The 144,179-nt window shown below is 39.9% G+C and overlaps 3 protein-coding genes and 1 pseudogene across 37 annotated transcripts, besides 5 other annotated features; 3 read left to right on the top strand and 1 right to left on the bottom strand.

Annotated features, from left to right (window-relative positions):
• Window positions 10,010–10,656: an enhancer, noted in NCBI's record as "OCT4-NANOG hESC enhancer chr1:157838349-157838995 (GRCh37/hg19 assembly coordinates)". NCBI's record gives its function as "activates a minimal SCP1, AML or CMV promoter by ChIP-STARR-seq in primed H9 embryonic stem cells {active_cell/tissue: H9 hESC(primed)}" and the evidence as "EXISTENCE:reporter gene assay evidence [ECO:0000049][PMID:30033119]".
• On the bottom strand, window positions 17,399–18,076 carry MRPS21P2 (mitochondrial ribosomal protein S21 pseudogene 2; annotated as a pseudogene).
• On the top strand, window positions 37,407–52,147 carry CD5L (CD5 molecule like). Of its 3 annotated transcripts, none has more exons than XM_017002806.2 (6): window positions 37,407–37,541; window positions 39,805–39,831; window positions 43,060–43,380; window positions 44,467–44,808; window positions 45,703–46,023; window positions 51,596–52,147. In XM_017002806.2, the coding sequence occupies exons 1-6, from the start codon at window positions 37,514–37,516 to the stop codon at window positions 51,616–51,618; spliced, it is 1,062 nt and encodes a 353-aa protein (XP_016858295.1). In that variant the 5' UTR covers window positions 37,407–37,513; the 3' UTR covers window positions 51,619–52,147. The 3 variants fall into 3 exon arrangements, with proteins under 3 accessions (XP_016858295.1, NP_001334627.1, NP_005885.1); NM_001347698.2 differs by having other exon boundaries at window positions 51,591–52,147; NM_005894.3 differs by lacking the exon at window positions 51,596–52,147 and adding an exon at window positions 47,247–48,304.
• A 6,947-nt stretch (window positions 52,148–59,094) lies between these two features.
• Window positions 59,095–84,812, top strand: FCRL1 (Fc receptor like 1). Of its 18 annotated transcripts, none has more exons than XM_011509126.2 (12): window positions 59,095–59,208; window positions 72,093–72,113; window positions 75,104–75,370; window positions 76,551–76,838; window positions 77,022–77,300; window positions 77,638–77,754; window positions 79,130–79,157; window positions 80,972–81,054; window positions 81,276–81,283; window positions 81,395–81,456; window positions 82,086–82,114; window positions 83,045–84,812. In XM_011509126.2, the coding sequence occupies exons 1-12, from the start codon at window positions 59,178–59,180 to the stop codon at window positions 83,101–83,103; spliced, it is 1,272 nt and encodes a 423-aa protein (XP_011507428.1). In that variant the 5' UTR covers window positions 59,095–59,177; the 3' UTR covers window positions 83,104–84,812. The 18 variants fall into 18 exon arrangements, 17 of the variants coding, with proteins under 17 accessions (XP_011507428.1, XP_011507427.1, XP_011507435.1 ...); XM_011509125.2 differs by having other exon boundaries at window positions 82,083–82,114; XM_011509133.3 differs by lacking the exon at window positions 81,395–81,456 and having other exon boundaries at window positions 75,219–75,370; window positions 81,276–81,347; window positions 82,083–82,114.
• Window positions 72,506–72,555: an enhancer, noted in NCBI's record as "active region_1895". NCBI's record gives its function as "activates an Ori minimal core promoter by ATAC-STARR-seq in GM12878 lymphoblastoid cells {active_cell/tissue: GM12878}" and the evidence as "EXISTENCE:reporter gene assay evidence [ECO:0000049][PMID:35858748]".
• Window positions 72,586–72,645: an enhancer, noted in NCBI's record as "active region_1894". NCBI's record gives its function as "activates an Ori minimal core promoter by ATAC-STARR-seq in GM12878 lymphoblastoid cells {active_cell/tissue: GM12878}" and the evidence as "EXISTENCE:reporter gene assay evidence [ECO:0000049][PMID:35858748]".
• Window positions 98,102–98,161: an enhancer, noted in NCBI's record as "active region_1893". NCBI's record gives its function as "activates an Ori minimal core promoter by ATAC-STARR-seq in GM12878 lymphoblastoid cells {active_cell/tissue: GM12878}" and the evidence as "EXISTENCE:reporter gene assay evidence [ECO:0000049][PMID:35858748]".
• FCRL2 (Fc receptor like 2) lies at window positions 102,083–133,482 on the top strand. 16 transcript variants are annotated; one of them, NM_030764.4, is made up of 12 exons: window positions 102,083–102,172; window positions 103,420–103,440; window positions 108,549–108,806; window positions 109,065–109,349; window positions 110,514–110,801; window positions 111,706–111,984; window positions 112,244–112,360; window positions 129,538–129,565; window positions 130,255–130,340; window positions 130,597–130,662; window positions 132,316–132,344; window positions 132,441–133,482. In NM_030764.4, exons 1-12 carry the CDS (start codon window positions 102,142–102,144, stop codon window positions 132,477–132,479), a joined length of 1,527 nt encoding a protein of 508 aa, NP_110391.2. In that variant the 5' UTR covers window positions 102,083–102,141; the 3' UTR covers window positions 132,480–133,482. The 16 variants fall into 16 exon arrangements, 13 of the variants coding, with proteins under 13 accessions (NP_110391.2, XP_011508276.1, XP_047286229.1 ...); XM_011509974.4 differs by having other exon boundaries at window positions 132,415–133,482; XM_047430273.1 differs by lacking the exon at window positions 109,065–109,349.
• Window positions 108,401–109,600: an enhancer, noted in NCBI's record as "BRD4-independent group 4 enhancer chr1:157739405-157740604 (GRCh37/hg19 assembly coordinates)". NCBI's record gives its function as "activates an origin of replication core promoter dependent on BRD2, P300/CBP, MED14 and CDK7 cofactors, and independent of BRD4, by STARR-seq in HCT116 cells {active_cell/tissue: HCT116}" and the evidence as "EXISTENCE:reporter gene assay evidence [ECO:0000049][PMID:35650434]".
• Window positions 133,483–144,179: the final 10,697 nt, after the last annotated feature.

The raw sequence follows: 144,179 nt of genomic DNA, 5'->3' as shown, positions 1-144,179 counted from the left end.
GGAAAACTAGAATATTGAAAGAGATTTTTAAAGTGTGTTGGAAGTAATAGGTGCTGTGGTGAATGCATTTTTGAGAGAAAAGGTGTAAAAAAAAGATACTGAGGAAATTCAGTTTTGTGTCGTACAATAAGATTTCTTCTTTTCTAATATAGTTAGGAAGGAGGTAACTTTCACTAGGACTACCACACTCTGGCTTATGGCATAAATAAGTAGGAATATATCCTCATCATATTATGTTCCTCAAAATACTCCCCCGATCCCGCACAAAATTAGAGATATTGTGAAGAAAACTGTGACATCTTAATAATGCCCATTGAGGAAATAATGCAGTTTCAACCTGGGTATTTCGGATGGAGAACCAGACTTAGAGCATTAGGTGAGTTCATTGATATGGAAAAAAAAAATAACTCCCTACAGGTCAGACTTTCTTTTTCTTTCTTTTCTTTCTTTTTTCTTTTTCTTTCTTTCTTTCTTTTCTTTCTCTCCCTCTCTCTCTCTTTTTTTTTTAAAAAAAACAAACCACAACTTCCATGAATATCCAATTTCCCAATAAATTAGAGTCTTTCCTAGAAGGAGAAAATCTCTAGGTAGGCTCCTGCCCTATACTAGCACCTAAGACAGGGCCTTGTAGGGACTGAATGACTGTTGTGAGGCATGCCATTAAACAAATTTTGGAACCACAATTAGAGGTCATATGCTACCATAAATGAGAAAAACTCATGGGGGTTCTAGTAGTGGTGGTAGAGAAAGACACAAAGTTATGAGCACACTCCGGAAGATTGCAGGTTGATCAATCTGGGAGGTACATTATTGGAGATTAAATGAGATCCTGAAAGGTCCAGGTGATGCCGACACTGTTCCCCATGGATGGCACAGACTTGATCACAAATCCAGGACTTCACAGGATTTGAGAAGGCAAGGATACCCTAGGCACTGATCTTAGTTATGGAGAAGAGTGACATCTGGTGGCACTCGTTAAGAAAGAAGCTCTGTGAACATGCCATCCTCACTTATCAAGAGGCATGATATAGGCAGATGTTCCTACGATAGCAGCCAGATAGATCTGTTGATGTATTTGCCATCAGGACTGTTAGAAATTTCCAAAATCTAAAGTTCTAAAAAGAATTCTGGCAAACATTTGTAGGCTGAGCCAGGTAAAATCACTCCAAAGGGCGGCAGGGAGGAGCCAGGCAAACCAGTAAGAACAAAATATTATCAAGATATCAAGGATGAGCATAAACTTTGAAGTTGCAAGGGTCCAAAGTGACCCAATTAAATTTCAAAAACCTCTTTGAAAAGATTACAATAATTTCCCTGGATAAAAAGTTGGCAGGGACAAAAGCAAAAGTATTTTATATTCTGTATTTCCTCTATCCTTGTCTTTTGTGGAAAATTCCTTGTTTGTACTGCTCAGTTGGGCTGATTCGTATAACCAAAGGAGAGTATCAATGTGAGGTTTGGAGTGTATTTGAGGGTGGCTTGGAGGCACACACAAGACTTTTCAGATGCTTACAGTTTAAAACAATACTTCCAAATATAAGTTTACAAGAATGAAAATTTAACAAATATTTTGAAAAGGGAATTTTTAAATAGCTTAGTTAATTAAATTTCCTAGACATTTTCAACTGCATTTTTATTTTTATTATTTTTTATTTTTATTTTTATTTTTATTTTATTTTTATTATTATACTTTAAGTTCTAGGGTACATGTGCACCATGTGCAGGTTTGTAACATTGGTATACATGTGCCATGTTGGTTTGCTGCACCCATCAACTCATCATTTACATTAGGTATTTCTCCTAATGCTATCCTTCTCCCAGCCCCCCACCCCCCAACAGGCCCCAGTGTGTGATGTTCCCCTCCCTGTGTCCATGTGTTCTCATTGTTCAACTCCCACTTATGAGTGAGAATATGCAGTGTTTGGTTTTCTGTCCTTGTAATAGTTTGCTGAAAATGATGGTTTCCAGCTTCATCCATGTCCCTGCAAAGGACATGAACTCATCCTTTTTTATGGCTGCATAGTATTCCATGGTGTATATGTGCTGCATTTTCTTTATCCAGTCTATCACTGATGGACATTTGGGTTGGTTCCAAGTCTTTGCTATTATGAATATTGCCGCAATAAACCGCATTTTTAAATTTAATGCACTGTATTTGATTTCCTTTTCCAGCAAATTGTCTAACAAATCTTCTCATGTACTTAAGTAATCACAAATCAAATAACTTGCACTTATAAATAGGGTGACTATTAAATTCTCAATTATGTTTACAAACTGAGTACATTTCTCTTATAAATTTTAACTTCAAACCACAATTCTATTGAACAATTTTTTTTCTCAACCATCCAGTGGTATGGTTTATTTAATTGGTCACTTATGAGGCCATGTCATGAAAATAGACAGATGTGCTGTGATTTCTCTAAATCAGTGGTTAGGAGATAGATAGAGCATCATCAGGGTGGGCTGGTATAATTACATGCTGCTACTAATAATGCTTGCCGTGTTTTTAACCAAAGAAGTTTCCTGTCAGAGGCTTGGAGTTCTGACACTCTTAGTTATGATACTTGTTTCTCTTAACGGTCCTTTGCTCTTCAATGTTTAATGCATTTGGCAAGTTGTTTGCTGTGCATACCACTGCGCATTTTTCTAAACACTGAGATAAGGTTTTTGCGCTTACTGAATTTGGTTATTCTATTCTTTGTTATACTAAACAGAAAAATGAGAGCTTGTATAAATTATTAAATGAAGAGGAAAAGGAGAACCAAAAGGAAGAGAAACATAAAAAATAAGAGTCATCGATTTAAGATTATCATATTGAAGCCATGGAGTATTATGAAAACATACTCTCTTCAAGAAAATATGCTGATAATTTAGAGTATTTAGAACTGTTTCTCTAGGATACAATGAAAATTCCTTCTTAATTAGAAAACTTTTACAGAAACATGTGCAAAACATATTAGAGCTCAAGTAAATGTTGATTGTTTTTCCTCTCAACTCCCCCCACAATTCTAAATAACTTATTTGTTACACATTTTAAAAATTGGAATCTCAAGGCTAATTTATTAGATACTATAATATTCCACATTATCTTAAATATTATAAATATTCAAAACACTAAATATCCAAAGGTCACTTTTCAATAAGTAGAAAAATATTAATATGTGTTTACTTCATCATCTCAATTCTTATTTTCATCTTCATTGAACTAAGCCCCCTTAATCATTAAAAAAAAATTTTAGCATCTCGATGTAATTTTGAGTTAGTAAATATTAGGAATTTGCTTAATTGCTAGTTACAAAAACCTGAATGATGATGGCTTAAATACGTTAGGAGCTTGTTTTTCTTTCACCTAAAAGATAGCTATTCCTGCAAAGACTGAATTGTTTCAAAGAGGTTCACAAAAGCTTTCCCAGAAGTACCACCCAACAACTTCAACCTACATATCATTGCGCATAATGCAGTCATGTGGCTACCCCTATCCACAAAGAGGTGGATGGGAAATCTGGATGTTCATCTGGTCGCATGGCCATCCTCTGCATTTACCAGATAAGAAGGGGGGGGCGTTGAATAATTGATGTGCAACTAGAAGTCTCTGTCATAACCAGCTGGGCACCTTGACTTTACAGTGTCAGTGCACTGATGCTTCATAGAGACCTGAACTTTGGGTTGAGGCATGAGACCTAGAGCAAGACTTCTGGGATTGTTTTTCACAAAACTGTAAAAAAATAAGTTGTGTTTTGTCTTATGGTTTCTGTGCCAGTAGAGACTTCAAATCCATGTCCTATAAATGGAATGGACTTGCAACTCAGTGTCCTTGGATTTGAAGGGCATCTTAACATTTCAAGTCTGATTTGAGGCTATGAGCACCCCTCACCCATCTCCCACCAGGCCTCTTTGCCACTAGACTGGGTTCTAATAATTAATTGCTTTTCAAATTCTCTTTATATTTTAGCTGGCAGGAGCACAACTCTAATAGATATTTACTTAGCATATTATTGAATGCAGCATATTTTATTTTATTGAATGTCAGCTCCTGGATTTGAAGTCACAGCTTTTAGGTTCTTTCTAATGAAGAGAGGGAACTTGAAGGAACCCAAAGACAAAATATAAAAGAAGGCTCTGGGTGGTGAGAGGAGGGGCAAGAGAGTAAGGAAATTGGGATAGGAGGTCTAGAGTGAGAAAAGGAAGCTGAAAATTTGGGAAAAATAAGAGATTTAGGGTGAGCTGATGCAATGATGACTACATTTGACAAGAGATATTTCTAAAGGATAATTTTAAAAAGTTTTTTATTGTGCCATGTATTATAATATCCATCATATCACTCCCCAAACTTTCTGTATCCTCAAGAGATAGTCTATAAAAGTCTGTGTTACTGTCCAAAACTTTTGGAGGTTGAATTTTGGTATTTTTGAAAGTGCTACCTTGTCAAAACAGATGTTGATGAGAAAGCAGAACCTAATTTATTGTTATCCAGTAGTGTCATGACATGTGATACCCAACCTCTGTTTTAAGAAATTCAATGAGCTGTGGGTGTCACATTCCACTCAACCTTCATATAAGTTGTGGAAATTCCAAATTCATACCTGCTTTACATACAGAGCTCTGCAAACAAGAAATCCTGTATTCTGCCAGGACTTAGAAACAGGTTAGAGATTGCTATGTGGGGGAACCAAGGAACAAAGAGTCTATCAATCAGCAAACATTTACTGTGTATGTATTATATTCTAGGTATTATGCTACACTGGGAGAACAATGGTGTACAACTTAGGTAGCATCTCTGTCCCTAAGGAATTTATATTTAGTGAGCCTGAAGGAGCCCCATAAAATCTCTGGGGGCCATATTTGGGACAAGGAAGCAAATTGCATGGAATGACCTGCAAGGATATGGACACCTTAACAGATATCAACCTGGAGAAATGATCTAGCCTGAAGGCCAAAAGACATGCTCCAGTTGCCTACATGGATAGAAAGTGATTCCTAAGGACCTGATCTCCAACATGTGCCTTTCTGCACTGCATGCATGCCCCTTATTCTAGAGTCATTTTCAGAGAAAAGTGGGAGAGGGAAATATCGGGCTGAGTGAGAAAACCCTGACATAATTGAAATTAACCTGAGTCGACAAGATTAATATCTATTTACTTATTTGGCAGTAGGCAGAATGGAGATTAGAGATAGAAACTAAATTTAATTATACACATCATAGAAAAGTTATAATTATTATACACTTTAGTTTATGTTTTTTTTGTATATTTTTATCCAGCACACCTGATTATAAATCTAATTGAACAGAAATTATCTAGAAATAACTTTGAATTATTATTCAAATATTATTCAAATATATTCAAAGTCAATATGTTGCATGGTAACTAAGATTAGCATTTGGGTTGGCATTAAAATATATTCTAGGAGATATCAAGTACCTGCGTGATTAGAAAGTTTTTCCATGTGATTTTGGATTAAATAGATATAGTATTAAAATGAATTCACTTTTGTGTTTCTGACAACATTTATGGGAGTTTTGGCATTAGAGTCATAACTGGCTGTAGGTCTACAATACCTTTGGTTTAGGATTGATATCTTGAGATTTGAGTGTTTATGAAACATTTGGCTTCAATTTAAGGCTACGGATGAAGAGTAAGTGCAGGTTTTGATTCCATCAGGGTTTGCACTGACAGTAACAAAGTACAGATGGAGACGTTCCCTTTATTGCTTTCTTGAGGATGTGCTGAGGTAAAGAGGGTTAAAAGACAGGTTGTTCCATAATCAAATACCTGACAAGTTAGGCTGTGGTTGAGAGACCATCTCAAGTTGTTTACCATGGATCAGGATTAGAGAAGATCAGGAAATGGTCAGATAAAAAAATGGAAATAGAAACAAGTTAGGGGATAGGGGACCTCAAGGAGAAAGGGCTGGAAAAAAGAAAGTGTTAAAAAGCTCAAGAAATGAGAAGCTATGTTCAGAGGTTTGGCTGGTGGCATTTCATATTTCGGAGGAGAAGCATTTTTGGGCAATGATGAGTTCTAAGACAGAGGACAGGAAGAGAGGGAAGGTGGAAGTTTCAGAAGCCACGGGGTTCAGGGAATTAAGATGAGGTTAGTAACAGGAGGCTCTGCCAGCTGAGACAAATGGTGCGGGATTTTAGGGAAAGAGCCCAAATCTGTCTGGAAGTAGACAGTTTTCTGAAGAACATTGATATAAGACACACACTAAAGGCTAGAAGACGCCCTGCAGTGTACTCTAATGAAAAATGAGCCCCATTTTTCCTGTTTGGCATCATTGTGAAGCCCCTGCCCCCGAGTCTCTTTGAGTAGTTTCCAAAGTTTCAGTCCTCAGGAGCTCCCCTGGCCCAAACTTGGGATGAGCTAATGTTATCTCCCAATGAACTTTTCTTTTGTTGTTGTAGCTATGTTATTGCCTAATTACAGTAACCTAAAGGTGGTGGGGGACTTCCAGAGTCCTGTAAGCACAGTTTCTTTCACCTGAATGTCTATGGATTGCATATGTCAAATACTAGGCTGTGGACTCTGAAAGCAGGAAACCATCCGAGTTGTTCCCCCTTATAATCCCAGTGCTTGGCATGCAATAAATGGTTACTGAATCAATGAATGCTTGAATGAAGGTATTAGCTGTGAAAGAACATCACTGAGCCTTTAGACTCACCAGAAATGCCAACTTTGGTTCTACTTCTTATCCATTATGTTCACATTGTCTTGTGTGGGCTGGGAGTTAGAGGCACTAGTGTCTTCAGGAGGAACAAGGCAGGAAATAAGTACTCTGTCAAGATGGAGTTTGCATCGTCAAAGACATGAGAGCTAATAGGTTTCAGGTGGTTCAGGAGGCCCACCACCATAGTATTAGTCCAGGAAGATTCATTTCATTCCTTCTTGACCAAGATGAGGCTCTTAATATGCACTTGTCTTGCTTAGGATTGATTGGCCTTGGAGCTGGGTGGGGCCTACCGGTGAGAGTCACTGGGGGTATGCTTTCTAGGCTAGAGAAGGCAAAACCTGATGTTCTGAGGTAGTTATCAGAATGACCAGGCCTCTCCTAGGCTGCTATATGCTTTCTATGAGCTATAGATCTAGATTCTTGTGGGTTTGGTTGCTCTTTCCAGTGCACATCTGCAAACACTTGTAGATAGTAGCTTTGATTCTCTTCTGTTGTTCTCATTTTTTCACCTACCTCCATGCCTCACAGTGACCAGGATGGAGAAGCAGCTCCATATTATGTCACACAAGGAACAGATTCAGGACTTAGGGTTCAGGGAGCATGAGCACAGTCTTTAGACACTTACATTAAATTTGCTCTGTGCAATTCCTGAAGAGAAATCTCTACCTATATATGGAAATTACAGGAAAACATTTGTCTGTCAACTCATCAGAAGAAAAACTGAGGATAGAATAAGTTGACCCAGATGCCATGAGCTCTCTATGACTGTAAATGTTTAGTTACATTGCCTATTTATAGATATTCTATTACTGATGGCTGATTATTATTAATACTTTTTTAAAATCATAAAATCTCAGGGTTGATTAGTGCAGAAAATTTCCAATCACTCACAGGAAGGAGGTTCTAAGGACTTAGGAGTTAAAACTCCAGCACTGACCCTGTCAGTCTGGACCCTTGTGGATGCTGCAAGGCAGACAGGACACCTGCACTGTGGCCTCCCTTGGGGTCATGACAGAATCACAATGGTTTTCTTTCCTTTAGGTATCTGCAATGAGGGATCCAAGAGGACAGAGAACAGGTTATGGCAGCCCAAAGACTGAAGTCCACAGGGAGCAAACTCAGCAAGCCTGCCTATCCAGGGTGCCCTGGCTGAACCCGGACTGGCTGCCCACATCCTGCTGGCAGCAAAACCGTCCCTAGTTGTCCTTGTGTCCCTGGTGTGCTCTGCCGTAGAACTTCTACCCATGCTTTTCTGAACTTTCCTGGAACCATATTTAAAAAGCAGCATTGGCCTTGCGTGATGGCTCACACCTGTAATCCCAGCACTTTGGGAGGCCGAGGCGGGCAGATCACCTGAGGTCAGGAGTTCAAGACCAGCCTGATTAACATGGTGAAACCCTGTCTCTACTAAAAATACAAAATTAGCTGGGCATAGTGGTGGGTGCCTGTAATCCCAGCTACTCAGGAGGCTGAGGCAGGAGAATCACTTGAACCTGGGAGGTGAAGGTTGTAGTGAGCCAAGATTGCACTCCAGCCTGGGTGACAGAGTGAGACTCCGTCTCAAAAAAAAAAAAAAAAAAAAAAAAGGCAGCATTATAGTGCAGAGGCTAAGAGCATGAGTTTTGGGTTTTGGGGTCAGGTAGACCTAGTTCTAATTCCCACTCTGTCACTTACTAGCTGTGTGGCCTTGAACAACATATTTTGGCTCTTTTTTGGTAGTTCTGTTGATTAGATTTATGCTTTTTTTATTTTGCTAGGGTGATTAGTTTTCATTTCCACCTTTTATTAAATATTTAAGTAGCCTTGCTTAATCCACATTCATGTTCCTCTTTTAAATGGGAAATCAAAAGTGACAGTAAAGCAAGTAGCTTACAGAGTCACACCTCAGAGGAGCAGAAAGTAGGGAGGCCAGCTTGCTTCCTGCTGCTTATTAGCCTTAATTAGCCCTTCTGTGATTCAAAGTTTATTCCCTGGACATCTCTAATTCTAAACCAAGGCCCTGTGAAAGATATAAATTTCCATGTTAAAAGCCCTTATTCTGTTAATGTCAAAATAAATGAGTCAGTATGGGGCTCACAAGAAGAGAGTAAAGCAGAGCTACCTGAAGAGGTGATGTTATGTTAATGGTGAAATAAGTGCTCTGTAAGGAGACACATACACAGTTTACTCATGAGCGCTCTCTACTTAGCCTTGGGAATATTGTACTGTGCAACTTCAAACCTTCCTCATCAAGGAGATGATTTTTTAATCTACGTGATTGAGAGAACCATCTGTTCTATTCAGCCCATTTCTCTTCTTCAGGTTCTGCCAATCCTCTCTGTGTATCCACATGTGTTTCCTCCACCTTGTCTGTGCAGAGGAATATGTTTTCTTTTTTCAAGGTCCTAGTTTCTCTTTTATCAATTGAAGAATGCTGCCTCTTGAAAAGAGGCTGGAAATGGTATAAAGAGATAATAATTATCTAATCTATCACCTGTATTGTAATTTTGTTAATTGACCCAATAATGGTTTTTATAGCATTTTTTTCCTCCTGGATCCAGTGGAGGATACAGTCTACAGTAATTTAACTGTTATGTCTCCTTAGTCTCCTTTAATCTGGAGTATTTCCACAGGTGTATATATGCATATATATATATATAAAATTGGTATATTGTTCCTTTGAATCTTTTTTTTTTTTAAGAAAAGGGTGTTTCTCATTTTGAATCTGTCTGATGCTTCTCATGAATTCCCAGCAAGAAAATGACATACGTGATGCTGTTGCCTTAGTGTATCACAAGTCAAGGCTCAAGATGTCCATCTGCCCCTCACTGACAATGTCAGTTTCCATTATGTAGTCAAGGTGCTGTCTTTTATCTCCTCACTGTAGTTACACTTTCCCCCACTTGCACCTAGTAAGAAATTTGTGAGGAGACACTTTAAGACCAAACAAGTATCCTGCTTCTCATCAAACTTTCATCCCACAGGTATTCCACTGATTTCCTGAGCCAATCTTTAAAGCAATAGTGAAAAAGGATGATTTTCCCCCTCCAGCACTCCCTAAACACTCTCCACTGCCATTTACCATTCCAGCACAAGTCCTCTCTTCTCTCTCATAAGAACTTTAGTGTGAATTTGTCTAGCTTGATGATGCCTAACCAAAAATAAGAATGTCTTCCCACTTGCTCAAGTGTACTTTTGTGATTTTAGGTTTTGAGCATCTCTTGTGTAAATCAAAAATAAAATTCAAATCCCTCCCCCACCCCTACCAACTAAATGGAGCCCTCCTCTTGGCCGAAGGCATTCCAAATTTAACCCTAAACATGAGTACAAACCATGATGGAAATGGGTGGTCAGATGTGTCTCATTATACCCTCCTGCCTTTGGAACTCAGGCACAACTAACCAGCATTAACATTAAAACAGAGACCTTAGGACTGACAAAGCAGACTCTGTAGCAATAAGACAGCAACATGACAGATGATAGTCCCTAAAAGAAATCAAAGTATTTTACCCCAAAATATATTTTTTTGACATATTTAAAATGGACCTGCCAAGCTGTCTCTTTTGGGGAAAATCTATATTCTGTAGAGAATCCCCTTCCTGATCCAGGAGAGAATTCACTAAGAATCTGGCACCTTTTCAAGTCTGAGAGGAAACATTTACAATTGATTCTCTCTGAAGCCTGTTACTTGGAGGCTTCATCTGCATAAAAAAAAGCCTTTGGTCTCCACAACTGCTATCTTAACCCAGACACTCCCTTCTATTGATTCTAGGTCTTTAAATAAACTCTTTCAACCAATTGCCAATAAGAATTGAATCCACCTATGTTCTGGAAGCCCTCCCCAAAACTTTGAGTTGTCCTGCCTTTCCGGACTGAACCAATGTATATCTCATATGTATTGATTCAGGGGTCCCCAACCAGTGTTGTTCCATGGCCTGTTAGGAACTGGGCTGCACAGCAGGAGTTGAATGGCAGGCAGGCACATGAAGCTTCATCTGTATTTATAGCTGCTCCCCATCACTTGCATTACCACCTGAACTCTGCCTCCTGTCAGGTCGGCAGTGACCATAGATTCTCACAGGAGCTTGAACTCTACTGTGAACTGCACATGAGCGGGATCTGGGTTGCATACACCTTATGAGAATCTAATGCCTGATGATCTGTCACTGTCTCCTATCACCCCCATATGGGACCATCTAGTTGCAGGAAAACAAGCTCAGGGGTCCCACTGATTCTATATTATGGTGAGCTGTATAATGATTTCACTATATATTACAATGCAATAATAAGAGAAATAAAGTGCACAACAAATATAATGCACTTAAATCATCCCCAAACTATCCCCACAACCCCTCTGGTCCATGGAAAAATTGTCTTTCATGAATCTAGTCTCTGGCACCAAAAAGGTTGGGGACTGCTGTACTGATTGATGTCTTATGTCTCCCTAAAATATATAAAACCAAACTATAGTCTGACTGCCTTGGGCACATGTTCTCAGGACTTCCTGAGGCTGTGTTGTATGTCCTTAACCTTGGCAAAATAAACTTCTAAATTGATTGAGACCTGTCTCAGATACTTTTGGTGTACACATGTTAAGTTTATTTCTAAGTGTTATGTGTTTTTATTGCTGTTTAAATTTTTTTCGTTTTATGTTTTTAATAACATAATTCCAACAATACGTGCCATTATTTGGGTATATAAATTTTATTAATTTTGCAGGTTAATTTTATATCTTGTTACTTTCTTAAATTATTTTATTGTGTTATCTTTACCATTTATTCTTAATGTTTTCCAGATGTACTATAATGTTATCTGTAGATATCAATAGCCTTTTTTTCTTGTTTATGTCTTATATATCTGTTTTCTCTATTTAAACTACTTTAAATAATGCCTCCAGAACAATGGTAAATAGTGAGAATTCTTGCTTTTTTTATGACTTTAGTGGAACTACTTTTAATATTTCCTCATTAAATAAGATTCTGGTTTTAGATTTTAGATAAATATACTTGTAACATGTTAAGGAAGCATCTATAAATTCCTGTTTTCTTAAGAGACTTTTATGAGGAATGGCTGTTGGGTTTCATCAGACTTTTTCAGCATTTATGAAGGCAATTATATTTATCTTCTTGAACCTATTAATACAGTAAATTATATTAACATATTTTCCAATGTCAAACCCCCCTCAAATTCCTGAATACACCCACTGTGTCATGGTGTATTCAGGTTATTTATTAATCTTGATTGCCTAAGCCCCTGTGGTACCCCAAGTGGGTTCTTTGACTGGCCTTAATCTCAATGTAGACCTTATTTAAGATAGTCATTCTCGTGTTAAAAAGCTCCTGTTCTGGTTACTCCAGAATAAACTGTTTAGTACAGGGGCTCATGAGAGGAAAGAAAAAAGCAAATAGGGCTCTTTTGCAGGATTGAGATGTGTCAGAGGTGTTGTCGGGACTTATGTCAATGTTATGCCCCTCCAATGAAAGAATTGATTACAAGTGGTTAAATCTATGCTCTGTAATGAAATGTATATAGAGTAATTCAAATATGTCTTTTATGTAGCAACTAAGGATATGATACAGCAGTTTCTGATGCTTAATTCCAGTCTTTCTTTGCTAAGAAAATGGTGATTTTCCTTACTCACATTAACAAAGAGAATACTTTCTGTTCTAGTCCTATCTGAAGTCCACTTCTTCCAGATTCTTCAGGTCATTTTCTGTGTACCTACACTATTATTATTCCATATAGTTTGGGCTGGAGTTGTCACTTTCCTGTATCAGGACTTTCTCCACCTTTTTCAGGGCATGCCACCACTTTTTGAAATGAGGAATAAAGATATGAAATAATATGAATTGTAGGCTGAAAATATGTGGAGGAGATCCTAGTGTTTTTTATATACATGAACAAATAAATGTAGAAAGAAAATTTAAGCTTTAAGATGAAAAAGACAAAGAATATGCTCTATCTCTTTTCATTCTTAATTTTCTCAATACTTAGAATAAGTCTCTTTTTATTTTTATTCAAACACCATTAATTTAGTCAACATATATTTGTTGATTATCAACTGTATATCAATCACTGTGCTAGGCTGTATGGAAAGAGAGCGACAGGATACTCATGAATGAACCATGATTCTTCTGTCAGGATAAAGAATCTGTAAAGAGAGGCAGAACTTAGTAATGCTATAGTGTAGGTATAATGAGAGGAAAATAATTTGTTTATAGCCCCCTTGTACCCTTGTAATTTTTAGTGTAAATAAATAATTCATCTTTCCTCAACATACTTGAAAACAGAGCGTATTTTAAGGGTATGTAAAACTGGCATATCGGTTATCTATTGTTATGTGGCCAACTACTTTAAAATTTAGCAACTAACAGCAACTGCTGTTTGTTTAGCTCATAACTCTATAGGTCAGCAATCCGAACTGGGCTCAGTTGGACAGTTCTGTTCTCAGCTGGACTCACTCATGGGTCTGTGGTCAGCTGTAGGACAGTTAGGTACCTCTGCTGGGGGTGACAGGGACAGGTGGTGGGCAACATGTCTCTCATCATTCAGTAGCTAGCTTGGGCTTGTTCACCTCACAGCAGAGCTTCCCAGAGCAGCAAGAAGGCAAGCCCTAAATGGGAAAATGCTTTTCACAGCTCTGTTTGCAACATGTCCGCTACCATCCTATTGGCCAAAGCAAGTTATTAAGGCAGCCCAGATTCTAGGAGTGAAGAAAAATTCCATCTTTTGAAGGGAGAAGCTGCAAAGATGTTGCACATCATGAAGGAATAGATTTGTTTTTATTTCTGCAATCTATCATGAGTGGCAATTAAAGCTGATGAAAAATTATCTACCACAGTATCTATCTTCTATCTATCTATCTATCTATGTATCATCTACCTACCTACCTACCTATCTATCATCTGTTTGTCAAGCTTAGGGTCAATGCTAGTTTTATATCACATTGTGGAGGAGAACATTAGGGAGAACCAAAATGTTCAATGAGTATTTATTTTGGCATTTGTTGTGGGTGGAGGTGGTGTAATACTCTCCTATATTTTCCTTATAATTAATAAAATATATACTGCTCTCATAAAATTTTAGTTGTGATTTTTATTCTGTGCAGTATTGAGGTTTTGGCACACCTAGAAAAATAAGTACCAGACCAAATGTGCAAGAAAATACATCATAGACCATTTGTGTCGGAAATGCTAAGAGATTGGAAAACTGCCTTTTGCCATATAAGCCTCTAGATTTTTAAGAGGACAAGAATTTTCTAAGAATAGATTGGTAGTAAGGAATTACTTTTAAGAGAGTTTTGTATATGTTATGTCATCTTCCACCCTCTTCTCTCAAACAAAATGATGGAGGTTACAGAAAATCTCTTACAAAGCTGACCGCATTCTTTTTGGAGTTGGGAAGGCCCTGGTACTGGTATCTGACTTACATTTGAAAGGGTCTAAATGTGAGTAACTGGATGAACCCCCCTGTAATAACAGAATGCAAAGATGAAACTGCATCAGGAATAACCTGCTCACTCAGAGTTTGGCAGGAAAGGCGCGTGTTTCCTATGGTTCACTGTGAACCAGACTGGATCATCTTGAAAGTGACCTTGTCCACAAGGATGCAGGATGAGGTGACTTCAGCAGAGGGCATGTTGAGGGGAAGTCCGCTGGCAGTCAAGGGATAAGGGGAATGTTCTAAGTAAGCTGGCTATAGCAGGCTTCATCAATGTCAGGGAATCGCAAGTGAAAGATCCCGGTGGGGAAATCTCTGAAGAAGCCACAAAAATGCTGCCCAAAAGAAAGAAGCAGCAGGTGGACACTGGCCACACAGAGTGTGGCTGTGGACAATGAAGACCTTTCCTATTTCATCTAGGTTATGGAATTTGTTGACATAAAGTTGTTCACAATGATTCCTTATTATCCTTTTTACATCCATAGCTCTGGGCATTCTTACATTAGTATGATAGTGCATTAGTAATTTGTGAATATTTTCTTTTTTGATTTTGCTGGAGATTTATTAATTTTAGTTATCTTTACAAACAATTTTAGATTTACTATTATTTTCTATTGTTGTTTTGCTCTATTTAATTGATACCAACTCTTATCTTTATTGTTACCGTTCTTCTATTATTTTGGGTTTACTTGAATTTTTACTACATTAAGGTAGAATTTTAGATAATAAATTCTAGCAATCTTTTCTGTTTATACATATTTAAAACTGTGAAATTTCCTTTTAGTACCATTTTAGTGGCTTTCCACAAGTTTTTGACACGTGTTTTTAATTTCTAATTCACCTTGGGTTTTTTTCTTTGATCCATGCATTATTAAGAACTGTGGGCCTGGTGAGGTGGCTTACGCCAGTATTCCCAGCACTTTGGGAGGCTGAGGTGGGCGGATCACCTGAGGTCAGGAGTTGAAGACCAGCCTGGCCAACATGGTGAAACCCCATCTCTACTAAAAATACAAAAAATTGGCCGGGTGCAGTGGCTCACACCTGTAATCCCAGCACATTGGGAGGCCGAGGCTGGTGGATCACGAGGTCAGGAGATGGAGACCATCCTGGCTAACATGGTGAAACCCTGTCTCTACTAAAAATACAAAAAAATTAGCCGGGTGTGGTGGTGGGCCCCTGTACTCCCAGCTACTCGGGAGGCTGAGGCAGGAGAATGGCGTGAACCCGGGAGGCGGAGCTTGCAGTGAGCAGAGATCATGCCACTGCACTCCAGACTGGGAGAGAGAGCAAGACTCCGTCTCAAAAACAAACAAACAAACAAACAAACAAAAAACAAAAAATTAGCCGGGCGTGGTTGTGGGCGCCTGTAGTCCCAGCTACTTGGGAGGCTGAGGCAGGAGAATGGCGTGAACCCGGAAGGCGGAGCTTGTAGTGAGCCGAGATCGCGCCACTGCACTCCAGCCTGGGCGACAGAGCGAGACTCTGTCTAAATAAATACATAAATACAAAATTAGCCAGGTGTTGTGGCAGGCACCTGTAATCCCAGCTACTTGGTAGCCTGAGAGGCAGGGAGAATTGCTTGAACCTGGGAGGCGGAGGTTTCCTACAAATCTCCTTTGCAGGAAATTTGGTTAAAATCCTTTGATACTTAATTAACGGACCATAAAATGAATGTGTCTTGAATATATTCTGTATCCACTTGAAATATACATTCTACATTTGCTGAATGTAGTGTTATATAAATATTAAGTAAAGTTAATTGATAGTACTGTTCATTTTCTACATCCTTAGTGATTTTTTGTCTTCCTTTTTTACATGGACTAATTAGTTCTGTGAAGGTAAAATGAAGAAGAATGAAACAACAGAGAGAACAACATGTATTTAGATCATAAAGAGGAATAAAGTGTGTAAATAGACTTCTGTCTCATCACTCCGCTGGAAATGCCAGTTAGCTGAATCCCAGCAGTGGGCACAGGTTAACTTCTTAGCCAAGAAACTCTTAAAACTCTATACAAAATCAGCATCTGAAGGGATGTCCCACCAGCTCTTCAGTTTCAGTGTACCTAAGCAAAGCTTGGCATAAATTTCTACCCTTTATCTGGTCTATCTACTCTATTAAAGTCCCTGTCTGATTACAGTGGGAACTTTCTCCAGTGCCGTATCTCATCACATTCTCCATATAATTGCTACATCTTAGCATAGTCGAAGGCACCTAACAGGTGCTGAATTAATGCTGAATGAATTCATGAAACACTGCCCCCTTACCTGAGTCATTGGCCATGACCCATTCAGACTACTCCCCAGAAGAAACATTCCTGAAATCCTATCTATAGCAAGACCCCGGATAGTTTGACAGTCCTGTGGAAGCAGGCTGATCCCAAGAAGACTGTAATACTGGAAAACAATCATGTCCAGGTGGTAGAGCTAGGACTCCAGGCCTTGCAAAAGATTGGGACTCAAGCAGGAGGAAGTGCACACGGAAGACTTAGGTAGTGACTAGGCATGACTCACGTTCTTCTTTGTCCTCATTCACAATAGGGGTAGCCTCAGAACACCATATTCTGCTGTGCAGTTTGTGCCATGTACACCTCCTAGGGAAGTTGGGGTAGGTACCATTCACATTGTGCTCAATGGGACTGACTGACTCTGCTGGAATTGTGCAGCGTACAACCAGGATGACCCTATATGGATCACCTAGGAACAGGGGCAAAGTAATAACCAGCAGAAGCCCTCACCTGGGTGGGTCAGCAGCTGAGCTTTATCTTTCAAAGAAAAAAATAAGTTTTATCTGTAACAGCAGAGGGCATTCTACTATAATGGATCCTTGAACTTATTATGAGAGGCAGAGCCAACTTTTCAGAAATGAATTTACACCATCCTATCAGCTATGGAGGATTTTTTTTTTTTTTTACTTTCAACAAATTTTTCATTGTAGTAAAACAAAATTTACCATCTTAACCATTTAAGTATACAGTTCAGTGGCATTAAGCACATTCACCTTTTTGTGCAACCATGATCACCATCCATCATCCATCTCCTGTTTTTGTTTTTGTTTTTGATGGAGTCTCACTCTGTCACCTGAGCTAGAGTGCAGTGGCGTGGCCTTGGCTCACTGCAACCTCTGCCTCCCGGGTTCAAGTGATTCTCCTGCTTCAGCCTCCGAAGTGGCTGGGACTACAGGCGCCTGCCACCATGCCTGGCTAATTTTTTTTTTTTTTTGTATTTTTAGTAGAGACGAGGTTTCACCATGTTGGCCAGGCTGGTCTCTCGAACTCCTGGCCTCAAGTGGTCCGCCCGCCTTAGTCTCCCAAAGTGCTGAGATTACAGGCATGAGCCACCATGCCCAGCCATCATCTTCTGAACTTTTTCATCTTCCCAAACTGAAACTCTGTGCCCATTAAACAATAACTCCTCATTGCCCCCTCCTCCAGCCCCAGCAAACACCATTCTACTCCTAGACTACTTTCAGACTCAGTTTCTTCTTTCACTTAATAAGAGAGGGTCCACTGCTGACTAATGGGATTGTTTCTATATGTGGAGTCCTTCTTGCAAACATGTGATTGAGTTTATTGTAGAGAACGGTAATAGGAAATGGGATTGTAGAAAGAAAAGAGATGGAGACAAATTTGGATGAGGGTTTCATACTGGGTGTCCCATCCACAGGCCTCAGCAGCCCTGCCACGGATCTACCCAGTTCTTTTGCATCAAGAAGTTGATCTTGCGAGCCATTTCCATGTTATAGATCTGCCAGCACCTTTTATAGCTTTTCCTCTGTCGCTGGCGGCATGGCTTTTCATTATACCATGGACATTTAATGTCCTCAAGGAGCCCATCCACAGTGAGGATTCTGTTTAGGGTCCTGTATGCACCTTCCACGTTTCCTTCCTGTACCATCTCAGTCCTGGCGGTGAATTTCAGATGTTTTGCCATGACCTTGGATTTAAGTCTCCACTCTGCAGAGCCTGGCACGCTCAGTACCTAGTCAACCCCGGCTATGGAGGATTTAAAGTTGCTTTAGAAATATGTGTGTTTGCCAGTTGGCGGGACTGTAAACCAGTTCAACCATTGTGAAAGACAGTGTGGCGATTCTCAAGAATCTACAACTAGAAATACCATCTGACCCAGCCATCCCATTACTGGGTATATACCCAAAGGATTATAAATCATGCTGCTATAAAGACACATGCACACGTGTGTTTATTGCAGCACTATTCACAATAGCAAAGACTTGAAACCAACCCAAATGTCCATCAGTGTTAGACTGGATTAAGAAAATGTGGCACATACACACCATGGAATACTATGCAGCCATAAAAAGATGAGTTCATGTCCTTTGTAGGGACATGGATGAAGCTAGAAAACATCATTCTGAGCAAACTATCGCAAGGACAGAAAACCAAACACCGCATGTTCTCACTCACAGGTGGGAAGTGAACAATGAGAACCCTTGGACACAGGGTGGGGAACATCACACACCGGGGCCTGTCATGGGGTGGGGGAGGGGGGAGGGATAGCATTAGGAGATATACCTAATGTAAATGATGAGTTAATGAGTGCAGCATACCAACGTGACACATGTATACATATGTAATAAACCTGCACGTTGTGCACATGTACCCTAGAACTTAAAGTTTAATAAAAAAAGAAATACGTGTTTGCTTTCTCCAATTGTAAAATATTTTAAACAATTTTTGTTTTATTTATTTGCTTATAGGTTATATATTTACATGGCTCCAAACTTAAAATGTATAAAAGATCATGCACTCCTATCCTGTAGTTTTTATCTTTTGGAAGCAACCTATCTTATCAATTGCTTAAGTAATACTTCAGAGAAATTTTATACATAAACAGATAGCTAAGTACATATATGTTTGCTTCTCATTTTTGTACAAATGGCTGCACACTATACACATTTTACTGTATCTTGCTATCTTCAGTAAACAAGAAGTCTTAAAGATTATTCTCACCAGTATATAAAAAATTTATTCACTTTTATAGCTGAATAATATCCCATCACAAGGATGTAACATAAGTTATTTAAACTTTCCTCTTGATGGACATAAAGATTGTTTCCAATTGTTACCTATTTCAAATAATAATGCAGCTAATTAATTTAATTACATGCTGACTGGAATGTGAACCCCATTGAGAAAGAAGAGTTTTTGTCTGTGTTAATCACTAATGGATCCCCAGTGTCCACAGCAGTACCTTGTACATAGTAGCTGATCAATAATTATTTGTGGAATCAATCCACTATTTCATATATACATCCACATCTATCTATGCCTATATCTATATTTTGACCAACCGTATCTACCCATTTATCTATCTACCCTCCAATATAGAACATACATCACACCAAGAAATTCTCTTATCCCTCCTTCTGTTCAGTACACATTTCTCACCCTGGAGCAACTTTTTTCTGATTTTTACTACTATCAGTTAGTTTTGCTTGATGTTAGACATCATATAAATGGAATCATACAGTGTATTCTTTTTTGTTCTGCTTTGTTTCATTTGATATAATGTTTGTGAAAATCATTCATGTTGTTGTATGTAACAGTAGTTTACCTTTTAAAATTGTTAAATATTTCACCACTATATGAATATATTGAAATTTATTTATCCTCCTGTTAACGAACGTTTAGGTCATTTCTAGTTTTTGGCTATGATGAGTAAGATCATTATATGCATTTTTGTACAAGTCTTTTTAGGACATAAATTTTTATTTATCTGGAATAAACTTTAGGAAGGGAATTGCTGGGTCACAGGGTAGGTGTATGTTTAATTTTGGAAATATTGAACAGTCCTTCAAAGTTACTGTTCCATTTGATACCATCACTAGCAATGTATGAAAGTTCCAGTTGCTGTATGTCTTCATCAACATTTAGTGTTGTCAATCTTTTCAATTAGAGACATTCTGATGGATATGATATATACTGCATTGTAACTTTAGTGTACGTTTCCCTGTTGACGAACGAGGTTAAGTAACTTTTCACGTGCTTATTGAACATTCACACATCTTCTTTTGTGAAGTGTCTGTTCAAAGGTTTTGCCACTTTTAACTGAATTGCTCATAATCTTTTACCTTTGTTTTGTAGGAATTTTTTGTAATAGTCAAGGGACAAGTATCTTTTTTCTATTCTGGCTACTCTTTTAAAAATTGTGTCCTTTAAAAGAAAAAAATTAATTTTGATGAAGACCAATTTATCAAATTGCTTTAAATGAGTAAAGCTTTTTGTTTCCTTTTTAAGAAATCTCTGTTTATCCTTAGGCCAGCAAGACATTTTCCTATGTTTTCCTCTAGAAGCTTTATGGAACTGTGTTTTGTGCTTAAGTCTGTGATCTATCTCAATTGTTATTATTATTATTATTATATTCAGAAAAAATTCCAAGGTTCATTTGTTCCATACAGATATGCAGTTGACGTGGCACTATTTGCTGATAAGTCTTTCTTCTCCTCAGTGCATTGACTTGGCAGCTTGGTTTAAAAAAAAAATCAACTGGGGTGCGGTGGCTCATGCCTGTAATCTCAGCATTTTGGGAGGCTGCAGCAGGCAGATTGCTTGAGCTCAGAAGTTTGAGACTAGCCTGGGCAACATGGTGAAACCCCGTCTTTACCAAAAATACAAAAAATTCACCAGGTGTGGTGGCCTGTGCCTGTGGTCCTAGCTACACAGGAGGCTGAGGTAGGAGGATTGCTTGAGCCCAGGAGGTGGAGGTTGCAGTGAGCTGAGATCAGTGCCACTGCACTCCAGCTTGAGTGACAGAGTGAGACCCCATCTCAAAAATAAATTAATAAATAAATACATAAATATTTTAAAAAAGAAAAAAATCAACTGATTGTTTATATGTGGTTTTATTTCCAAATTCTCTGTTGTGTTCCATTGATCTATTTGTACATCATTATGTCAATACCATACTGTCTTCATTACGGTAATAAGTCTTGAAATCAGAGTGTTGAAGACGTTTTACACATTTCTTATTTTCTTAAAATTATTTTGGATATTCTAAACCTTTGCATTTAAATAAATTTTAGAATTAGCTATTCAATATGTTCAAAAAAGCATACTGGAATTTCAGTATGGATTGCACTAAATCTATAGATCAATTTAGGGAGAATAGATTCCTAACATTTTTGAATATGCCTATCTACAAATAAGGTATAACTCCCCATTTATTTAGGTTTTAAATTTCTCTCAGTGATGCTTTGACATTGTCAGTGCAGCAGTTTTGTACATATTTCATTAGATCATTTCCTAGGTACTTAATATATGTTGATGCTATTGTAAATGGTGTTGTTTTGAAATGTTATTTCCCATTTCTTTGCTCCTAACCTATTAAAAGGAAATTGACTTTGTATTTTGCCCTCAAATCCTCCAATTTTGATAAATTATTATTTCTGATAGGTTTTTTTGATAAATGTCATATATTTTCTATCAACATAACTAAGTTGTCTTCAAATAATGGCAGTTTTACCTCTTTATTTTTCCAATTTTTATGACTTTTATAATTTTTGTCTTTTCACGTTGCACTGGCAAGGGCAGATAACACAATGTAGAATACAGGCAGTGAGAATAGAATTTATTGATTCTTTCCTAATCTTAGTGTGATAACTATAGGTTCTTCATCATTATCCTTTCTCAACTTAAAAAATTTCTTTCATTTTTAGTTTATTGAGAGTTTTTTTGTTTTATTTTGTTTTAAATCATGAATAAAGGCTGAATAAAGCTATTAAGATGATTCAACCCTCTAGGCCTTGCTCTCCTAGAGTTTATTGGAATAAAGAATGCTTAATTTGTGTTCCATGAACACATATAGGTTACCCATGTGAGAGAGCCAACTTTTGGAAAGAAGTGAACATACCTTAGCAGAGAGAAGTTGCACGAGTTTTGCTTGTTTAATATACCAGTTACATTACTTGTCAATGTTCAAGAAAGAAAACTGGGGTCCAAAGAGATTATCTAATTTGTTCAAGGTCACACAGTAAAGCAATATGTCAATATAATAGCTATTAACACTTGATATAATGTCCTTATAGAAAGCAGTGCAAAAAGAAGGCTGTAATACACACAGGGAAGATAGTCAAAGTGGATATTGGTGGTCGTGATTCCAGAAATCTACATTAATGCTCCCTGATCCAGTGCCCATAGCCACTATATCAAAATCTTCTCATTACATTGGGAAGTTAATGAAAAGCTGGGAAGACTCACTTACAGATTTGTGTTATGTCACAAGGTGTGGGTGAAAGATACCACAATGAGCTAGAAAGAATCAGGATCCAGGGTTCCAGAGGCAACTCTGACACTACCCCGCTGTGTGACACCTGCCAAGTCATTGCATCTTTCTTGCCTTCAGTTTCCATTTGAAGAGAAAGAAACTGAATTAGATTGAGTCCTTACTGAATGATTCACAGACTAGAAGCTGCCATCAGGCCCCCTTCAAAGCAGGGAAGGATAGTCATGAATGAACCATGAGGAAGGCTCTTTGCCTCAAAAATCTCTACTAATTTTTCTCTCTCTCCTCTTCTACCACACATCGTCCCCAGTATCAACAACATTTTCCTTCATTCAGGTCTGAAACTGGTCATTCTTCTTACAGAAGGAAAACTCCTGGGCTAGTTGATTTCTAAGTTTCCCTCCTACTCCAACACTCTGAATATGTGGAAGGATCTTTCATTTATACCTTGACCTTCTGTCATCTAGTTAAGGTCTATTAGTCATTTCAGTAAGTTTCACTTATTTTAGAGTAATAAAATTGCCTTCGTCATGGGGATATTGTACAAATGGGGCAAAAGGACTGCCCTGTTGCTACCAGCTGATACAAAAACATACACACTATCTCCCCCTTGCATCTGAAATTCAAGTCGTCATGCCCTAATGGGATGAAGCTTCTTAGTTTCCTTGGGCAGAAATTTCCCCAAGATTTCCCTAGTAGTCAGTTGCTTTGTTTAATTGCAGGAGGATGTAAATCTCATTGCTATTCTCAGCTACCTAACTGAGAAGACAATGTTCACCATTTGCTTGCCCTCTGACATTCAGATCAGACGTGCAGGTATGGCAAAGAGAGAGAATCTTCTGAGAGTGAATCAGTCTTACCCCTTTTCTTGCAGAGTCCCCACTACTAGATTCAACCTGGAAAAACAGTGTGCAGCCAGGTTTGTCTCCAGAGCTCCACTGTTATGACTCTTCAAAAAGATATGTTAAAGTTCTGACCCACAATACCTGTGAATGTGACTTAATTTGGAAATAGAGTCTTTGCAAAGGAAATCAAGTTAAGGTCAGTTTATTAGAGTAGACTCTAATTCGATATGACTGATATCCTTATGAAAACAGAAAACTTGACACAAATGATAGAGGTAATGCTGTATGAAGGTGGAGGCAGAGATTAGAATCATGCATCTACAAACCAAGAAACTTCTGTGGCTGCGAGATGCTAGAGGAGGCAAGAAAGGATCCTCCTTTAGAGGCTTCAGAGAGAGCATGGCCTTACCAAGACCTTGATCTCATTTTTGTTTTTTTCTTCCAAATTATATTTTAGGTTCAAGGGGTACATGTGCAGGTTTCCTATATAGGTAAGTTGTGTGTCACCAGAGGTTTGGTGTACAGATTATTTCATTGCCCAGGTAATAAGCATAGTACTCAAAAAATATTTTTTCAATCCCCACCCTCCTTCCACTTTACATCCTTGAATAGGCCCTAGTGTCTATTGTTCCCTTCTTTGTGTCCATGTGTACTCAGTGCTTAGCTCCCACTTATAAGTGAGAACATGTGGCATTGGGGTGGTTTTCTGTTCCTGTGTTCATTCACTTAGGATAATAGCCTCCAGTTCCACCCATGTTGCTGCAAAGGACATGATCTCGTTCTTTTTTTATGGCTGCATAGTATTCCATGGTATATATGTGCCACATTTTCTTTCTCCAGTCTACCATTTATGGGCATTTAGGTTAATTCTATGTCTTTGCTATTGTGAATAGTGCTGGGACAAACATTTGCCCTTATTTGTCTTTATGGTAGAACAATTTCTATTCCTTTGAGTATATACCCAGTAATGGGAGTGCTGAGTTGAATGACAGCTCTGTTTTATGTTTTTTGAGAAATCTCCAAACCACAGTTTGGAAATGTAAACTGGCTGAACTATTATAGTTTATATTCCCACCAGCAGTGTATAAGCATTGTCTTTTCTCTACAGCCTTACCAGCATCTGTTGTTTTTTGATTTTTTTTTAAATATCCATTCTGACTGATGTGAAATGGTATCTCACTGTGGTTTTGATTTGCATTTCTCTAATGATTAGTAATATTGAATTTTTTTATATGCTTGTTGGCTGCATGTATGTCTTCTTTTGAAAAGTGTTTGTTTATATATTTTGCTCATTTTTAATGGGGTTGTCTTTTGCTTGTTGATTTGTTTAAGGTCCTTATAGATTGTGGATATTAGACATTGTCAGAGGCATAGTTTGCAAATATTTCCTCCCATTCTGTAGGTTGTCTGTTTACTTTGTTGATAGTTTCTTTTGCTGCGCAGCAGTCCTTTAGTTTAATTAGGTTCCATTTGCCGATTTTTGTTTTTGTTGCAATTGCTTTTGGCATCTTTGTTGTGAAATCTTTGCCAGGGCCTATGTCTAGAATGGTATTTCCTCTGATATCTTCTAGAGATTTTATAGTTTTAGGTTTTACATTTAAGTCTTTAACCCATCTTGAGTTGATTTTTGCTGTGCAGAAGCCCTTTAGTTTAATTAGGTCACACTTGTCAATTTTTGTTTTTGTTGCAATTGCTTTTAGGGACTTAGCCACAAATTCTTTGCCAAGGAGGACGGTATTTCCTAGGTTTTCCTCTATGATTTTTATAGTTTGGAGTCCTAAATTTAAATCTTTAATCCATCTTGAGTTAACCTTTGTAGATGATGAAAAGAAGGTGTCTAGCTTCAGTCTTTTGCATATGGCTAGCCAGTTATCCCAGCAATATTTATTGAATAGAATAGTCCTTTCGCCATTTCTTGTTATTGTTTACTTTGTCGAAGATCAGATGGCTATAGGTGTGTGGCTTTATTTCTGGGTTCTGTAATGTGTTCCATTGGTCTTTGTGTCTGTTTTTGTATCATTACCATCTGTTTAGGTTACTGTAGCCTTGTAGTATATTTTGCATTTGGGTAGCATGATGCTTCTGGCTGGTTCTTTTTGCTTAGGATTGCTTTGGCTATTTTGGTTCTCTTTTGATTCCACATGAATTTTAGAATAGTTTTTAGGAGATATACCTAATGCTAAATGACGAGTTAATGGGTGCAGCACACCAGCATGGCACATGTATACATATGTAACAAACCTGCACGTTGTGCACACGTACCCTAAGACTTAAAGTATAATAATAATAAATTTTTTTAAAAAAAGAATAGTTTTTTCTAAGCCTGTGAAAAACATTGCCAAAACAATGTACAGATTCAATGCTATTCCTATCAAACACCTTGAGTTTGGACTTCTAGCTTCCAGAACTGTGAGACAATAAATTTGTGGATTTTGTTTTCTGTGTGTGTGTGTGTTTGTGTGTCTTTTTAAGAGATGGCATCTTGCTCTGTCAGTTAGGCTGTAGTGCAGTGGTAGGATTACAGTGCACCGCAGCCTTGAATTCCTAGGCTCAAGAAATCCTCCAGCCTCAGACTCCTGAGTAGGTGGGATTATAGGCACCCGCAACCCAACCCAGCTCAAATTTCTGCTGTTTGAAGCCACCAGTTTGTGGTAATTTGTTATAGCAGCCCTCAGAAACTAATACACCTATCTCCTCATCTGCACCTCTTCTCTTACTCAGACATCCTTTCCTCTCTAATCCCTTTTTCAAGAAGATCTTTTCTGACCTCAAAGCCTCAGAAAAGAATGGGAACTAAAACTCATTTACACTGAGTACATTAAGGTACATATAACCTAAAAAGAGCATGAAATGTTGGCCCTCACTGGCCCTTGACCTCAGGGGTGGTAAGCTACGCTTTTACACTAAAGGAACTGCTGGAGCAGTGGATGCAGTACTAGCTTGGGGTCAGTAGACCTCTCTTGGCTTCCCAGTTTTTCCACCTGCCAAAACAACATAATCTCACGGACCCCTTCTGGATTTGACATTTGTCGGTTCTTTGAGTCTATAAATGTAGCCCCAACAGTGGAGTCTCTGATTTTCCTTTGGGGGAAGGAATGATACTGCCATATATAGTGGCTTCTGGTTCTACTAAAATCATTTCAGTGATTCTCTGTTTTTCTTTGTTGCTCCCCACTCAAGCCCTCACTTGTTCTCTCCAGACTGTTATTAATATTTGCTAAGGATATTATTCCTCTTGGCCCACCACTCACAGCCAGCCAGAGTTATCTTCTGGTTTTATTTATACCATTTCCCTGTTTAAGCCAGTCTATCATTCCCAAATGATGACACATCAGTGACCACACTTCTTACCCAACGACTCAATGGTACTTATAACCAAGGTTCTTTGTCTCTCCAGACTCCTTTCCCACCACATCCTTTTATATACCCCACACTTGAGTCACGGGGCTCACCTCCTCATTTTATAAGCATATTTAGGCTTCTGCCCTTGTTTGATACTGATAAGGCTCTCCCTTTAATATGAAATACCCTGCCATCATGTTCCTCTATCGCTATTCTACTTATCTTTCAAGGACAACCTCCTAATTGGATGTAATTTCACTTTACTCTTGTTGAACACATTTCATCTGTATTCCAACTTTTCTTTTATTACAATCTACTATTTATGAATCAGTCTCACCAACTAGCTGCAACCTCCTTGAGAGCAGATACTGTGTTGTACTCATCTTTATTCCCTCATAGCACCTACTATAGTGTCTGGTACATGACATAGTTTATGCACCGAATATGCTAAAGGCAATCATCTTTTTTATGTAGCCAGATAAAATGTTCTCATTGACCCTGAAAACTTCTATTTTATTTCATGCTTAGCTACAGTTTGCCAACAAAAAAAAAAACAGAATAAAGCTAAGCAAGTCACAGAGAAGTTATGAAGCTTACACATTTACAGATCTCACCATCCTTCACACCTATCCTATACTTCTTGACTTCTTGCTGAATTAGAAAATGGCAGTCCTACTCCATCTTCTCTTTATCATGAGTCTGTGCTCATGAAGTTCCCTTGTGACTATGCAGTTAGACAGCATCAAAGATAATAGTAGAAAAACTGTGAAAAGAAATATTGTCTATGTGCTTATTTTTGAGAGAACCTAGAAAGATGGGATTTGTGGGAACTGTATCTGATGCAGAGCTAGTTTGGTGCAGAAGAGAGAACTCAAAGAAATTTGGAGCTGTGGGACACAAAGAAGAAATGATACTCGGAGGAATTCTGGATTTGGGAAGGAGCCTAGGCCTTCTAGTAGATGAGCTCATATTAACACCCTTAATGCATACTCTCCTTACTCTGCAGCCTCAGGAAGGCCTAGGCCAGACCAGGTGGTCCTGCAGGATTATTGTTGAAGTGTTGCAATCTAGTCACTAAAGATACAATAGTACGGTCTTATCCAACAAGAACCTAGAGAGGCAACCCCATTCCTTTTTCTGGCCAAGCTGATCTCAGTTTCTAGAGTGCGAAGAGCAGGACAAGTCAGGACCGTATGCTGGCCTGAGCTGAAAGATAGGCATGGACTGAAAAGCAGTGATTTTGAAAACTGTTTGCATGTGTTGCATGCTGTGAGAAGCTCTTCAATCTCCACACATTTCTTTTTGGTCCCTGCTCTACTTTCCCCACTTTCATGACATAAAAGCAAATGGTCCCATTATCTTGTAAACACAAAATAGCTAATTTTTCTCAGAAGTTTCAGTGTCTATGCCTTGCCACTTGAGAACTCTTACTTATCTCTAAGACATACTGTAAGAGCAGAGTAGGGAGGAGGTGTGGTGAGGAAGATGCTCACCTTTCCTCCCCTCACCTTCTCTTACATCCACCTCAACCTAAGGCCTGGATTGGGCTTCAAGTCTAGAGAATGTACATCTTCCTTAGTAGATTTCCAACTGTGTGGCAGTCTGGGGCAGATCCTGACTCTCACAGTCCTACCTAGGGAAGTAGTGGTCTGGCTGGGCTCCATGGCCTTGCCACATCCATCGTGGCAGCTGTAAAGTAGCAGGTGCAAGGGAGGCTTCTAGATAAATGGGCCTGAGGGAGGGCACATCAAAAATGCAGGACTTCCAGGGCTGCGGCAGGTGCCCAGAAATGATGAGAAGACCGTGGCAGAGGCCTGGGGCTTGGATGAAAAGGCTGCAGATTATGAAAAAGAGATAGTAATAGTTCAAAAGATATAGTGGATATCACAAAAATGGGCAGTAGGTGCCAGCAAAATACCTCAGAAAGGCTGGACAGAATTAGCCACACCTCAGCAGACAGCAGTCCAGGGTGTCCCAAAATGAGGCCGGGCCACCCAAGCACCAAAGAGACCAACGAGGAAACTCATTGCTCACAGGCCTGGCTCTGTTACCTTCAGGAGAATAAGTGCCTTCTATGCCTCCTCCCCTACTCCCAGTCTGTGCCTCCCTCCTCTACTTCTACCTGCCATCTTCAGAAGGAAAACAAAGGAGTCGTCTTGTGAAAGAAACAAAACAACTATTTGGGGAGTTTAAATTTGGAATTCACTGACTATGTATCCAAAAGAGGTTGAATTAGGAAAGAAGAAACCACTTAAAATTAGCCAAGTCTGAGATATATTTAATTAGCATAAATTTTTATATATATGAATTTAATTGGCTTACATTTTCTTATGACATCAGCAGGAGTGAGAACTCAAAAATAATATGTAGTTGGCTATAGATAAAAATGAAAGTTTAATTTTTTTGCACATCTGCACTGCAGTATGTAAGTTTTTACTCTCTCTTTTACATATGTCTGACATTAAGACTATCTTTGTATTATATCCCATATCAGATGATAGACGTTTACAAAACAAATGTTTATTAGCCTAGAGTTTTTACCTTGAACGGGAGTCACATTATCACCACCATGTCCTTTGCTCCTCTGTAACCTGGATGGTGGCTGTTGCCATGCAGCCCAGCTTGATGGAGCACTCATCTCTTTTTCTCATTCCTGAAAGAAGCTTCCTCCCCACAGAGCATTACTGACTAAACAGACAAAGTTTAGTCTATTACATTATTTGGTAGGGTGCAAACACAAAGTAATTCTATTATCAGCCAATAACTTACCTGTTAACTTACTTTGTTGAGTCTTTTTAAATTTTCCACTACCAGAGGAAATCTCAAGCAAACTTTGTAAGATTTCCAATCACTTTCAGGTATTAATTAAGTAGTCTTCTCTTCAGATAGGAATGAAAGGAAGAAAGAGAGAGAGACAGAAAGAGAGAGAGAGAGAGAGAGAAGGAGGGAGGGAGGAACAGAAAGAGAAAGCAAGCAAGCAAAAAGCAAATCTGGTTCTTTTTATAGGGTGACTTCCTCATATGACAGCCTCCTTCTTGCCTCTCTCTCAGCACAGGGCTGACTTCTGCTTGGAAGCCTGCAGCAGAGAAAGAGGAGATCTTGTTAGTTTTCTCTCTCTTTTTGCTTCACTTCCTTCCCAACCCATTAGCTGCTATTTTGGGTCCCTAAAGAAGGAGCAGGGGCAGGACAAGAGGGTTAACAATGAAGGATAAAGTCTTTCTTAAGAAGGCAGCTACAGTGGGGCTGGTGTCCCTTGAGTGAGTGCCCTGTCGCCTGCTGCCTCTCTAGCAACCCTTCTGTAGCTTCTTCAGAGACTCATCCACCTGCTGTTCCCTGATGCTATGATGCCTCTGGCCAACTACTTATAATGCCCCTACTGCTCCTGGACCTTCCTCACAGAGTTCCTCTTGAGGGGTCACCTCACTCTCCCAGCCATGCTCTGTGTAGCGTCACCTTCAAGAAGATCCAGTCTGGTCCACATAAGATCCTAGAAAACATGCATCTTTCCTGTGTGAAATTTGACCAGCCTGGGCAGCATAGCGAAACCCCATCTCTACAAAAAAAAAAAAAATACAGAAAAATTAGCCAGTTGTGGTGGCATTCACCTGTGGTCCCAGTTACTCAGGAGGCTAAGGTAGGGGACTCACTTGAGCCTGGGAGATCAAGCCTGCAGTGAACTGTGATCGCACCATTGCACTCCAACCTGGGTGACAGAGACAGACACTGTCCCAAATTAATAAATAAATAAATAAATTTGAGTGCACAGGAGATTCCTGACACAGCTCCAGCCAGCTGCTCACCTTCACATGCTTACAGATATGAGCCAGCTACCAGACCAGGTCCCTCTAAACTTCAGTGGACCTGAGCAGAAATTTCTTATGGATTTTCCAAGTCCCTCTCTTAGTTCATTTAGGGGAAGGTAGAAGAAAGTACACAGTACACTAAAAACTTTACTTAAGAAAATTAAATATGTATTTAATTAATACATATTTCTTATTAATGAATGAGTTCTTGGCATTGTCTAACAAAGCCCAGATGGGCAAGATGGACTAATGATGGCAGTGACCAGTTTTATAAAATTTGAACATGTCCTGAACAAATGCTCCAGCACTTATTTTTCCAGGCCTTGGGGCTTCTGCCAGAATTGATACCATTATTTATAATGGTTAATTTTTAATATTATAATTAATTATTATTATTTTTTAATTATACTTTAAATTCTAGAGTACATGTGCACAACGTGCAGGTTTGTTTTATATGTATACATGTGCCATGTTGGTGTGCTGCACCCATTAACTCATCATTTACATTAGGTATATCTCCTAATGCTATCCCTCCCCACTCCCCCCACCCGACGACAGGCCCCGGTGTGTGGTGTTCCCCTTCCTGTGTCCATGTGTTCTCATTGTTCAATTCCCATCTATGAGTGAGAACATGCGGTGTTTGGTTTTTTGTCCTTGCGATAGTTTGCTGAGAATGATGGTTTCCAGCTTCATCCATGTCCCTACAAAGGACATGAACTCATCCTTTTTTATGGCTGCATAGTATTCCATGGTGTATATGTGCCACATTTTCTTAATCCAGTCTATCATTCATGGACATTTGGGTTGGTTCCAAGTCTTTGCTATTGTGAATAGTGCCACAATAAACATATGTGTGCATGTGTCCTTATAGCAGCATGATTTATAATCCTTTGGGTATATACCCAGTAATGGGATGGCTGGGTCAAATGGCATTTCTAGTTCTAGATCCCTGAGGAATCGCCACACTGTCTTCCACAATGGTTGAACTAGTTTACAATCCCACCAACACTGTAAAAGTGTTCCTATTTCTCCACATCCTCTCTAGCACCTGTTGTTTCCTGACTTTTTAGTGATCGCCATTCTAACTGGTGTGAGATGGTATCTCTTTGTGGTTTTGATTTGCATTTCTCTGATGGCCAGTGACGATGAGCATATTTTCATGTGTCTGTTGGCTGCATAAATGTCTTCTTTTGAGAAGTGTCTATAATTAATTATTAAGTATGGATTGATTAGAATGTTTATTAAACAAATATTAAGAATAGATACTGTACTAATAGTTGCAAGAATACAATAGGGACTATGAGTAAATAATTATCCCAAGTTTCTTTTTTCTTTTATTTATTTATTTTTTTTTTTGAGATGGAGTCTCGCTCTGTTGCCCAGGCTGGAGTGCAGTGGCACCATCTCCGTTCACTGCAGCCTCTGCCTCCCAGGCTCAATCAATTCTCCTGCCTCAGCCTCCTGAGTAGCTGGGACTGCAGGTGCATGCCGCCACACCCAGCTAATTTTTGTATTTTTAGTTGTGACATGGTTTCACCATGTTGGCCAGAATGGTCTTGATCTCCTGACTTTGTGATCTGCCTACCTTGGCCTCCCAAAGTGTTGGGATTACTGGCGTGAGCCACCGCGCCCATCCCATCCCAAGTTTCTTACATTTATATTGTAGCATTCAAAAGTACTGCCTTTTAATATGGTGCTTGTGTGTTAAAGACTATGTTTAAACCAACTCTAATTCTTGTCCTCCTCTTTTCTGAGCCTAGGACAGTGCTTGGTTCACAAGAGATAATCACTAAATATTTGTGGTTAAATTAGTAATATTCAATAAAAATTGTATTACCAACTTTGAGAGCACTGAAATAAGGGGTGAAGGAGGATAGCCCCAGTCTGCTCTTCTTTTCCCCCCTCCTCCTAAATGCATTTAGCCATCTCCTGTATCATTATTATCTCTTTATTCCATTTCCAACCTGTTTTCAAGAATAGGTGATGAACACCAGTTAATAAAAGAGGAGTGAGGAGCTGAAAATAGGAAACTACACCCTACCCCTGCCCCCGAGACCACGTGTGACAGAAATGATGTGGACACAGAGAAGATTGGCAGACCCTCAAGAAGAGAAATCGGTGTGGGGGGTCTGGGTAGAACAGATGGTTTGCTCAATCACACGGATTAAGGAAAATCATCATCTCCTTGGTAAGGAAGGATTGGAATTTCACAGTACAATATTCTCAAGGCTAAGTAGGGAGTGCTCATGAGAAAACTGTTCATGTGACTCCTTACAAAACTCAAATTTTGCGCTGGTGTAATGTTTTCCATTCAGGGGCAGCAAAGTGCAGTGATGTCTAGTAACCCTCATGATACTTCCCATGCCAGGCCAGCTCATGGGACAGCTCCTCTTTCCTCTTCATTCACGGGTTCTGTACTGAACCATTTATTCTGACATTATGAGAATGTGGGCTTTCAACATGAATATGTATCCAATGACCCTACTTTGGGGCACAATGATGCCTGGGCAAAGCTAATTAGCCTTTGGAAGTGAGCTGGCCTCTTTGCGGGGTGCTTCCAGAGTGCTTCTGAGGCATGACCCTGTAAGCTATTTGCTTTCCTGTCATTTATGATTTCCCATTTAAAAGAGCAACATGAATGTGGATTAAGCAAGATTAAATTAATTAAACATTCAGTTTTTAAAAGGAAGAAATGAAAACTGATCATCCTAGCAAAAAAAAAAAAAAAAAAAAAAAAAAAAAAAAAAAGTATAGATCTAGTCAACAAAGCTACCAAGAAAGGACCCATCTATCTTGTACAGGGTCCCACAGCTAGTAAGTTACTGAGTGGGAATTTGAAGCCAAGTCTGCCTGCGTTCAAAACCTATGCTCATAGCCTCTGCACTGTAATGCTGCTTTTTAAAGATGGTTCCAGGAAAGTCCAGAAAAGCACAGGTAGAAGTTCCAGGGCAGAGCACACCAGGGACACAAGGACAGCTAGGGCTGATTTTGCTGCTAGCAGGATGTGGTCAGCAAGTCTGGGTTCAGCCCGGGCTCCCTAGACAGGGAGGCTTGCTGAGTTTCCTCCCTGTGGACTCCCGTCTTTGGGCTGCCATCATCTGTTCTCTGTCCTCTCTTGGATCCCTCATTGCAGATACCTGAAGAATGAAAAACCATTGCTATTTTGTCATGACCCTGAGGGAGGCCACAGCCCAGGTGTCCTGTCCGCTCTGCAGCATCCACAAGGGCCCAGGCTGACAGGGTTGGTGCTGGAGTTTTAAGTCCTAAGCCCTTAGAACCTCTTTTCCGTGAGTGATTGGATTTTTCTTTGCCATAAACAATCCTAAGATTGGTGATATAAAAAAAGTATTAATAATAACCAACCATAAGTTATGGATCTATTAACAGGTGATGTGACTCAGCGTCTACAGTTATAGAGAGCTTATGGTCTCTGGGGCAACCTATTCTATCTTTTTTTTTTCTCATGATGGGTTTAAATTTTTTTTTTATATATAGTTGTTCCTTATTGTACATGGATACTCAGTTCTTGCATATGTGAAAATTTTGCCCTCTGTATTTGGTTGAAAAAAATCTGCATATTAGTAGATGGACCTGCCAAGTTCAAACCTGTGTCAACTGTAGTTTCCATACGTACGTGGTGTTTTCTCCTCAGAAATCCCACAAAACAATTTTATTTTAAATGCCTGAAGACAGTGCTTATGTTCCCTGAACCCCAAGTCCTGGATCTATTTCTCATATGACATAATGTTGAGCTTCTCTTCTATCTTGGTCACCATTGGGGAGGGAGAAGGGACACAGCGAGAGCAACAGAAGGGAATCAAAGCGATTATTTAGAGGTGTTTGCAGATGTACACAAGAAAGAGCAACCAAACCCATCAGAACCCTGCTTATAAAACATCAGCCCTGGAGAGGCCCAGTCATTCTGTAACTGTCTCAGAATGTCAGTCCCAGCCACCAGAAAACACAATGTGGACAAGGACTAGAGCCAAGAGATGGCATTTATGGTGAGTCTAAAGCCTCGGTGATGTTCTATCTCACAATACAATCATTCATGCATTCATTTGTTGAGTCAGCAATCATTTATTACATTCTAAGCACTTGATGTATAAAGGGGAGCAATTTGGATGGTTTTCTACTCTCACAGAGCCATAATTGACATACTCAACTATTTACCCAAGGGGTTTCACCTTGATGCCAAACCAGCAGGACATGAAGCTTGCCCTTCCTGAGAGGGCCCCTCAGAGTGTCTTCTAGCTTTTGTTGTGTGTCATGTATTGACGTCCTCCAGACAGGTATCTACTTCCGCACAGCTTTGGGCTTCCCCAACCTGTGCCTCCCATTCCACCTCCCTCTTCTTGCCGGTCCTCTTCTTGATAACCTCTTCTCAATTCCCTAAATCCCTCAGCTTCTGAAACTTCTTCCTTCACTCTCTTCTCATACCCTGGTTTGTGCCTGGTCATTGCCCAGAACAGCTTCTCTGAAACCTCAAGCACTTCTCTCCAAATCTCTGAACAACTTCCTATACCTTGAACTTTCTAACACTCTCCTTTTCCCCAGCACTTCCTCACTGAGGTTCCCTTTCCCAGAACTTATTTCTGTTTTCACTTTACATCAGCCCATGTCCTGATCTTCTCTAAGCCTCATACACCAGTTGGGCGGGCCCCTCAGCTTGATCTCTGGCTTTATGGGCCTCTCACACCAGCCTTCTGTCTGCAGCCTGAGAAGATTCCACAGCTGGGCACATGGATGCTGCTTACAAATGCAAGTTTTTCTACCCAGTGCTGAAAACAGATAGTTTACTTATCTTTTTCAGACTCGCTTTCCTTTTAGTGATTATTTCAGACCTTTACCACTTTTTAGAAGCTGCCAGCCAATACAGCCTACTTGCTCACATTAAGTAACTTTTATCCTCCAAACACAGTAAGTTTTAGGTACGTTCTTCTACCTCCTATTGAAGTCCTCCTCTGCTCTCTCTGGTGCAGTGGTCTCTTAATGGGTCTTAATGACCCATTACTGGTCTTCATCCCAATTCCTGCTCAGTGCTGCAGCCAAAATACACACCTTAAATGTGTAACACCCTTCGGTGGCTTCTTGTGTCCTGTGGGATAGTGTCCTTCCTGGCTAAAAAGCTTCCTTTTCCTTTCTTCATGTTCTCACGCCTGTTCATAAAATACTATATTGGGAGGAAAAGTTTTCTTTTTCTTTTCTCTTCTTCTTTCACTCAATTTTCCACATGGAATGGGGAAAATATATTTCTGAATCATGAAGCCTGTGTTTGCTAATGGGTTTGTCTGCCCTCAAGCCACACAAAGTCTTTTCTTTTCCAAGGGTAAACTCTGTTGTGCACATCTAGCTCCTGAAGAATGGAGGTAAATGCATAAAGCCTTAGATCCCAGTGGCAGTCTAATGTAGTTCATCAACAGTAAAGATGATATTTTGAACCTTTTCTGAATTCTGTACCTATTACTGTGTCACTTCAGAATCTAGAGAGGGAAGGATGTGAATAGTTAGCATTTACAAACTCATTCATGATATACCCTCCATTATCTGGCTCTTGTTGCTACTTGCATATCATCTAGTGTCTTTACCTTTCAACATCAAGAAGCCCTGGCCCCTGATCACTAAGCAGGCTGTAATCCAGTCATTCCAAACTACCTGTGGTTCCTTGAATAAGTAATGCTGTTTCACTTGTCTGCATATGCATAGCAAAATCTTTTCCTATTCTGATTCTCCACTTAACTCATCCTAAACCCCTGCTCAAGTATCATCATTGCTGTGAAGTCTTCTCTGATTAGCTCCAAACATAGTAACCATTTCCTCCAAGGTTTCATTTCTTTTTCTTATTTTAGAGATGTGATCTCACTCTGTCACTCAGGCTGAGGTTCAGTGGCCTGATCATAGTTCACTGCAGCCTCAAACTCCTGGGCTCAAGCTATCCTCCCAGTTCGGCCTCCCAAAGTGCTGGGATTACAGATATGAGCCACCTCGCCTGGCCTCCAAAGTTTGTTATACTTTTCTCTCTTAACAGTGGTTTCCACATGTTATTGCAATTACTAGACCATATATTTTTACAGTGCAAAACTATCCCTTGTTCCTTCATGTACTGCCTCCACCCATCACATTGCCTGGCATTCATGAGTGCTAAAAACTTTTCATTGAATACAATACTAAGTAAATGAAGAAATGTGGGATTAAAAATGAATGCCTACAATGAACCAAGCTTTCTGCTGAGTTACCTGAATATTACAAAGAAGCAAAAATTATTACTGTAGAGGAACAATTACCCTGCTTGGAATGCAGAGATTATGTCAGCATACAAAATTGATTGCTTGATCAATCTGGAGTAGAATAGCTCATGAAGCATAGCTATACTTAATAATATAGCAAAGCAGAGGGGCCTGAGAGGGTCTTACTGCTTAATCTCTGTCCATCATGTCTTAGACCTACAGACAACTTGAGTTCAATGATTATGATGCCCCTCACCTCAGGGATCTGTTTCCATCCAGCTTCCAAAGATGGGCATACACCAGCACAAGCATAGAAAAATAACAAATCTGTATATTGGACCCTCTGCTTAGCAGTGAGAAAGCAGGTTTGAAGACAATAAAGCCAGGCCTGTATGTGGAGATTGGCACCATGACCCTGGATTATGTTTTATGGGATATGCCTCCAAGGGCAACTCTGCATTTATCCCATGGCCTCTGGCTTCCAAATTTTCTAGGCACTTCCCTCTGGGGTAAAGGAATCAAAATTGGCTTATTTCCCTTGCAAACCATCCTTGGCGACTAAGTACTGCCTTGTCTTCTACTGAGAGATGGCCATATTTTTGGCACCTGCCTTTCCTTGTGGGAGGTGTTTCCTCTGTTTACATAGCAAAGGGGCTGTAGGAGAGACAGACGGAGCTGGACTTACAGCAGAACCAAGTCATGATAGCCTGTTTCTATTTTGTTTTCAGCATTTTTCCGCCAGTTCTGGCCACCTCCTTTCCTCTGGAACATGCTGATTTCAGCAAGTCCAGCTCTGTCAGCTCTGCCCCCCGAGTCTATTGGTTTCTGATCATCTGATAATGCTTTGCCTGCACTCAGGACCTGTCTTTGTCCCTCCTCTTAACATACTTGCAGCTAAAACTAAATATTGCTGCTTGGGGACCTCCTTCTAGCCTTAAATTTCAGCTCATCACCTTCACCTGCCTTGGTCATGGCTCTGCTATTCTCCTTGATCCTTGGTGAGTATCTCTGCACCTGTTGGTTTAGGCTTCAGAGTTTTCTGGCACTTTGATTAGGAGAACTTTCTCCCCGCCAACCTGGAACAGATTTAGATGTTTTTCAAGGATGAGCTTCTTCCTCCTTTTTACATTTGGTAACTATTCTAATCCTTAAAAAGCCGCTTAATCCATACACATTTGTAATTCACTTTAACAGATTTTTTTCTATTTTCTTATATTTGTAATGACAGAGTCATGATAGTTTATCCCATTTCTCTTTTTACATAAGTGTTCCTAAATGTACTATTAGTAAGAAGACAAATGAATGGGCACCGGGCAGCAGCAAGTAGAGCCAGGAAAGGAAGTAGAACTGCAAGACAATCACCTTTCATTGATCATATTGTCTGGTTTCCTCTGAAAAGTGTTTCATATAATGTTTTTCTAGTTTTCTTCAGTTTCTCATTGCTTAGAGTAATCTAGAGATTAACCTAGTTAATCTGGTGATTGTGGAGCCAAGGAGACCTGGATTTCAATCCTGCCGTTTTGATTTCTTAGCGGTGTGAATTCGTAGGTTACCATACCTCTCTGAAATTTTGCTCTCTCATCTATGAAGTGAGGATAATATTATGTTCCTCAGAGGTTTTTAGGAGTATTTTTTTTTATAAGATAACTAATATAAAGCATCTAACAATGCCTGGTAAATCCCTATGCTAATCAATCACATCCACTTTTATGTCTTGATGATCTAGTACATCACCAAAGCCCACACAATCCTCTCAACTGGACACTTTTGTGTTCAATGTAAGGTACTGACCACATCTTAAACATCCATGCATCCCCCACATCACTCAACGGCTAGTCCTGCCCCTCATGGATATACTACTGGGTCTTCCAGGCTCATGTGCACTTCCACCTGCTTCATGAAGCCTTTCTGGCCTGTGCCTTCTGCAGTTACCCACCCTACTGCAGAGCTTCCAAGTCACTTACTGGCTATATCACGTTTGCACCTGCATATCAGGCTTGCCATGCTCACTTTCCTTCACATGTACACATGTTGGGTTGGGGTTATGCAATGATTCCCATATGTATAATATAACCTTGAGTTTTGGATAGTTGCAGAAAAGGCCTCATTGAGCCTGAGAGTGGCCACATTCTGAAGATTAAGGGAATGAGGGTAATGAGAGGTTATTTGGAAACCAAGAAAAGAAAATATTCCAGGATAAACCACTGAACTACTTGAATCTGCCTGAAAAACTGTAGGCTGGAGGTCCAAAGATATTTGCACCTTCTGAAAAATCCTATAAGATGGGGGTGGTGGGTGTTTTGCAGTTGAAAATGCATAGGCCTCAGGGACTCCTGGAGGTTACAGGGCCCAGGACTCTCTACAGCATTAGGAGGGACCTTATGGAGAAAGGAGTCCAAATATACAGAGATCCTGCAGGAAGAAACCCCCATGTTTTAAAGACAGGCTGGTGCTGGAATCTGGAGGTTTGGAACTACATATAGAGCTACTTCCTGAGCTATTCATCTAAATCAGCTAAAACAGCCTGCAAGCTGATAATGAGGTTTGTATTTTTAAATGGTAGGAAAAAAGCAAAAGAGAAATACTATTTTATGACACATGAAAATGACAAAAAATTTAAATTTCAGTGTCTAATAAAGGTTTAATGGAACATAGCCGTCCTCACTTGCATACATATATGTGGCTGTTCTCAGGCTACAATGGCAGAGCTGAGTGGTTGCAACAGACACTGTATGGCCCACAAAACTGAAAATATTACTGTCTGGCCTCTTACAGTAAGAGTTTGCTTACCTGGTCTAAATGCTGTGCCGATGAACACAGGCATATCCTGCCCCTTTGCCCTAATTTCTGCTCTGCCCACCATGGCATCTTTACCTCCACCGGCCAGTGCATCTTCCCAGTGGCCTCCAGCACTCTTTCCTGTTGAGCCAAGAGGCTGTATCACCACACTTTTCTTCAGGCAGTAACAACCAATCAATCTAATTGACTAGAATAGAAAACCAATCTATCCACCATCACGTGTGAAGAAAGCAGGCTGAACCAGTTAGCTGTGGTGGAATTGGTCTCTGTGATTCCTAGCCAGTGTCCCTGTGTCCTTGGAGGATGGTCATCCCAGAAGAAGAAGGTCCCAACAGGACTGACATTGGAGGCTCTGCATCTACCACTCTTGTCTCACACAGTTCTGTGAAGGCCTTCTAGAGTTGTGTTCTTTGAATAAAGCCTTGGAAATTGACCTCACTCATTTCCTTCTTTCTTCCCCAGCCATTTGCACCAGACCTGGATTCCTAGGTAAGATTTTTGGGGGTTTCTGAGAGGGAGGCCTCAAGCTTAGGAGAGGGAAAATTTTGAAGCTTCTTGAGCCACAGAGAAAGACTTGTTCAAAACAGGCCCAGCAGACTTCCTTTCTGGCTTCCTACCTCACCCACTCAGTCTTGTGTGGGCAGATTTCCACCTCCAGAATTTAGAAGGGTTTGGGTGGTTTATCCTGGCAGGGGGTACCTCTCCCCACTTGGTTTCTGTGGCCACTTGGCCAGCATCCAAGTAAGAGCTGGGTTCATTTCAGGTCTAGAATGCACTTCACTGCCTTATGGGCATACCTGAAAAATGAACTTCCTTTTGGTTTCTTCCTGTTGGTTTCCAGCATATCCAGGTCCCCCTGCCAGGCTTAATGGTGTCTTTGTTTGAATTAGAAATGCATTGTTGCTTGCAGCACATAGCTTGACCAGCAGAGCATAGGCTGGATTTCCTGCTCGGGGAGTCTTTGGGTAATGCACAAATGATAAACCCAAGGAAAGGGTGCACAGAGAGAATGAGTTTATAGAAGAGGGAGGCTATGGGTTGTGGATTATCAGTTTCTTGTATATTATCCTTCCAGTCTCCCCTTCTGCTTGATCATAGAGACTTTACCAGAGAGGGGCAGCCAGAAACATTGCTATTGGTGTGGAGAATCCTATACCCTGATAGATGCAACCTTCCTGGGTTCTCATCTTGACATTCAGATTAGCCCTTCTGTTTCCTCAAGCTGAATTTCTTGTTTTTAAAAAAGTAATTTTTTTTTATTTATTTCTTCTTTCCCTGAATTTCTTGTTTACTTATTTTTTGTTTTTTATTTTTTATTTATTTCTTCTTTCCCATGGCTATTTTAGTCTTCTACCCCATAGAAAATGAAAATTGATTAAAAATTGAGAATTTTGCAATCAGCAAGGAAAGAAAATATCCTGTTAATCCTGATAGCTAGTATTTCTTGGAGTATGCAATAATGCCAATCCAAACTCTAATGTCAGATACAATGACCCCCAAATTATTTACGGTTCATGCTACTCATGAAGATAAAAACGTTTCTGGATAACTGCTCTTACATTATATTTTTACCCAGATCTATAAGCCTTAAACTCAGTTGTGTGAAAATGAAAACTTTTCTTAGTTTTTTACGGTTTATATAAAAGCCCTATTTTTTATGGTTAACTTTTAATTGCTATCTCTAGCCTCCATTTTTATATTTTTTCCCAAAAAAATTTAAGCAAAGGAAAGAAACTAAAAAACAAATGCATGAAATAAACATAAGCTTCCTGATGCAGTTTAAAATTAGCCAGATTAGGCCAGGCGTGGTGGCTCACACCTGTAATCCCAGCACTTTGGGAGGCGAAGGCGGGCAGGTCACGAGGTCAGGAGATTGAGACCATCCTGGCTAACACAGTGAAATCCCGTCTCTACTAAAAATACAAAAAAATTAGCCAGGTGTGGTGGCTGGCGCCTGTAATCCCAGCTACTTGGGAGGCTGAGGCAGGAGAATGGTGTGAACCCAGGAGGCGAAGCTTGCAGTGAGCCGAAATCGTGCCACTGCACTCCAGCCTGGGCGACAGAGTGAGACTCTGTCTCAAAAAAAAAAAAAAAAAAAAAATAGCTAGATTAGAGTTTTCTCACTGAACTACTTCTCTTGGACTGATTCTAAACTCTGGGGACTTTGTGTGCAGTTGTGACAAGTTAGTCTGTGGGAAATCTGGTCCTCAGCAGTCACGTTCTATCCATGCATGCAACCTGGGTCATCCCATGTGGCCCATGTTGGCCCCTATTAAGCTGTTCATCTTCCAATAGGCCATAGACTTCCAGTCCAAACGTGGCCTCTCCTGGTGCACAAGAACTCTCTCAGCTAACCGTCTCTCTCCATGTAAGCATGGCAAATTCAGCCTCTGCTATATTGCTCTGAGGCTGCAGGAGGCTTGGTGGGATTGCCAAGCTTAATATAAGCTTCTTGAGGGCAGAACTCATCACTGTTCTCTGAGTTCACTAACTAACAAACAAACAAAACAGAAATGTAGTACGCACCTAACAAATGTTTGCTGTCTAATAGGCTCTTCCCTGGTCTCCCTACACAGCCATCTCCACTCTCCTTGCATGTCTTGGTGGAAGGAAGAAAATTTCTGTTAGTCTTTTCTTTTTTTCTCTTTTTTTGAGATGGAGTCTTGCTCTGTTGCCCAGGCTGGAGTGCAGTGGCATGATCTCGGCTCACTACAACCTCCAAATCCTGAGTTTGAGCGATTTCTGGCTAATATTTGTATTCATTTATTTATTTTCTTTAGTAGAGACAGGTTTTCACCATGTGGTCCAGGCTGGTCTTAAACTCTTGACCTCAAGAAATTCACTTGCCTCAGCCTCCCAAAGTGCTAAGATTACAGGCATGAGCCATCACACCCCACCTCTGTTAGCTTTTGTACTTCCAGAGTTCTAGTCATGAAACTGAATCAAGTCCTAGATTTCTCACAACTTATCTGGAGACTCCATGAATCCTCTCTTATGCTTCTAGTCCCTGGAATTAGACCAAACTCTTGGGGCTCTGAGACTCTGACTCTTCCCTTTCCCTATGCTCTGTATTTCTCCTGAGATGGGCGCTTGAACAAGGAACAATTTCATAGGAAGCAGCAAGTATGGGCATGGATTGGCCACTGAGAGTGAGAGATAGTTAGGCTGTTCAGCCCGAATTGTACACACTCTGCCTCAATCTGACTTCCATGGAGAGAGACAGAGTCATGAAGAGGAAAAACGCAACAGATATTCTCTTTACACCTCTGTTCTGGCCTGGAGCTTCCACTTTTGGACAATGTAGCCATAGGACCATAACTTTCATGAGGATGATTTTCCTCATCTGTGAAATAATGGGGTGGACTTTATGATCTCTTTAGGGCCTTCTGATTCTGACCGCCAGAGAATCTAAAACTCTGCTGGATCTTCAACCAACCTCTTTTCCTTAATCTTCAATCTGAAAATGCCAGCAGTCATGTCCAGGTATCTTGAAGTAGAGTTTCTTGACAGGGTACCATTAAGGCTGTAGCAGAACCAGAACTCAGACACGGAGTTCTGAAGCTCCTCTTCCTTCCCTTTTCTTCTGATCCCTTATTTCTAGTTCCCCAACACTCTGCACCATTTGAATGGTGGAAGAGTCCCAGATTGACTGAGTACATGCCTAAGGACCCTCTGAGCTCCTCTCAGGCCTCTAGCTAACAACCCGTCTCTTTGCAGCGTCTCCATCTGGAGTGCGGCTGGTGGGGGGCCTCCACCGCTGTGAAGGGCGGGTGGAGGTGGAACAGAAAGGCCAGTGGGGCACCGTGTGTGATGACGGCTGGGACATTAAGGACGTGGCTGTGTTGTGCCGGGAGCTGGGCTGTGGAGCTGCCAGCGGAACCCCTAGTGGTATTTTGTATGAGCCACCAGCAGAAAAAGAGCAAAAGGTCCTCATCCAATCAGTCAGTTGCACAGGAACAGAAGATACATTGGCTCAGTGTGAGCAAGAAGAAGTTTATGATTGTTCACATGATGAAGATGCTGGGGCATCGTGTGAGAGTGAGTATGGCAGGGGTCCCGGACCACTTGCCAGCTGCCATACCCCTCACGGCCACTCTTGTTGGTCTTCATTCCCTACCATAGACGTTCACACAATGGCTAATTGGCCCCTCACCCCCCACATCTCATACTTTCCCAACTGTCAGTGCTGGAGATAAACAATATCCTCACCTAGAACTGCAATTCCTACTTGGTTGAGCAAATGCTTTCATCTTAGTTTCAATCTATATGAGAACTTGTTTCTCTTATTTACACACATGCCAACATGCACACCACTAAACATTTGTTGAATAGAGTATACTGTATCTGGAGCTGGGCATGGAGTTATGGGGGAAGAAATGAGCTCACAAAGTATAATGTATGCTTTTTAAAAAATAGTTTCAGTTTTCCAGGAGTTTATCTTCTAATCAGGTAGAAAGGAGATACTCATAGGAAACTAACACAATCTAATAGACAGGTGGATAGATGATAGAAAGATACATAGACAAACGGATCTGTGCTCCTTTACTTCCCCCCACATACTTGCTTTATATGTATGAGTAGTCTCTTCTCTTTTGTTCATTAGACAGCGATGTGATTGAGGAGCTAGTCCATGGCTCCTCTTTGTCTGCCCACAGAATTTGTTTCTAGGGAAACAGTCACTTTTTGCCTTGACATTGAAGACTCAGTCCTATTTTTTAGAAAGATTGAGGGTTGGGAGCACTAATCTGAGATATTTAGTTCATAACGCCAACAATGAACCAAAAAGCATTTGGTGTTGGATATATCTTGTATGTTATTGTATTTATTTTTAAAAGTCTATACAAGATCTCTTGTGAGGATCAAATGACAAGTTGAACATGAAAACAATTTGAAAAATTAAAATGCTACAGAAATGATAATGATTCAGCTTTGAATTTGGAAGTTACATTTTCTTCATTGATTCCCTCATTCATTCTTTCAGCAGGCATCTATGAGGCAGTGTTAAGCACTTTAGCATGCCTTGTACTGAACACCAAGAACTGTGAGATGTGTCCATTGGGCCGCCTTTACTGAGAAGACCATGTTCTGGCAGAGAACAGACACGCTCTCTTTCTTTCCCCTCAGACCCAGAGAGCTCTTTCTCCCCAGTCCCAGAGGGTGTCAGGCTGGCTGACGGCCCTGGGCATTGCAAGGGACGCGTGGAAGTGAAGCACCAGAACCAGTGGTATACCGTGTGCCAGACAGGCTGGAGCCTCCGGGCCGCAAAGGTGGTGTGCCGGCAGCTGGGATGTGGGAGGGCTGTACTGACTCAAAAACGCTGCAACAAGCATGCCTATGGCCGAAAACCCATCTGGCTGAGCCAGATGTCATGCTCAGGACGAGAAGCAACCCTTCAGGATTGCCCTTCTGGGCCTTGGGGGAAGAACACCTGCAACCATGATGAAGACACGTGGGTCGAATGTGAAGGTAATGCCTGTGCGTCCAAAGACTAGGTTTATTCATGGATTTAATTATGTGGAATCTCATTCAAACAGTATTTACAAAGAGCTACTAACGCACCAAAGGACCATTGCAAACTTATTTAACTGGGCAGATAATTAATTCCTTTGTTTTTCAAATGGAGATAATAATACCCAACTTTGTATCTGAAAATGCTTTTAATATTAAGCACTATATTAACATGAACTCTCATTAGTTTGAATTCTATATTGTAGGAACAAGGTACATCTTTTTATGTATCTGTTAAGTTCTTCAATTTTTAAAACTTCTTAGAATGTCATTTATAAATATTAGATTTATAAAATAGACGGGGAAGTGAAAATATCTTTGTGAGAGAAGTCGACCTGGACAACAGAGGTTAGAACATGATGGAGAGCTACAGAAGGAGCTCTAATCACAGAAATACATGTGGAGAGTTTCAAATGTGCTGATGGGGCTTGGTAAGCATGTAGATGATCTTCTTGGCCAGATGCAGTGGCTCATGCCTATAATACCAGCACTATGGGAAGCCGAGGTGGGAGGAGCACTTGAGCCCAAGAGTTTGAGACTAGCCTGAGCAACATATGGAAAACCCTGTCTCTTAAAAAAAAAAAAAAAAAAAAAAGCTGAGCTTTGTGGCATGCACCTGTAGTCCCAGCTACTCGGGAGGCTGAGGTGGGAGGATCACTAGGGCCCTCGAGGTTGAGGCTGCAATGAGTGGTGATCACACCACTACACTCCAGCCTGGGCAACAGAGTGAGACGATGTCTCAAAACAAACATACAAAAAATACAAAATGAAAAAATTTTAAAAATAAATGATCTTATTTTTTCTCCTTTCCCTTCCTGTCTCCAACCCCTGACTTCCTCCCCCATCCTGCAGATCCCTTTGACTTGAGACTAGTAGGAGGAGACAACCTCTGCTCTGGGCGACTGGAGGTGCTGCACAAGGGCGTATGGGGCTCTGTCTGTGATGACAACTGGGGAGAAAAGGAGGACCAGGTGGTATGCAAGCAACTGGGCTGTGGGAAGTCCCTCTCTCCCTCCTTCAGAGACCGGAAATGCTATGGCCCTGGGGTTGGCCGCATCTGGCTGGATAATGTTCGTTGCTCAGGGGAGGAGCAGTCCCTGGAGCAGTGCCAGCACAGATTTTGGGGGTTTCACGACTGCACCCACCAGGAAGATGTGGCTGTCATCTGCTCAGGTGAGTCCTACAGATGGAGTTCATAAGGGCTGGCAAGGAGGATGATAAAGGAAGAGGAAATGATGGGGGTGTACTCTGGGGAAAAGGGTATTTTCACAAGCGCCATGAAGCTGCTCATAGTCATCACCTGCTCTGTACTTCCAGGGATATGGCTGGAAGTCCAGGCCCTGTGGTAGGTTTTATTCCTGGGGCTGGTGGGTAGAGGTAGGGCTGACACTATATACGTATTGATCGTGAGAACATACAGGTATTGAATGTAAAAACAAGAGGCGTTCTGAAAATTATTTCACCAACATTTTTATATTAAACATAGTAAACATAAAGTGAGAGTCGGAGAAAATAAGCAACCTTCAAAAGCATTAAAATTGCTTTCAAATCATATAGCAGAACCATAATAAACCATCTTTACTCTCAACCCAAGGTTATTCTCTTGGATGACCCTAACCTTGAAACTCTAAGTTAAACTATCAAAGAGGGTTCTACCTCATTCCATTTGTCATCACTCCTAGATTTTAAACTAGTCTGGGAGAGTGGGACTACAGTAGGGAGCTTTTTGAGAATGCCCATAAGAGAGTTATCAGAGAGACCACAATACCAGCCCTGAACTGTAGAACTCTTCAGAGGATTGAAGGAAGAAGCCCTTTCCCAATTTGGGTTAGAAAATGCAAGTGCAGCCGCTGCGTGGCTGACTCAAAAAAGCCACCCGTCTGAAGCCCCATTGTGTAATCAATGTGGGGCTACTTGGTTAAACCACTAACTCTGGAACTAGATAAGAACTGATAGTTGACCAAGGTATGTGGGAAGCAGTTAGTGCCCAGAGAAGAATAAATACAGCTGCAGGAGGCTAGGGTTTGAGCCAGGCTGCTGCTACTTTGAAGCTGTGTAATGTTAGTCACTTAACTCCTCAGAACCTAAGTGTTTCCATGGGTAGAAATAGAAAGACACTTGTCCGGTTTACCTCAAAGACTTTGTGATTGTGTGAGGATAAGATATGTTGATAGATGTCAGTACTGTTTGTGACTCACATGGAGCTAGTTGAGTAAGTCCCTGGGATACTGCACAAGGTTCTGGCCTGGCTCACATCAGTGTGGGATCTGTACATGGCTTAGCTCTTTTTCCTATGTTGAGCCCCAGTCTTCTCCCTTAGCTAATGTGAGTTTCAACTGAATAATTCCTTCCTGGACTATACCCATCCTTACTGCATTTTCCTCTTCTCTTTATAGGATAGTATCCTGGTGTTGCTTGACCTGGCCCCCCTGGCCCCGCCTGCCCTCTGCTTGTTCTCCTGAGCCCTGATTATCCTCATACTCATTCTGGGGCTCAGGCTTGAGCCACTACTCCCTCATCCCCTCAGGAGTCTGAACACTGGGCTTATGCCTTACTCTCAGGGACAAGCAGCCCCCATTGCTGCCTGTAGATGTGAGCTGTTGAGTTCCCTCTTGCTGGGGAAGATGAGCTTCCATGTATCCTGTGCTCAACCCTGACCCTTTGACACTGGTTCTGGCCTTTCCTGCCTTTTCTCAAGCTGCCTGGAATCCTCAAACCTGTCACTTTGGTCAGATGTGCAGACCATTACTAAGGTCTATGTCTGCAAACATTACTAATCTAGGTCCTATTACTAATCTATGTCTGCAAACATTAAAGGAATGAAACAATGAAAGGAACATTTGAAAGAAAATGTGGGTAGACAATTTCTTGCAACTTGGGGGAAAGTTTAGAATTCTTTTGATTGGACTACTTTTTTTTTTTTTCCTCAAGCTTCAGGTGACCACAATAGCAACACCTCCCTATTCTGTTATTTCTTAGTGTAGGTAGACAATTCTTTCAGGAGCAGAGCAGCGTCCTATAATCCTAGACCTTTTCATGACGTGTAAAAAATGATGTTTCATCCTCTGATTGCCCCAATAAAAATCTTTGTTGTCCATCCCTATACAACCTGCCAACATGGTTGACATTTAATGAGAGGAATGTCAAAAATACATTTTACTTTATTCAAAGAAAAATATATTGGTTACTGGGAAAAGGTCAAGAAAGAGGCAGAAAGAGATCAGGGAGGGCTAAAGTTGTGTCTTATGCCAAGCGAAAGTGAAAAATATCATTTTCACTTTATCAACTGAGACTTTGGGGCCTGTAAGCTTGAGGCAAGACAGAAATAAGAGAATCAAGACTTGATTGTAAAAATTGACAACTTTAGATTCTGAGGCTAGGCTGAGTACTTATTATACGGCTACATTTACACATTTACACTTATCTAATAAATCAGATTTCACAGTCTCAACAATTGCCTCTCTGTGTGATATGCTCTTTCTGCCCACAGAGAAGCAGCTGTGTCAGATTCTCTATGGCAGTTTCTTAAACAGGGTTAGGTAGAAGAGAACCTTCCAGTTACAACCATATGTGTAAAAAGCTGTCCTCTGGGTGTGCAACTGTCTCCCAGTCTATTTCTGCTCCAACCTGTGTACCCAAAGACAGTTCTGCTGCTCCTGGACTTCAGGCTAACACACTTCTGATAGGCCAACTCTAATGCCATGCCTTTCTAATCTGACATTTTTTTGCTTTCCTTCTAACCAGTGTGTTTATGTTTCTAACCCAGAACCACACTGGTCTCTGGCTCCTTACTCAATTAATTCTGTCAAAACAGTTCAATCATCAGGGAAAGACAGAGAGTGGGAGGAGGGGTGCAGTGGGACAGGAGGAGAGTGGGAGGGAGAGAGCCCACCACTCGGCTGGGAGTCCGGAGGCAAAACTGTGATTCCTTAAGTCACTGCCTGTCCTAGAGGATTCATTCTTAAAGCACTAGGTTTTAATGAAGGATGAAAAAACACTGAAGAGAGAATGAATTTCTGACATTGCAAAGCTCAAATGATGGAATAACGGGGTCCTCTGAAAAGAGTCCCTAAGGAAATGCATGGAACTGATACTATTTGCTGACAAACTTGTCCATTCATTAGGTTTAGGGCATCCTTGTCATGTTTACCCTGCATTATTCAGATATGAAATGTGAGACAAATTGCCTACAGAAAGAGCTAGACTCTTGAATACTGGCTATGGGATCCCATGACTGCTAATGACACTGGAGTGTGTTTCTGCATCCTAACCCGCAGTTCCATTGTAGCTCAATTTTTTAATAAATATTTAAAAGGTAGCAGGGGAAGATAGGTAGAGAAACCTAGCTTCAGAGAAGGAAAGAAAATGCTTTACCACATGGATCAGAGAACCGGAGGAAGCCCTTCCACAGAGATATATGAGTAAGAATGAAACAGATGCTCAGAGGGGAACATAGATGAGACACACAGAAACCCCAGAAAGTATTTTTGGTTTCTCATCCTTGCCTCTTCCTGGGGTCAAATGGCATTCCTGGCCTTGGGTTCTGTGACAAACTGCTGTATGGTACATAATAATTTTTTTGAAGTTTTTGATTGACTTATGTTGGTTTTCGTACTTCCAACCAAAAGAACCCCAGATAATATATTTATTTTAAATTCATAAAATGATAATTCACTAATTTTTTATAAGGCTGAGTAGCTAAACCCAGTTATTACTAATGAATAGACTCTCATTGCATTTATAACATCATGTTTATGGATCTGAAAAGATAAGGACCAGAGCCTATAAACAGAGGCCTATTTCTATTTCTATTACTCCAAGATATTACTTTTGAGTGGCCCTGGTTGTATAAATGCCCAATAATTCTTTTACAAGGGTGACATTTAAAGCTCATGGCCTCCACATTAAAACACAGAACAATTAAAGGTCTAGTGAAGGTGGGTTATAGAAGATAGGCAAATCAGAACTGACAGCTATTCATGCTTCCTCTTTCCTCTGTTGGAAAAGCTCTCTTCAACTTTGTTACCTGATGAACTTTCAATTATTCTCAATGTCTCATTTCTCTCTTAAAATGTAATTTAAATCAGGTTATAACCCTGCCAAAGGGTCTTTGAGAGCTTCTCATTGCACATGAGTTAAATGTAAACTTCTTACTTAGACTTAAATGCCTGTGCATGATCTGGTCCCTGCCTACTCCTCCAACCTCATCTCATGCTACTCTTGTCCTCTAACAACCCATTGCCGTCACATGGGCTTTCTCTCCTTTCCTCAAACACATCAAATTTACTAAACTGTGGTAAGTCTTCCAGAGGAGAAGGTTTTTGGGAGAGGAGCTATCAGAAGCTCTGTTTAGACATGTTAATTCTGATGCCTATTAGATCTCCATGTGGAGATAATAAGTAAAAGTTTAGAGGAGTGGCCTGGGCTTGGATACATGATCTGGGAAACCATTACACATATATGGTATTCAAAGCCATTAGACTACAGGACTTCAGTCCCAAGAAAATGAGTGAGACAGAAAAGGAGAGGAGATCCAAGAACAGAGCCTCAGAGAACCAACATTTAATCCAACATTTAGCTTACATTCCCTTGAAACAAGGACTTAGGTGCAGATTTTTTATTAGGTGATAATTTCAGGAAACACTTGTGAGAGACTGAGGAAGGTTAGTAGGAGAGAAAGAAAACCCAACAAAGTGAGCATTAATGAGTTGGTTACTGCTGGGGGCAACTGAGTCTCCATCTCTCTGGGGGTCTTCTGAGGCACTGTGTAAAAATTATTTCAAAATATTCTCACCAAGGAATGAGTAAGCTGAAGTATTTATCTACCGAATCTCATATGCCATTGATTGAGAGTTGCTCCTGTTGGTGTTAAACCTTGTGTATGGGCTGAGTGAACTCCTGAGTACCAGTGAAAATTACAGGTAGAAAAGCTAAGACATGCGGGCACTTGAGGGGACATAGGACCTGTCCATCACAGGTGTAGAAGACAGTGAAGTAGAAGTAAGCATGAGACTGATATCTTTAAAACCAAATGAAGAAAGTGTTTCAAGAAGGAGGTATGTATTGACTGTGTTGATGGACCAAGTAAGATGAATTGACTACTGGGTTTGACACCATGGCTTCTACATTTTCTAGATGCACCCTAGAGGTTCTCCCTTCTGAGGTCCCACTGTCCTCCTAGGGCATTGCAAGGATATGAGACTCAAGTTGTTGCTCCACATAGAACCCAGAACCACTCAATTCCCTGGTCTTGTGGAATTTATCACTCCTTCTCCTCCACTTACTCCTCATTTCTTTCCTTCCTCCATCAAAGGTTAATTTGAGTTATACTGTGAAATGGTTGAGGCAGAACCCAAATATAAACCTTCTTCTGGGTTCTGGAAGAAAATGGAACATGAGGAAGAGCTAATAAAATTGCAATGATAATAAACTAGAAGTGATAATGGCACTTTTAACTACTCTACTATGGGAATTTGCAACTAAGTTATGATTGCCTCTGGACCCCACCTTATGTTGCCTATCCAGATTCCTCTGGTTGAGCTCTGTCTTAGTTATTTTTCTCCTCCTTAACACTTTCCCTGAAACTACCTGTGATGGTTAATTCTATATGTTAATTTCACTGAGTCATGGGGCATCCATATATTTGGTTAAACCTTATTTCTATGTGTGTCTGTGAAGATGTTTCCAGATGAGTTAGCATTTGTATCAGTAGATTGAGTAAAGCATGTTGCATTTCCCAGTGTAGGTGGGCATCATCTAATCTGTTGAGTGCCTGAATAGAAGAAAAACACAGAAGAAGGGAGCATTTACTGTCTACATGACTGCATGGGATGAACACTGATCTTCTTCTGCCCTTGGACTGGGACTTATACTTGGTGCCCCTGATTCTCAGGCCTTCAGAGTTGGATCAGAACTTACAACATCAGGTCTAGTTCTCAGGCCATCAGACATAGTTTGGAACTACATCACCACCTTTCCTATGTCTCCACATTGCACACAGCAGATTCCCAGCCTCCATAATTGTGTGTATCAACTACTTAAATACATTATAACACACACACACACACACACACACACACACACACACACACACACATACACCATTTGTCCTGTTTCTCTGAAGAACTCTGACAAAATACAGATTTTGGTACTGAAAGAGATTCTAGAGGAACGGAATTTTAAGGATAAATTTTCTGAATTGGTTATGGGGTTTCTGAAATTGGCTCTATAATCTAATTAGATATAAAATTCTGGTAACTTTATTTACAATAATAAAGATAGCACTATGTGTTCATGGCTTGAACTGGTAATAAAGATACAAAAATATCCACATTAGATATTCCTAATCAACCACTCATAAGAAGCAAGAAGCTGAGTGACTATGTTTATGATACTTTCAAACATTTTTGGAAAACTAGCAAATACAATGAGGTTGGCTGGTTACTCTTAATACTACTGGACAAAGTGGTGAAAGAAAAAGATGAGCTCAGGGATTTGAAATCACAGCTCAATTACCACATGAATCACCTGAAAACTTTTATATGTGCTCTGAAGGGAGACCCTTATCTCCTGTAGCTACAGAGTTGAGATTGCTGAAAATCAAATGCTGGATCTCAATTGTGCAACTGGCTAAACTACAAAGCAATTTAACCCCCCAGAACTTCAGCGTATCTACCATTAAAGGGCAGGCATTGATTGGGAAATGATGAGATCCTGTAAGTTAGGATGGGGATGTGTGAGAAAACTCTCAGGCAGCCTAACGACACCTGGCAGACTGGCATCCACACCCCAGAGGTATTGGCCTCTCTATTCCATCTGAGGGACTAAAGTTGCATGGCCTGAGGAAACTGTAAGGTCTCCCCAGAGTCATGAAAGACAACGCCAATTCTCCTCAGGACCCACTCCTACCACTTTTCTTTGATTCTAGATCTATAACTATACTCACATTGCAACAAGCCTCTAAAGGTGAGATATAAATTGTGACCCATGAGGAGGTCACACTACACTCCAAAAGAACTGCTTGAGTTTTTCTAATTCAAACAGACAGAAATCTAGGGAACACATGTGGGAATGAATACTAAAGGTATAAGTTAATGATGAAAAGAACTTAAGTTTGATTAGGCAGAATTTATTGATATGGGCTTGCAAAGTATATATTCTTTCTTTAATATTGCAGCTCATGAAGGTGAAAAGGGCTCTTGCCATTTGTTTGGTTAGTAGGACAAAACATGGAACAAAAGGTGGCCCACAAAGAGTGAGGTGGCACACACTGCCTTGGTTTAATGTAGAAGAAGAGATTGAACAACTTAGGGAAAGTGGACTGTTAAAGAGGTTTTATCGTTTAAGACCTACTCACACACACACTGGAATAGTTCAGAAGACACACATTTTATCATTAGCTGTGAGAAATAAATTTCTGAGGGGAGCCCTGGCATCTGAAAAACTCTTTCATCGCTCTTCTCTGTAGGCTGGCCTTACAGTGGAAATTGCAGTCACTGAATTGGGAAATTAAAATGCAATAGGAGTAACTGGATCCCAGGATGGCAGGGCCAAGTGATAGCATTCAACTGCCAAAGGCTATGTAGGTGTGGTTACCAAAGTGGACAACAAAGTCAGAGCAATCATCAGAATAATCTGACTTACAGAGACCTATGACACTGACTAGATCATCATGGTCTCTGGAATTGAAGTAGATAGGAAGCCTACTAATTTCTTACTTGATCTATATAAACAGAAACATTTTAGGTCAAGCAAATAACAGTCTAACCTAAATCATAGAAACAGAGAGTCACAGTCCTCAATCAATTTCTAGATTTGAGCCAATTTACAAAGCTAGAACCTCCTGAATGAAGGAAAGGGTAGGTGCCTTTGAGGAAGAAAACTAGTACAATACCAAAAATTTGTTACTAATCTTTCTCCAAAGCCTCTCTAAAGGGATCTATACCTTTTTCCAGGATAATTGTGCACTGGGGAAAATAAAATAATCAGACTTCTTGGGGACGGTTGGATTCCAGCCCTAATTCATTCTGAGTAAAGAAGACCCAAAACATCACTGTGCTCCAGAAGTCAGGGTAGGAGCTTATGAAGTTCAGGTGATCAATGGAATTTTAGCTGAGGTCTGTCTCACATTGGGCCCAATGGGTCCCTGAACCCATCCTGTGGTTATAACCCCAGCTCCGGAATGCATAATTGAAATAGATATACTCAGCAGCTGACAAAGACCCTACATTGTTTCTCTGACCTGTGGAATGAGGGCTACTATGATGGTAAAGTCCAGGTAGAATCCAATAGTACTGCCTCCGCCTAGAAAAATAGTAAGTTAAAAGCAAGACTGCATTCTTGGAAGAATTGCGGAGATTAGTGACACAATTAAGGATGCAGGGGTAGTGATTCCTACAACAATTCTATTTAGCTCACCTATTTGGCCTGTGCAGAAGACAGATGGGTCCTGGAGAATTCCAGTGGATTATCATAAGCTTAACCATGAGGAGACATGAATTGCAGCTGCTGTACCAGATGTGGTTTCATTGCTTAAGCAAATTAACACATCCCCTCATACCTGGTATATAGCTACTGATCTGGAAAATGCCCTTTTCTCCATCTCTGTCAATAAAGCTCACCAGAAACATTTTGCTTTCAGCTGGAAGGCTAGCACTACACTTTCACTGTCCTACCTTAGGAGCATTTCAGTTTTCCAGCCCTATATCATGACGTACTTCACAGAGATTTTGAGTGTCTGTCTCTTCCACAAGATATAACACTGGTCCATTACATTGATGACATTATGCTGATTGAATCTAGTGTGCGAGAAGTAGCAGCTGCTCTAGACTTATTGGTAAGGCATTTTTGTTTCAGAGGATGGGAAATAAATCGGAAAATAATTTAGGGGCCCTGTACCTCAGTGATACTACATGAAGAGGTGGTTAAAATATCCACAATCTCCATTCCTGCTACACTGCCGTCTCTCTCCCAGCCTGCACCTGTGGCTTCATGGGGAGTTCCCTCCAATCAGTTGACAGAGGAGGAGAAGACTCTCTGGCCTGATTTATAGACGGTTCTATGTAATATGCAGTCACCACATGAAAGTGGACGGCTGCAGCACCTTCCTGAGACATTCCTAGAAGACAGTGGTGAAAAAAAATCTTCAGTCAGCAGACCTTAAAGCAGTGCACCTGGTTGTGCACTTTTGCTTGGAAGGAGAGATGACCTGAAGTGCAATTCTATACAGATTCATGGACTGTGGGCAATAGTTTGGCTGGATGGTCAGAGACTTGAAAGAAAGATGACTGGAAAATTGGTGAATAAGGAAATTTGGGGAAGGGGTATGTAGATAGACCTCTTTGAATGAGCAAAATGAATGTGAAGATATTTGGGTTCCATGTAAATGCTCAACAAAGGGTGACCTCAGCAGAGGAGGACTTTAATAATCAAGTGGATAAAATGACCCATTCTGTGGAAGTGGGTCAGCCCACTTCCCCAGCCACCCGTGTTGTGGCCCAGTGGGCTCATGAACAAAGTGGCCATGGTGGAAAGATGGAGTTAATGCAGGGGCTCAGCATCATGAACTTGCACTCTCCAAGGGCAACCTGGCTACAGCTGCCTTGGAGTGCCTAATATGCCAGCAGTGGAGACCACGCTGAGTCCCTAATATGACACTACTTCCCAGAGTAATCAGCCAGCTACCAGGTGGCAGGTTGATTAAAAGGGGCCACTTCCATCATGGAAGCGGTAGTGTTTTGTCCTTACTGGAATAGACACTTACTCTGGATATAGATTTGTCTTTACTACACACAATGTTGTCTCTATTAAAGATAATAATTAAAAAATTAGCCAGGTATGATAGTGCGCTCCTGTAGTCCCAGCCACTCAGAAGGCTAAGGCAGGAGGATTGCTTGAGCTTGGGAGGTTGAGGCTGTAGAAAGACATGATCATACCACTGCACTCCAGCCTGGGTCACAAAGTGAGACCTTATCTCAAAAAAAAAAAAAAAAAAAAAAAGCATTAACCATGCAAGAAAAAAAAGATAAATTGGGCTTCACCAAAATTAGATAATTCTGATCTCTTTTTTGTTTTTGTTTTTTGACAAAAATTGGACAAGCAGCCTTATGAATAAATAGGAAAATAACAGGAAGAGACATTTCAAGGAAGAAAATATACAAAGGGCTAATAAACACATGAGAAATGTTTAGCTTCATTGGCCGCCAAGAAATGCAAATTAAACTCATAAGATATCTCTACACATGCATTGAATTGGCTTTAAAAAAGGAGTTGGAGAGGATATGGAGAAACTGGAATTCAGACTGCTGGTGGGAATGTAAAATAGTAAAAATCAAGTAGGGAAGTAATTTAAGTTTCCTGAAAACATAAGCATATTCTCATTCAATAATTCCACCCTGGAATAGTCACCCAAAATTTTGTACATGAATGTTTATAGCAGCTTTATTCATACTACATGGATGAATCTCAAAAATATTATGCAAAAGGAAAGAACTTAGAAACAAAAGAGTAAATATTATATGTTTCAATTTGTAGGAAATTCTAGAAAAGGCAAATCAAATCTATAGAAAGCAGATGGAGAGTTACCTGGTTCTGGGAGGTTTGGGGTGACTGGGAAGGCACACAAGGAAACCCATTGAGATGATGGAAATGTTCTAGATCATGACAGTGATTGCTTTTACATCAGTGTGTATGTTTGTCAAAAATCATTGAATCATATACTTATGATGGGTTCATTTCAATGTATATTAATTATAACTCGATAAGCTGATTTTTAAGAAAGAGAACTATAAACAAAATATTCAGAGTGGTAATTACTTCTGGAGAGTACACGAGGAGTGGGTTAGAAAAGGCACACTCAAGTAGATGTAATAGTATCATGTTATGTTCAAGTTCTTTTTTTTTTTTTTTTTTTTTTTTTTTTTTTTTGAGACGGAGTCTCGCTCTGTCACCCAGGCTGGAGTGCAGTGGCGCGATCTCGGCTCACTGCAAGCTCCGCCTCCCGGGTTCACGCCATTCTCCTGCCTCAGCCTCCCGCGCAGCTGGGACTACAGGCGCCCGCCACCACGCCCGGCTAATTTTTTGTGTTTTTTAGTAGAGACGGGGTTTCACTGTGTTAGCCAGGATGGTCTCGATCTCCTGACCTCGTGATCCGCCCGCCTTATGTTCAAGTTCTTAAAACAGTCTGGGGATAGGCTCATGGCTTTTCATTTCATCGTAGTATTTCATAATTTATATTCATGTTACTTTTTTGTATGCATGCATGAACTATCACATTATAAAAATAAAAGTGTGAGAGAGCTTAACAAATAAAATGTTATAGCCTTTATATCTGTGGAGGAGGAAACACATTTTAATCTGAACATCTTGTGAAGGCACTGGAGCAGGACACACAGGAAGAGATGTGATGAGAATCAACCTAAGACCCCAACAACAGATGAATCCATAAAGAAAATGTGGTGTATATATACAACGGAATACCATTCAGCCATACAAAATGAAATCCTGTCATTTGTGACAACATGATGAAGCTGGAGGACATCATGTTAAGTGAACCAAGCCAGACACAGAAAGACAAATACCACATGAACTTACTTATATGTGGAATCTGAAAAAAATAAGAAGTTGATATTATGGAAGTATAGCATAGAATAGCATCTATCAGAGACTGAGGAGGGAATGAGGAGGGAAGAGAGGGAAAGATTGGTCAACAGGTACAAGGTGCCAATTCGATAGGAGGAATAAGGTTTGGTGTTTTATTGCACAGTAGGGTAACTATGGTTACTAGTAAGGTATTATATATTACAAAATAGCTAGGAAAGAGGCTTTTGAATGTTCTCACCACATAGAAATGAAAACTGCACGAGACAATGGATATGCCAACCACCCTGATTTGATCATCACTGTACAACATATATATGTATTATATTGCAATGTCAAACTGTGCCCCATAAATATGTACAATTACAATGTGTCAATTAAAACATTAAAAAAACCAACAGATTAAAAGAAAAAGAGAGAGATGAAACAGCAGAGTGTATGCAAAAACAGCTTTACACCCTGGATTTAAAGGGCTCTACATTCTCATTCAGGAGATTTTTTTGCATTGGTCCTGAAACTTTACACTAAACAAGCTTATCCCCACACAGGCTTTCCTAAGCCAATAAATAAAGCTATGGAATACCTATTCGTTTTCAGCACTTTCGCTGTTAGCCTGGTTACCAACATTGCTCCCTTTTCCCTCTGGTTTTGCGTATCACTGAATAGTTTCTTTTCTCAGTCATACTCATTGAGCTGGATACCTGGACTTAGACATCATTGCCTGACAGCATCTTTCCCCTAATAGGTTACTTTCCACACATTCTAGTTATTCTTAATCCTAGACACTCACGGATTTAAGAAATGTTGAAAATTAAGATAGCTTATTCTCCTCCAATCCCTAATCTAGGCTTCACTTGCCTAGAACTGGTATCCCTAATGTGCTAAAGGTAGCAATGGGAGAGATTATAGGTGCCCTGATTTTGAGGGAAAAGAGGGGCAATTTTACAAATGCCAGAGTTAGTACTAATGGTGAACCCTTCTCAAGTGCCCTGAAGCTAATTTGCATATACTTCTTTTCTGTATTTCATTTTCAAATATCCCCCAGATTGTAATTTGCCGTGATTTTATTTTTCAGTGATTTCATGCTCATTTACTGGTACACTGAAAGTTTGAATATCAAAGCGTATATCTGTATGAATAGGTTGACCCTGTACATAAGTCATCATATGCAGCAAGGGTCAGACACTACACATAACCGGGGTGACAGCCCCATCAGTCCCTGATTTAATGACATGTTTGCATAATATGACTATACTAGAGAAAGTTTGCATAGTGGGACTATATTGCTGAGCAAGAAGAATGTGCCAATTAGAAACAATCCAGGAGACATCCCTATCAAAGGTGAAAAGTATTGTAGATGTATCAAAGATGAATTTCAGCAGGACCATAACCTGATGAGACTCATCAAAGTAGGAAACTGCCTTTAGAAAACTTCCTTTGAAATACCTGAATTCTTGAAAAAGTCCCTCAAATATTGATGTGTACTATCTGCAGCTTGTGGAACTGAATCAAACTATATTTAAAAAGGAGCATCTTTAATTTTCTCAGACTTCATAGAAAAGGAAATGGAGACTGGTCACTAGAGGGTTCTTCTTCCTTCTACTTCTGCTGAAGGGTAACTTCCGATATCAACTTCCTCAAACCTCTGATGAGCTGCTGCTGCTCGACTCTGAGGTGCATTCTTTTTTTGATGAGAGGCATCTCTAGGTACCATCCCTGACCTGGTCCTCATGCTGCCGAGGCTGTTGCTGTTGATCTGTGGTGAGTTGGGCAACTCAGAGCAGGGCATGGGATGCAATCATGCTTGGGCTCTGCTTCCTGAAGGGCTGTAAGGACTTCTTAGGACTAAGGTTCTGTCAGGTAATGCTCAGGGGTGCTCAGATCTCCACTTCCACGGAGGGCTCAGAGTCAGGCAAAAAGTTGTAGATATTTCAAAAAGCCAGAGTTTTCAAGAAAACTATCATTTCAGTTTTTATCTCATAGGAAGTGTTCACTGTCTGTCTTCCTTTCCATCAATAATTGTCTTTGTTCTCAGTGTTTTCAACAGCTGCCAAAAGAAAAATCTGTATAATAAATAGGCCTCTGAATTCCTTGCCCTTCTTACTACCAACGTTATTTCCTTTTATCCCTCTCTGACTCCCCATTCCCACAGTCAAACCTTAGAACTTATCATCACTCCTTTGTTTTCAGCATACATCCCCCACCCCCACTAAGTTGTGTTTCTAGCTCACTTTCTCCTGCACTCTATTTCCAACATGACTTCAATTACCCCAGGGCTACTTTTCCATTATCAGTAACTACACTTCATGTGCTCACTTCTCATGGTGCTCAGCTCAGATTCTGCAGCTCACCACCACAACACTCCCTCGAGCACACCTTCATCTCTCTTCCCCCATAGCACTCTCCTGGTTTACACGCCCTTCTGCATGCTTCACTCCTGGACATAAACAGCTGAATGGGATTTTTTTTTAAATGCACAACCCTGATGACTTATCCCCTTTTAAGTGTAGGACCCCCAAATCTCAGGTAGCCAACAGCAATGCCAGGCAATTATCCTACATGTTCACAGTCCATGTTGCTCCATTATCACTATTGCATACCTTATCCTGTCACCTCATACTTCTCTGTTCACTCTCATTGTGTAATCTTGCTTCATATTTCATTGAGAAAATAAAAGCAGTCAGAAGAAAACTCTCTCATCTTTCTGTTGCTGTTGACCTACTCACCTCTGCATTCACATACACTGCCTTCTCTTCCCCTACCACGAATATATTGCCCCTCATCTTGTTGATGACAAGACTCTCCACTTGTGCATTAGGCCCATGACCCTCTTACTTTCTCAAAAAGTTTGCTCCATCATCAATATGTTTCTTCATTCTAAATTATTCCCATAAGTATACAAACATGCTACAGTATCTTTTATTAAAAACAGCTTTATTGAAATATTATTCACATATAATACAATTCACCATTTAAGTTATGCAATCCAATGGTTTTTTATGACAATCACTGAGTGGTGCAACTATCACCACAATCAATTTCAGAATGTTTTCATCACCCAAGAAAGAACGCCATACCCACTAGCAGGCATCCCCAATTTTTTTTCCAACGCCTCACCTATCCTCACCCCTCTATTTTCTGGCCACATGCAATCATTATCTACTTTCTGTCTCTCTATATTTGTCTATTCTGGACACACACCCCATATCTAACTGTAATTATATATCCCTTGAGCAACATTTCCCTCATTCCTCCTTCCCCACTATTACCCAAGCTTCTTGTAACCATGATTCTGCACCGTCCTTCTATGAGATCAACGTTTTCAGATTCCACATGAGTGAGATAATGCAGTACTTGTCATCCTGTGCCTACCTCATTTCATTTAACATAATATCCTTCAGGCTCACCCATGTTGTTGTAAATGATAGGATTTCATTATTTTTTATGTCTGAATAGTATTCCATCATGTATGTATATTGCATTTTCTTTATCCATTAATTTTTTGATGAACATCTACATTGATGCTGTCTTGGCTATCGTGAATAGTGCTGCAATAAATGTGGGAGTGCAGATATCTCTTTAACACACTGCTTTAATTTCCTCTGGATACATGTCCAGTAGTGGGATGGCTGAACCATATGGTAGTTCCATTTTTTATATTTTAAGAGCCTCCATACTGTCTTCCATAATGGCTGTTCTAATTTACAGTCCCACCTACAGCATGTGAGGATTCTCTTTTCTCGACATCTTTGACAATACTAGTTATCTTTGGTCTTTTTGATTATAGTCATTTTCATAGGTATGGGGTAATATTTCATTGTGGTTTTGATTTGCATTTTTCTGTTGATTAGTGATATTGGGCATTTTTTCATATACCTGTTGGCCATTTGCATTTCTTCTTTTGAGAATTAGACCATTGTTAATAGGGTTGTTTTCTCACTATTGAGTTGTTTGAGTTTCTTATATATTCTGGATATTAACTTTTTCTCAGATGTATTGACTGCAAGTACTTTTTCCTATTTCATAGGTTGTCTCTTCACTCTGTTGATTGTTTCTTTTACTATGCTGAAGCCTTTTGGTTGTGTGTAATCCCGTTTGTCTATTTTTGCTTTTATTGCTTTTGCTTTTGAGGTCCTAGCCAAAAAAATCACTGCCCAAATCAGTGACATAGAGCTTTCCCCAATGTTTTCTCCTAGTAGTTTCAGTTCAGGGTCATACATTTAAGTCTTTCATCCATTTTGAGTTGATTTTTGTCTATGGTGAGAGATAAGAATCTAATTTCATTCTTCTATAAGTGGATATCCAGTTTTCTTAATACTATTTAGTGAAGACACTGTCCTTTCCACATCGTGTATTCTTAACACCTTTGTTGAAAATCAGTGGGCTATAAATGTGTGGATTTATTTCCGGGCTCTCTATTCTGTTTCATTGGTCTATGTGTCTGTTTTTGTGCCTGTACAATGCTGTTTTGATTATTATAGGTTTGTAGATTATTAGAGTTTTTGAAGTCAGGTAGTATAATACCTGAAGCTTTTCTTTTCTTCAAGGTTGTTTGGGCTATTCAGGGTTTTCTGTTTGTTTATTTGTTTTTAGTTCCATACAAATTTTAGGATTGCTTTTTCTATTTCTGAAGACAATGTCATTGGTATTTTGATAGAGATTGCATTGAATCTGTAGATGATTCTGGGTAGTATTGACATTTTAACAGTATTTATTCTTCCAATCCATGAACATGTGATATCTTTCAATTTATTTGCATCTTCTTCAATTTCTTCATTTATGTTTTATAGTTTTCACTGTAGAGATATTTCAACTTCTTGGTTAAATTTATTCCTAAGTATTTTATTATTTTATAACTATTGTGAATGGGATTGTTTTCTTAATTTCTTTTGCAGGTAGTTCACTATTAGTATATAGAAACACTACTGATTTACATATTTTGTCTATCTATCTATCTATCTATCTATCTATCTATCTATCTATTATCCAGCAACTTCATCAGTGAAGTTGCTGCCCAAATCAGTGACATAGAGCTTTATCATTTATTAGATAAAATTTTGTTGGTGGGGTCTTTAGAGTTTTCTATATATAAGATTTTGTCATCTGCCAACAGGGACAATTTAACTTCTTCCTTCTCAATTTGGATGCCCTTTCTTTCTTTCTCTTGCCTAATACTTTGGCTAGGACTTCAATTATTATGTTAAATAGAGGTGGCCAAAGTGGGCATCTTTGTCTTGTTCTAGATTTTAGAGAAATGCTTTCAACTTTTCCCCATTCAGTATGATATTAGCTACAGACTTGTCATATATGACCTTTATTATGTTGAGGTACATCTCTTCTACACCTAATTTTCTGAGAGTTTTTAACGTAAATGGATGTTGAATTTTGTCAAATGCTTTTTGTGCATGTATTGATCATGTGGTTTTTATTCTTGATTTTGTTAATGTGATGTATCATTTCTATTGATCTGCATGTTGAACCATCCTTTCATCCCTGAAATGAATCCCATTGATCATGGTAAATGAATTTTTAAAATGTTCTGTTGAATTTGGTTTGCTAGTTATTTTGTTGAGAATTTGCACATCTATGTCTATCGGAGATATCAGCCTGTAGTTTTCTTTTTGTTGTGTTTTTGTCTGGTTTTGGCATCAAAGTAATATTAGCCTCTTAGAATGAGTTTGAAAGTGTTTTCTTCTTTTAATTTCTTGGAAATCATTTGAGAGGAATTGGTATTAGTTCTTTAAATGTTTGGTAGAATTCAGCAATGAAGCCATCAGATCCTAGGTTCCTTTTTGATGGAAGACTTTTTATTACTGATTGAATTCCCTTAGTTGTTATTGGTCTGTTCAGATTTTCTATTTCTTCACAATTAAATCTTGAGAAGTTATATGTGTGCAAGAATTTGTATATTTCTTCTAAGTTACCAACTTGTTTGCATATAATTGTTCACAATAGTCTCTTATAATCCTTTATCCTTTATAATCTGTGATGTCAGTTGTGATGCTCCCTTTTTATCTCTGATTTTATTATTTGAATTTTCTCTCCTTTTTCTTATTTAGTCTAGCTAGTTTGTCAATTTTGTTTATCTTTTTAAAAGACTGACTCATTTCATTGATCTTTTGTATTGTTTTTCTAGTCTCTATTTCATTTATTTCTGCCACAGTCTTTATTGTTTCCTTCCTTCTACTAACTTTGGGTGGAGTTTGTTCTTGTTTTTCTAGTTCCTTGAGGTGAAACGTTAGGTTACCTATTTTAGATCTTTCTTCTATTTTTGATGTAGGCATTCACTGCTATAAACTTCCCTTTCAGAATTGCTTTTGCTATATTTCACAGATTTTTGTATGTTGTGGTTCCATTTTTATTTGCCTCAATAAATTTTAAAATTTCTCTTTGAATTATTTTTCATTGACTCATTGGTTCTTTGGGAGCATGATGTTCAATTTTCATGTATTTGTGAAGTTTCTGAAGTACCTTGTGTTATTGATTTCAAGTTTTATACCATTGTGGTCAGAAGAGACTTCATATAATTTCAATCTTTTTAAATTTGTTAAGACATTTTGCTTCCTCAAATATGATCTATCCTTGAGAATGTTCCATGTGCAGTTGAGAAAAATGTGAATTCTGCAGATATTGGGTGAAATGTTCTATAAATGTCCATTAGGATTATTTTGTCTAGCGTGTAGTTTAAATCTGATATTTCTTTGTTGATTTTCCATCTGGATGATTTTCCATTGCTGAAAGTGGAGTATTAAAGTCCCCTACTATTATTATATTGCAGTCTATATCTCCTTTTAGATCTAATAATATTTGCTTTATATATTTGGGTGCTCTAGTGTTGGATGTATATATGTTTAAAATTGTTATATCTTCTTGATGAATTCACCCCCTTATCATTATACAATGGCCTTCTTTGTGTCTTTTTATAGTTTTTGACTTAAATTCTATTATATCAGATATAAGCATAACTATTCCTGTTCTCCATTTTCATGGTATTTCTTTTTCATCCTTTTACTTTCTGTTTATGTATGTCCTTACAGGTAGAGTTTCTTGTAGGCAGAATATAGTTGGGTCCTGTTTTTTAAAATCCATTCAGCCACTCTATATTTTTTAATTGAATAATTTAATCTATTTACATTCAAGGTTACTATGGATAGGTACGGACTTAACTCCTGCCATTTTGTTGAGTGTTTTCTAATTGTTTTGTAGATCTTTCATTCCTTTGTTTCTCTCCTGTTGTTTATCTTTGTGTTTTGGTGGATTTTTTGTAGTGCTAGGCTTTGATTCCTTTCTCTCTCCCATTTACGTATCTGCTGTCAGTTTTTTCTTTGTGGTTACCATGAGGCTTATATAAAAAATCTTATAGTTATAATAGAGTACTTTAAGCTGATAACAGCTTAACTTTGGTCTAGACATTTACCATTGCCGCCATTATTTATATTTTTGTTGCCTTATGTTACATATTTTGTATTGTGTATTTCTTAACAACTTATCACAGCTATAGTTATTATTGACCATTTTGACTTTTAACCATCATAGTAGATATTTGAAAGATTTACAAATCACCGTTACAGTAATGAGATTTTCTGAATTTAATGATCAATTTACCTCTATTAGTTAATTGTACACTTTCACATGTTTTCGTGGAGTAATTATTGTCCTTTCACTTCTGGCTGGAACACTCTCTTATGCAGTTACTTTAAGGCTTGTCTAGTGGTCTTGAATTCCATCAGCTTTTGCTTGTGTGGGTGAGAGTTTATCTCTCCTTCATTTCTGAAAGACAGCTTTTCTGTGTATAGTATTCTTGCTGAAAGTTTTCTTCTTTCAGCACTTTGAATATATCATCTTATTCTTTCCTGGCCTGCATGATTTCTGGTGATAGATCTGATGATACTCTTATAGAAATTCTCTTATGTATGACTTGATGTTTTTGCTGTGTTTAGAATTCTCTTTGTATTTGACCTTTAACAATTTGATTATAATGACCTTGGAGAGGACCTCTTCAGGTTAAATCTATTTGGGGATTTTTGAGCTTCATGGATTTGGTTGTTCATATCCATCCCAAGACTTGAGTCGTTTTCAGCTACTATTTTATCAAATATGCTTTCCAAAACCTTCTCTATATCTTTTTCTGCTAGTACTCTAATAATACAAATATTTGCCCACTTAATGGTGTCCCATAAGTCCTGTAGGCTTTCTTCACTTTCGAAAAAAAATTTTCCTCAGCTAACTGGGTTATTTCAAAAGATCTATATTCAAGTTTAGAAATTCTTCTTCTTTATCTGGTTTGCTGTTGAAACTCTCAATTGTAATTTTTATTTCATGCATTTAATTCTTTAGCTCTATGAATTCTGTTTGGATTATTTTCATGATATCTATATGTTTTCAAATTTCCTGTTTAGGTCATAAATTGTTTTCCAGATTTTATTGAACTTTTCATCTGTATTCTCTTATAAGTGAGTTTCCTTAAGATTATAATTTTGAATTTTTTAGGCAATTAATAAATCTCCAGTTAGTTATTGGAAAATTATTTTGTTCTTGTATTGGTGTCATGTTTTCTCGCTTTTTCATGTTTGTTGTGTTCCTGCTTTACCATTTGTGCATCTGGTGGAAGAGTCACCTTTTTCAATTTTATAGAGTGGCTTTTGTAAGAAAAGACTTTCACCTGCAGATTGATCCTAGGGTGCCGATGGATCCTTAGTTTAGGAAGTTTCATTGGTTTGGTTCCAGGTGAGCATAGTAGTGTGGTCTCTGTGTAACTTCTTCAGCAGCAATCAATGTCAGCAATGCTTGTGTGTGCCTCAGTGGCCTAGGCTGTAGGAGTTTGTGAGGGTGGTGGTGGCAAGATAGATTGCTACAGTTCTCAGTGGCAAGAGCTTTAGGGATCTTCCTGTTCTTTTCCTCATAGACCATCATACCTGAGAGGGTGTCTTTTGGTGTTTGGCCCTGGCATGGGTCACAGGCAGGCATGGTAGTACTATGTTCCAGGGCACAGATGCTTGAGGTGGTTGTGGTCCTGCACTCAGTGTCCTGCACACAGTGCCACTACTATGGCATCTGTGCCTGGATGCAGGTTCATTGTCTTAGGTATAGATGGACACAGCTCTTCCACCAAGACAAAGAATGTGACTCTGAAGCACTCCCCAGTATCTCAGGCCCAACAGGCAAGGTTGTACCTGTGACTTTGATCCTGGGGGTCAAGATACAGCACTATCATGGCTCTAAGGATAAAGGGCTTTCCAAAGGCTCAGATACTGGGAAGCAGATCACAACTACAAATCAAATCCCAGAGTCAATGAGACACAGGGGCAACTTAGGCACCAGGAGAGAGTGTATTACATACTGGTGACTCTGGACCCTGGAGTGGTGGGACACAGTAGTGGCCCCTGCTCTGTGATGCCAGGTGTAGTGACCGGAAAGACCCTGGAATGGTGATAGGATGCAGTTGTGGCTTTGGCTCTGGAGAGCAGGGAACAGTGCAATATTGGGTTCACTCCCCAATATCACACCATCACACCAAGGAAATGGTGTGCCTCAGCAGCTCAGGCTTCAGAGGGCTAGTCCAGATTCAGGCAGGACACTTAGGCTGTTTGGCTGAGAAGGGCAGAGTAATACAGATTGGCAGGTGCTGTGTTTCCCCAGGGGTGAGGTGCCAGGCTGGTTTTCACACCAAGGGAGCATGCAGTTGGTCTGCTGGCTCAGCTGTGGCTTCCCTAGGGGCAGGATGCCTGACTGGGTCATATGCCAAGGAGGCAGGCACATGGCTGGTCTTCTGGATAAGGCTTGACTTCTCCACTGGGCAGGACAGCCTGTTCCTTGGCAGGGCAGAGTGTCATGTGGACTCAAGTGACAGGATCACAGCTGTCCCCCTGAGCCTAGGTTTTGAGTCCCTGGGGTTGGGGCACTGAAGCCACTAGGATGGAGAAAATGGAGTGATTCCTAGACAGCTTGTTCCCATGGATTAGGAAGCAGGGAAGCTTGGCTAGCAAATGGTGTACTACTGTGTGTAAGCATGATGCAAGGATGGTGAAGCCTCAAGGATGAAAAGATGCAGTGACTACTGCCCCCAGGAACAGAACACACTCTAGTAGTTGCTCTAGTTTCAAGATGGTGCTGTGCAGTAGTAGCTTGGGTCATGGGATGGGAGGAGCCACAGTATGGGCTCTTACTCTAGAATAATGCAGCCATATGAACTCCAGGCAGCTTCCAAAACTGGACTTAGGTCCTGTGAGAACTGCAGGATTCTCCAGCAACAAAGACTGCTGGTGTCCACAGATATAATGGGGGCTTCTGGGGACTTCTTTACCTTTTGTTTTCAGGGAAAAGCCCCTCCTAGGCTTGAATCCCAGCCTGCATTCCAAGCTGATCCTGACTGAGGAGACAGAGTTGCAGAGGCAGGTTGCAGGGTTCCATTCCCTTCTTTATGTAGCCATCCTGAGTTTCTGTGATCCACAAGATTTCTGCCATTCCCCTGCTGTACTTCAGTGCTCTCCTTTAGACACTCCAGTCAAAATGTAGTTGTTTCCTTATTGTTTCAGTCTTTTTTTAGGCGGGGAGGAGGATGAGTAATAGACACCTCTAGTCAGCCATCTTGCCGACATCACCGACAATGTCTTTTCTCTTAAAATAATAGAAATATGGCTTCCATTTACTACACAAGTTTTCTGTTTCCCTTTATAAAGTTTTCAGTGCACCAGGTGTGGTGGCTCATGCTATAATCTCAGCACTTTGGGAGGTTGAGGCGGGAGGATCGCTTGACATCAGGTGTTTCAGACCAGCCTGGGCAACATAGCAAAATCTTGTCTCTACAAAAAATAAAAAATAAATAATTATCCTGGCATTGTGGCACATGCCTGTAGTCCCAGCTACTTGGGAGGCTGAGGTAAGAGGATCACTTGAGCCCAGGAGGTTAAGGCTGCAGTGATCTGACCTCCAGCCTGGGTGACAGAGCAAGATCCTGTCTCAAAAAAGTAAAATAAAACAAAAAGTTTTCAGTGAATTGCTGTCTTTGCTTCACTTCCTTTCATTCTTTATTTAATATTTATTTTTAATTTACATTACATTAAGATTTACTTTTTTGAAAGACTGTCTATAATTTTTGACAAAGATTTAGATCCATATAACCACCAGCAGAATCAAAATACAGGACATTTTCATCCCTTCAAAAATTTCCCGGCTGGGTGCAGTGGCTCACGACTGTAATCCCAGCACTTGGGGAGGCCGAGGTGGGTGGATCACCTGAGGTCAGGAGTATAAGACCAGCCTGGCCAACATGGTGAAACCCCATCTCTACTAAAAATACAAAAATTAGCCAGGCGAGGTGGTGCAAGCCTGTAGTCCTAGCTACTCAGGAGGCTGAGGCAGGAGAATTGCATGAACTTGTGAGGTAGAGGTTGCAATGAGCCAAGATCATGCCACTGCATTCCAGCCTGGGTGGCAGAAAGAGACTCTGTCTTAAAAAAAAAAAAAAGAAAAAAGAAAAAGAAATTTACTTATGCCCTCACTCCCTTTTATGGTCAAATCTTCTCCCATTCCTAACCCCTGGTAAACTCATTTAAGTCCTTACACTTCTTCCTCATTCTTCCTTGAACCCACTTAAATCAATCTTTCATCCTTACCACTCCATTGAAACTGTTCTTGCACATAGCATCAACCATCTTCATGTTGCTGCATCAAGGGGTCAATTTTAATTTTTTATTTTACTCAATTTCTCAGGGGCATTTGATCACTCTTTATTTTTTGAAACACTTTTAATTTGGCTTCTGGAATATCATATTCTGCTGGCTTTCTTTCTAATTCAGTATCTGCTACTTTTCAGTTTCTTTGCTAAATTATTTAATTTTTTTAGAGTCAGGGTCTTACTCTGTTGCCCCAGCTGAAGTGCAGTGGTATGGTCATGGCTCATTGCAACCTTGAATTCCTGGTCTCAAGTGATGCACCTGCCTCAGCTCCCTGAGTAGCTGGAACCAGAGACACATGCAACCACACTCAGCTAATTAAAACAATTTTTTGACCAGGTATGGTGGCTCATGTCTGTAATCCCAGGACTTTGGGAGGCCAAGGTGGGTGGATCACCTGAGGTCAGGAGTTCAGACCAAGCTGACCAACATGATGAAACCCAGTCTCTACTAAAGAAAAAAAAAATACAAAATTAGCTGGGTGTGGTGGCTGGCACATGCCTGTAATCCCAGCTACTTAGGAGGCTGAGGCAGGAGAATCGCTTGAACCCGAGAGGTGGAGGATGCAGTGAGCCAAGATTGTGCCATTGCACTCTAGTTTGGGCAAGAAGAGTGAAACTCCATCTCCCCCAAATCATTTGTGGTTTTTTTTGTTTGTTTTTGTTTTTGTTTTTGTTTTTTACAAACAGGGTTTTTTTTTAAATTAATTAATTTATTTTTTGCCACCCAGGCTTATCTCAAACTTCTGGCCCCCATCAATCCTCCCACCTCAGCCTTCCAAAGTGTTGGGATTACAGTCATAAGCCACTGCATCTGGCTTGGATCTTTTGCTGACCTCAAAATGTTGGACATCCTCAAAGTTGATACCTAGACTTCATCCATACTCACTTCCCCAAATTATATAATTATGTCACTTCATGTGCCACTTTAAGCTTAAATGCAAGCTTATTTCTCCAGCTTTCACCTCTCTTTTAAATACCTCTTATGTACTTAACTGCATTCGGGTATCTAATAGACATCTTAATAAACATCTTAAACTTAACATCAGGTGTTTAACAGGCATCTTAAACTCAAACAGATCTCTTGATCTTCCACCTGTACTACCACCACCACAAAACTTAACCTATTTTCCCCCACAACTTCTCCAATTCAGGAAATGTCACTACCATTCTTCCAGTTGCTGTGGCCAAAAATCTAAGAGTCATACTTAATTCCCCTCTCTCTCCTTTTGCACTTTCTATTTAATCCATAAGCAATTCCTATTAATTCTACTTTCAGAATTTATACTAAAGTCTGACCACTTCATATCACCAGCACTGTCTAATCTTAGCCACTATCTTTACTCTCCTACACTAAATTCCCACTAACGTTCTCCCTGCTTTTCTTTCACTTCTATACTGCTTTCCTCACAGTGTCTGAGTGATATTGTAAATTAAGTAAGAATTGTCCATAGCTCCCCATCACACCTAGAATGAAATCCAAAACTATTGCCAAGTCCATAAAGTGCCCATGACTGGATCCTTCCTATTTCTCAGACACCGATAACTAACCCCTGCCCCCTTACTTGGTCAGCTCCAGGTGCCCTTGCCTTCTCATTCCTCCTTGTACAAGCGTATTTCCTCCTCAGGATACTTGCATTCGATGTTTTCTCTGCCAGGGATGCTCTTTCCCAAATATTCAGAAGGCTTGTTTCCTGATTTCATTTAGGTTTTTACTGAATCTATCTAAATCTATCTAAACAGTTAAGACCATCTTAAGATGCTCTGTATCTTATTTCTCTGCTTTATTTTTCTTAGAGAACCAATCACCCTCTGAAAGAATATTATATACTTATTTTTAAATTGGCTCTCTACCACTATAATATGAATTTCTTGACATCAAAGATTGTCATTCATGTTTACTCCCATCACTCCAGGGCCATGCACAACGTCTGGCATACAGTGAGCACTTCAAATTATTTGCTGTATGGACAAGTGTATGGAATATGATTTTATGCTCTCTCCTATTGACACTTTTCTCCTACCTAAGGAACTAATTATTCAAGTAAACATTTAACCTAAGAAAAAGTAAGTATCTCAAACCAAGCTTGGCTAAAATAAATAATAGTAATGACACAATATTTACTGAATAAGTAAATTCCAGGCACTAGTCTAAGCTCCTTAATCTTCACAAAAACTCTGTGAGGTAGGTACCACAATTATCTACACTTTACCGACAAGGAAACTAAAGCACAGAGAGGTGAAACATTTCTCCCACAGTCACACAGCTTGTAAGAGGAAGAGCCAGTACTCAAATCTGTGTCATCCAGCTACAAAGCCTCCATTTTCCCCAGAATTATTTTTTCTTGATCATTGAGCCATAATATTATGGTCAAGTCCTTGGGATAGAAGAGAATTTTTGGAGAAATTTGAATTCCTTTTCTGGACCTAAGCCTCCTCTGATCTGAAATTGGTAAACAAAGGGTCTCTATGCCTTGAGTATGAGGCTGTGCACTCTCCTTGCCTGACTCTGTTGTTCCCTTGAGAGAGTCAATCCAAAGCTGGATCCTCAAGACTTTTGAAAGGAGGCGGTGGGAATGGGAATGAGGAGCTTGAAGAAGGAGCTGCTAAGTAGTTAGCAAAGATGCCACCTCCTAGTCACAGACAACACAAGTCATTGGCAATTACTTTGTGATCATAAAAAAGAACGATGTGTTGTTCTGTGGGCAGGTGCTCTGTGGGTGATGCAGAATATGGGAAAAGGAGCAGAGAGAAAGAAGAAAAGAAGCAGGGGTAAGATAAGGAGGGAGGAAGAGAAGATGAAAGAAGGAAGGGGAGAAGAGAGAAAGAGGGAAAGAGGGAGGAAGAGAGAGATGCAGGGAGGGTCCAGGGGATGGAGGGTGTGGTGTTGGGGAAGCTCTCAAAGGATTTAAACTTTGGAGATTTGTGGGATTTGCTGCTCTGTACTGATCTCTGCTGAATTCTCTCCCAGCTCCACTCTGTGAACCTGCCGGTGAGTTGCACTTCCTTTTCTTCTTCAAGGTCTGTGGGTATTTTGTTACTTAGGTCAGCACAGGAGGCCTGCAGATTGCTGTCTTAGCAGCCCCTTCCTGCCCAAAACATATCAGGGTGACAGCTGCTGAGGTGTACAAACATCAGTGGCTCCCTTGGGCCTGGGCTGCTCTGTCTTCACATCAGTCTCTGCACCTGACACGTGTCTGCTCAGTGGGGTGAACAGGTCTTGCTCTGACCTTCTCAAGAACACAGTCTTACTTCCGGGAAGTCCCAGCACAGGGAGGGAGACACTGTTTGCACAAGGAAGGCAAAGGGTGCTGAAGATTCATGCTAGAAGCATCTCTGTCCTCCCAGCCTCAGGAGCTCCAATTCCCAGTTGTGCTTCTCAGCTGGGTGTGTCACCATGGGTGATGAAGGAAATGCCAAAATCACACATCCACGGAGAACATTAGAGAGAATCCTCCAGACATGTGTGGAATGAAGTAGTACTGCTGCCTCCTTCCTATTTTTAGCTCTCCTCTGCAGCCACACCTGTTACCCCAGCTCATTTTCTCTTTCGGACTCTGGTTTATGCAAACTTACTTCATTGCACTGGTCCTGATTCAAAGTCTTACCTTTACCAAAGAAGGAGAGTAAGCAATCCCTTTCCCCACGAAGGACTCTTCACTAGATCAAGCTCAATGATAAAATGTAAAAATTGCTATCTTGTGCAGAAAATACTAGCCACAGAGTTAAAAGAGATTGTCCTGCCACCTCAAGAACATCGGCTGCAAGTGCAAGTAGGGAACACAAGTTCCCAAGTTCCCTAGGAATTCCTGTGACCAGAAAGATTCAGAGAGATTCAGGGTCAATCTAGCCTTCTAGGTTCCTTATCTAATGTTTGTCCAAGTATAACTGATGACTTGTGTTAACACCATGCATGCCTTGTGTCTGGTCTCATCTTTACCCCTAAACCCAAGTGCCCAATCTCAGCCTAAGCAGAAATCCAAAGCCATATCAAAGATGAAGAAACCAAGTTTCTGTCACCAGGTATTTTCCAGATAGTCTCTGCTATCTAAGAATTATCTGAAACAAGCTCTGAGCTGTAAGACTGAGCTCCAGACCCTTGCAATCCACCCTGTCCAGTTTCCCACTTCATTACCACCCTAGCCCCATTGAGAATAGTGGGTTACAGATGCCCAAATGCTAAATGCCTTTCTTTTTTGAGACAGAGTCTCACTCTGTTGCCCAGGCTGGAGTGCAGTGGTGTGATCTCAGCTCACTGCTACCTCTGCCTCCTGGGTTCAAGTTATTCTCCTGCCTCAGCCTCTGGAGTAGCTGGGGACTACAAACTCATGCCACCACGCCTGGCTAATTTTTGTGTTTTTAGTAGAGAGAAGTTTTGCCGTGTTGGCCAGGCTGGTTTTGAACTCCTGACCTCAGGTGATCCACCAGGCTCGGCCTCCCAAAGTATTGGGATCACAGCCGTGAGCCACCACACCTGGCCTAAATGCCTTTTTATTTATTGCCCTGCCTAGCTCCAAGAGCTGTGCTACTGGTCAGTCTTCTGGGGACCACAGTTTTCCAAGGAAAGACAGTGACTCTAAGATATTCCATGCCTCAGGACAAAGCAAATATTCTGGTACTATGGATGGAACTGATGTTTAAAAGTTTCCAAAAACAAAAAAACACATTTCAGCCGAAAAGCTGAATTCCTAGTAATTCACCCTTTAGTAATCCAAAGCAATTGTCATTTTCATCTGGTAAGGAAAGAATAAAGTTTTGTCTTAGGGAAAGTATAATATTTTTCAAGGGGCAGAGGCTCTGAGGGTTGGATAAACAAATGCCCACACAGCCCATAGCTATTAGGGGTTGTGACATTTTTATGGGCTGCTGCAAGTTGGGGAGACGAGGAGAGAGCAGAGCACAATTTTATCATCTTATCACCAGAAAAGAGCCCCAGGCCGGGAGTGGTGGCTCACACCTGTACTCAGTACCTTGGGATGCCAAGGCAGTAGGATCACTTCAGCCCAGGAGTTCAAGACTAGCCTGAGCAACATCATAAAATCTTATCTCTACAAAAAATAAATAAAATTAGCTGGGCTTGGTGGCATGTGCCTGTAGTCCCAGCTACTTGAGAGGCTGAGGTGGGATGACTGCTTGAGCCCAGGAGGTTGAGGTTGCAGTGAGCTGAGATCGCATCACTGAACTCAAGCCTGAGAGTCAGAACATGACCCTGTCTCAAAAAGGAAAAAAAAAAAAAGAAAAAGAAAAGAGCCCCTAACACCCCAAAGGGACACATCCCTGAGAATTAAGATATGAATTAAATTAGCTCTTTAGATCATGGTTTCTACAGAGGTTTGTAAAGAAGCTGTGTGGATGGTGGGTACTGGGCATTTCCAAGCAAATACACCCCATTTCTTCTAATAGAAATAGCAATAATAGGGGGAGGACAGAGTCAGCAATGAGGGGATTGGGTTCTTCTACGTCTTTCCTGGACAGATCGACCCTGCAGGTCCCATATTCTGTCTTTGAAAAAGATAGTGTGGTTGTGGTTCTGAGATGCCAGGGGAAAGGGAACAGAAGAAGATAATGAACATAGCTTAGAAGGATAAAAGAAGCATATTCACTTTGAATAAAACTTCAAGCTTCATCATCTCCAATGCCGACTCCAGTAACAGTCTTCAGTATTATTGTACTGGCTTCAAGAAAGGTGTTTTTAGTTTATGGATAGAAACTTCAAAAAATAATAAGATCCAAGTCAAAGGTAAGAGTTACTTTCTGAAAGATAATACTGCACAGGGGCAGGATGTACCAGGGGTGAGCAGGGTGAGTTCATGGCAAAGGAAAGCCCATGGGCCACTGGGGGGGGGGTGGAGACATGTAGGGTGGCCTGTGTGTCCAACTGGCTGTTTCTTTGAGTCTTGTTGGCAAGTGCTGAGACACAAACTGCCTCTTACCAGAAATTCCGAACCGCATTAATCATTTGTGTTTAATTCCTCTCTCTAGAGCTGTTTTTGATAGCCAGCCCCTCCCATCCCACAGAGGGGAGCCCAGTGACCCTGACGTGTAAGATGCCCTTTCTACAGAGTTCAGATGCCCAGTTCCAGTTCTGCTTTTTCAGAGACACCCGGGCCTTGGGCCCAGGCTGGAGCAGCTCCCCCAAGCTCCAGATCGCTGCCATGTGGAAAGAAGACACAGGGTCATACTGGTGCGAGGCACAGACAATGGCGTCCAAAGTCTTGAGGAGCAGGAGATCCCAGATAAATGTGCACAGTGAGTGTCAGTGGGGTCAGTCTGCCAGGATAGGCTGAGAAGGGCAGTGGCAAGAGGCTAATCCTCACTGTTATGGGTTCTATCTCTGCAAGAGTAGGAGCTGTTTGAAAGATATTCCTGAGTTTCTCTCATTATTAGGATCCTTAAGGGATCTTCCCTTATTCACTCTGTTTCCATTCAGGCAAACAGAGAGTACTTAGGAAACCCTTACTGTGTGTCTTCACTGTGCTGGAGGGTGTGGGGGGAAGAGCTGCATAATATTTGGTCCCTGACTACACGAAGTTGATGCTTAGCCAGCACTCTGAATAACTAGGGTTAAATATGTGGTGCTGCATTGTGTAGGACTGGCTGTTGACTACAGAGAAGGGGGATAAAGGACTGAGATGTTCAGAGAAGGCTTTGCTGAAGGAGTGTGTAGAATAGGTTACTGGAGCAGGGCTTATGGAAGGGCAGTTGGAGCTTGATTTCCAAAAAATAGAAAGAAAAGAGTGCTTCATAATTCATCTTGTTATTCCATGTCAGTGTTGACACTTCCAACATCCTCTCCCATTCTGTCGTGCCATGAAGCAAATGTCTAATACTTCCAAAAGGCTGTGCTCTCCCACGCTTGCTAAAAACTCAATACTGGTGAAACTGGACCACCACCACCACAATAATCACTGAGCAATTTATACATGGCAGTCCCTATCCTAATGCTTCACAGATATTGTGTAATTGAACCCTCCAACTGCAGGAGATAACTATCATTACCAGCTCTCTTTTACATATGGAAAATTGTACTTCAGAGAAGTTGAGTAATTTGATCAAGCACACACAACGAGTAAAAGAGTTGGAACCACTCTTCAAATAAGGCAGTTCGATTTACAATTTAGACTTGTAATCACTTCACTATACTATTGTTTCTTGAAAAAATGAAAGTTTGAGAGATTAAGGTAGTGGAAGTCATGTTGTTCTAGGGAGAGAGGTGATGCTATGCCTTGTATGGTAATACTATGGTGTCTTTCTTATCCTACCACCATCACCCAACCAATCAGCAGACCCCTCCCCACCTCACCCAAATTAAGCTATATACATCATTGACTTCACTCATGCTCTTTGCTTTCAGGACCGTCATATCTACTTACTGTCTTTGAAACTCTCCCTGCACAGGGTCTTCCTATGTCATCTTGTGTCCACACAGGGGTCCCTGTCGCTGATGTGAGCTTGGAGACTCAGCCCCCAGGAGGACAGGTGATGGAGGGAGACAGGCTGGTCCTCATCTGCTCAGTTGCTATGGGCACAGGAGACATCACCTTCCTTTGGTACAAAGGGGCTGTAGGTTTAAACCTTCAGTCAAAGACCCAGCGTTCACTGACAGCAGAGTATGAGATTCCTTCAGTGAGGGAGAGTGATGCTGAGCAATATTACTGTGTAGCTGAAAATGGCTATGGTCCCAGCCCCAGTGGGCTGGTGAGCATCACTGTCAGAAGTAAGTTCCACTACCCTTCGTTCAGCCAGCCAGTCACAAACTGGGCTCCACATTTCCCTGGGGCACACAAAGTTTCCCTGGGGCATGCTGAGGAAGTTCAATGGGGCTGAGCATCGGTGGGCAGGGATTATGAGTTTGCTGCATTGTCAGAGACTGTCTCTTACAGTCTACTGTCTCCCTCAGTCCCGGTGTCTCGCCCAATCCTCATGCTCAGGGCTCCCAGGGCCCAGGCTGCAGTGGAGGATGTGCTGGAGCTTCACTGTGAGGCCCTGAGAGGCTCTCCTCCGATCCTGTACTGGTTTTATCACGAGGATATCACCCTGGGGAGCAGGTCGGCCCCCTCTGGAGGAGGAGCCTCCTTCAACCTTTCCCTGACTGAAGAACATTCTGGAAACTACTCCTGTGAGGCCAACAATGGCCTGGGGGCCCAGCGCAGTGAGGCGGTGACACTCAACTTCACAGGTATAGCTCAGGCTATGGAACTGTCTTGGTCAATGTCTCCTTCCCAGCGTCCTGGGAGAGTTTTGCTGGTGCCACTGTGCTTCCGGGGGTTTGCTACCCATGGTGGGGCCTCTGTGTGAGGTGCTGTCATGAGTGATGTATTGGAGGGGCATGGAGAACTCAAGGTTGGGTGCAGCTCTTCTCTTGTCATAAAGATGATAAGCCACAAGTCCCTAGACAAATAAATAAATCCCCACTTGGAAGAGCAGACCTTGGGCACAACCCACACCCAAGATGTCTGCTCTCTAAGCCCCAAGCCCTTCCTCTGAGCAGATCATGCACAGGTCTCTCCCTCTAGTGCCTACTGGGGCCAGAAGCAATCATCTTACCTCAGGAGTCATTGAGGGGCTGCTCAGCACCCTTGGTCCAGCCACCGTGGCCTTATTATTTTGCTACGGCCTCAAAAGAAAAATAGGTTAGTATTTAAAGAGAGTGGCATTTTGTTACTGTGATCTTTGTTTTCACTGAAATAGGCTGAAATTGTGACATGTATACTGCAAAAGATGTATATGCTGTTAACACCTTGCCTATGTTTCTGCCCACAAAGCCAGCGGGTAGGAACAGTGCCTATTAATACAGTGTAACATTTTTGGTAAAGTTCTCCATCCCTCATGTGCTATCAGTTGAGGTTCGAGTGATATTTTGTGCTTCTGTGATTTAATTTTTATACAAAAATGTAATGATTTGGCCGGGGGCGGTGGCTCACGCCTGTAATCCCAGCACTTTTGGAGGCTGAGGTGGGCAGATCACAAGGTCAGGAGATCGAGACCATCCTGGCCAACATGGTGAAACCCCATCTTTACTAAAAATACAAAAATTAGCTGGGCGTGGTGATGCATGCCTGTAATCCCAGCTACTTGGGAGGCTGAAGCAGGAGAATCACTTGAACCAGGGAGTTGGAGGTTGCAGTGAGCTGAGATCACGGCACTGCACTCTAGCCTGGTGACAGAGTGAGACTCTGTCTCAAACAAACAAACAAACGAATGTAACTATTTAACATAATCTGCCACAGAAGAGAAATACTGTTAGCAGTTCCAGCTATCCTGACTATATCGCAGTACTAAAGTCAGTGCATCAATTCTTATTCACCTTCAAGTATTGTGACATGCTTTTTCTTCTCTCTGAACCGCACATTCACACATCCACATGTTCACTTACTGCTGGAACTTTCTCACTTGTCCTCTGAAATGACATTTTCTCCAAGAGGCTTCACCTGGCGTGCACAGCCTGCAATTGTTCTCTCCTATTATGAGTTCCAAGTTATTTAGATTCACACGTTATCACAACTGGTAATTACATATTTATTTGTATATTTAACCTTGGTCTTCTCTTCACTGAGGAAGTTGGAGACAAGGCAAGAGAGGACACTGTGAAATTCTCATTTAAATTCCAAGCTTTTCTGACATATTTGGGTACCTCACACCGTCTATATCATGCTTGTGGCAGCATCTGCCTCCAAGGACTTTTGTCACAATAAGATTGGGTGGTGTGGTTGTAAAACAAAACCAAAACATACAATAAATGTGCAAGTTTAGAGACTTGGGTCCCAAGTCCTAGATCTGGTACTAATTGGCTTTGGGAATCTCACTTAATTATTCAGGACCTGAGTTTCCATCTGTGAAATGAAGGCTCTGTAAATGATTGCCAGGATGTCTGCTGGGCACACAGTGGCACCCACAATGGGCATCTGAGCATGAGGCATATCCCTGTGCAGGGGGTATGAAAACACTGACAGTGCTGACAGTGAGGGTTCTTCCATTTATGTGTATGCTCATTTGTTTTTCTTTCAGGAAGACGTTCAGCCAGGGATCCACTCAGGTGAGGCCTGTTTTCACTATAGGTGTCAATAATGCAGAAAAATCTATTTTAAAAATAGATTTAGATTTGTTCTCTCCTGAGCATTTTTTTTCCGGCTTTATTATACCCAGAACTCACTCCTGAGTTCTCCCACTGGCAACTTTGAACAATTCATTGTCACTTCCCTTCTTTTAGATTTCGTACATTAATGATTTTAAATCTTTTCATTATTTTTCCTGTTGATCCCCTTCAATACCACTGCAGAATTTTTTTTTAATTTTATTATTATTATACTTTAAGTTTTAGGGTACATGTGCACAACGTGCAGGTTTGTTACATATGTATACATGTGCCATGTTCGTGTGCTGCACCCATTAACTCGTCATTTAGCATTAGGTATATCTCCTAATGCTATCCCTCCCTCCTCCCCCGCACCCCACAACAGTCCCCGGTGTGTGATGTTCCCCTTCCAGCAAAGTCTCAGGATACAAAATCAATGTACAAAAATCACAAGCATTCTTATACACCAATAACAGACAAACAGAGAGACAAATCATGAGTGAACTCCCATTCACAATTGCTTCAAAGAGAATAAAATACCTAGGAATCCAACTTACAAGGGATATGAAGGACCTCTTCAAGGAGAACTACAAACCACTGCTCAATGAAATAAAAGAGGATACAAACAAATGGAAGAACATTCCATGCTCATGGGTAGGAAGAATCAATATTGTGAAAATGGCCATACTGACCACTGCAGAATATTAAAATCACATTGCGGCTGGGCACAGTGGCTCGCACCTGTAATCCCAGCACTTTGGGAGGCTGAGGCGGGCAGATCACCTGAGCTCAGGAGTCCAGACCACCTTGGGCAACATGGTGAAACCCTGTCTGTACCAAAATACAAAAAATTAGCTGGACGTGGTGATGCACGCCTGTAGTCCCAGCTACTCAGGAGGCTGAGGCAAGAGAATCCCTTGAGTTCGAGAGGTGGAGGTTGCAGTGAGCCGAGATGGCACCACTGCACTTAAGCCTGGGTGACAGAGCAAGACTCTGTCTCATAAATAAATAAATAAGTAAATAATCACATAGCTTTCACCAGGATCATGCATTCACTCAATCAGTCAACCAATATTTGAGGATCTGTAAGTCATTCTGTTGAGTGCTGACAAATGTGAAAATATAAAAAACTCTTGAGAGTTTTAAAGTATTTTAGGGTAGGTAAGATACATGTACATTTCTGGAATGTAAGACAGACAGGAATGAACATACTGAACAGTTATTGGTGAAGTTCTTTAGATGTTTAGAGGAAGAAAATATTTTTTAAACTACTTCCATCTAGAGATCCCAATGTTTAGTTGTCTTTTTAATATAATGTATTATCATTTATGCCAACAATAAACAGGTATTCTTTTTTTTTTCAAATGAGAGTAGCACTTTTCACTGGTACCCGCACATGAAGGAGCATTTTCTTCTGCCCCTTCCTCAAGTTGCTTGTTCTGCCCAGCAAAGTGTTTTCCATCTGGAGTGAATCAATATTTATTCATTTAATATTTAGGGAGCACTCATGATGTGAATGACACTATTCTGGGAATGGGAAATACCACACCTTACGCTCATGGAGTTACCCGCTGGTGCATGCTCTGCGGTGCCCCACTCAGCATGTGCACAGAGCCGTGACTCATACCACACTGCTGTGCCTTCTAGCTGCTCATTTCCCCGTAACTTAGTATTCTGCTCAGGACAATTTGTCACAGGCTTCTCTCCTTCAGTGTGATATCTGCATGATCTGGGATGCAATTTCAGATAAATAACATGTGTCTCTGTGTTTGCAGGAGCCTTCCCAGCCCTCTACCCCAAGAGTTCACCTACCTCAACTCACCTACCCCAGGGCAGCTACAGCCTATATATGAAAATGGTGAGCCTTCCCAAATGGCCCAGGCCAACGATGGTACAGCAAGCTAGGGAAGGGACAATGGGATAACATCTGCTAGCCAAACCTGACTTTGCTGTGCCCTAGCCTCTGCTACAAACAAATGACTCATCTGTCTTCATGGCTGTGACAGGTGGAAGGTATGGAGTAATTTGAAAGACAGGAATCAGGGGCTGTGTCATGAAGTCTCCCTCCTTCTCTTGCAGTGAATGTTGTAAGTGGGGATGAGGTTTATTCACTGGCGTACTATAACCAGCCGGAGCAGGAATCAGTAGCAGGTGAGACATGGGGGAGTAAATTTGTCTCTGACTTTTGTCTTTCCCAGAACCAAGAGAACAATCAGTGGCTGTGCATGGCAGACAACAGCATTCCTCAGAGCAGAAGGCTGTGAGCATCACTGTGTGTACTTAATGGCTGTCCTTGGGTCTGGAGCTACCTTGAGTAGAGCCCAGAGCTAATGCTAAGGTTCTTTCTTTCCCCTGGGGATGGGCTGTCAAATTTCTTAAATTATAGTCACTTAGAAAGAGCAAAAATCCCATGGCTTACCTCTTCCTGACCTCCCAACACGATGGAGGTAAAACATGTAGTTACAATAAGGTGTCATTGTATGGCCTACATTTTATGCCTCGCTCCCCAGTCATGTGGCAGCATCAGAGGTGATGGCTTCTGCCTGCCCTCTTTAAGTAGCCTGACATACTCCTCATAACCCCATCACAGCTGCCTAGCTGGTGCTCTTGTCCCATCCTACACATGGTGAGCCCAGAATAGCTGAGAGGTATAAAGGCCCCTCCTGGCATAGAGGGTCTACTTACCCTCCCACCCCCAGGCTACCAATTTTCCTCTGGCTACTAAGGGAATCACATTTGTGATAAACAGAAAAGCAAGACAGAAAATATTAATGGAAATCAATTCATGGGAAATAGATGGGAGAGGAAGAAGCTTTTCTTAACACAAGTTTAGTGAAGGACTTTAAATATAAGTGGAATGTCACAGCACTTGTCTTTTCTCCACAGCAGAAACCCTGGGGACACATATGGAGGACAAGGTAAGAGTCTCTATTGTTCTTTCTTCCATGTTCTTTCTTTCCTCTGGGGACTGGTTCTCAAACTTCTTAAATTATAGCCACTTAGAAAGAGCAAAAATCCCATGGTCTACCTCTTCCCTACATCCCAAAGCAATGGAGGTAAAAACACATAGTTACAACAATAAGGGGTCATTGTACAAGGAAAGTTTGAAGGCTTACAAATACATTTACTTTAGCAATGGACACATGAATGATTTTTAGCTAAACTGCAGTGCATACCTAGTCTAAAAATTCTATTTATTGGAAAATCTTTATCCTAAAATATTGTTGAGCCATACATCCATCACTTTGTACTATAAGGTTAACCAAACAATCTACAGCAACTAAATTAATATTGAACAAACCTAAGCTAATAGTAATTTGTGTCACTAAAAATTAGCATTTGGTAAACTTTGAATAATTCAAGGTATCACCACTGATACAAAAATACTTTCTTAAAACTGCAGAAATTCCAGCTCTGTGCATGTGTGCAAAAACAGTAGGTGCTTTGCAGTTTTGTCTAGTGTGGTGTGGCAGCCAGATATCTCAGAACAAAATTCAAATCCTTGGTGAAGTCCAGTGACATGCTACATTTAATTTATGAATATAAAATTCTGACAACCTTTTAAAAAATGACAGCCCATGGGCCTGCCTAACAAAGGCCCATAAGAATGAGCGAAGGCACTGTATGTTTGCATCAGTTTGCAGCTTATCAGGAGCATCTTTGTAGTCCACCAGTGGGATACAGGCACTCTAAAAATGCTGGCCTTGGACCACAGTTTTCCAAGAGGCCCTTATTTTTGCATTGCGTGATGTGCCATGATAAGATGCATCCAAGCTAACTGGGGAAGGGGACCAGTGGAGGCATGTTCTGCTTGTCTTCCCTGCTCTAGTCCTAATCTTTGCTTCCAGGTTTCCTTAGACATCTATTCCAGGCTGAGGAAAGCAAACATTACAGATGTGGACTATGAAGATGCTATGTAAGGTTATGGAAGATTCTGCTCTTTGAAAACCATCCATGACCCCAAGCCTCAGGCCTGATATGTTCTTCAGAGATCCTGGGGCATTAGCTTTCCAGTATACCTCTTCTGGATGCCATTCTCCATGGCACTATTCCTTCATCTACTGTGAAGTGAAGTTGGCGCAGCCCTGAAGAAACTACCTAGGAGAACTAATAGACACAGGAGTGACAGGGACTTTGTTATCAGAACCAGATTCCTGCCGGCTCCTTTGAAAACAGGTCATATTGTGCTCTTCTGTTTACAAGAGGAAACAAGATGGAATAAAAGAAATTGGGATCTTGGGTTGGAGGGACAGTGAAGCTTAGAGCACATGAACTCAAGGTTAGTGACTCTGCAGGACTTCACAGAGAGAGCTGTGCCCATCATTCAGTCCAAGTGCTTTCTCTGCCCAGACAGCACAGAACTCCAGCCCCGCTACTTACATGGATCATCGAGTTTCCACCTAAAATATGATTCTATTTATTTTGAGTCACTGTTACCAAATTAGAACTAAAACAAAGTTACATAAAAAGTTATTGTGACTCCACTTAATTTTAGTGACGTATTTTTGTATATATAGGCCAACCTATACCACATCCAAAATTATGTATCTATTACAGCCCCTAGAAGCTTTATAAATACAGTGTGTCTTCTTTTATTCACAAAATTTTTGAAATCGTGGTAATATGGTTTGAAACCTGTATCTTAATTATTTTTTTTTTAAATTGAGACAGGGTCTCACTCTGTCACTCAATCTGGAATGCAGTGGCACAATCTTGCCTCACTGCAACGCCTGCCTCTCAGGCTCAAGCAAACCTCTCACCTCAGCCTGCTGAGTAGCTGGGACTACAGGCACATGCCACCAAACTTGGCCATTTTTTGTCTTACGTAGAGACAAGATTTCACCGTTTTGCCCAGGCTGGTCTCAAACTCCTGGGCTCAAGCAATGTATTGAATTTTAAAATAACCAGGCACTCACTCTTATGAATTAATAAACATTTGGAGGTATATAAAGTAAAAAGTTAAAGTCTTTCCTGTAAGTTAACACAAATGTTAACTATTGTTAAAAACTTTACAGGTAGCTCTCTAGATATTTTTCTATTTTTGTATGTATACTTATGCATACATGTAAGTATATAAACATTTAGAAGTGTACCTATCTAACAAACTATTATGAAATACTTTCAAATCTGTAAATAGATCTATTATACTATTTTAAAAGTCTCTATAGTAGTGTGTTATATAGATAAATCATAACTTTTTTCTTTTTTTATTGTAGTAAATATGCACAACATAAAATTGATCATTTTAACCATTTTTAAGTGTACAATTCAGTGGCATTAAGTACTATCATAATATATTTTAATCCTTCTCATCACTGGTGGACATTAAGGAGACTCTCAAAAAATTCATATTATAAAAACAAAGTTCAAACAAATGTCTTTGTACTAGCATATTATGGCACTCCTGCTGGATTATCTGAAGGATAAATTTGTAAATCTAGTATTGCTAGATTATGCATATTAAATATTCTTGTTAAATAGTCTTCAATGTCTCTCAGGTAAGGCTGTATCAATTTATATCTTCACCAACAACGTCTGGGAAATCAGTTTGTGGGGTGTATTACTTAGTTTTCACATTGCTAATAAAGACATATCCAAGACTGGGTAATTTATAAAGGAAAGAGGTTTAATTGACTCACAGTTCCAAATGGCTAGAGAGGCCTCCGGACACTTACAATCATGGCAGAAGGGGAAGCAAACATGTCCTTCTTCACATGGCAGCAGGAGAGAGAAACTGTCCTCTGTTCAGCCTTTGCCCATCTTCTATGTCATTTGTGTTTTTCTTACAGTTTTTATAGGAATGATTTATTAAGGCTTAATTTATAACAGTGAAATGCATAGATTTTATGTGCATAGTTCCATCAATTTGACAAATGCATGCATTTGAGTAATCCAAACCCTTATCATGAGATAAACTATTTTCATCACTCCAGAAAGTTCCCTCATACTCATGTCCAGTCTATTTATGCCACTCTAGAAACAACTACTGAACATTATGCTTTTGACCATTTCTCCATTGTATGCGATGACAATGTTTTTGTGCAATCTTTCACTTCACTTTTTGTTTACAGTGAATTCTAAAATACTGAAGGTTAGTTTTTGCACAGCTAAACTCAAGTTTTTCAAATCTTGGTTTCTAACTTTCCTATATTTCTGTCATCTTCTATCAGACCATGTTGCCATGTTATAAAATATTCTTATATTTTCTTATAATGCCTCCATAGTTTTATTATATATTCACTCAATACATCATTTTTCTATGTGGTATGAGGTAAGAATCTAACTTTTACTGATTTTATCTTTATGCATTTTTTTTAATTTAAAATGTGGGGTAGGGATCTAACTTTTTTCAAACACATATAAATTGTGCACTACTATTTATTTAAATAGTCTGTTCTTTTCCCTTTTATTATTATGCTATCTTATCTCACTTGAATTCAACCTAAGCCTGTTTTAGACTCCAACTAATACTACAGATCTTCCTACCACTCTTCCCCTTGCATAATTAACTTCAAGCACATTAGCCTCCGGGTTCCTCAAGCACACCAAATTTAGTCCCAGCTCAGGAACTCTGTACTTTCTATTTCCATGCTTTAATGTTCTTTCTCTTGATATCCTTGTTTTCTTATTTCCTTCATTTGCATTTCTGCTTTGATTTTCTGTTTCTGGTCCATGGACATTTTTATTTTCTTTTTATAGAACAAACACAGCTTTTTTACATTTTGTATTTTTCCTGCCATTGCTATGTGCTTGGAGCTCAGGGAGGGCCTCAAAGGATGAAATTGGAGTATGGTGTGATCAGAAGTTTGAACTTCTTTGTATTGTATGATCATCCCTTTACCTTAATACTCACATGAAATGCTATCTATGGCTTCTTACATTCCACTTCTTCTTAATCAATTTCTTTCTTCATGAACTTAAACGTTCCCATCATTTTTGATAGGGTCTGTGAGTTTATTTGTCCAAAAAGCCCAAAAGCAGAATTTAAGATTGATAGCATAGCTTTGTGCTCAACAGTTGTAATATTTTTTTCCATGGTCGTCTAGCTTCTTCTGTTTTCTTTGAGAAATCTATGTAATTGTTGTTTCTTTATAATTAATCTATCTTTTCTCTCCAGTTGCCTTTAAGACTTTTTATATTTGATATTATGCAATTTCACTATGATTTGTCTAAATGTGCATTTATTTTGCTAGAGATTAATAACTCAAGTCTAAGGTATCATGTCTTTTTTCAAGTTTAGAAAATATTTGGCTATTATCTCTTTATTATCATGCTGCTACAGCATTATTTGAATTCTTTCCCTCAGAAATTTATATTAGAAGTTTGCTAGACTTCATTCTAGTCTCATGACTCTTAATTAGTCTTGCAAAATTTTCATTTCATTATCACTTATTGCATTTTAGGTAATTTCTTAATCTCTGTCTTCCAGTTTACTGGTTCTTTCTTCAGCTGTATCTATTTTATTGTTTAACCTATTTATTTTCTATTTCAATGATTACATTTTTTGAGATTTTATTAGCAAAATGGTTAAAAGCATGGTTTCAGAGGATTGTCTGGATTTACATTTTGCCTCCATTATTTACTAGCTCTCCAGTTTTGGTTAAATTAATTAACCTTTTGTGCTTCTTGGTGTGTAAAATTGAAGTAACAATTGTATATAAATATAGTGTTTTTTGGTAATTAATTAAAATTATTTGCATAAAATGCTTAAGACAGGGCCTGAAATGACATTGAGTCCTCAAAAAATAAATTATTATTATCATTCCTTCACAGAGTGTTTTTATTATTTGTTGTGTTTTGCTGTTATTGGTTTAACACTTGATTTTATGATTTTTAACAAGCTTAAAATAGTTTAAATAAACTGTAATTCCCAGATAAATCTACCAATTGAAGTTTTAGGCATTTAATCCTCAGTTTATCACATATTTTATTTATGTTTATTAAATATTTTTAGAGACAGAATCTCACTCTATCACCCAGGCTGTAGTGCAGTGGCATGATCATAGCTTGCTGCAACCTCGAACTCCTGGACTCAAGCAATCCTCCCACCTCAACCCCCCAAGTAGCTGGAACTAGAGGTGCACCACCATGCCCAGCTAAGTTTTAATTTTCTTTTTCTAGAGATGGGGTCTCACTATGTTGCCCAGACTGGTCTTTCTCACTATGTTGCCTAGACTGGTCTTGAACTCCTGGCCTCTAGCGATCTTTCTTCCTCTCACATATTTTAAATCTTGTTTATGGTGGTTTCATAGATTTTGTGATTTTACATTGTGCAGCATCCTGCGCAATGTGGGGATTCCATGTGGCCTAGGTTCCTCTTTTTTTCTTTTTTTTTAAGTGAAGGCAATTAAGGTATTATTGACAGACAAACATTGTATATATTTATGGTGTATAATGTGATGTTTTGATATATGTATACATTGTGAAATGATTAGATCTGGCTAATGAACATATACATCACCTTGCATACTTGCCATTTTTTATAGTGAGAACATTTTTAATGTAATCTTTTAGCAGTCTTCAAATATAGAATAAATTACTATTAACTGTAACACCATGCTGTATAATAGATCTCCAAAACTTTCTAACTGAAATGTTACATCATTTGTTCAATATTTCCCCATTCCCCCTCAATCCCTGACAACCACCATTGTACTCTTTGCTTCTATGAATTGGAGTTATTTAGATTCCACAAGTAAGTGAGATTACGCAGTATTTGTCTTTCTGTGGCTGACTTACTTCACTCAACATAGTGCTCTTTAGGTTCATCTACATTGTCACAAATGACATAAATTCCTTCTTTTTAAAGTCTGAATAGTATTACATTTTGTATATATACCACATTTTTAAAATCCATTATTTTGTTGATGGGCATGTAGGTTGATTCCATATCTCGATTATTGTAATGCTGCAGTGAACATGGGAGTGCAGATATCTTTTTGACACACTGATTTCATTTCCTTTGGATATAAATCCAGTAGTGAGATTGCTGGGTCATATAGTCGCTCTATTATTATATTTTGAGGAACTGCTATACTGTTTTCTATAATGAATGTTTTAATTTACACTCCCACCAACAGTTCCCTTTTCTCTACAACCTTGGCAACACTTGTAACCTTTTGTCTATTTGATAATAGCCATTCTAACAGGTATGAGGTGCTATTCCACTGTGGTTTTAATTTGCATTTCCCTGATGATTAGTAATGTTTAACATATACCTGTTTTATATATCTGCTGGACATTTGTATGTCTTCTTTTGAGTAATATCTATTCAGGTTCTTTGCCTATATTTTAACTGAATTATTTGTTTCCTTGTTGTTGACCTGAGGTTCTTATATATTTGGCATACTAACTCTTGTCAGATATATGGTTTGCAAATATTGTCTTTTTTTCTTTGCCCATAATTTTGGGATCAGATCCAAAAAATCTTTGTCAAGATTGAAGTCAAGAAGTTTTTCCTTATGTTTCCTCCAGTATTTTACAGTTTCAAGTCTTAACATTTAAGTTTTTAAGTTGATTTTTGTGTATGGTGTAGGATAAGGATCCAATTTTATTCTTCAGCATGTAGATATCCAGTTTTCCCAACACCATTTATTGGAAAGACTGCCCTTTCCCCATTGTGTGTTCTTGTTCCTGTTCTTGTGTGTACTTTGTCAAAAATCACTTGAGCATAAATTTGTGAAATTATTTCCGGGCTTTCTACTCTGTTCTATTGGTCTATATTTCTGTTTTTATGCCATTGTCATACTCATTTGATTACTAAGCTTTGAGTACATTTTGAAATTAGGTAATGTGATGCCTCTAGCTTTGTTATTTCTTCTCAAGAACAAATTTCACTATGCCAAATTAAATGGCATTAAATTTTAGCAGAATTGGTTTGCGAAGTTGCTTTTTGTATTGGGGCCTTTTGTGGTTCCACACAAATTTTAGAATTTTTTTCTATGTTTGTTAAAAATATTATTCAAAATTTAATAGGGATTACATTAAATCTGTAGATCTCTTTGGGTATTATGGACATTTTAACAATACTAATTATTTCAATCCATTTATTTGTATCTTCTTCAATGTCTTTCACCAATATTTTATAGTTTTTGGTACAGAGACCTTTCATTTACCTGGTTAAATTTATTCCTAAGTATTTTATTCCATTTTATTTTATTTTTTATAGTATGGGATTGTCTTCTTGAACTCTTTTTCAGATAGTTTGTTGTTAGTGTATAGAAATGCTACTGATTTTGCATGTTAAAGTTATATCCTGTATATTACTGTATAACAGTTTTTGGTGGAGTCTTTATGGTTCTCCACGTGTAAGATCATGTCATCTGCAAGCAGAGACAATTGTACTTCTTCCTTTTCCATTTTGATGCCTTTGGCTTCTTTTTCTTGCTTAATTGCTCTGGTGTGGACTTCCAGTACTAGAAAAAGAGCTTTAAGTTTTCACCATTGAGTATGATGTTAGCTGTGGGCTGTGATATATGGCCTACATCACGTTGAGGTACATTCCTTCTATCCTAATGTGTTGAGAGTTTTTATTATAAAAGGTGCTAAAGATGCTAAATGTTTTAAAGTGCTTTTTTGCATTTATTGAGATGATTATGTAGTTTTTGTACTTCATTTTGTTAATGTGATATATCAATTTATTGATTTGCTTATGTTGAATCATCCTTGCATCCCAGGGATAAATCCCACTTGATATTATGGTGAATGACTCTTTTAATGTGCTGTTGAATTTGGTTTGCTAGAATTTTGTTGAGGATTTATGCATCTATGTTCATCAGGGATTTTGGCCTGTAGTTTCCTTTTCTTGTAGTGTCCTTGTCTTGTTGGGTTATTAGAGTAATGCTGGCCTTGTAAAATGAGTTTAGAAGTATTCTGTCTTCAAAGTTTTTGCAATAGTTTGAGAAGGATTGGTGTTAGTTCTTAAATTGTTGGTAGAATTCAGGCCTGAAGGTAACAGGTCCTGTGCTTTTCTTTGATGGGAGATTCTTTAAATTACTGATTCAATTTTCTTACTCATTTTTGGCCCATTCAGGTTTGCTATTATTTCATGTTCAGTCTCAGTAGATTGTGTGTTCCCAAGAATTAATCTCTTTCTTTAAGGTTATCCAATTTGTTGGAATATAATTGTTTTATAGTAGTCTCTTACAATCTTTTATATTTCTGTGATATCAGTTATGTCTCCTCCTTCATTTATAATTTTTATTTATTTGAGTTTTCTCTATTTTTATGTTTGTCTAGCTAAAAGTTTGTCAATTTTGTTTATCTTTTCAAAACCCAACCATTAGTTTCATTGATCTTTTCAATTATTTTTTTCTAGTCTCTATTTCATTTATTTGTACTCTAATCTTTGTTATTTTCCTCCTTCTACTAGTTTTCAGGCTTAATAGGTTCTTCTTTGTCGAGTTTCTTGAGGTATCATGTTAGGTTGTTTATTTGAGGTATTTCTTATTTTTTTAATGTAGGCATTTATTTCTACAAATTTTCTGTGTAGAACTGCTTTTGCTGCATATCATAAGTTTTAGAATGTATTTTCATTTTTGTTTGTCTTGAGATTTTGTTAATTTTCTATTTGATTTATTCTTCAAACCATTGATTGTTCATGTGGTGTTTAATTTTCATATATTTGTAAATTTTCCAATTTTCCTCCTGTTCTTGATTTCTAGTTTCATAACGTTGTGGTTGGAATGTTGTGGTTGAAATCACCGATATGATTTCAATATTCTTAAATTTATTAACAATTGTTTTGTAGCCTAACATATGATCTATCTTGAAGAATGTTTCATGTGTACATGAGAAGAACACCTATTCTGCTACTGTTCAATGGAATGTTCTGTAGATGTTCGTTAGGTCAATTTGGTCTAAAGTGTAGTTCAAGTGTGATGTTTCTCTACTGATTTTGTGTCTAAAGCATATAGAGGCGTCGACAGTAGAATTGAGAATCTGAAGAAAGAATGTGTGAATTCAAAGACAGGTTATTTGAAATATCCAGTCAGAGGAGAAAAAATAATGAAAAGGAATAAAGAAAGCCTATAGGATTTATTGATTTTGACAATCTATTCATTGTCAAAAGTGGAGTATTCAATAATTTTACTATTATTATATTGCAGTTGATCTCTCCCTTAATATAATTCAACTTGCTTTATATATTTAGGTGCTCTGATATTGAGTGGTTATAAATTTATAATTGCTATATTCTTTTGATGAATTGACCCATTTTTATTATTAATAATCTTCTTTGTCTGTTTTTATAGTTTTTGAATGAAAGTCTATTTTGTGTGATATAAGTATAGCTACTCTTCCTCTCTTTTGGTTTCTATTTGCATAGGCTACCTTTCTTCATCTTTTCACTTTCTCTCTATGTGTGCCCTTAAGGGTGAAGTGAGTCTCTTGTAGGCAGCACATAGTTTGGTCTTTTAAAAAATCTATTCAGCCATTTAATATCTTTTGATTGTAGAATTCAATACATTCACGTTCAAGGTTATTGATAGGTAAAGACTTACTACTGCCTTTTGTTAAATTGTTTTCTGATTGTTTTATAGATCCTTTGTTCTTTTCTTCCTCTCCTGCTGTCTTCCCTTGTAATCTGATGATTTTCTGTAGTGGTATGCTTTGATTTCTCTCTTTATCTTTCATACACCTATTATAGGTTTTTATTTGTGGTTACCATGGCACTTATGCAAAACATCTTGTAGTTATAGCAATTAAAGCTGATAACTTTATTTTGATTGCATACAAAAACTTTATACTTTTTACCTCCCCAAACATTTTATGTTTTTGATGTCACAATTTACATCCTTTTATATTGTGTATCTATTAACAAATTATTGTAGCTATAATTATTTTTAATACTTCTCCATTTTAACCTTTATACTACACACCACAATTACAGTACTAGAATATTCTGAAATTGACTATGTACTAATATTTACCAGTGAGATTTCTACTTTACATGTTTTCATGTTATCAGTTAGTGTCCCTTCTTTCAGGTTGAAGAACTCCACTGAGCATTTTTTATAAGGTAGATGTAGTGATGATAAACTCTCTCAGCTTTTGCACATCTGGGAAAGTATTTCTTTCATTTCTGATGGACAGCTTTGCTCTATGAAGTATTTTTAGTTGAAATTTTCTTTTTTCTTTTTTTTTTTTTTTTGAGTTGGAGTTTTGTTCTTGTTGCCCAGTCTAAAGTGCCATGGTACAATCTTAGCTCACTGCAACCTCCACCTCCCAGGTTCAAGTGATTCTCCTGTCTCAGCCTCCTGAGTAGCTGTGATTACAGGCACCCACAACCACACTCGACTAATTTTTGTGTTTTAATAAAGGCAAGGTTTCACCATGTTGGCCAAGCTGGTCTTGAACTCCGGACCTCAGGCAATCCTCCAGCCTCAGCTTCCCAAAGTGCTAGGATTACAGTCATGAGCCACTGCACCTAGCCAGTTGGACATTTTCTTTCTTTCAGCACTTTGAGTATATCATCCCATTGTTTTCTGGCCTGCAGAATTGCTGCTGAGAAATCCCCTGATAGACTTTTAGGGATCCCCTTATAATAGGATCTTCTTTTCTCCTACTGCTTTCAAGATTCTTTTCGTCTTTGACTATTAACAGTTTGATTATAAAATGTCTTGGTGTAGCCTTCTTTGGATTGAATATGATTGGAGATATTTGAGCTTTCTGCACCTGTATGTCTATATCTTTTCCTAGATTTGGAAAGTTTCCAGACATTATTTCATCAAATAAACTTTTGGTCCTTTTCTCGGTCTCTTCTCTTTATTAAATTCCTACAATGCAAATGTTAGCTCCCTTGATGCTTTTCCATAAATTCCATAGGAATTTTTCCTCATTTTCTTTCATTCTTCCTTATCTTCTGCCTGGATATTTTTAAATACTCTGTCTTTAAATTCACAAATTCTGCTTCTCAATTCTGCTACTGATGTTTCTATTGCCTTTTTTCACTTCAATCATCATATTCTTCAGCTTTAGAATTTATCTTTTTAAAAAATGATTTAATCTCTGCTAAATTTTCCATTTTGTTCATATATTATTTCCCTAATTTTATTAAATTGTTTGGGTGCTTTCTTGTAGTTTACTGAGCTTCTCCAAACAATTATTTTGAGTTATTTGTCAGGTAAATTTAGAATTCAATTTCTTTGGTGTCAGTTACTGGAAAATCATTGTTTTTTGTTTGTTTGTTTGTTTGTTTTTGTTTTGTTTTGTTTGAGACAGAGTCTCATTAAATTGCTCAGGCTGGAGTGCAGTGGTGGAATCTCAGCTCACTCCAACCTCTGCCTTCTGGTTTCAAGTGATTCTCCAGCCTCAGCCTCCTGAGTAGCTGGGATTACAGGCATACAATTTTTGGTGGTATTTTGTTTCCCTGTTTTTTTCTTGCTGCCTTTCTTTGATGTCTGCACATTGATGGATTGATCTCTTCTAGACTTTATAGACTGATTTTAGCAGAGAAAAATCGTCCCCTTGAGATAGGACTAAAGGTACCAGCTGAGAGTGAAGGAATGCAGAAGTTCTAGCTCCAGTGAGGATGCAGAAGTTTAGTCTGCATGCAGCTCTGTCAGCTGAGATTGGTGTTGACAAAGATTGCAGATGTTCTCAGTGGCCAAGGCTGTGGGTGTCCTCAGCAATAGTGAGAGCTGTTAGGATCTTCAGTGGTGAAGGCTATTGTGGTCCTTCCAATCTCTTTTTGTTCCACTTGGGAAGTCATGGCCAAGAGGCTCTCCTTTTATGCCAGGTTCAGCTTGAGGGCATGCTTGCAGTGGTAGTGGCACCAGTGTCTGATTATAGTGTCCATGGAAAAAAGGCAGAGAGTTGGGGTCTGAAACATGGTCACATGTGGAGGAACCATGGCTTGAGTCTGGCGTGGTGTGCTCAGGGCACAGGCATCCTCATTGCTGCATTGATAATGGTGTGCAAGGTGGCATGCAGCAGCATCTCCTTCTTGGGAGTCTGCAGCAGGGATGGCTCTTGATTGCCTTAGTGGTGAAAGATGCCCATGTTTTCTGCAGAGCAGGCCACTGGGGACTGTGAATAACACCTGCTGCCTGGCTGATCTGAATAGCCCCTGCCCTTCTTTGTTTCTAGCCATCTCCAGATGTCTTAGGTACGCCATTCTCCCCAGAAATTATTTCTGTGTAGTCGTTCTTCTTCTTCTTCTTTTTTTTAATCTAATGTGTGGCTGTAAATTCTTAAATGGACCCTAGAACTCTCTTAAGGCTATTATCATTCATAGATAACTATTTTTTTTGTGTGAGGGGGAGGATGAAGGCTAACATCTTTTAGATTGCCATCTTGCTGATGTCACTGTGGCCTGGGCTTCTGCTGCATCCTTCAAAATCCATTTTGCATTTGTTTCTGCTAAGCCCTGGAAATTTCATTGGCCTAGGAACAATTTTTATGATAATTCCTTATTTGGGCTTTCCCAGAGCACACACATTAATGTGGCATGGTCCTGGGCTTTAGTTATTTCAGGGGAAATTTTATGTTTTTCCCAGAACTCATACAAAGACAAACTTGCTTATCATCTGTCTGTGCTAATGGGTGGATTTTTTCCCCCACCCACCATTCATTTATTAAAAGGTAGTTTTTGAGGGTCTACACTGTATGCAGGTGTTTTAGTTTCAAGTTTCTTCCTTTTGAAGCCTTAAGGTTTTGTTTCCTAGTTCCACATGGACTTTAAACACTAAGCCCATAAAAAGTATCTAGTATTGGCCGGGCATGGTGATTCACACCTGTAATCCCAGCACTTTGGGAGGCCGAGGCTGGTGGATCATTTGGGGTCAGGGGTTCAAGACAAGCCTGGCCAACATGATGAAACCCCGTCTGTACTAAAATACAAAAATTAGCCAGGCGTGGAGGCGGGCGCCTGTAATCCCAGCTACTTGTGAGGCTGAGGCAAGAGAATATCTTGAACCTGGGAGGCAGAGGTTGCAGTGAGCTGAGATCGCCCCACTGCACTCCAGCCTGGGGGACAGAGCAAGCCTCCATCTAAAAAAAAAAAAATACATAGCTACTGTTTAATTTCCTCCGTTACACCTCCCAGGGGATCAGTAATGCCAATTTACATGTTTAACACTCTGCTTTCACTTCATCATTTATCTACAATGGGGGGATTTCTCTCCTTTCTTACATATATAGTTATGTATTTAAAAATTATGTAATATTTATTCATCACTTATAAGCATTTAAGTGGGAGAATTTAAAGTGGGAGAATTTTCAGGTGTTTTAGTCTAACCAAACCTGCCAGAACTAGTATTCCCCACTTCTTGTTTTCCAAGTGGTGGTGGATTTTATTTTGATTTTTAAATTTTTTCATCATCTAAGGGGATTTTGAAAGTAAGAAAATTTAAATACCAGTGCTTAGTTTGCTATCTTGGATCATGTCTTCCATTATAAGTAATTGATCCAATTGGCTGGAGTCACAGGCTTTCTGATAATATTGATGACCCTTAATTTTCTCTGTATTTGTGGAGTTCTGTTATTCTATAATCATCTTTCCCTTGCAACCAAAACCTTTTTCATTCTCCCAATAGTGTGTCCACCAATACCACAATTATATCTTTAAACTTTTTTTCTTTATAGTTTCCTATGTATCTGATGCCAGATAAAAGTGAAAAATTTAATTAATTGAGAAACACTGGAAGAAAATTCTATTTTTAGTTATGCACAAACACTGAAATTGTTAGAAGTTAGCTCTAGAACTGATCCCACCCTTTGCCTTATCCTTGTCTCAGCTCTGGGTTCCTTCACCAGTGGGCCATTGATAGCTTTGCCATATACTTTCTTATGACTAGTTTTCCTGGACAGGTCAATAATGGTGGTTTCTTGTCACAAGGCATGTAAGCTTCCTGTAAGACACAGACAAATCTGCCACTATGGCATTGAGGAAATGACAATGCTAAATTTGAGTGAGATGGTTAAAGAGAGAAGAAAGAAGAAAGGAGGCTAAAGCTGAGACAAAATATGAGGAAGCGGCTCATCTGGGAGAACCCTGAAAAATTTATATAATGAGATTGCAATGAGCTTGGTTACAGGAAGTATGGGATACCTTCTAAGAAGAATCTTGGGGATAAAGGATTATGAGGGAAAAAAATAAGACTTCAATCCAGAGAAGCAGAGCAGGCTGCCGTAAATAAAATTAAAGCAGATTTGTAACTTAGTAAAAACAAAGTCCAGGAACCTAGGTATCTTTCTGGATTCTGGCTCCACTCTTACACCCCACACCTAATCAGTCATGAAGCTCTGCAGATTTTGACTCTGGCAAAATTTATCTCCTCCTCTTCATCAGAACCACCTTAGTTCAAGCCTTCATCTTTTCTATCCTGGACTGTATCAGTGGCCATACAGCTCTTCTATTTATCTCTAGCTTTATTCCTTCTAGTCCACATACACCCTGCTGTCCAAATTCAAAATGATCATGTTCTGATCATGGTTGAAATGCCACCATTAGTCTTGAAATATTTAGGGTTTATGGGTGCTACTCACCTTATGTCTCTTCTCCAGGTTTGGAACTAAGTTGACAAAGTCAGATTGGAGACAAAATATCAGCTTTAATAATGACCATACTAGACTAGATCATGTGACTTATATTTCAGCCAAATGGAGATTTTCTCTACTTTTCTATCAATAGGCTTTGGGACTTACTGTTAGGAGAGTTGTGTTTAGCCAGCAGAGGACCCTGGCTTCTGTGATAACTCATTGAGATAATTACACATAAGAAAATAAGCAGGAAGAGATTACTTTCTGTTTGAGGACAAGTGAAGAGAGAGAACAAGGTCATGAGCTGACATCTTCAACCCAACTCACCAATCAGATGAGCCTCTTCTCCCATGCAGAGGAACAAATAGTAGGAATAAAAGGACAATGGTAAAAGGACCAAAAGAGTTTTATCTAGTGGTGTTCTTTCCTGGGAATGGAGTGGGTGTCTCCTCCACCCTATGAAAATATAAAGATTTTCCCACCTTCCCACTTTTGGGCCTTACCTCTTGTGATGCTCTTCCTCATACCTTTGGATCTGCCATTCTAAAGTGCCTGTGGATACCTGAGCAGCCCGAATGGGTCCCTGACCTCTTACCATGCTCCTGATGCTTTCTAGGCCTGGAACTTCTCCATCTTCCTAAGTCTTATTTGCTTGATTGAAACCTACCTATCTCTCAATATTCATTTCTTCTGGAAGCCTTTACTCCTTAATCTCCACTGTGTCCATTCACATGCTGTACAGAGCTCCACCACAGCAGTGGGACACAAGTATGTTTACTCTTTTCTATTAGTCTTCTGATGCTAGAATGCAATTTCCATCAGGGCAGGGACCATATCTTTTTATCTGGGTATGTCTAGTGCCAAGTGTATTGCCCATCAAGCAGGGGCATTGAATAAAACTCCACTGAGTAACTGAATGCATGGCTTCATGCATGCATGAATTAATGACTGAATGAATAATGATTCTGCTTGGGAATCATATCTTTATGAACTGTGAAAAAGTTATTAGCAGAGTGTGTTAGAAGAGTGAGCAAAAAAAAAAAAAAAAAAGCATGGTAAAACAAGACAGAAAGCCATCAGTGTAATCTCGATCTTGGTTCTTGCTTTTTTCTTCTACTACAACTGATACTCACCAGCCTGCCAGAAAGACACCCACAGAAAGCTGCTGTGGGTGATTCTACTAACGGTTGGTGTAGTTGATGACCCATGGTTCACAGCTCCCCTTGGCCTGAAAAGTCATAACCCATCCACCTTCTGGAAAACCCACACATATACAATTAAAACAGGAAGCAGAAAGCTTTGAACTGAATTTGACCTCTAGACATCCCTCCCCACCTGTTGTTCTCATGGAACCCAGGCAACTTGCCAGGAAGTATTTTCATACACGGAGAGAAGACTGCTCACCACCACAGGTGCTGCTCTGATGTCTTCTATGAGCCTCCCTAAGTCTTTCTGCCTCTCTGCCTCCCCTCAGACACCAAGGCTGGGTTCCCCTCCACCTCCACTGTAGGAATAGTAATACCTTCTTTAGTAAGGATTTACCATAGTTTCCATTGCTACTAAAGGAACTGATAATCTTCATGACGAAGGAAAAAATCGAACTTTGTTAAACTCCAGTCCCCTAGAGATACACTATCTAAAACTTCAACTTACTCTTGGCCTTCTCTGATTCTCTGGGCTTTCACTATCTTCATTATCTTCCATGGAGGTAATGACCACTAGCTTCCAAGCATTTATACCCATTCTGAATTCTCTTTCATGCTATTTGCTCCATGCAGAGCCCTACTGGACTTCTAGATATAATAAATTTAATTGTAAAAAATCTTCTGGGCAGAAGGGCCTGGCTCTGTCTAAATTACATTGGAGAGTGTCTGCATAGACAACATTTGGTCTAGCCAGTTCTGTCCCAGAAGTTCTTCAACAAACAACATCACCTCCATAGAACTCGGAAAGTATCTAGTTACTATCTTGGACAGGAAGTTATTAGGGAAAGCCCCACTCAACAAAGACATATCATGCTGCTCAAGGTAATTATTGTAATTATTAAAACTGCTACTACCACTACTGCCATAACAATGATGATGACCATGACTATGACTACTTCTACTGCCATTTATGTAGCAATTATTATGACAAGTAATTTATATATATTATGACATTTAATTCTCTCATAGTGACCTTGGAACCCCAAGCTCAAAAGATTATATCTAGGGATCTTGGAAGTTAGCCTGTTTCATTTTCTTATTTTCCCACTCTAACTGTCCTAGTAATCAAATTCATCAAGCAGGAAGTGTGATTTGTTTTATTCTGACATATTTTATGAAGACTCTATTTGTCTCTGTCTCAGTTCTGGCATGCCCCAACTTGGCACTGTATTTTGTATTCCATTCAAGACATTGAACACGGTTCACAGAGATGACTCTTGCTCTGCATCTGGCAAAATAGGCTTCAGTATGTTACCACCTGTGGAATCTCCATGTTAAGGGTTTACCTGGTTGATCCAAGAGGCATTTATATGTATGTCTAATGCTGGTTCTTTCTGATACCTGTGACTCCATCCTGTTGGTGGCAAAATATCCTTGCACAAAAAGTATTATCTCTCACTTTGATCAAACCTACAAACATAATTTTATTTCTGCCACTATTGCCTTAATTTTTAAGTTACTTTCCCCACCCCCCACCAAGTGTCTATTAAGCCTCTTAATCTCTGGTCACAGTGCCTACTGTGCATTCAAGTTTAGCTACGCTTCCAGGATATGCCTATTCACTTGTAAATTACTGCCGTCTGTCAAATACAGAGTAGCACCCACATGAAACATGTTAGCCATCTTAGAGGATTTGTTGCCACCTCTGTGGCCCACACACCTCATTACTGCTGCTTTCCACCTGCACCTTTTATACCAACTGTGAATTTTACCTCATATCATTTGGTAACACCTTAAGAAATATTGATTCTTAACTGAAGAGGCCACATTTCCATAGAGGGTATATAGAAATCAGTGAAGGGATATGGATTATTTTGAAAAATCTCCTTGATGTCTATGAAAAACTTGTACCTACCATCAATTTACCATCAACTTTTTCATGATCCTATTTGTACTCCTTTCCTTAATTCCCTCCCATCCACAAAATTTCTATAGCTTCCAGGTTGGTCAGAATGGGAAGGAATTATAGGCCACCTAGAAACCCATTCAGTAGGCAAGATTTGATGATCAGTGACTAGCTTTGGTCCTGGGAAAGAGTAACTTACACTTTCAAACACATACAAACCGTTTGCCTATGCAGAAAGTTAAAGTAGTATTGTTTTCAACACTTTAAGATGAGAGAGGCCATAAAACCTAGTTTCTTATAATGAATCTTTAAAAAGTACGTAAATAGCATATGTTTATTGTAAGAATACTAGAATACACAGATAAGCAAAATAAGGAAAATAAAAATCAGCTTTAATTAGATTTTTTGGATATAATTACAGTAACTCTGTGGTGCGAATTGTCTCAGACACTTTTTATTGGAGAGCAGGGGATAATGTGCAGCAGATAAAGTGCACTCTGCAGCCACTTTTTTCTTTTCTTTTCTTTTCTTTTTTTTTTTTGAGACGGAGTCTTGCTCTGTCACCCAAGCTGGAGTGCAGTGGCACGATCTCGGCTCACTGCAAGCTCTGCCTCCCGGGTTTGTACCATTCTCCTGCCTCAGCCTCCCAAACAGCTGGGACTACAGGCACCTGCCACCACGCCCGGCTAATTTTTTGTATTTTTAGTTGAGATGGGGTTTCACCGTGTTAGCCAGGATGGTCTTGATCTCCTGACCTCGTGATCCGCCCGCCTCAGCCTCCCAAAGTGCTGAGATTACAGGCGTGAGCCACCGCACCCAGCCCACTTTTTTCTTAATCATATATCCTAGACATCTTATCTTGCTATTAAATATTATTCCACAGAATTATTTTAATGGCTGTTTGGTTTTCCACAGCATTTGACACATAACTTATTTTTAACACACATCTCTCCTTGTGATATATTTTTAGTATTTTCTTTTTACATTATTATAAGCAAGGCTTTAATGACCATCACATATAAATATTAGCCTTTCTCAAAGTAAAACTATGATAATAGTGAGAATAAAATGTTAAGTATCCAATTGTTAAAAATTCAATGTTAAGTATTCAGGTAAATGTTAAGTACCTGAACAGGTAACATTGAGTCTATGAATATTTTCAGTCAGTCCCTCATTTATAAGCACCTGTGATTTTTTGGTTTAGAGTTTCATCCTGCATAAGGTTCACTGATGAGACAACATCTACTGGGACTACATCTAATCAAAGTGAGCATGATAATAGGTGTTCACATAACACGCGCTTTGCTTTGTGTGAGATAACTGTATTAGGATCAGCCTGGGGTACAAAAAGCAATGCAGATTAGAAATAGGCAATGTTGTGATTACAGATTAGAAAGATGGCAATGTTTTCAGCAATATAGTGCAAGTGTTTTGAAGTTTAGTAAAATCTCATTCTAGAAAGTCATCGAATGACTACGAAAAATTTTACTTAAGAAATATGAGCTATTGAAACAATGGCCTTATTATTTTATGAACCTTGAGAAGCAATATATCAAGATAATAGGGCACAATGTTTAAGAGCCAGACTGTGACACTGGGCTGCCTGGGTTTGAATCCCAGATCTGTTACTACTAGAAATTGATTAAGCTGATCTTGGTCATTTTACTGGCTGCTATCATCTGAATGTTTGTGTCCTGGCAAAATTCTTATGTTGATACTTAATCCTCAATGCAATAGTAATAAAAGGTACCCACCTTTTATTACATGACCTTTTAGGGGTCATGAGTGTGGAACTCTTATGAAAAGGATTAGTCTCCTTGTAAAAGAGGCTTGAGGGAGCTTGTTTGCTCCTTCCATCATGTGAAGACACATAGAGGACACCATCTATGAGAAACAGGCCCTCATCAGACACTGAATCTACTGGTGCCTTGATCTTAAACTTCCCAGCCTCTTGAACTATGAGTGATAAATTTATGTTGTTTATAAATTTCTCAGTCTAAGGTATTCTTTATAGCAGCCCCAATGGACTAAGACACTTACCTTTACTAGTGCCTCAATTTCCTTATTCATGTGAAAGGGGATAGTGCCAATTCAGAAACTTGCTGAAGGTAATAAATAACTCTGTAAGCATGAGGCACTTAGAACTGTGTCTGACTCATTGCAACCCATATGTAAATGCTAGGTATCATAATGAGGGTCAAGTTACAAAATTTCTCTGGCATTGAGAGGATCAGCTATAATTGTTTTAGCCCTTCCAGGACAAAGATAATGGTTAAACATAGTGGCACTATTCTACTTCCTTTTTTGCTAATTATACAAAACCTATTCTGAAAACCACATTTCATCGCCTGCTCAGAGTCTCCAGTTGGTGACCAAGAGTACATCTCTTTTCAAATAGCTGGATTAGGTCCTCATGCTGCTGTGGTCATTGCTGGTCATCTTTGGTGAGTTCAATAATTTGACTGAGAAGTGAGGTGGCAGCTGAATGAGGTCTACTGCTCCCAAAAGGTTGGAGGTTTTATTGGAGCCCAGGGACTGGTGGGGATGCTCAGGTCCTGCCTGCAGCTTGGGCTTCAAAGGCAGATGCAAAGAAGTAGGCTGAGGACAGTGAATTTGCAGCACATCCATTAAGCATTAAGCACAATGCTTAATGTTCAAGGTGGACCACTTTTCCATTTGCTGGTCATGAATTGCTATTTTGATATCTTAGATCTCATTGAGTAATATAATGTTCTCATAGTAAAATGTTCATAATATTAGCATTTAGCAATGCCCTTCTCCTCCATGAACACCGATTATTCAATTGTTATCTATAAGATTTGGGTTCAGCAGATGCATTGAGACCCTTTGCTAATATTCCTCTGTTTAATCGTGGACAATGAGGGAGATGACAGCTGCTGCTAGAAAATAAGATTCCTGGGTGAGTGCAGTGGCTCATACCTGTAATCCTAGCACTTTGGGAGTCCAAGGCTGGTGGATCACTTGAGGTCAGAGTTCGAGACCACCCCGGCCAACATGGTGAAACCTCATCTCTACTAAAAATACAAAAATTAGCCAGGCGTGGTGGTGGGCACCTGTAATTCCAGCTACTCGGGAAGCTGAGGCAGGAGAATTGCTTGAACCCGGGAGGTGGAGGTTGTGGTGAGCCAAGATCGCACCATTGTACTCCAGCCTGGGTGAGAGAGTAAATAAGATCCCTTTCTCTATGCTGTGTAGGCACTAAATAAATATTTGTTATTGGAATACAAAGGGCTCTAACGTGAAATATGGCCATAGGAAAGAGACTGATTTGTTGATTTCTTGGAACTCTCACAATGTATGTTTCCTGATGAGCCCTTTGTGATCGTGTTGTCATGTCTATCTACCACTTGAAAAGTCAGAGTGTGAGATAGAGTGGTGGGGATGGTGGAAGGAAAATGAAATCAAGGAGAGTCACTAAATATCCAACATGGGTATTCTCGACAATCCCTTTAGTCAAGCATTGGGTTTGCAACTTGCCTTTTGACTACAATGAATGACAGTTAGATGTGTGCTCGAGGGAGATTGAATTGTTAGTAATAAGAGATTAGGGAAATAGAAAAGAAAGGGAAAATGGAAAGAAGTTTTTGAGCAATTTACCAGAGTAATATAAATTTATAAATTATGAGGGCAAATGCTGTGTGCTAATCTCTGGCTTTTGATCTCCTCACAGATGCAGTCACTGAACAGGCAGGTGAGTCCTCCTTGTCTTTGTTGTTCTTGGTCTCTGGCATATCAGTCACCCCACTACCCCAGGATTCTATAGAGGTGGCTCTGGAAAGCCTGTGAAGATGTCCTAATATTACTGCCCTCTAGGCTGACATGTTCTGAGGTCACGCAGCCTGTTTCCAACACCACTTGCATGTCTGGGTGACCAGGTACCACCTAGCCTTCTCAAGACCCCACATGCTTGCCTCTTCCTTAAAAGCCTGGCTTTAAGAAGGGCAATAACATGCAGATTGAAGAAAAGAACAATTTGGAGAGAATTGTTTTCCTGCCCATAGGACTGTAATGCCTCTTTATTGTCTGGCTGAATGCTGAATGTTTTTACAGCTCTGAAAACAGCTATTTATAGAGGAATGTGTCAGAACTACAAACTTCTGCAGGGTCAGAATAAACATGTGTCCTCATTGCTTCTCTAGCTCTAGCTCAGGAATCAGCAAGCTTTTCCTGTAAAAGGCAAGAGAGTAAATAGGCTAAGCTTTTCAGGTGTGTGCCGTAACTACTCAATGCCATTGCTGTGGTAGCAGGAAAACAACCATAGACCATATGTAAACGAATGAGGATGGCTGTGTTCCAATAACATTTTATTTACCAAAACAGTGTTGGCCAGCTCACAGGCCATAATTTGCCAACCCGTGCTCTAGATTTAGTATTTAGTTTTGATTTTTTAAAAATGCATGTATTACTGTTCTAATCATAAAGAGTGAAATAAAGCTAATTTTATTTCACTCTTTCTGAGTTAAATCTGTGCTCAGTGAAGGAAGTCAATGGGAAAAATATTTTATTCTATATACAGAATCTTCACATGAGCCAAGACAAAATCTAAAGAAAGGGAGACTTGTTCCCTTGCCCATTGAATGCTGGCTACCAAGTGGAAGGGGCTCTTTGGGCTCTAAGGAACAGTGTGGGAAAAGCAGATCCTGCTGTCACCTTGAATGGAACAAGAGTGTCCAGGGAGACATTCAGGGGTCCTACCTGGAACTTGCTCAGGAGCAAGTCTGGTCTCTTGCATTCATTCTGTCCCACATAAGGTCCAGGAGTCCCACCCTGTGATACCCATCACTCCACTGTCTGTCTGGATGGAAATTAGAGGAAACCTCGATCAATATTCAGGAGGTTTCTGACCATTAGTGGAATCATGCCAAGACAGCAGGCTCCCTGAAGTGAATCACCTACGACCATTCAGAGAACAGGGCAACAGCCACTTCATTCTCTTTCTTTTCCTTTAGCAAGAGTTTCTCAGAAAACTGAGATGTTCTTCAGAAGTTTGAGATCTTTTCTTTTTAAAAAGAGTAAGAGAGAACTTAGTTCAGCATGATGTACTGGAAAGAGCAGGACTTATATAGCCAGAAAGACCAAATTGAAATCATGGCTTTGCTATATACCTGCTATGTAGGCTGGGCAGTCACTTGGCCTCTGAACCCCAGTCTTGGCTCTGGGGAAAAGTTTCTGGCCTGTTGAGAATTACAATCCCCTGCAAGGTTTGAAAATGCTATTCAGCAGAGCAGCTGAAAAGGTCTTTCTGTCCCCATCCATTGCCTCAATGCAGTCTTCCACCCCATTTCCTCTTTTCAGCCCCACCCATACACTGCACTCACCACCTGGGACTTTGCCCTTGCAAAGCTTTGAATACCATTTGCTTTTAGTTTTTGCTGTTGCTCTGGTAAAGATATTTTTCACTGAAATTCTTGTGAAAAAACATTATTCAGTCCTGTACATCTTGCTCTGAGTTAAATCTTTGTGCTCCTATTTATTTGCTCTGCCTAAGAACTTCTCGTTCACAACCTACCCTTCTCCCTGCCCCCTACCACTGTCCCTCCACTGCAGTTCTCCTCTATACCCTCTGGGGGTCAGCATGATTCTATTGGGCACCTCTGCAGGTAGAGCCACTCTCAGCCAGTTTCTGGAGGATGTGGAACTCCCTGAGGATGAACAAGTCAGCTTTGGGACTTGTTGCCCTCCCCTTCTAGGGCCTCTGACTCCTTGTACCCTGCTAATGGTGCATACAGATTAGAACTCTTGAGGTTGCACCACAATGACAGCCAGTGTAGAGCCAGCACACTTCTGCTGAGGCCTTCAAACTGCCAGGTGGTTGGCATTGGAGCCATCACAGCCATGCTAGAAGCAAGTGGATACAAACTGTCACACAAACCCATTATGACTCTTTGGGGTTCCCTGATATGAAACTATGAACCAACTTATGTCTACCCTATAGGTAGGACATCACTCTCAGAGGGTTTGACTTCAAGTCACCTTCATTTATTCAGTATTCCCGAGTCCACCCCATCTCACAGACCTGAAACCCATTATTTTGGTTGCTCTTGAAGTGCAGTTATGATGACCTCTTATTCCTCCTCAGCCATCATTAGCTTCTGCTACAAAGACATCCCCCATCAAGACTGTGAGATTTGTGGCTCACTGAGTGGTCCATAAATGCCAGCACCATTGTGTGCTTCTCTCACAGAATCCTTAAGACTGCCTGATGAGAGGCAAATGCTCTTTGTTGTTCCATTTCTCAGTTGAGAAACTGTAACTGAACACAGGTCCAGCTGCTCACTGCTTGCAAAGTCCAATTAACAAGAGAGAGATCTGGTAGAAAGAAAGTGACTTTTTAATTCCAAAACATAGCTGAGGGGAAGTAGTACAGGCTTCTGCCTTGAGGGTACCACTTCTACTTCTCGGGCAGAAGGCAAGGGCTTTTAAAGGGGGACTTGGTGTGAACAGCATGCAGGGGAGGGAGCGAGGTGGTGCAAGTCTACATGACTTGCTTTGGATGTCATCTGAAGTGATTTGGCTTGGCACCAGTGTGGGCAGAACTAGGTTGTAAATTGAGGCACTCTTCTGGTGAGAGAGAGTTCTAGAGGCACCTGGTTTGCTTTGAGTTTCTGTCTCTGGAACCTCTTAAGTAAACACATAGCTAGATATGCTTTCAGTGCAAGGAGTGGATGATGGAGAGAAGGTAAAAATTATAAGTGCATGAAAAAGGTAAAAATACTTCCTCTTTTTTTCTTAGAAAAATGGGATACTTGGTTACAAAACCAAAGTCCAAAGAGTAAAGTGCTTTGTCCAGTATCACACAGCTAATAATAGTAGACTTGGATTCAAAACAGTGTGATCTGGCTCTTCACAACTAGGTTAAACGTTGTGAGAACTGAAATCAATCAGTATCTCCTGGTGGTGACGATGACTCTCTCTGGCCGCAAGTTCACTTCCAGGCCTCCGAGCTTTAGCATCTCTCCCCAGTGGATTCCTCTCAGAGCTGCAAGCCGGCTCACCCTGCTGCTCCCACTTGCTGGTCTGCTGTTATGGACTCAAGATCATCCACTCCTCACTGCTCTCCATCCTTTGGCTTGCTCTTGGGGCAGTCTGCCTCTTACCATGCAGTGTGAGGATATGAATAATTCCTAACGACCAACTCAAAGTCTCACTTTGTCAGTGGCAGCCAGAGCCAGTGAGGCTGCCTGTCATGCCCTTTGCAACAGTGTCTCTAATCATGACTCGTCTTCCTATCCCCAGTGGTGTTCTCTACAGGAATCTTTCCTGTTTGTGGAGGAAGACTGTATCAGTGGTTTAAAAGTTGGCTTGATTCCGAGTCCCACGGTGGCGTTTCCATGAGATCTAGTATCCATTTGCAAAGGAGGCCACAAATCTTGAATTAAGTTAATTGTTTCTCCAACCAACCTTTTCTGCCCTGCTAAATATATATATATATATATAATCAGATTGTTCCCCAATGTCTAACAAGTAATTCTGGTTCTGCTGAAATAGCCAGTAGCGAACCATACATTTTGCCAAAAATTATACCTCCAAATGCCACAGATTTCCTGTGGCTTTTTGGCTGTAGCTCTGCAGTAGTATTTTATGAGTCACCACATCTCTTATTTTATTGACTTCTGCTTCCTTCTACTACACATCTGACAGTCATGATACAATTGAATAGTGACAGGAAAGATTTTTATTTGAGATATAACTTAATTCCTTACTTTGTGGTCAGAATCCTCTACTATAATCATAAAATATGAAGATGTCATAGACACAAAACATAGTCTGGTACCGTAAATAAATGAAGTGACGGGGTCAAAATTAGAGAACCTGTGACCAATCTAAGGAAAACAACCTCTGGGGAGGACATTTGTCTTTGGCAATAGCTTTTTTCTTTATATGATCAGTCTCTAGGAACTAAGCCTTGGATTAAAAATAATCTCTACTTCACTGAATGGATGAGAAAAATTTTCTGAAGGCATTCAAGTGGAGAATTCAAGTAGATAATTAAAGATACTGGATCTTATTCCAGTAACAGGCATATTCCCAATAATCTACGCCACTTGATGGTTTTATCTGGTGAGGTAAGAAGAGGGGATGGGACCTGAATTTATAACACAGTATAGAGCTCTGAGGGCTGGATGACAGCATGGAGGATGAAAAAATAAAGTGCCCGCTAAGGACAATGGTTTCCCTGTGTGGTGTCACCGATGGAGAAGGCTGAAGATGAGGTGTTTATCAGAACACTCCTTCATGAACATTAAAAAACCATGTTTACCTTGACACCCCTGCAATAGACTGAATGTTTGTATCTCCCTCAAATTCATATGTTGAAACCCTAATCCCAGTGTGATGGTATTTGTAGGTGGGGCCTTTGGGAGGTAATAAGGTCATGACGGTGGAACCCTCATGAATAGGACTAATGCTTTTATAAGAAGAGGCCAGAGAGTTAGCTGATTAGTTTTCCATCATGTGACGGTAGAGCGAAAAGTTGGCAGTCTGCAGCCCAGAAGATGGCCGTCATCACAACCTGACAATGCTGGCACCCTGACCTCAGACTTTCAACGTCCAGAATTGTGAGAAATAAATCTCTGTTATTGATAAGCCACTCAGTTTATGGAATTTTGTGATAGCAGCACAAGCTAAGATATCCCCTCAGGAAACATGGGATGAAACTCTCAGTAATTAAGGCATGGATTGGAACTTCCATCTTGTTTAAAGAAGTAGAGGCTATGCCTGAGACCACCTCACTGCCAATGGAGTCTGTCTGGGTTCTCTGCAGAAATGGCAAATCCGGTTTCCCTCCTTCTCTTCCAGATTCGCTGACCCTTGTGGCGCCCTCTTCTGTCTTCGAAGGAGACAGCATCGTTCTGAAATGCCAGGGAGAACAGAACTGGAAAATTCAGAAGATGGCTTACCATAAGGATAACAAAGAGTTATCTGTTTTCAAAAAATTCTCAGATTTCCTTATCCAAAGTGCAGTTTTAAGTGACAGTGGTAACTATTTCTGTAGTACCAAAGGACAACTCTTTCTCTGGGATAAAACTTCAAATATAGTAAAGATAAAAGTCCAAGGTAAAACCCTGACTTCTGTGGGATGGGCTGGGTGAGAGACCACGGCAGCAAGGCAGGGTGGGTACTGGGTAGGGGAAAGCTGCTCATGGGCTAAATATAGACGGGAGTGCTTGTGGTTTGATCATCAAAGGAGCCATGATGGGTGAGAGGTGTCTAGCTCTGAATGTCCTGTTTGCTGGGGTTGCTTCTTGCCAGAGGCTTTTCAGCAGGAATCTTAGCTGTCACTGCTTTGGGGACTATTGTGATCCTTCTCTCTAGAGCTCTTTCAACGTCCTGTGCTGACTGCCAGCTCCTTCCAGCCCATCGAAGGGGGTCCAGTGAGCCTGAAATGTGAGACCCGGCTCTCTCCACAGAGGTTGGATGTTCAACTCCAGTTCTGCTTCTTCAGAGAAAACCAGGTCCTGGGGTCAGGCTGGAGCAGCTCTCCGGAGCTCCAGATTTCTGCCGTGTGGAGTGAAGACACAGGGTCTTACTGGTGCAAGGCAGAAACGGTGACTCACAGGATCAGAAAACAGAGCCTCCAATCCCAGATTCACGTGCAGAGCAAGTATCAGTGAGGCTGAGCCTGGAGAAAAAAAGATAGGAGTGTTATAGCTTCAGCTTGGACTACTAGTCTGTTTCTTTGTTCAACTCCTGTCCTTGAGGAAAGTGAAAATTAAGCTAGAAAAACCCTCCAGGTTGCGGCCGGGCGCGGTGGCTCACGCCTGTAATCCCAGCACTTTGGGAGGCTGAGACGGGCAGATCATGAGGTCAGGAGATAGAGACCATCCTGGCTAACACGGTGAAACCCCGTCTCTACTAAAAATACAAAAAATTAGCTGGGCTTGGTGGGGGGCGCCTGTAGTCCCAGCTACTAGGGAGGCTGAGGCAGGAGAAAGGCGTGAACCTGGGAGGTGGAGCTTGCAGTGAGCCGAGATCACGCCACTGCACTCCAGCCTGGGCGACAGGGCGAGACTCCGTCTCAAAAAAACAACAAAACATAACAAAAACCCCTCCAGATTGCTCCTGGCTTCCTACTTCATAAGAATCAGAAATGCACTAAGCCCCTTATAATCTTTCTTTTTTTGTTGTTAGTTAAGTAATATTCATTGATCAAGACTCCATTGATCACTGACTGTATGCCTTGGCATTTAGTAGTGGGTGGGACACTTCAAAAGGCAAACCACCTGCTGTCTAATGGCTCTCCAAATGTCTCCACATGATGAGATTGCAACACAAATTGACTTATTAGAAGGCAATGTAGCATCAGGAAAAGTAGATGTGAATGAACAGAGTGGTCAGAGGAGAAGTTGTATTTGGTTGAACCTTGAAATTAAAAATGATAGAGGAATTATTATTGGGACCGTTGTTAGGAATAATGACTTTTCCACTGCAAGACTGAAGATATCAGTGCCCCTCTATATTCTGTGCAAAAGGTGTCTTTGACTCATCCAAAAAATTGAACAGTTTCCTGTCTCATGGAGATCTATCACAAAGTCTTTAAATATTACTACCCATGAAATTGGCCAGGGTTAGGACATTCAAATGTCTTTATCCACATTCCTGAAGGATAATTGTTATAGATTCCCTACCTCCATAGGAATGCTTATAATGGATTATCTATACAATCTCCACATTCCCACATTTTGCATTAGAGAATGGAATCAGTCAAACCCTGTTCCCAGAGTTTCCCTTAGAGTTCTCACCTGTTGTCTTATATCCATCTAGGAATCCCCATCTCTAATGTAAGCTTGGAGATCCGGGCCCCCGGGGGACAGGTGACTGAAGGACAAAAACTGATCCTGCTCTGCTCAGTGGCTGGGGGTACAGGAAATGTCACATTCTCCTGGTACAGAGAGGCCACAGGAACCAGTATGGGAAAGAAAACCCAGCGTTCCCTGTCAGCAGAGCTGGAGATCCCAGCTGTGAAAGAGAGTGATGCCGGCAAATATTACTGTAGAGCTGACAACGGCCATGTGCCTATCCAGAGCAAGGTGGTGAATATCCCTGTGAGAAGTGAGTGACACTCTCATTCATATCTTCCAGAAATTCCCAGACCAAGGTCATGATACACATGTGTCCTGAGGAAATTTCAGGAGGCCCCAGGGATTAGTGCTGTGGAGAACCAAAAGCAATTTGAAAATGGGTTACGCTTGCAGGTTAGACTGCTGACCTGTTTCTTTTTGTGGAAGGAAATATAAAGAGGGCTGTAATCGATTATGAAGCATAAGCATTCTTGCAATCCTACGATAGGATGATAAAACATCTATTACATGAAACCTTTGGGCTCTGGGCCAGGGAGTGTCATGGATCTAAAAGGTTCATAGTGGTAACAGCCTGCTTCATTTTATGTCATCTCCTTCAAAGTGATTAGAGTGTTTCTAGCTTGCCGAAACTGCACCCAAAGGGAGACATTTGGAGCCATGTTATTGGTGATTTACTGGTGTGGAAAATTACCTGGTGTTGTAGCCAAGTAGCCATTTCCATTCTAACCCAGTCCTATAGTCCTGAACTGGGCTGAATAAACATACCTAAATATATGTTTAGAAATGCTCCTATGTATCAGTTTTCCCAGGAACAACTATAATATTATAGAAATCTTAAAATTATTTCCTAATAAAAAATTATAGGATACAAAAGAAAAAAAAGAAATATGAAGAGGGCTGGATGGGCACAGGAAAACAATCAGATGAGAACAACAGATGACCGTGTCTGCAGGCAGCACCCAGAACTGATATTCCCCTCAAACGTCTAAATATATTGTTGAGAAAATTATCTCTAACTGTTCTAGTGGGAATGTGGGAATGGAAAATATGCAACAGCCATGGGGCCAGGCCCTTTGCTGAGCCTGCAGGTTGGGAGTTTGTGAATCTATTGAGGCATCACAAATCTTTTCTGATAGCCCCTCTGTGTCTGTCAGTTCCAGTGTCTCGCCCTGTCCTCACCCTCAGGTCTCCTGGGGCCCAGGCTGCAGTGGGGGACCTGCTGGAGCTTCACTGTGAGGCCCTGAGAGGCTCTCCCCCAATCTTGTACCAATTTTATCATGAGGATGTCACCCTTGGGAACAGCTCGGCCCCCTCTGGAGGAGGGGCCTCCTTCAACCTCTCTTTGACTGCAGAACATTCTGGAAACTACTCCTGTGAGGCCAACAACGGCCTGGGGGCCCAGTGCAGTGAGGCAGTGCCAGTCTCCATCTCAGGTGGGTGGGTGTTACCTGGATACAGAGTTTGATGTCAATGGCTGTGTCTCACCAGCCTGGAGATGTCTGCTGTGTGTGAAGAGGGGGAAGGTGATCTCAGTGTCCAGTGGCTTCTCTTCTCCCCACACTAACCTGAAGAGTACAGACTACACTTCAATGATCTCTTACTTGAATTTGTATTTAACATCCCTATATAGCATTTATAAGAAGGGCCCAAGTCTTAAACCTCTGGGGCTGAAGCACTGCTTTCTTTCCTCAGGACCTGATGGCTATAGAAGAGACCTCATGACAGCTGGAGTTCTCTGGGGACTGTTTGGTGTCCTTGGTTTCACTGGTGTTGCTTTGCTGTTGTATGCCTTGTTCCACAAGATATCAGGTTGTATCTACCATTTGGATTCTCCATATTTTGCTATGACCTTTCCACTACTGATATAGATTGAAATTACAAAAAAAGAAGAGAGAAAAGAAAACTCTCCAAAAGCCAATAATTTCTTTTTATGCTTCATAATTCTGCAAGGCTCTGTGCAATGCTCAATGTGGTCATACTGCTAATTATACAATATGTCACTGTTCCCTGTGCATAGTCACTGGAGATTAAATTATTTACACATTCTTTCCATGCTTGACTTTTAAAATGAAAAGTCTAATTCTTAATTGCCATTTAGTAATTTTCAATAGATATAATTAGCTTATGTACAACGGAGCAAAATGTAGTAAGGAGCTAGATTTAAAGGAACACAAAAAAAATTTTTTTTTTTTTGAGACAGAGTCTCACTCTGTTGCCCAGGCTGGAGTGCAGTGGCGTGATCTCAGCTCACTGCAAGCTCCGCCTCCTGGGTTCACACCATTCTCCTGCCTCAACCTCCCGAGTAGCTGGGACTACAGGCGCCCGCCACCACACCCGGCTAATTTTTTGTATTTTTAGTAGAGACAGGGTTTCACCATGTTAGCCAGGATGGTCTCAATCTCCTGACCTCTTGATCCGCCCATCTTGGCCTCCCAAAGTGCTGGGATTATAGGCGTGAGCCACAGCGCCTGGCCAGGAACACAAACAATTTAATGTGCTCTTTTTTCTTTTTATTTATCCATTTCTTTTTAGCCACCTTTTTTATAAAAAGAGCGATGACTCCTTGAATTCCTGGATCCATGATATAGATCATAAGAAGCCATCTTCACCCACATGTCTGGCCATTGATGCTGGCCATAGTTTGCAGTTTCAGCTGAGAGTCAACTAGAGCACATATACGCAGCCTCTCAACATGGCCTGGATTTCCTCACAGCATGATGACCTTAAAGTAGTCAGACTTTTAACATGTTGATTCAGGCTCCAAAAAGCAAGTGTGATAATGAAGCTGCAATACATTTAATCAATGAATTTCAAAAAGTATGATGTTTTGTCACTTCTACAACAATTTTATTATGTCCTGGTGCTTCAAACTTGCCTAGGTATCAGTGAAGAGGGCACAGACTTCACCTCTAAATGGGAGAACTGTCAAAGAATTTTAAGCCATATTTTTTAAATTTCCACATATAACACCAAGAGTTTGAATCTGCTATGTCTCCAAACCCCACAACACTGTCAAAAGCACAAGCTTCTTGGCTGTCCTCTCCGGAATCAGCAAATGCTCCATGGAACAAGTGATTTCAGAAGTTAGGTTTTTCTCCCTGAGCCCCTTCTCGTCTTTTGTTGAAGATCTTTGTGTCTGTGTTCATCAGGGATATTGGCCAGTAGTTTTCTTTTTTGGTTGTATTCATGTCTGATTTTGGTATCAGGGTAATTCTATCCTTGTAGAATGGGTTAGAGAGAATTGCCTTCTCTTCAATTTTTTTGGAATGGTTTGAGGAGGATTGGTATTAATTCTTTATACATTTGGTAGAATTTGACAGTAAATCCATCCAGTCCTCGGCTTTTCTTTGTTAGAAAGCTGATTATTAATGGTTCAATCTTGCCACTCATTATTGGTTTATTCAGGTTTTCTATTTCTGCCTGATTCAATCTTGGTAAATTGTATGTTTCCAGGAATTTATCCATCTCCTGTAGACTTTCCTGTTCATTTGTAATAATCTCTGATGATCTTTTTTATTTGATATCAGTTGCAATGTCTGCTTTTTCGTTTCTGATTATGTTTATTTGAGTCTTCTTTTCTTGGCTAGTCTAGCTAGCAGTTTATCAATTTTGTTGATCTTTTCAAAGGACCAGCTTTTGTTTTATTGATCCTTTGTATTTTTTTTAGTCTCTATTTAATTTAGTTGTGCTCTGACTGTTATCATTTCTTTCCTTTTGCTAATTTTTAATTTAGTTTGTTCTTGGTTTTCTAGTTCCTTGAGGTGCTTCATTAGATTGCTAATTTGAATTCTTTCCACGTTTTTGTTGTAGGTGTTTATTGCTATAAACTTTCCTCTTAGCACTACTTTGCTGTATCCCACAGGTTTTAGTATGTTACGTTTCAATTTTCATTTGTTTCAAATATGTTTGATTTCCATCTTAATTTCTTCATTGACCCAATGGTTGTTTAGCAGCATGTTGTTTAATTTCCACTTATTTGTACGGTTTTCAAAATTTATCTTGGTATTGATTTCTAGCTTCATTTCCTTGTGGTCTGAGAAGATACTTGATATGATTTTGATTTTAATAATTTGTTGAGACTTGTTTTGTGGCCTAACATGTGGTCTATTCTGGAGAATGTTCCATGTACAAGTGAGAAAAATGCGTATTCTGTAGTTGTTGAACAAAATGTTCTGTAAATGCCTGTTAAGGCTATTTGGTTTAAAGTACAGTTTAATTTCAATGTTTCTTTGTTGATTTACTATTCAGATGATCTGTCTAATGCTAAGAGTGAAGTGTTGAATTACCCCACTATTATTGTATCAAAGTCTAGCTCTATTTTTTCTTTAAGCAATATTTACTTTATGATTTTGGGTGCTCAAGTGTTGAGTACATATATATCCTCTATATTCTCTTGCTGGATTGATCCCTTTATTTTTGTGTTTTTTTTTCACCATTATTTATTTATTTATTTATTATTTTGAGGCAGAGTCTTGCTCTGTCGCCAGGCTGGAGTGCGGTGGCGCAATCTCTGCTCACTGCAACCTCCACCTCCTGGGTTCAAGTGATTCTCCTGCCTCAGCCTCCCAAGTAGCTGGGACTACAGGCGTGTGCCACCACACCCGGCTATTTTTTGCTTTTTTTTTTTTTTTTTTGAGATGAAGTCTCGCACTATCACCCAGGCTGGAGTGCAGTGGCACGATATCGGCTCACTGCGAGTTCAGCCTCCCGAGTTCACTCCATCCTCCTGCCTCAGCCTCCCGAGTAGCTGGGATTATAGGTGCCTGCTACCCTGCCTGGCTAATTTTTTGTATTTTCAGTAGAGACGGGGTTTCACCATGTTGGCCAGGATGTTCTCTGTCTCTTGACTTCCTGATCTGCCCGCCTTGGCCTCCCAAAGTGCTGGGATTACAGGCATGAGCCACCGTGCCCAGCCTGCTGTTTTTGACTCAGTCTGTTTTATCTGATATGAGTATAGCTACTGCTCATTTTTGGTTTCTGTTTGTGTGAACTATTTTTTTCCATCCTTTTACTTTCAGTCTATATATGTCTTTACAGGTAAAGTACGTTTCTTACAGGTAACACAGAGTTGGGCAACATTTTTAATACCCATTCAGCGAGTCTATAAATATATCTTTTCTTTGTTTGTTTGTTTTTTGAGATGGAGTTTTCACTCTTGTCACCCAGGCTGGAGCACAATGGTGTGTTCTTGGCTCCCTGCAAATTCCACCTCTCGGGTTCAAGAGATTCTCTTGCCTCAGCCTCCTGAGTAGCTGGGATTACAGGCACCCGCCACCATGCCTGGCTAATTTATTTGTATTTTTAGTAGAGATGGGGTTTCACCATGTTGGCCAGGCTAGTCTCAAACTCGTGACCTCAAATGACCCTCCTGCCCCGGCCTCCCAAAGTGCTGGGATTACAGGCATGAGCCACGGCACCCCATCTATATATTTTAAGTAAAGAATTTAATCAATTTACATTCAAGGTTATTACTGATATGTGAAGTTTTCTTCCTGTCATATTGTTAATTGTTGTCTAGTTGTTTTGTGTATTCCTTGTTGTTTTTTCTCTTAGTGTGTATTTTCTACGTCTAACAATCTTGGGGAATTTAAGTGGTTTGCAATGCTTACTCGGCCAGTACCTGACGACCAAGCCTCAAACCTAACTTTATTGCACCTCCTGGCTTTACCTATGCATTTTCATGATGGTAAGTATTGTCCTTTCGCTTTCAGGCTTAGGACTCCCTTGAGCATTTCTTACAGGGCTGGGCTAGTGGTGATGAACTGTATCAGCTTTTGCTTATCTGGAAAAGATTTTATTTCTCCTTATTTATGAAGGATATTTTGCTGGATTTAGTTTCCTTCACTGGCACTTTATTTATTTTAGCACTTTGAATATTTTATACCATTCTCTCTTGGCCTGGAAGGTTGGAGTGTATCTTTTGTTTTGTTTTGTTTTGTTTTTCTTTATAGGTGACTAGAGGCTTTTCCCTTGCCATTTAAAAAATTCTGTCTTTGTATTTGACTTTAGACTGTTTTATTATAATGTGCCATGGAAAAGACCTTTTTGCATTGTATGTGCTTGGGGATCTCAGAGGTTTTGTATCTGGATGTCCAAATCTCTTGCTAGACTTTGGAAGTTTTCATCTATTATTTTATTAAATAGGTTTTCTAACCTTTTCATTCTGTCTTTGCCATCTGGGACCCCAATAATTCGAATACTTTTCCAAAAGTATTCAAAAATGTGCCAATTCTTGGTCCTCCAAGTGACTTAATCACATACCCGAAGTGGCTATGCTGGGCCAGGCAGGTGAAAGGATTCTCAGGCCCCTGGGCAGCCAGCATGGTTTGGGCAATGGCAGTGGCAGTGGCAGGTCCACCCTCTGAGTCCCAAACAATGGATACTGGTGTTGGTAGTGGCTGTGATAGGCTGGGCAGGTCAGACTCCAGACCTGCAGATGGTGCATGCGGGTAGGTATCAGTTGTGGTGATAGTGGCAGAATTGGTAAGCCCAACCTCAGGTCCCCTGGAGGAGTGTTAGGTGCCGTCGTGGTGGACTGGGCTGGGCAATTCCCTGGTCTCCAGGCTGTGTGCTCTGGCATGGTCAGGGGAAGGGCAAAACCATGCTGGGTGGGCTTATCCTCATGCTCCCTGATCCTCTCTGCTCTCTTTTCTCAGCAATTCTTCACTATCTTCTTACCACTTCAATGTTTATAAACAGACTTTAAAACTCTTTTGCCCAGCCTTTCTAGTTGTCCTTAGTAGAAGATTGGTTCAAATGCATTCATTAACCATTACTGGAAGTTTGAAGACATCTACCTTTTACAACCAACATATTCCTTAAGCTGCCGTGTCTTTTGGCATTTTCAGCATGACTATATGTTTTTGTAATGTATTATTTCTAATTTGTCAAGAATTTAGACAAATCAGAGTGATTTGTCATACTGAGCCCTATTAATATTTCACAAGTCAAAAAAAATTACCAGTGACCCAATTATTGTGTCATCCACATATGGCAGGTTTACATATATTATCTGTAATTATCAAAAGTTATTTTTAAAAGTGTGCCTTTTGGGGGAGACAAGGTCTTGCTCTGTTGCCGAGGCTGGAGTGCAGTGACACGATCTTGGCTCACTGCAGTCTTGATCTGCCAGGCTCAAACCACCCTCTCACCTCAGTCTCCTGAGTAGCTGAAACTACAGGCCCATGTCACCATACCCAGCTAATTTTTTTGTAAAGATGGGGTTTTACAATGTTACCCAGGCTGGTCTCGAACTCCTGAGCTCAAGCGATCTGCCTGACTCAGCCTCCCAAAGTGATGAGATTACAGGCGTGAGCCACCACTCCCAGCCTAAGTGTCTGTTTTCTATGTCTAACAACCTTGGGGAATTTAAGTGGGTTTTTTTGTGCTCACTCAGCCAGTAAAGGGCAGACCAGAACCTGTATCTGCCTGACTACTATGCCTCAAACCTAACTTTGTTGCACCACCTGGCTTTACCTATTCTCCTCCCATAAGTTTCACCTATGTCAGTAAGGTGTTATTTATTTTAACCTATCAGATACAGGACAAACATGGGGCACATCAGAATCTCAATGATAGCTTTGAAGCTTTTGTAAAACGCTTTCTTACACTTATCTACTGCAACAGGTGAAATAAATTTTGGAACTCATTAATTTTCTTCCACATAGTAAACATTTAAGCTAGTATTTTATTTTATTTTTTACTTCCAACGTTTATTTTAGGTTCAAGAGGTACATGTGCAGGTTTGTTACATAGGTAAATTGGTTGTCTTGCAGGTTTGGTGTACAGATAATTTTGTCACCCAGGTAATCAGCATGATACCAAATAGGCAGCCCTTCCTTCCTTCCTTCCCTCCTTCCTTCCTTCCTTCCCTCCTTCCTTCCTTCCTTTCTTTTTTCATTCTTTCTTCTTTCTTTCTTTCTTTCTTTCTTTCTTTCTTTCTTTCTTTCTTTCTTTCTTTCTTTCCTTCTTTCTTTCTTTCTTTCCTTCCTTCCTTCCTTCCTTCCTTCTTTCTTTCTTTCTTTTCTTTCTTTCTTTTTGACAAAGTCTCACTCTGTCTCCCAGGTTGGAGTGCAATGAACAATCTTGGCTCACTGCAACTTCCACCTCCCGGGTTCAAGCGATTTTCTCGCCTCAGCCTCCTGGGTAGCTGAGATTACAGGTGCCTGCCATGACGCCCAGCTAATTTTTGTATTTTTTTTTTAGAAGAGATAGCATTTCACCATGTTGACCAGGCTAGTCTTGAACTCCTAGCCTCAAGTAATCCACCCGCCTCGGCCTCGCAAAGTGCTGGCATTACAGGAGTGAGTGAGCCACCACGCCTGGCCCCAATAGGTAGCTTTTCAATCCTCACTCTCTTCCCTCCCTCCACCCTCAAATAGGTCCCAGCATCTGTTGTACTCTTCTTTGTGTTCATATGCACTCAACGTTTAGCTCTCACATATCAGTGAGAACATGTGATATTTGGTTTTCTGTTCCTGTGTTAATTCACTTAGGATAATGGTCTCCAGCTCCATCCATGTTGCTGCAAAGAACATAATCTCATTTTTTATAGCTGCATAGTATTCCATAGTGTATATGTAACACATTTTCTTTATCTGGTATACTGTTGATGGGCATCTAGGTTGATTCCATGTCTTTGCTATTGTGAATAGTGCTACAATGAACATATACATGCATGTGTCTTTACAGTAGAACGATTTATATTCCTTTGGGAATATACCCAGTAATGGAATTGCTTGGCCAAATGGTAGTTCTATTTTAAGTTCTTTGAGAAATCTCCAGACTGTTTTTCACAGTGGCTGAACTAATTTACATTGCCACCAACAATGTGTTAATTGTTCCCTTTTCTCTGCAACCTCACCAGCATCTCATTTTTTGACTTTTTAATAGCCATTCGGACTGGTGTGAGATGGTATCTCATTGGGGTTTTGATTTACATTTCCCTAATGGTTAGTGATATTGAACACTTTTTCATATGATTTTTGGCTGCATATATGTCTTTTCTGGAGAAGTGTCTGTTCATGTCCTTTGCCCATTTTTAAATAGTGTTGTTTGGTTTTCACTTATTGATTTGCTTGAGTTCCTAGTAGATTCTAGGTATTAAAGCTTTGTTGGATGCTCAGTTTGCAAATATCTTCTTCCATTCTATAGATTGTTTATTTACTTTGTTAGTTTCTTTTGTTGTGAAGAAGCTCTTTAGTTTAATTAGGTCCCATTTGTCAATTTTTTGTTTTTATTGCAATTGTTTTTGGAGTCTTCATCATGAAGGCTTTTCTTGGCCAATGTCCAGAACGGTATTTCCTAGGTTTTCTTCTAGAGTTTTGTATTAGTCTGTTCTCACAGTGCTGTAAAGAAATACTCAAGACTGGGTAATTTACAAAGGAAAGAGGTTTAATCGACTCACAGTTCCACATGACTGAGAAGGCCTCAGGAAACTTACAATCATGACAGAAGAGGAAGCAAACATGTCCTTCTTCACAGGGTAGCAGGAGAAAGAAGTGCCAAGCAAAGTGGGAAAAAAACCATCAGATCTTATGAGAACTAACTCACTATCACGAGAACAGCATGGGGGTAACCAGCCCCATGATTCAATTACCTCCCACCGGGTCCCTCCCACAACACATTGAGATTATGGGAACTACAATTCAAGATGAGATTTGGGTGAGGACACAGCCCAACCATATCAAATCTTTATAGTTTTAGGTTTTACATTTAAGAATTTGATCCATCTTGAGTTGATTTTTGTATATGGTGAAAGGTAGTTGTCCAGTTTCAATATTCTGCATATGGTTAGCCAGTTATCCCATCAGCATTTATTAGAGAGTCCTTTCCCCATTGCTTGTGTTTATCAGCTTTGTAGAAGATCAGATGGTTGTAGATGTATGGCTTTATTTCTTATTTGGTTATTGTAGCCTTGTCATATAGTTCGAAGTTGTATAGTGTTAGCCCTCCAGCTTTGTTTTTTTTTTTTTTTTTTTTTTGCTTGGGACTGCTTTGGCTATTTGGGCTCTTTTTTGGTTCCAAATGAATTTTAGATTTTTTTTTCTAATTTTGCAAACAATGTCATTGGTAGTTTGCTAAGAATAGCCTTGAATCTGTAAATAGCTTTGAAGAGTGTGGCCACTTTAACAACCCTGATTCTTCCTATCCATGAGCATGGAATATTTTTTCATTTGTTTGTGTCATCTCTGATTTCTTTCAGCAGTGTTTTGTAATTCTTGCTGTGGAGTTCTTTCACCTTGTTGGTTAGTTGTATTCCTAGGTATTTTTTCCCTTTTGTGCAAGCCAGTATTCTCAAGTTCAATGGAAGTTTTATTTTTTAAACAGATGATCTAAGTAAGTCTGATATTACGCTTCTTTACCCCTCTCTGCTACTTTATTCCCAAAATATCTTTCCCAGTTCCTCATTCTTTTACAGAGCCTCCTGCCTCATCACTGCTCTTTCAAGGGTGAAATGGCCACCCTCTATTTGGGTAACCAACTCTGTTCTGTTTCCTCACTTACAAAACGAGAAAGTTACCTCAGATGTACGCCATGATACACCAAGCCCATCTTCAACTCTTTTATACTTACAAAAGACAATAGTTGTTCTTTCCCGTGAAGACAGTGTAGGGTGTCTGTGTTGGTCTTCTTGGGATAGCATAACAAAATGCCACAGATTGGGTGGCTTAAAGAACAAAAACTAATTTTCTTTTTTTTCGAGACGCAGTCTCACTCTGTCACCCAGGCTAGAGCGCAGTGGCACCATCTAGGCTCACTGCAAGCTCTGCCTCCTGGGTTCACGCCATTCTCCTGCCTCATCCTCCCCAGTAGCTGGGACTGCAGGCGTCCGCCACCACGCCTGGCTAATTTTTTGTATTTTTAGTAGAGACGGGGTTTCACTGTGTTAGCCAGGATGGTCTCGATCTCCTGACCTCGTGATTCACCTGCATCGGCCTCCCGAAGTGCTGGGATTACAGGTGTAAGCCTCCGTGCCCAGCCCCCAAAATTAATTTTCTTACAATTCTAAAGGCTGGGAAGTTTAAGGTTAAGATGCCAGCAAGATAAATTTCATTCTGAGGCCTCTTCTCTTAGCTTGCAGGCAGCTACCATCTTGCTATGTGCTCACACGAATTCTTCTTGTGTACATGCAGAGAGAAAGAGCAAATTCTCTGTTGTTCTTTCTTTTTTTTTTAATTATACTTTAAGTTCTGGGGTATATGTGCAGAACGTGCAGGTTTGTTACATACCTATACACGTGCCATGGTTGTTTGCTGTACCCTTCAACCCGTCCCTTCTTATAAGAACACTAATCCTATTGTATCAGGGCTCCACCCTTATGATCTCACTTAAAATTAATTACTTCTGTAAAGGTTCCATTTCCAACTGTAATCACATTTGGCATTAGTACTTCAATATATGGAGTTTGGGCAGGACACAAACATTCAGCTTATAAATGTGCCCAAGCAAGGACAAGTGCTAATATAAGCCTCCTAATCTGTCACTTTTGTTATTGATCAAAAAGTCCCATTGATCAAAAAGTAAGTCATATGGTCATAACCAAATGCAAGTGGTAGAGAAAAAGTGTCTACCTCTTTGCTGACAAATGACAGAGTCACACTGCAAAACAATGCATACAAGAAGATAGGAACAAATTGGGAACCTTTACTGCATGGATGTACCACATGGTTTTTGACCTGCACTTCCACTCTTGTAACTTTAAAAAAATTTAATTGATTTTTAATTGACAGATAAAAATTGCATGTATTTATGTACAGCATGATGTTTTCAAATAAGTATACGTTGTGGAATTGCTAGATTGAACTAATTAATATATGTATTGCCTCACATACTATCTTCCTATTACATTTTAGTTTACAAGCACACAACCACACAAAATTATTTTTTACTAAATTTGCTTCCAAAATTAGGCTGCTTCAGAAGTTTTCAGTCTCAGGTCATGGCTTTGACCTTCAGATATCCAACCTTTTTTTTTTTTTTTTCCAGACAAAGTGTCACTGTGCTACTCAGGCCAGAGTGCAGTGGTATGAACATGGCTCACTGCGGGCTTGATGTCCCAAGTTCAGGTGATCCTCTTGCCTCAATTTCCCAAGTAGATGGGACCACAGGCATGCTCGCCATGCCTTGCTAATTTTTTAATTACTTCTGGAGATGACTCTATATGTTGCCAAGGCTAGTCTTGAACTCCTGGGCTCAAGCGATCTTCTTACCTTGGCCTCCCAAAGCACTGGGATTATAGGCATGAGTCACCATGCCTGGCCAGATATCCCAAACTGGCAATTTATTTCATGGTGAGTTTCACTTAAGACAATTCTTTCTTTCAAGTAGATGACTTAATTGGGACCACCTCAATTTATCAAAAGATGATCTAATAACTAAAGAAAGTCAGCATCTTGATCCCTTTCCTTCCATGAAGGTCCTCGGACCCCTACATAAATTAGCCATACCCTAAATCATTAACTTTTGTGCTTTGCACAGCATAGAAATATAAGGACAAGGCAGTGGCTGTTGCCTAATGAAAGCAATGCTTTCTTTCATTGGCTAATCTCTTATCATGAGGACCATGATACCTCTATGTCAACCTAAAATAAACTAAAATAAACTATTAACATAGTCCCTTTCAGAGTGGCCCAATACCTTTTATTTTTTCTTTAAAATAAATAACTGAATAAATATGTTACAAATACATCTGGTAAAACATTCATACAATATCAAAGAATATGACAGTAAAAAGTAATCCTTTCTCTCACAACTGTTCCTGGACCTCTTGGTTCCCTTCCTCAGAGGCTCCCACTCTTAGCAATATCTCATTTATTTTTCCAGAGATATTTTAGACTTATGTGATGTCATTGTATACATACATGTTCTTTATTTTCACACAAATAATAACATACTATGTGCTACACTTCACTTTTCTATGAATATTATTTGAGAACTGTTTGATATAAATATGTATAGAACTGTAACATCTTTTTAATGGTTGCAAAGAATTCTATTCATGGATTTGCAATAGTTATCTTAATGTTAATGATTACCTATTGATGGAGATTTAGATGATCTCAAGTTGTTTTCCATGACACACAATGCTACGATAATTTTTCTTTTAGATGTCATTTCTTACATGTACAGTATGCCTGTGGAATTAATTCTTATAAATAAAATTTCTATATTCAAATTAGATACCTTTATAATTTGATAGATATTGTCAAGGGTTACTCATAGTTGTACAAAATTATACTCCCGTAAGGACATGTCATAAACATGCTTGTTTATAACACACCAGCCACACAAAGTATTGTAAGTTTTGATTTTTTTGCCTGTTTCTCAATTGAGAAACATTACTGCCCTGTAGTTTTGATTTATGTTTCTGTTTATGGTGAGCTCTTTGTTCACATAGTTTCATCGTTTTACGTTGGGTTTTTTATCTCATTCTTAGTGATTTGTAGATGATCTGTTTATACTAAATGTATTAGCTCTTTGTCTGAGGTATGAAGAGTGAAAAGTGTCCCCAGTCTGCAGTTTGCATTGCCTTTCATATTGAAATTCTTACTATAAAAATAATTATTGTTATGTGGTCTAACTTATCAGTATCTTCTTTTATGGGTTCTAGGTTTGGTAACGTATTTTGGAAGGTCTTCCCCATTCTTAGATGATAGAAAAAGTTCTCCTTTTTTTCTTTTCTTTTCTTTTTTTTTTGAGACAGAGTCTCTCTCTGTCACCTAGGCTGGAGTGCAGTGGTGCAATCTCGGATCACTGCAACCTTAACCTGCTGGACTCAAGTGATACTCCTACCTCGGCCTCCTGAGTAGCTAGGACCACAGGCATGCACCGCCGTGACTGGCTAATTTTTGTATTTTTTATAGAGATGGGATTTCTCCATGTTGCCCGGGCTGGTCTCGAACTCTTGAGCTCAAGTGATCTACCAGTCTTGGCCTCTCTAAGTACTGGGATTACAGGTGTGAGCTACTGTGCCAGGCCCATATTTTCTTCTAGAATTGTATCACTTTATATTTATGCTTAAATTTTTGATCCATCTGTTACTGGAAAGGGGTCTGGATCCAGACCCCAAGAGAGGGTTCTTGAATCTCAAGTAAGAAGGAATTCAGGACGAGTCCATACCGTACAGTGAAAGCAAGTTTATTAAGAAAGTAAAGGAATAAAAGAATGGCTATTCCATAGGCAGAGTAGCCCCAAGGGTTCCTTGTTGCCCATTTTTATGGTTATTTCTTGATGATATGCTAAACAAGGGGTGGATTATTCATGCCTCCCCTTTTTAGACCATATTGGATAACTTCCTGATATTGCCATGGCATTTGTAAACCATCATGCCACTGGTGGGAGTGTAGCAGTGAGGGCAACTAGAGGTCATTCTTGTTTCTATCTTGGTTTTGGTGGGTTTCTGCTGGCTTCTTTACTGCAACCAATTTGATCATCAAGGTCTTTATGACCTGTATCTTGTGCCGACCTCCTATTTCATCCTGTGACTTAGAATGCCTAACTGTCTGGGAATGGGGCCCAGTAGGTTTCAGCCTCATTTTACCCAACTCCTGTTCAAGATGGAGTTGCTCTGGTTCAAATACCTGTGACACATCCAGAAATATTCTTCAATAGGTACTGAACTAGAATCTAATCTTTTTTTTCAGATAGCTATTTCATTATTTCTATGTGATTTATTTAATTATCTTTTTTAAGTAAAGTGATGCCTTTATAATACCCTATGGTATTGTGATATAAGAAGAAATTATTTAATATATTTGGTCTTTGTCCCTAGTTCCTGACCCCTGAGCTCCTAAAACTCTGAGAATTCCTTGAGTGTTGAGTGTCTTTGGTATGCTAATGAGATGACTCTCAACAGAGGGGCTCCTGGATAGCTTCAATATGAGAGCTGGTTTTCAGAAACACCAACCTTGTGATTAGAGGGTTGGAACTTTAAGCCTCACCCCTGGACCTCTGAGGACAGGAGAGGGACTGAAGATTCATCTAACCACCAATTGCCAATGATTTAATCAATCATACCTATGTAATGGGACCGCTATAAAAATCCTAAACAATGGGATTTGGCGAGCTTGCCAGTTGGTGAATACATCAATGTACTGGGAGGGTAGAGCACCCCATTCCCTTGGGAACAGAAACTCCAGTGTTCAGTACACTTCCAGACATTGTCTTACCTAAACTTTTTCATTTGGTTGTATATTTGTATCTTTTATAACATCCTTTGTAATAAACCAGTAAAAGTAACTGAAGTGTTTCTTCGAGTTCTATAGAGCAAATTATTGAAACTGAGGAAAGAGTCCTGGGAATCCCCAGTTTATAGCCATTTGGTCAGAAAGATATGAGGCCCATGACATATTATTGGCATCTGGGGTTGGGGGCAGTTTTGTGGGACACACCCCTTTACCTATGGGGTCTGCACTAACTCTGAGTAGTATCAGGACTGAGTTTAATTGTAATTAGTGTCCTAAGAGTTGGAAAATTGACTGGTATGGGGAAGAAAAACCCCACACACACGGCAACAGAAGGGTCATGGATAAAAGCAGTTCAGCTATACTAAATATCTGATACTATTCAGATCTAACTTTGATGCCCTATTCTGTTTGTGTGTATGTCAGTGTGTGCATACGTGTGTTTGTGTGTGTGACTTGTATGCCTTCGCTTTATAACAATACATTTTTTATTCCATCAAGGTTGTTCCCATCATGACTATGCTATTCTTACAGAACTTTTCTGGATATTATTGCTTACTTATTTTCCCTACAAACAATATAATCAGTGTCTCTCAACAAAGTAGTTTTGTTAGGATTCTCTTAAATTTTGAGATTAATTAAGGAAGAATTGACAGCTTTATAATGAGAAATGTTTCTATCCAAGAGTGTGTCTACTTTTGGTAAATTTTGAGTCATAGTATTTTAGAGTTTTACTTATATAGGCTTTCACCATTTCTTGCTAAGTTTACTCCTGAGATATTGATTAATTTTTGCTATGATAACTGATTCATCTAACAAGGGTACTCTTAGAGTGCAACCATAAAATTTAATTTTTTATCTTCCTCTTCCTACTGCCCATTCACACTCAGTCTTAGAGGATTATATTTTCCCTGACTCTGGTTGAAATCGCAGGCAGGCCCATAGTCTATCCACTTACTCCTTGTATTAGTCGGTTTTCATGCTGCTAATAAAGACATACCTGAGACAGGGCAATTTACAAACGAAAGAGGTTTAATTGGACTTATAGTTCCACATGGCTGGGGAAACCTCACAGTCATGGCAGAAAACCAGGAGGAGCAAGTCACATCTTATGTGGATGGCGGCAGGCAAAGAGATAAGCTTGTGCAGGGAAACTCCTCTTTTTAAAACCATCAGATCTTGTGAGTCTTATTCACTATCATGAGAACAGCACGGGAAAGACTTGCTCCCATGATTCAGTTACCTCCCACTGGGTACCTCCCACAACATGTGGGAATTCCAGATGAGATTTGGGTGGGGACACAGCCACACCATATCACTCCTATATAATTTTAGGCAAACAACAACAAAAACATAGTTTCTCCAAAGAGCGCTTGTTCATTAAGCAGCTTTCTGAATCTCAAAGTTAAAGCACTCACCTCCCACCCACTCAGCTCAGACCCTCTTCAGGCCAGCCTTCTGCAATATGGAAAGGGTTCTGGCCAGATGTTTCTCTCTTTCCTCAACTTGCTTCTGTTTTTGAAACCCCCATGGCTGGCATTGATTTCCTCTGGCTCTGAAAAAGCTGACTCTCCAGGTTTGCTCGGTTGAGAAAATCAGCTCCTATTTTGGGGGTGTGTTTCTGGATTCTCCAGAGCCCCCCAACTATTAACATTACCTACCTGCATCTTGTGATGCAGGTGATTCATTCTTCTCCAGCTGAGCACTTAACATCTCTCTTCAGTTTCCAAGAATCTAAAGTCTTCTTCCTCTTCCCCTCCACCCTTATTTTGGAACCCTATACCTCTTCAGGAAGTCCTCTTGGCCAGATTTTGAAATGGCTTCAAGCTTTGCCTCTCTTCCACAGGGCTCAGATCCATCCACAAGAAACACTTGCACACCATTGCACCCACCTGTAAATATGCAGCTCCTGCCTCAGGCAGATGACCGTATCTCCCCTGAAATGAATGTTCCTTTATCTGCTTTTCAAGGCTCCTTAAGATTTTTCAGGCATGTGTCCACACGGGGCACTCCTCCCCACACCAAGCTGGCCTTAATATTGTCCTCCGATTGACTATAGGCTCCTCATCTCCCTTTTCTTAGAGCATTTACTTTAGAAAACTTGCAATTGTAAATTCTTTCTCTGCCTCCTTGAGATATAAATCTTCTCTTAGCCTCTTGCCAGTTTTACAACCCAGAAATGTCTATCTCTAAGACTTGGGAGCCAGCCCTTTGAAATGTAACCATCTAGAAAGATAGTGCCTCTATCTCCTGTATGGTAAAACTCTTAGAATTTATTATTTGATCTACCAATATTTCTTTCTAATTCTAGAATTCTGCTTTTATCTTTGTTAGTTATTGCCTTCTATTTTTGTTAGTTTGATTCTTTTGAACAAATTGGATATTGAGTCTTCCTTTTTTTCTTATATATTTGTATACGTATTCAGTTGCTTAAGACTTGCTTCCTTTAAATTGACAAATTATAGACATATGTCAATTTTTTCATAGTTTTGTTATGAATTACCAGTTCCATTATGATCAAGGAATATTATTTGTACCATGTCGATTTTTGGAATATTTTGGAGGTTTTCTTTGTGAACCAATGTATCATCACATTTTGTTATTATTCAAAAGTGCTTAGATAGTAGAACTATTTTTGAAGTCCATTTTAAAATAATTTCTTCAAGAAGGAATTGCTGGAAACATATACACTAATTTAATACATGTTTGAATATGACTGACTGCCCCTTACTTATGCTTTAATGACAGTTTGGCTTGGTAGACAATTCTGAGGTCATTCCTTTCCATGAAGACTAAACAAGCTAATTATAAAGAAGTTTTACCTTCTCCTTGGAAAACTAAATCAAAGTTAATTTTCTAGCACTGTTTTCTGTAAAGCCTAACAAAGTTGAAATATTGGCTGAGCTACTAGCAGTATTTTCCATGATAGGCAAACTGCCTCTACACTGGGAGGACTTTGACCACGATTATATAAGCCTGATGGGAAGCACAACTGGGGTATCCCCAAATGCAATGTAACTCTTGAAATTTAGCATGTCTCTTGTAGTAGTGACCTCTGGAAGCTACACACATACACTCATGGGTGTTACAAGCGATACTGATTTCTACGAAGCATGAAGCTTTTGAGCTGGGGTGGCCTCTATATACATCTATGTGGCATTGTTTCCTGAGGTATTAATGGAGGACTAGAAAATATCTCCTGGATCGCTATGAGGATTCTCTTTAAACACACAGCTGATACATCTATGCTAATATACTGCGTTTCTTGTTTTACATCTCTCCACAAAGCAAAATGGTACAAGAGATGGCCTAGTTCGCCTTACGAATGTCAACATCCAGCTTAGCCCCAAGATCATTCCTAAAGACTAAGTGTTGCAAATATCAAACATTTAAAAATTAAGAATGGCTGCATAAAATCTAATACAGAAGAGCAATAAAATAAAATTAGTCATCAATGGTTAAAATATGTTATACATTAGGATAGTTAAAACAACATTGTACAGGTACATGAATAGACAAAGAGACAATAGAACAGAATAGAAAATAAAGAAACAGTTACCAGTGCATGACGGGTTTGCCATTTGAAGTGGCATTTTAAATCAGTGGGAAAAAAAGAATGAATTATTTTACTAACAACTAGTTGTGTTGGAATAAATAAGTAGCCATTTAGATGAAATACAATTGGATTACTCTTCTATATCTTATGTCTTACCAGCTGATTATACGTAGTTAAATCATGTCAAAATTTTAAGAGATAAAGCTTCCTTCTCTGAAATGAATTTTGTTTTATTTGCATTTCAGGAGAAAGTTCTGCCACTAATGAACCCAGGTGAGAACTCTTCCTAGTAAAAATTTTAATTCTAGAGGTCTCCTTCATTCAGTTTTAAATACCTACTGTACTCTGCTTGTACGTTGAGACTGAAGCTATGTAATTAACATGGTATCTTTCTATAATACTTACTCTTGTCTCTACTGCATTACATTTCTGCCACCAGGGCACTGTCTTAAGGTGGTCCACATGATCCTTGGTGTTATCTTGTATAGGATTACATACATTTAAATTAATATATAAATTCATATATTCAAGATTATTGAATACCTATAATGTATAAGTAAGTTTTTGTTAGATATTTAGAGGAAAGAACATACACACAAAATGTGTATTTCCTCCAGGGACATACTGTGCTATAGGTATGTAGTATATGTCCAGAGTACAAGAAGGAGTGAGAGAGATAAAGTAATGAGAAAAAGGCAGGCAAAGTTTTATGACAGTTTATAAGAAAAAAAAAGATTCTGGAGCAATATCATTGTCTTATTTATAACTTTTGAAAAAGCCAAAGATAAGGAACAGAAGTTTTGGCCATATCAAAGTAGATAGTCTACACAAAGGGCCATAAAATCACCCAAGCAGAGAGCCATGGCTGCAGGGCTTCCACCTGCTCTCTCCTCAGCCAGTCTCCCCTCTGTTCTCACTCACTGCCCTGGGGATTATCATACAATTAATTCACTTTCTCACAGAGGGGCTTCCAGGCCAAATCCTCAAGAGTTCACCTATTCAAGCCCAACCCCAGACATGGAGGAGCTGCAGCCAGTGTATGTCAATGGTGAGTGTCTCCACTGGGAAGGGCTCTGAGGCTGAGTCAGAAAAGAAAGAGGAGACAGGAGCGGAGACCATTAGGTGGGTGGTGTAGACACCCCAACACCAGAGGCCCAGCCATTCCCAATAAATAACAGACTCTCTCAGAATCATGTTGGGGTTGAGAGGAAGGATATAATCATTAAGCCAGGGCCTGGGAAGCTGTGTATGAAGTGTGAACCCTGGGCCACCAACATCTGTGAACTCTTGTCTTCTCCCTGCAGTGGGCTCTGTAGATGTGGATGTGGTTTATTCTCAGGTCTGGAGCATGCAGCAGCCAGAAAGCTCAGGTGAGAAACTGCAAAGTAGTTCTTGTCAGATGCATATTCACAGGAAAGTGATGCATTGTTTGCAATAGAGGCTTTATTTATTTATTTATTTATTTATTTATTTATTTATTTGTCTATCTATCTATCTACTTTTGAGGAGCCTTGCTCTGTTGCCCAGGCTGGAGTGCAGTGGTGCAATGTCAGCTCACTGCAATCTCTGCCTGTGAGCTGATACAGGAAAATTGCTTGATTTTCCTCTCTCAGACTCCTGAGTAGCTGGGATGAGAGGCATGCGCCACCACGCCCAGCTAATTTTTGTATTTTTAGTAGAGACAGGGTTTCACCATGGCTGGATTCAAACTCTTGACCTCAAGTGATCCACCCGCCTCAGCCTCCCAAAGTGCTGGGATTACAGGTGTGAGCCACTGCACCCAGCCAGCAATAGAGGCTTTAATACATCACTTGCCCTTGATAGGAAATCTGTTGATCCAGGAGGGAGCAAGAGACACCTGGAGGTAGGCTCTTGTGAAGAGAGCAAACTTAAAAAAAAAAATAGGGTGATGGTCTAATGAGTCTTCATTTGAATCGGGTTAGATAGTCAGGGAGAATCTAAGATTCAAGGCAAAAGAAGGAAATCAGGCAAGAGTGAGCATGTCTAAAGTCCAAGAGGAATTCTCTCAGGTGAACAGGGTCATTAAAGTGTCTCTTTTGAAGGATCTGTAGTCTTCATATGGGATGGGAGGAATAACTGAATAAATCAACATGACCTAGAGAATTTTCACTTTGACACGTAGCTTTGCAGGAACTGCTGAGTTCTGCAGCAGTGCAGAGGAGTGTCCTTTAAGCTTCTGCTCCAGTGCCCTTAAAACTACAATGCTTATATCAACAACCCTAAAAGCTGTCCTTTGTTCTGTACTCCTGGTTGCCTCTGATGGAGCCAGTGGCTGTTGACAGCTTGGCTGATTTCCTGGTCAGTGGTCATCTAGCTACTCTCCTCTGAGCCTCTGAAGGTGGGTCCTCTGTCTGCCTTGCTTAGATTTGCCACTTCAACTTCCTATAGGGAGTTGATTACCCTATCATTCTCTTTCTCTATCTGACCAGCCTAGCAGAATCAAAAAGTGCAGTCACTTTCCAAGCCCTCTAGCTGTAAATCTTCAAGGGAAGGAAAGGGATGTCATCCCACTATGCCTACCTGGAAAAAGGGGAAAAGAAGCAGACATCACTAAGCAGCTCCTGCAACCAGACTCAAAATACTATGTGATTCAGAGTCTGTCTTCTGTTATCTATGCTTCTATTCCAATTTCCTTCTATGTAGTGAGGTGAACCACACATGATTGGTTATCTCAGGAACATAGAGAAAGAACAGGAAACAGCCCTGACAGAATGCTGCAACAGAGAAGTCAAGAGGAAAAAATTATAAAGACAATGACCTATGGGAAGTTGCATTAGAGAAAGGAAGCGCTTTGTTAGTAAGTGCTGGTGGAGGGCTTGGAAGATGGATAGAGTCTTAGAAGGACTTCAGTATTAACAACTTTAAGAAAGGATTTTACAGAACAGGAGAAAATGGGATTCCACATACTAAGCATAGTAGTTCTATGCCCTGGGGCATAAAGTCTGGGAGTGAGGCCTAATTAAGAATGCAAGAGCTCAGAACTATTACTTTTTCCTTAACAGCAAACATCAGGACACTTCTGGAGAACAAGGTGAGCTAGACACCTTGGAATTTCTTCATCTTTCCTTCCTTCTCCCTATTTATTTTCTTGATCACCTCAGTCTTTATTCCTGTGTGTCTCTCCCAGGACTCCCAAGTCATCTACTCTTCTGTGAAGAAATCATAACACTTGGAGGAATCAGAAGGGAAGATCAACAGCAAGGATGGGGCATCATTAAGACTTGCTATAAAACCTTATGAAAATGCTTGAGGCTTATCACCTGCCACAGCCAGAACGTGCCTCAGGAGGCACCTCCTGTCATTTTTGTCCTGATGATGTTTCTTCTCCAATATCTTCTTTTACCTATCAATATTCATTGAACTGCTGCTACATCCAGACACTGTGCAAATAAATTATTTCTGCTACCTTCTCTTAAGCAATCAGTGTGTAAAGATTTGAGGGAAGAATGAATAAGAGATACAAGGTCTCACCTTCATCTACTGTGAAGTGATGAGAACAGGACTTGATAGTGGTGTATTAACTTATTTATGTGCTGCTGGATACAGTTTGCTAATATTTTGTTGAGAATTTTTGCAAATATGTTCATTGGGAATATTGGCCTGAAATTTTCTTTTCCACTGTGTCTCTGCCAGAATGTTTGTATCAGGCTGATGCTGGCTTCATAGAATGAGTTAGGCAGGAGCCCTTCCTCCTTGATTTTTTGGCATAGTTTCAGCAGGATTGGTACCAGTTATTCTTTCTGCATCTTGTAGAATTCAGCTATGAATCCATCTGGTCTAGGGCTTTTGTGTTGGTTGGTAAGTTTTTTATTACTAATTCAACTTCAGCGCTTGATATTGGTCTAGGAGGGGTTTCTGTCTCTTCCTGGTTCAATCTTGGGAGATTGTGTGTTTCCAGGAATTTAGCCGTTTCCTCCAGATTTTCTTCTTTATGTGCATCGACTTGAGTGTAAACATAACTTATATGCACTGGGAAACCAAAAAATCTGTGTGACTTGCTTTATTGCAGCATTTGTTTTATTTTGGTAGTCTGGAACTGAACCTGCAATATCACCAAAGTATGCATATAGTTGCAAAAATGTGATTTTTGACATAGTAAATATGAGTATTTGCAATAAACTATGATATTACTTTTGTAAGTATATAGAATAAAATGTAAATAATCTATAGATTTGATACTATCATATTTTCTTTTTTCTGTGAATGCACATTTTCCTTTTTTTCTTTCTTCCAACTTGTATTTTAGGTTCAGGGGGTACATGTGTGGGTGTGTTATATGGGTAAATTGCATGTCACAGGGGTTTGGTGTACAGATTACAGATTGGTATAGATTGTTACCAAGGTAATCAGCATTGTACTCAATAGGTAATTTTTCTCTTTCTTTCTTTTTTTTTTTCTTTTTTTTTGACGGAGTCTTGCTCTGTCACCCAGGCTGGAGCGCAGTGGCATGATCTTGGCTCACTGCAAGCTCGCCTTCTGGGTTCACCCCATTCTCCTGCCTCAGCCTCCCAAGTGGCTGGGACTACAGGCATCCACCACCACCCCCGGCTAATTTTTTGTATCTTTAGTAGAGACGGGTTTTCACCGTGTTAGCCAGGATGGTCTCGATCTCCTGACCTCGTGATCTACCCACCTCGGCCTCCCAAAGTGCTGGGATTACAGGCATGAGCCAATGCGCCCTCAATAGGTAATTTTTCAATCCTCACTCTCTCCTCACCCTCCACCCTCAAGTAGACCCCAGCGTCTATTGTTGTCTTCTTTTTCAAAGAAAAATTTTAAATTTTTGTGGGTATGTAGTAAGTGTATATATTTATGGGGTACATGAGATACTTAGTAAGTATATACATTTATGGGGTACATGAGATGTTTTGATACAGGCATGCAATGTGTAATAATCATGCCATGAAGAATGGGGTATCCATCCTCCCAAGCATTTATCCTTTGCATTTAAAACAATCCAGTTACATTAAGTTATTGTAAAATATAAAATTAAGTTATTACCAATTATAATTGTGCTATTAATAAGTAGGTCTTATTCATTCTTTTTATTTTGTTGTACCTATTAACCATCCCCACCTTGCCCCCTATTGTTCCCTTCGCTGCGTGCATGTGATTTTTTTTTAAAAATTTTATGGCTGTGAATGCACATTTTCATTGGCATTTTTTCATTCAAAATTTTAGGTGCAATGTAATTCATCTTTATTTCTGAAAATGTTTTACTGATCACTTTAATTTAAAAAAATTTCTGTGATCATAAGGCTCTGTGTTAAAACATTTCTTCTGCTTTGAATTATCTTTAGAATTATTATAGGTACAAAACTGATCAAAACTATGGGAATAAATTACACATTTTTTCAAAAATTATTAAACATAAAAAGGTAAATTGTATTAAAATCCACCTCTTAATGACTCATTGGAGTACTTTTTAACATTTTCGAATTGAAACATGTATCCACAAATAAATTTAGTCAACTGATTCACCAGACATTTATTGAAAATCTACAAGAACCAAGTGTTAGGGATATAGAATGTAAGTCTGCAAAAATCTCAACCCTCGATTTTATTTTAATTTTCTTTTTTACAGATGTCAGCACTGAGAAACCTTCACGTGAATAGACAGATTGGAATAAAATGACTTTTTATTTTTAAAAAATAGAAGTTTTACACAATTTTTTTAAGACTTGTCTAAGGATCATTAATGTGTCTTTATCACTTAAAAACACCTTGTTGAACCCAAATACACATGAAACATTGAGAAAAATAAGAATACCCCAACCTGCTTGACTGTCCTCCTTAGAAGCACACTTAAACAGTGATCTCCTTTAACTGGCCATTGGTCCTGTCCAGTGATGGCTGTAGGTAGGCACCATGGCCATGCCTTCAGTATTCTGATAGCTGCTGGCTCCAGGGTTAATTGTAGGGATGAGGTTACCCCATTTTGTGATAACCCCATGGGACATCCCAACTTTCAGTCCCGGATGCTCAGAGATGAGAAATTAGGTGGTGGATGTTTAGGGTGCTTAATTCCTATGAAGTTCTTTCCCAGGGACACTCAAAGGTATTTCCATTTATTTGCTTCTATCTACATGAAATCTTATCAAAATTTCTGTTGTATATGTGTCATTGTGCTTACACACATTTCTCCTAATTTTTGTTTCTTTGGTCATTTTAATGGTAATATGAAAAGAAATTCAGCATGAAAATAAAAATAATAATGAGGATGATAATAATCTTGAAACAAATATCTCTCTTCTTTATGATACTTTCTTTACTGCTTTTTTATTTATTTATTTATTTTGAGGCAGGGTTTTGCTCTGTCACCCACACTGGAGTGCAGTGGCATGATCATAGCTTACTGTTTTGACGTCCTGGGCTCAAGTGGTCCTCCTGCCACAGCCTTACAAATAGCTGAAACTACAGGCACATGCCACCTTGCTCAGATAATTTTAAAGATATTTTTGTAGAGATGAGGGTCTCACAATGTTGCCCAGTCCAGTCTTGAACTCCTGGCCTCAAGTGATCCTCCAGCCTTGGCCTCCCAAAGTGCTGAGATTATAGACATGAGCCAGTGTTCATGGTCATAATTTGTTAAATTTATATAAATATCACTTTTTTCTCATCTTCACTGTCTATTCTGAACTGTAATTCTGTTCCCTTATTTTGGTCTGTCCATTCTTGGCAGCTATCATGCTAATTTTATTTTTAGAGTTTAAGATGTATGATTATATTATAGCTGATATTTCCTCGTTAGCCATTGTTAAAAATAATAGCTAGTAAAATGAGTTTTGAGAGAAATTACTAAAGTGGGAGAAATTATTCTTCCTGATGTTAAGGATTATTATATAGCTACAGTAATAATGACAGGATGTTACTGGTGGAAGGATAGACACATAGGTCAGTGGAACAGAACACAGAACTCCAAAACAGACCTACACAAATATGCTCAAATGATTTTTGACAGTCTATAAAGCAATCGAAAGGAGGAAGGGTAATCTTTTCAATAAATAGTACTCAAGAGATTGGACATCCATAAGCAAAGGAAATGAACCTTAACTTAAGTCTCACATCCTATATAAAAATTAATTCAAAATGGATCACATGCTTAAGTGTAACATGTAAAAATTTAGTAAATTTAGAGAAAAACATGTGAAAAAAATCTTTGGGATGGCATAAGGTTAGGTAAAGAGGTCTTAGAGTTGACACTAAAATAAAGAATAGAAAACATTTATAAAAGAAAAAGTCACTGAATTGGATCTCTTCAAAATTAAAAATCTTACTCTGTAAGAGATCCTGTTAATAGAATGAAAAAGCAATTTAAAGGTTTAGATAAAACATTTGTATCCAATATCCAACAAATGACTTGTATCTAGACATTATCAAGAGCTATCAAATGCAACAGTAAAAATAAACAATCCAATTTAAAAATGGACAAAACGTGAACACTCTCCAAAGAGGATTTAAATACAGAAAATAGATAATAAGCACATGAAAAGTTATTCAACATTAGCCATTAGAAAAATATAAATTAAAATAACAATGAGATATCATTACACATCTATCAGAATGGCTAAAATGAAAAATGGTAATCATGTCGCCTTACAAGGAGATATGACATTCTCTAAGCATCCAGGACTGAAAGTTGGGATGTCCCATGGGATTATCAAAAAAATGGGGTAACCTCATCCCTACAATTAACCCTAGAGCCAGCAGCTATCAGAACACCGAAGGCATGGCCATGGTGCCTACCTACAGCCATCACTGGACAGGACCAACGGCCAGTTAAAGGAGATCACTGTTTAAATGAGCTTTTAAGGAGGACAGTCAAGCAGGTTGGGGTATTCTTATTTTTCTCAATGTTTCCTGTATACTTGGATTAAACAAGGTGTCTTTAAGTGATAAAGACACATTAATGATCCTTAGAAAAATTGTGTGAAATTTTTATTTTTTTTAAGTAAAAAGTCATTTTATTCCAATCTACCTATTCTCGTGAATAAGGTTTCTCAGCGCTGGCATACAAGGGATACTGGCAAGGAAACAAAGATTCTAGATCATTCATTCAATTCTGGTGAGAATGTAAAATGGTAACCACTCTGGAAAACAATTGGCATTTCCTTTTTAAACATGTGTATACCATAAGAACCAGCAATCACACTTGTGAGCATTTATCCCAGAGAAAATGAAAACTTAGGTTCATAAAAAATCTGTATATGTGTGTATATAGAAGCTTTATTCATAATAACTAAAACCTAGAAACAACCTCAAAGTCCTTCACTGAATGAATAAACAAGTTTTGGTACATTGATACCATGGAATGTTAGCAATAAAAAGGAACAAATTATTGATATACACAAAGATGGTTCTCAAGGAATGTACTGAGTGAAAAAAATCTATTTAAAAAGATTGATTTCCACTTATTTCCATACTTCCATTAATATAACATTTTTAAATAACACAATTATATGGATGGGGAAGAGATCAGTGGTTGAAACCAGAGATTAAGAGTGGAGGAAGGCCAGCGTGACTGTGAACATGTAGCAAAAGAGAGTAGTCCTCTGGTGATGACAGTTATTTCTCCTGATCATTATGGTGGTCATTACATAAAGCTACACATGGGATAAAATTGCATAAAACTACACATACACACACATGCAAACTTACACACACACACACAAGTTTTAAAAACGTGAAAAATTTGAAGAAAATTTGTGGATGGTAACAATACCAATTTTTTGGTTTTGATATAGCTGTACTGTTATTCAAGATGTTCTCATAGAAAGATGCTGAGTTAAGCTTACACAGGGCCTCTCTGTACATTATTTTGCAATTTCCTATGTGTATAGAATCATTTCAATATAAAAATTTTAATATTTACAATAATTATATCCATTCTAGATTATTTATTTTTTTCTGATGAACTTTATTCTATGTAGTTTGTACAGCATACTAAATTATTTCTGGGCAAATTAAATATCAAACCCAAGCCCACAGTCAGCTATGTCATTACCATTGGTGAACTACCTTTGTCAGGAGAGGGAATTATACAATGGTTAAGCAAAGAGGCATTGTGGTTAAAATTCTGATTGCTGTCTCTGAAAGTTATTTGATTAGAGATCCTCATTTCTCAGCTTTTTGAAACTTCTTATACTGAATTTGAAGTATGAGTAATAATTGTGCATAGTTTATGTAATAACCACTTATATTGTGCTACTTATATGTCAGGGGCTAGGCAACTTACAAATATTTATTAAATCTCTATAATTATTTTATGGGTTATTCCCCCATTTATAGTTGAGGAAACTGAGGGATAGGGAGATTAAGTAGTTTGCTCAAAATATGCAATTGGGTTTTTGGACAAGATTCTCTAATAGACTCAGCCAAGAAGCACCACTGCCACTGAGAGAGGACAAATTATTGAGTAAATCAGCATAATTTGGTCAGATCTATGGAGAGAAAATGTCAAGAGTGGGTAAAGAGGTGACACTGAAGCAGATGCTGAAGGAGGAAGCTGGGAACCCTGTGTGAGGTGTCTGAACACCAGAGCTAGCTCCTGGCCCCAGTGACTCCTGGGAAATGGATGAGCAGGAGAACTGAGAGATGGCTCACTCTCACCGTGGACCTCTGGACCCCTAGTTACAGGGGGCCTTGTGTCCCCCATTTACATGTGAACTGGCAGGGGGATCTCCCCAGGGAGCAGAGACAGACTTCAGATGATACAAAGCCTGGGAGCAGCTTTTGTGCATTGGGCAGCTCCAGCAGAGCATAGCCATAGGCTCCAATCCCTCTGGGCTCCCCATCACCCTCCAGCAGGCAATGGCCTCAGCTGATGGCTGAGCCAGGGAGAGAGTAAGACCAGTGACCCTGTGGGACCAGGGTATGTTTGTTCTGCAAGCCCTTCTGACCAATGGCTCCTTCCAGGGGCCATGCCCCGCTGGCCACCTCACAGTACTGGGTGTATGCTGCAGCTTCTATAGCCCAGCCTGAGTGTGCTGCTCCACCTGAGTAATTTTCCAGTGACCTGGGAGCACATTGGATTCTCCAGTGCAGTTGAAGCCTGACCCCTAGCTGCAGGATGTCCTGGCATCCCCAGGGCTGTGGTGCACAGCTCAGGAGTACCAAGCCAAGATCTCTGACTGGAACTGAAGTAGGGGAGGAGTCCCCACTCTCAGAATACTGACAGGGGCAAGATGCATGAGTCCCTGGGCTGAGTCAGGAATGAGGCATGCCTCCCTTCACAGGGCTGGTTCAGAAAAGGTATAGCCTGTCTTCCTGTCAGGGCCTCTGCCCAAGAGAGCTCACACAGCCTGGAACACTTAACAAAAGAAATGTCACGTGGTGCCGGTGACCAGAGGGGGCTCCCCCAAAGCCCAGGAATGTACTTAGTGAGCGAGCAATCTCCCCCCACCTCCCACTGTGGAGCATGTCTGCGAATATGAGAAAGTACCAAAGAGCCCTGTGGCTGGGTATTATCCTAGCTACCAGCCATTACTCTCTCTGCCATCTACTGATGGCAAAAATTACCCTACTTATATATACACTTGTGAAACCAAGTGCAAGACTTTACCACGCATAAAGATCCTATACAGAGCCCTGCCCCCATGAAAGCACCCAGAAATGAAGCCAACTGACTATATCCAACTTACACCACAGTTAAAGGAACACCAACCTTCCCAGATTAGAAAGAAATAGCACAAGAACTCTGTCAATTCTAAAAGCCAGAATATACCCTGATATGGTTTGGCTGTGTCCCCACCCAAATTTCATCTCTAGTTGTAGCTCCCATAATTCCCATGTGTTGTGGGAGGGACCTGATGGTAGGTAATTGAATCATGGAGGCAGGTCTTTCCTGTGCTGTTCTTGTCATAGTGAATAAGTCTCACGAGACCTGATGGTTTTATAAAAAGGAGTTCTCTGCACATGTTCTTTTTGCTTCCTGCCACGTAAGACATGACTTTGCTCCTCATTCACCTTCTGCCATGATAGTGGGGCCTCTCCAGCCACGTGGAACGGTGAGTTAATTAAACCTCTTTCCTTTATAAATTGCCTAGTCTCAGGTATGTCTTTATTAGCCATGTGAGAACAGACTAATACATCTCCTTACCTCCAAATGAGTCCACTCATTTGGAGCTTCCCAACAATGGTTCTTAACCATTCTGAAATAACTGAAATGACAGACATAGAATTCAGAATCTGAATGGCAAAAAAGCTCATCAAGATTCAGGAATGAGTTGAAATCCAATCCAAGAAATCCAAGGAATCCAGTAAAATGATCCAAGGGCTGAAAGAAGAAGTAGTAACTTTAAGAAAGAGCCAAACTGAACTTCTAGAGCTGAAAATTCACTACTAGAATTTCATAATACAATTGGAAGTATTTACAGCAGAATAGAACATGCTGAGGAAAGAATCTCAGAGCTTAAAGATCAGTTCATCGACCCAACTCAGTCAGACAAAAATAAAGAAAAAAGAATTTATAAAAATGAACAAAACCTCTGAGAAATATGAAATTATGTAAAGATACCAAAATCTATGACTCATTGCCATACCTGATAGAGAAGGAGAGAGAATAAGCAACTTGAAAAATATATTTAAGGATATAGTTCATGAAAATTTCGCTAATCTTGCTAAAGAGATTGACGTGCAAATCCAAGAAATACAGAGAACCTTGACTAGACACTATACAAGATGACCATCCCCAAGGCACATAGTCATCAGATTCACCGAGGTCAATGCAAAAGAAAAAAATCTTTTTTTAAAATTATACTTTAAGTTCCAGGGTACATGCGGAGAACGTGCAGGTTTGTTACATAGGTATACATGTGCCATGGTGGTTTGCTGCACCCACCAACCCTTCATCTACTTTAGGTATTTCTCCTAATGCTGTCCCTCCCCTAGACCCCCACCCGCTGACAGGCCCCAGTATGTGATGTTCCCCTCCCTGTGCCCATGTGCTCTCATTGTTCAACTCCCACTTATGAGTGAGAACACGTGGTGTTTGGTTTTCTGTTCTTGTGTTAGTTTTCTGAGAATGATGGTTTTCAGCTTCATCCATGTCCCTGCAAAGGACATGAACTCATCATTTTTAAGGCTGCATAGTATTCCATGGTGTATATGTGCCACATTTTCTTTATCCAGTCTGTCATTGATGGGCATTTGGGTTGGTTCCAAGTCTTTGCTATTGTGAACAGTACTGCAATAAACATACATGTGCATGTGTCTTTATAGTAGAATGATTTATAATCCTTTGGGTATATACCCAGTAATGGGATTTCTGGGTCAAATGGTATTTCTGGTTCTAGATCCTTGAGGAATCACCACACTGTCTTCCACAATGTTGAACTAATTTACACTCCCACCAACAGTGTAAAAGCGTTCCTATTTCTCCATATCTTCTCCAGCATTCTAATTGTCCCTGTTTTCAGATGACATGATTCCATATCTAGAAAATCCCATAGTCTCAGCCCAAAAGCTCCTTAAGCTATAAACAAGTTTAGCAATGTCTCAGGATACAAAATAAGGTACAAAAATTACCAGCATCCCTAAATACCAATAACAATCAAGCTGAGGGCCAAATAAGGAACACAATCCCATTTACAATAGCCACAAAAAGAATAAAATACCTAGGAATACAGCTAACCAGGGAGATGAAAGGTCTCTACAAGGAGAACTACAAAACACTGCTGTTCCAAGAAATTAGAGATGACACAAACAAATGGAAAAGCATTCAATGCTCATAGATAGGAAGGATCAATATCATTAAAATGACCATACTGCCCAAAGCAATCTATAGACTCAATGCTATTCCTATTAAACTACCATTGACATTCTTCACAGAACTAGAAAAAAATATATTTGAAAATTCACATGGAACCAAAAAAAAAAGAAAAGAGCCCAAATAGTCAAGGCAATTCTAAGCAAAAAGAACAAACCTGGAGGCATCACACGACCCAATTTCAAGCTATGCTACAGGGCTACAGTAACCAAAACAGCATGGTACTCGTACAGACACATGGAGCAATGGAACAGAATAGAGAACCCAGAAATAAGATCACACAGCTACAACTATCTGATCTTCAACAAAATTGACAAAACAAGGGGGAAGCATTCTCTATTTAATAAATGGTGCTAGGATAACTGGCTAGCCATATGCAGAAAATTAAAACTCCTTCCTTACACCATATACAAAAATTAACTCGAGATGGATTAAAGACTTAAATGTAAAACCCAAAACTATAAAAACCTCGGAAGACAACCTAGGCAATACCATTCTGGACAAAGGAATGAGGAAAGATTTCATGACAGAGACACCAAAAGCAATTGCAACAAAAGCAAAAATTGATGAATGAGATGTAATTAAACTAAAAACTTCTGCACAGCAAAAGAAACTATCAACAGAGTAAAGAGACAAATACATAATGGGAGAAAATTTTTGCAAACTGAATATGACAAAGATCTAATATCCAGCATCTATAAGGAGCTTAAACAAATTTACAAGAAAAGAACAAACAAACAACTCTATTAAAAAGTGGGCAAAGGACATGAACAGACAGTTCTCAAAAGAAAACATACATGCAGCCAACAATCATATGATAAAAAGCTCAACATCACTGATCATTAAAGAAATGCAAAACAAAACCACAGTGAGATACCATCTCACACCAGTCAGAATGGCTAATATTAGAAAGTTAAAAAAAATAACAGATGTGGCCAGGCACGGGGACTCACGCCTGTGATCTTAGCACTTTGGGAGGCTGAGGTGGGCGGATCATGAGGTCAGGAGTTTGAGATCAGCCTGGCCAACATGGTGAGACCCAGGCTCTACTAAAGATACAAAAAATTAGCTGGGCAGGAGTGGTGGCGAGCACCTGTAATCCCATCTACTTGGGAGACAGAGGCAGGAGAATCACTTGAACCCGGGAGATGGAGGTTGCGGTGAGCTGAAGTCAAGCCATTGCACTCCAGCCTGGGTGACGTGGCGAGACTCCGTCTCAAAAAAATAAAAATAAAAATAAATAAATAAATAACAGATGCTGGTGAAGTTACGAAGAAAAAGGAATGCTTATACACTGTTGGCGGAAGTGTAAATTAGTTCAACCATTGTAGAAGATGATGTGGCAATTCCTCAAAGACCTAAAAACAGAAATACCACTATCTAGCCAAGGGTATATAAATTGTTCTATTATAAAGACACATACATGCATATGTTCATTGCAGCACTATTCACAATAGCAAAGACATGGAATCAACCTAAATGCCCATCAATAGTAGACCGGATAAAGAAAATGTGGTGCATATGTACCATGGAATACTATGTGGCCATATAAAAGGAGATCATGTCCTTTGCAGGAACATGAATGGAGCTGGAGGCCATTATTCTTCACAAACTAACACAGGAACAGAAAACCAAAAACTGCATGTTCTTACTTATAAGTGGGAGCTAAATAATGAGAACACATGGACACATAGAGAGGAACAACACACATTGGGGCCTATCAGAGGGTGGAAAGTGAGAAGAGGGAGAGGATCAGAAAAAAACGATGGGTACTAGGCTTAATGCCTGAGTGATGAAATAACCTATACAACAAACCCCCACGACACAAGTTTACCTACATAACAAACCTGTACAGTTACCCCTGAACTTAAAAGTCAAATAACAAAAAAGAAAATGTGGTACATATAACCATAGAATACTACATGGCCATAAAAGAGAATGAAATCATGTCCTCCACAGCAACATGAATGGAGCTGGAGGTCATAACTTTAAGCAAATTAGTGCAGGAACAGAAAACCAAATATCACATGTTCTTAGTTATAAGTGGGAGCTAAACATTGAGTATATATGGACAAAAACATAGCAACAACAGACACTATG

Source organism: Homo sapiens, chromosome 1, assembly GCF_000001405.40.
Source record: "Homo sapiens chromosome 1, GRCh38.p14 Primary Assembly".
NCBI lineage: Eukaryota > Metazoa > Chordata > Mammalia > Primates > Hominidae > Homo > Homo sapiens.
This window is presented reverse-complemented; position numbering and strand designations above follow the sequence as displayed.

What these genes read in the sequence shown, in the direction of transcription:
- CD5L (XM_017002806.2), top strand. Translation starts at nt 37,514, where the DNA reads ATGGCTCTGCTATTCTCCTTGATCCTTG. An exon ending in GCTATTCTCCTTGATCCTTG is followed by an intron (nt 37,542 to 39,804) that starts GTGAGTATCTCT and finishes TTTCTTCCCCAG; the next exon opens with CCATTTGCACCAGACCTGGA. An exon ending in CACGTGGGTCGAATGTGAAG is followed by an intron (nt 44,809 to 45,702) that starts GTAATGCCTGTG and finishes CCCATCCTGCAG; the next exon opens with ATCCCTTTGACTTGAGACTA.
- FCRL1 (NM_052938.5), top strand. Translation starts at nt 59,178, where the DNA reads ATGCTGCCGAGGCTGTTGCTGTTGATCTGTG. An exon ending in GGTGAGCATCACTGTCAGAA is followed by an intron (nt 76,839 to 77,021) that starts GTAAGTTCCACT and finishes TGTCTCCCTCAG; the next exon opens with TCCCGGTGTCTCGCCCAATC. An exon ending in GGAGCAGGAATCAGTAGCAG is followed by an intron (nt 81,348 to 82,082) that starts GTGAGACATGGG and finishes TTTTCTCCACAG; the next exon opens with CAGAAACCCTGGGGACACAT.
- FCRL2 (XM_017002316.2), top strand. Translation starts at nt 102,142, where the DNA reads ATGCTGCTGTGGTCATTGCTGGTCATCTTTG. An exon ending in GGTGAATATCCCTGTGAGAA is followed by an intron (nt 110,802 to 111,705) that starts GTGAGTGACACT and finishes TGTGTCTGTCAG; the next exon opens with TTCCAGTGTCTCGCCCTGTC. An exon ending in GCAGCAGCCAGAAAGCTCAG is followed by an intron (nt 130,663 to 132,440) that starts GTGAGAAACTGC and finishes TGTCTCTCCCAG; the next exon opens with GACTCCCAAGTCATCTACTC.